The 132,636-nt window shown below is 41.4% G+C and overlaps 2 protein-coding genes and 1 long non-coding RNA gene across 5 annotated transcripts; 1 reads left to right on the forward strand and 2 right to left on the reverse strand.

The window, feature by feature from the left end:
• Positions 1-381: 381 nt before the first annotated feature.
• On the reverse strand, positions 382-84,420 carry lamb2l (laminin, beta 2-like). Of its 3 annotated transcripts, XM_068328299.1 has the most exons (36): positions 84,153-84,420; positions 82,790-82,842; positions 55,102-55,181; positions 39,327-39,496; positions 34,931-35,066; positions 34,599-34,672; positions 34,158-34,346; positions 33,622-33,685; positions 33,229-33,431; positions 33,029-33,149; positions 32,658-32,846; positions 31,941-32,120; positions 31,746-31,858; positions 31,035-31,114; positions 30,276-30,432; positions 16,146-16,286; positions 15,434-15,595; positions 15,221-15,342; positions 11,901-12,021; positions 10,782-10,974; positions 10,542-10,685; positions 9,193-9,424; positions 8,948-9,111; positions 8,111-8,335; positions 6,592-6,806; positions 6,394-6,490; positions 5,797-6,169; positions 5,524-5,708; positions 5,180-5,427; positions 4,194-4,400; positions 3,966-4,110; positions 3,606-3,813; positions 2,766-2,907; positions 1,617-1,793; positions 1,334-1,499; positions 382-994 (listed from the first exon to the last, which is right to left on the reverse strand). In XM_068328299.1, the coding sequence occupies exons 3-36, from the start codon at positions 55,157-55,159 to the stop codon at positions 858-860; spliced, it is 5,538 nt and encodes a 1,845-aa protein (XP_068184400.1). In that variant the 5' UTR covers positions 55,160-55,181; positions 82,790-82,842; positions 84,153-84,420; the 3' UTR covers positions 382-857. The 3 variants fall into 3 exon arrangements, with proteins under 3 accessions (XP_068184400.1, XP_068184408.1, XP_068184392.1); XM_068328307.1 differs by lacking the exon at positions 82,790-82,842; XM_068328291.1 differs by lacking the exons at positions 82,790-82,842; positions 84,153-84,420 and adding an exon at positions 66,132-66,448.
• Positions 84,421-100,178: 15,758 nt separating this feature from the next.
• On the reverse strand, positions 100,179-121,030 carry si:rp71-17i16.5 (phosphatidylinositol 4,5-bisphosphate 3-kinase catalytic subunit gamma isoform). Its single transcript, XM_068305051.1, has 13 exons — positions 120,921-121,030; positions 120,515-120,756; positions 118,863-120,055; positions 117,900-118,485; positions 114,917-114,982; positions 108,248-108,473; positions 107,793-107,887; positions 106,455-106,598; positions 106,287-106,377; positions 105,143-105,273; positions 104,730-104,841; positions 104,223-104,380; positions 100,179-103,552 (listed from the first exon to the last, which is right to left on the reverse strand). Exons 2-13 carry the CDS (start codon positions 120,749-120,751, stop codon positions 103,298-103,300), a joined length of 3,294 nt encoding a protein of 1,097 aa, XP_068161152.1. The 5' UTR covers positions 120,752-120,756; positions 120,921-121,030; the 3' UTR covers positions 100,179-103,297.
• Positions 121,031-122,456: 1,426 nt separating this feature from the next.
• On the forward strand, positions 122,457-124,392 carry LOC137588062 (uncharacterized). The gene is made up of 3 exons (XR_011034009.1): positions 122,457-122,798; positions 123,527-123,746; positions 123,860-124,392. It is a non-coding gene; the product is annotated as an uncharacterized lncRNA (long non-coding RNA).
• The last annotated feature ends 8,244 nt before the right edge of the window (positions 124,393-132,636 follow it).

Raw genomic sequence — 132,636 nt, forward strand, 5'->3', positions numbered from 1 at the left:
AGTAATCTAAATATCACTAGTGGCCCACCAGTGGCCCACTATCCCACGATCAGTCACCAAAGGAATGATGATGCATGAAATGTGAATGAAATATAGTCTGTAGGTAAATGCAGACACAGTCTGAGTAGGAGTAACTACCTAAAATAATGTGCTAGGTTATCTCAAGCTTCTTTTATAATGCGATACACTTTTCAAGTTCTATAGGCTCTACATGTGTTTGAGCACAATGTCATTACCTTGGACTCACAAAATGAGGAGTACTTCTCAATATTCTTAATTACTTCATTAAATGCCTACTTATTCTTCAATGATAGGTCAGACCACGTGCTAGGCAAAGGTGAATGAGTAATACAACATATCAAACAGGACACAAGACACAAGTAATTTACATAAACTGCACCCAATTTATTTGATACATCACCCCTCAAAATTATTTTCTTCAATATGAGTACTCACATATGCATTGATGTGTCTAATCAAGACTTTCTTTCGTCATATAATAATAAGCACAGAAAGTATTTGTAAAAATCAAACTTTCAAATATTTAATAGGAGTGTAATATTGTAAATAAAATAATGTGTCAAATTACGGTTGAGAAAAATTCGGCCAGATATAAAAGTTCTGATTCTGAAAAATATTCTGATTGAGTTTTGTTTATAAAGAATAAACAAAACTGAGTGAATCTCTGCACACTGGTGTAATAGTTCAGACAGTGGTCATGTGGGAGTCATTAAGAGTTACAATACATGGATAGAGACATGTATTCTATAGTAGCACTTGAAAGGTATCGTGTGAAACTACACTGATGAAGGTCTGAATGCAATAGGAAGGAAACCTAAACATGAGCTGGAACATCCTCACACACAGTTACTGTACTTCTGCACTTGATCTCGAATTTCATCTCGCACCACAGTGGCATTTTCCTTCAGCTCATCCAGTTCCACGCGCTGCTTCTGCATCCGTTGTTCGTTACTCTTGAACTTTTTCTCCAGCTCTGCAACCACACACAGTTCAGTTAAGACAGCAGTTTTGTGCAAATAGTTTGTGTATAGGAAATTAACTCCAACTCACCAACAACACATCTACAGCTTGATGAAGAATAGTGAGTACAGGAGAGAAAAACAAGCCACACCCGCAAATCTGAGTATGTTGTAAAGTCGTACATTTTAATTGTAACTTGGTATATGTGTTACTGCTTGAGCTTTGCAGATATGACTGTGATAGGCAGTCATCTTCATTTAAAAATGTCAAATCCACCAAAAAACAATAGAACCTGATGAAGTTCCTATATTTTCTTATATTTCTCACACTAAGAGCAGCTTGTTGTGCTTACTTCTGAGTTGTTCTATCCCCTTGCTGGCTTTGTTGAGGAGGTCCTCCGCCTCCTTTTTCATGTCCTCAGCCTTCTTGTTGATGCTGCCTATCCCTCCTGATTCCCCACCAAGAGAATCCACCTTCTTCTGCAGCTCGGTGTAATGTTTCTCTGTATCGTTAAGACTCTGAGAGATGACAGCCTTTATTTAATTTTCACTTCATTTTCACTTTCTTTCTGTCATACACTTTCAAAAGTGACATTTTTAAAGCAAAACAAACACAATCTGACCATGCATGCTCACCTGCTCCAGTGTTGACACTAGGTGTGTGCCATTGTTAGCTACTGCTTTGGCCTCCTGTGCCATCAGTCTGTTCTGCTCCATTTTGCTCCTTAGAGCCTCGACCTCCATGGAGAGGTTGTTCAAACGCAGAGTGACATCCATCTGTTTGTTTTCAAGCTGCTTCAGCTTCTTGTCCACCTAGAGCAGGGATCTCAAAGTCACACAGAGGGCCAAAAAAACAAATTTGCTACAAGCCAAGGGCCGGACTGGTTCAATAATGAATATTGAAATGATTGCACATATCCTATTGAACCAAAACCAGTATATATTTTTTGATTAGATATATATTTTGATTGATTAGGCATATTTTCATGATTAGATAAATAAAGCAATATTTTCTTTTTGCTCAGTCAGTAATTTCAAGTGAAACAAGGCAGTCAGAGACTGCAACATCCCAACGACATCACATTTTCGTGCCTCTGGCTTCCTGAAAATGTTGTTTTTTGTTTTGTGATTACATATATCTCATCAGGTTTCCGAGATGTGTATCTAAAAGGCATGAAAGTGAAAATTTGATCTTGACCTACTTTTTCAAGGTCAAGGTTGTGATCTAATTTTCATCCCCTTGCCTCCCAGAATATAACGCCTATTGTTTCGTCTTTCTATCTTATCCGGTTCCTGAGATATGTGCAAAAAAATGTACAAAAGTAGAAATTTGACCTTGACCTAGTTTTCTCAAGGTCAAGGTCATCATCTCATTTCCATCCCCTTTGCCGCCTAGTAAGTAATGTGCTTTGAGGAGGGGGGGTAGCTCAAAGTTAACCTGTGTTCTGACTGCTGATGAATAATGAAGCCGAGGTACGCCTGCTGCAGTGACTTTGGCTACAGTTGCATTGTGGGGAATGTAGTGTTGGTACGAGCAAAACATTGGCGGGCTGTTGTGGCCTTCGGGCCAGTTCTAATATTAATTAAATATCATCCAGGGTGCCATAGATAATTCATTTATGGGCTCGATTTGGCCCCCCGGGCCATGACTTTAACATATGTAACCTAGAGGCAAAATTTTACATGAATTTGTGAAGTGTGAACGATTGACAATGCACTGCTTTGATGGTAGTTTACCATCTCAGGAGTTTTTACAAACACACACAATCTTTGAAGCTTCTGTACCTCAGCTGTAGCACTCTTTGCATGGTTCAGATTGGAGTGGGCCTCGTCCAAGGCTGATCTTGCATCTTCTATGGTCGTGGCTGTCAAGTCCATTGCCTGCTTGGCATTGTTGGAAGCGTTCTTCACTCCCTCTGCTCGACTCCTGCATGACATTGCCAGAAATAAGATATACACCACTCACAGATAAGCCAGTCGCCATGATCCCTAAATATAATATTGAATGACACAAATATCACAAATGAATGATGGAATCTTTTTAAATATTAGAATGCAAGAAATTAGTTGTACAAATTCAAAATACTGTAACTGCAACAGATATTTGAAGCCACTTGGGGGCAGTAGACTCAACAATCAAACCACTTTTTAAAAGAAAAGTTAGACTTTTTTGCTGGTTTGGGACAATGTGATGAGAGAAGTGTTTAAATTGAATTCTGGGGATGGGGACTACACAAGCCAGATAGCTTCTACCCGTCATCCCTTTTTTTCGGATGCTTTTGTTGCAAATGCGATGCAAATGGTGAAGACTGTTGTAATAATGTCCAAAAAATAAACAAATACAATAACAAATAAAATATCAGTGGATTTTGATCTCGCCTAAATTAGTCATGTTAAAAGTATTCTAACTAGGTCCTTGCTGAAGTCTTATGAGGACAATGACATACCATATGTCTCATAGTTTAAATCATTAGCAGTCGGGTTTGTATTTACTCGTCAAGAAAATCTGCACATCTCTACATCTGGGAGATATTTTGATTATTTAAATGGCTGCTGGTGTTTGAGTGTTTGTGGCGTGATGTTAGTTGTAGTACTGTGGGAAATGTGGCTTCTAGTGTTACATACCTGGCTTTTTGTGCTTTGTCCAACAGCTCCTTGGCTTTGCTGATCTGCTGAGAGGTACGGCTGATGACATCGTCAACATTGGTGAGGTTGGACAGGCCGTCCTTTATCTGTACAATCATTTTGTCCAGTGTGGTCTTGTTAACAGGCAAGGTAATTGACAAGACCTGCAGAGCCACCTTCTCAATGCTCTCTGGATCTGCTCCCTCCTCTGTGTGTAAAAAAACACAAATAAAACAATAAATTAAATACAATTAAGTCATTCTGCCACAAAAGAAATGATGCTGCGTTTTCTTTAAACTTGGACACAGGAGTGTTAGTGTAATCAAACAAGAATTCGAGTAAATCCAATCATTCACTTACCAGTGAGGAAGTCTCTGATTCTCTTAATGAAATCTTTCAGCTTCTTGTTATTGTTTTCAAGGTAGGTCTTCTTCATCTGGGCTTTGTCCATTATGATCATTGCCTGGTTCTTTACATCCCGTGTCTGTGAGGCTATATCCTGGAGCTGCACACAGTAAATCAGAAGCTAGCAGATAGGCTTTAAGGTCCCATCCTGCTACACTACACTACACTCAGTTGAGTCATTACCTTTCTGACCATGCTTTGCACTTCGTCACTGGCCACATTTAGACTTTCGCTGATGTTCCTGGCATCATTCAGCACTGCCACAGAGGTGCTCACAGTGCCGCTGCATCCTTCTCCTCCACATGCACTATTTTCCAGGTTGTCATTGCAGCTGGCACCACCACATCCACAACTGCCATTGACGCTGGTGTTGCTGTGACTGCCACATATCTGCACACGATTGAATTGATGGAATAATAGCAAATCAGAAATAGCTGTAAGCACTGGCTGGAAACTACCAAGACAGTCTTGTTAAGGAAATATTTGCAAGGATTCATGAAAATAGAAATACAAATAATGTTTTTATCCTGCCTCAGCATTTATCAGTGGGGTGGCAGTAGCTCACTCCCTAGCTCTTGGGCTGGGTACCGGACGGTTTCTGGTTCAAAAGCCATGTGGATCAAAAAGTTTGGATTGTGAAGTGGCAGTGGGAGGTAACACTATCTGAGCCCTGCTGATGTTTTCTTGAGCAAGTTGCTCTTTTGGGGCACCCCATGTGAATGCTGCCCACCTCCCATTCTCTGCATGCTTACCGGTCCCTTCTGTCTGTGTGTGTGTACAGACCTGTATGGTATATAGAGCTGTGATTAGAGTGGAAAAAGTAATTTCCATACAGGAATTATTACAGGATCCCTTTTTGTTATCAGAGCTGTGATGAGACTGTTCTGTGAATGTTGCCCACATTTTTTATTTCTGAGATCCTCTAGCCATACGTCAAGCAGTTAATGGCATAACAAATACACACTGAAGATTTGACTAGAATTTAATATTAAACTAGCTTTAAAAATTTTTTGGATTCTGAAGGGTGAGAAAGCCAAACAGTGTAGTTGGAAGAATTAGAGTATCTCTTTTCAACATTCAGTGAAAGACTAAATGGGAAATTTAGTTATGGAACTAATAGAAAAGGTGCAGCCCTTAGGGCACACATGCAATGAATAAGAGCCATTTACCTTGCGGCTGAGGTGATGGACCTTCTTGTCCAGGTCGTGGGTCCTATGCCACAGCTCATTTAAGGACTTGTTCTGAGCAGCCATAGTTCTGAGGAACTTGTCTTTGCTGGCATCCAACAGGTCCCTGGTTAGAGTGCGGGTTTCTTTGGACTGTTCCACAGGACCGAGAGGACCGAAAACAGTGAAGTTGCATTTCTCCTCAAACTCCACTGACTCCTGGTAGTACTTTTTCACCTTCTCAAACTGGTCTGTCATAAAACAGGAACAGGTTTCAGGAGGTTTTCAGTCACTCAAGTTTTTGACTCTCCATCTCATTATGATTTAAAACATGACTGATTTGATACCTGTAAATCCTGAGGTGAGGTAGTCCTCCAGTAATTGCTGCTTCTGAGCCACAGCGGAGATGATGTCCCTCAGCTTACCTTCTAGGACACGTAATACCTGATTCAGTGCTTTGTCTTCTTCTGTAGTTTTGTTCATCTCTCGGGTGACACCCATCAGACGCCCGTCAGCCAGGGCGATCTCAGCCCTGGATATACAGGGGGCATATTTCATACAACACAATGCTAGTTGGTGAGAGATGAACCTAACACCTAAACATTATGTGACATCATTACCTGAGGTCATCGATGCTCTGTCCAATTAGGTGGTGTATACTGTTGTGGTACACTGTACCTATCAGATCCTGAACCTGCTTGAGTTTCTTCTCCAAATCTCTTATGCGCAAGTCACCAATTTCTGGCATTACCCCGCTCTGCAGGATGTTTTTCACGTCGTACTGGATGTGTTCCAGGTCCCTCTTGATCTGGCAAACCGTGTCATCCCAAAGCTGGAAGCAGGGGTGACACTGGACGCAGCTTGGGAAGTCACCAGTGAAGCCGCGAAGGCATTTGTCACATCGTTTACCTGCAACACCCTCCCTGCATTGACACGCCCCTGTTGCTTGGTCGCACTGAGCCATTTCTGAGCCCAGCAGGTGGCAGTTACACTCTGGATGGAAGGAAGGACAGAGCAGAAAAACAGAATAGGGAGAACATGGGTGAAGAGGATAAAAAATATAAAAAGATACAGACTAACAGATGAAAATTTGTGAACCAACTTGATAAATTGTTGGAATGTTTATTGTGGTTGTGGTATGTCTGTTATGTTACTATAGATGAAAAAATTAGTTACAGCCATTTACTGTAATGAAGTGTAGATACAAGAGGACCCACCCTGACACTGCACCCGTGGGTCTCCCCAGTGGAACTGCTCACACTCAGTGCATCGTTTCCCTCCAAACCCTGGACGACAGTGGCACTGGCCGGTGAACTGCAGTGACAGAACAAGATGAATATGAATTTAAAGTAATGGTGATCTTATGGCTACTGTACTTTGTTGTTATGTGTCCTCAGGCTGTCCTTCTTCCTCACCATGTTGCAGTGAGTTCCCATGGAGTGCTGGCGGTCACAACTGCAGGGCTCACAGCCTTCCTCCTGACCATAGTTCCAGTGATTGGCAGCACACTGGTCACAGCTACGTCCGGTGACATTCTCTCTGCAGTGGCAGATTCCCGTTTCACTGTTGCAGTCACATAGTCCATCTGTGCAAGCGGACTGAAGGGTACCAGCCGTCACACAGGTACATCCTGAAATCACACACAGCAGGTGGTGGGGCTTGTCTCTACATGATTCACTGATTCACTGACAAACCTGTAGACATGGAGAACGCATTATGTGTTTGATTAAAACAAATAATCAGGCTTTAAGCAAGTTGAATGAGCAAACAGTAAATGTTTTTGACATAGATTTGTCTGAACATTAACAGATAGAATGATAAAAAATGTAGAAAGCTTCTAGGCTCATGGAACACACCCAGAACTCATCCGGCTTTATGTATTTACAGTACTCCCTCGTTGCTCGCTGTTAATACTTCAAGAACCACATGCGAATAATGAATTCTGCGATAGAGCGATGAACTATTTATCTTATTATTTACGATAATTTAAACGTTTATGAACCCTTCCCATACTGATATTATACCACCTTATATCTGTATAACCTTTTCCCACAGACTTGAACACCCCCAAAGAACACCCTCGGTGTTTCTTATGGTGGGAATAGATGACGCACGCGATATTCCTTGAACGGTCTTTATTTGCCGTCCAGCCTTAATAAGAACTGGAACAAACAGGAACTGACAACAATCTCCTGCTCATACTCTCACGACCCCTTTTCAGTCTCGATAACACATGCACAACACACACCTAGGTCAACTCAGGGAAACACACACACATCAGCACAACACGAGTTATTATTGAAGGTTTAAAACACTTTTGTTTTAAAGAAAAGTTGCAGGAGGAACTGAGTCTCACACACGAATGCTGTCAGTCAATAGCATGTGCGTACGGTATCACGCGACTACTTACAAAAAATCCTTGATGTAGTGAAGCTGTGCATCCTGAAGCGGAATATGAACAGCTTCACTACATCAGTTTTGTCACACAGATGACGCTTGACTGTGACCAGGATCCCAAATCAGACACCACAGCAACCAAACTTAACTGTTGCAAACACTATCCAACTTAACATAGTATTGCTGTCACTTATTAAAAAATTAAAGCGTACAAGGAGTTTTCTTTTGTGGAAAAAAATTAAATAGGATGTTAACAGGACCTTCATTTTTGAAGCTGTATTTTAATATTTTTCATCAAAATGTTGCATGTTAATTTTTCCACGGTTATTGCTTGATGGCGTTATTGTTGTTCTCGCCTGGTCTCTCAGTTATGTAAAGAAAAACATGGTTTTTGTAAATCAAACCTTTAAAACCAAAATTAACCTTCAGATCTAATGCAGTCTGGAAAAACAGGAATCTATGAACAAAACAGCTTCATCTTGACTCCGTCAATGCTCACAGGAAAAGGAAATTCATACATTGGCCATCATCACTCACGTCTGCAGTCATGGGCCAAAGCGTTGCCATAGTAACCATTTTGACAGTGGGCACAGGATATGCCATCAGTATGGTAAAGACACTTGAGACATTGGCCTGTCCGGGGATTGCACGACTCAGGATCCTTGGTATCGATGTTGCCATTGCATTGGCACGGCAGACAGTGCCCACCCAGTTGCTCTGGGTTGCCATAGTAACCCGGGGCACACTGCTCACAACGGGGCCCTTAGAGTTGAAACGGGGGGAAAAAAATTACACAATGATCAAAATTACACTATTGATGTGAAGCATCAATGAAGGAGTGGTGTGGAGCTCATTTCCTGCTAGACTGAATGGTGAGATTAGGATTTTACTATAAAGGCTTTATTATATTATTATAAAGGAATGTGCTGCAAAGAGCTACTGATACATCCGTTAATTTAAAACCAATTGTAATTCTATATGAAAGTTTATCATCAGGCTTGAACAAAACATTGTTTTATCAATCTTTACTTTTCTGAGGTTCAGCCTCCAGTAAATTGTACCATCTGCTGTTCTGAGGGGTAAACTCCGCAGGATATTAATGAGAAGAGATTCTGCCAAATGTCAGCTACTTCTTTGGGTTTTTTTTGTTTGTAAAATGTGTGCATATTACAGGGATTATGTAACATTCTCAACAGAATATTACATGGATTATGTAAAATACTGTTTAATCGATAGTTTTGCAAAATTGCATAGCATAGCGACACAATGCTTTTTTGCAGGAAATGAATTCCACAATTACACTGCTGTAGAATGACATTGATTCCCTAGACAGAAAAAGCCAGCTGACTTAGAAGTGTGGATATGATTGCTTACCTGTGTAGCCTTCTTTGCAGTTACAGATGATCTGGTTGGAGATGTGGTCAGCTTGACAGGAGTGGCCATTGAAGTGATCTGAGCCAGGGATACCAGGGCAGGAGCAGGGCCGACAGTGTTCCCCTGAACCAAGCACTGGGTTTCCAAAGAAGCCATCCACACAGCTTGGACAGACAATGTGTACATCAGCACCAGGCATGAGGTGAGATCAGCAGGAATGAAGATTGAGACAGACTGATGCTCACCGCTCACAGAGGTGTCCAGTTGTGTAGTCCCTGCAGTTCATACACTCCCCAGTGCGTGAGTCACAGAGGTCGGCGTGGCCATTACACTGACATGGGTTACAGCTGGGGAAGCCCCATTGGCCTGGCTGGCAGTCCGAGCACTGACGCCCACTGGCTCCTTGCCGGCACTGGCACTGGCCAGTAACTGGGTCGCACTGGTGGCTCAATGAACCCTCGAAATGGCAGTTGCAGGCTATAAGAGAGAATCCATTCTGTGTTTCGTTTGCTGAGTATCTTTTTTTCAAATTAGAACCCATAACGAAGTACAGCTCTACAGGCAATGGTTCCTGAAAATATAAAGTTTATATTCTCTAGGAAGTGAAACCATTATAAAAACGATGGATCGACTCCTGAAACCAGTGTTTATAGCATCAATCCTCTTGACAGGTCAGATATTATTAACTGAAAACCTTTCCTGAGACTGGTGGTTGCTCTGTGTTTTTATCGTAAGCCAAAGCAAGTCTTAAAATTTCATGCAACACAATTTCATAAAATTTTATACTTAAGAATCAGTGACTAAAGTTATGACAAAAATAACCTACCTGTAATTTGCTCATGAGTGGGACAAATGATCCCACACTTTTCTATATTATTTTTTAATTCCATTTGGTCGACATTGTCCCTCACTAAATTCACTGATATTTGTAAACAGATGTTAATTCTGAATTTTATGATGCACATCTGAAAAGAAAAACTGGACAGGAGCTTCAAAAGGCTGAGAAAGTTGAAAAAACCTGACTGAACAATTTCACAGGTAAAAAGATTCATTGGTAAGAAGTGATCCGTACAAGTGACTGAGTATGAATAATTGAGTATTCAAGTCATCACAGGCAAAAATGGGAAGAGGTTCACCCCTGTGTGGACATACACAAAGTCCAAACGTTTAAGAATGTTTCTCAACATACAAATGTAAAGAATCTGAAGAATTCACCATCGACAAACTGTAACAACATCCACTAACTAGAGTGTGCTCTTAATTTCCCTTCGGGGATCAGATTAGTGTGTGTGTGTATAAAATATATATATTTTTTTTATTTTGTATATATATATATATATATATATATATATATATATATATATATATATATACAAAATAAAAAAAACACGCAAATGAAACAGGTTTCTGCTGCTGGGGGCAGAATATTCACACCATTAACAATGTTCATTTCATGTTCTGGCTCTTAAAAGGAATAGATGATTAGTTTGATTCACACGTTACCACCTTGAACACAGACTCTGTCCCAGTTAGCAGCGGGATTTATTATTTTCTTATTACTTTAAAAACTCTGCTGATCCTAGACAAGACTTACCTGTACAGCCATTCACTCCAAACCCATAGGTCCCTGGGGCACACTGGTCACAATGTCGACCAATCACGTTGGATTTACACTGACACTGACCTCCCACCTTATTACATTCACCACTGAGAGAACCCTGAGGGTTGCACTGACAGGCTGGTCATGACACACAATAGAGACATTATTAGAAATTAATGTATATTAAAAATACATGACTACTTTGAGTCTGCATCCTTTAAGCTAACAACGTACACAGAGCTCCATCATGAATGATGGATGAAATACTGCAAATGATTTTGGTGCACAATTCGGCCAGGACGGGCATGGGTGTCATCATGAAGGAATCCAGACACATGTAGCGAATCATTTCCTCTCTCCTCTGCTCTGCTTCAGGCTCGCTACTTTGCAAACCAGGCAGCTCAGTATATTGTGGGATCAGAACCAGCTACCAGAGTCAGGAAACAGAAGTTAAAAAGAGAAAAATTAAAGACTTGGTGAGAACCAAAGGGATATGGGCGACACTTAACCAAATTAGCCAAGAAAAAGACCTTGCTTACTTCATCAAATGGAATCCTTAACATAAAAAGAAAAAATATATAAATAATATAAATACAAAATGTATTAACATTTATTATATAAATGAAGTGAATTACAATCTTTACTTTCTTTGCAATCATTATGGCAATTGCTTATCCGAAGTATGGGTCACGGGTTATGCTACAGCCTATCTCAGTTGGCTACGGGTGACATGCGGGATACCCTCTAAATGAGACGCCAACTTATTGGAGGGCCACATGAAAGACAAACAACCATGCATGCTCACACTCGCACCAATGGATAATTTGATATGACAAATTCACTTAAGCTGTATGTTATTTGAGGTGGGAGGATGCCGGATGACCCCGAAAGAACCTACTCCACACAAGAAAGAATCAAACCTGGGACCTTTTTGCTGTGAGGCAACATCACTACCACTTCATCACTGTGCCGCACTGCATTACATTCTTTTGCTCCTATTTTCACACATGCACAAATACAAATGTCCAAAGGACAATTGTCAGGGCTTCAACTTGAAACGCATGTGATGTTGGTGATCAAATGTGGCATTTCTCATATTTAATGCCTGCAGAAATGATTCAAAATGATCGAAATAACTTGTTTTATCACTAATCCTATTGACATTGAACACTGCGTTTCTATTTCCCACCACTAGGGAGAAACCTAAGTGTTATAAAGAATAGGTAACATCACATTTTATTCTCTGGGAATTGTTAATTAAGCTATTTCTACAATTACATTGATACCATGGCAACTACTTACTCAGATGATAGTAATTGAGTATTTTTTAATGATTGTGGAATATGAGCTCACCGAGTCAATAAGAATGAAGGCAGTAAGATGCCTATGCGCGACGCCTTGGCGCTGGAATCTGATTGTGACCACGTAACGATTGTTGGGCTCAAAACAGAATGGCCTGGGCATCTGGATGTATCTGCAAAAACACAGATAGAACAAATTCTAACAGATACAAGGCAATCCTCCATGAATGAATTTAAACATCAGAACAGAAATTTTGCTTTGCAAAAAGATAGTCAAGAGTGCAGAGTTTGACACAGTTAGGCCCAGAAAATAATTTCTGTCTGTTGAATCCCAACTGTTGACTATCATAAACTGAATTTTGGTTTATAAGGCCATGCAGAACAAGGCTTTAATAAGTACTTAATAATGAATAATTAAGTGCCAATATGTTACTAATTTGCATGTTAATAAGCAACTAATAAATGGTGAATAGGTGTACCTTAAAATAAAATGTTACCAGATATTCAAATGCATACATGCTTTTAATCTATTGTCTTTGACAATTTAATCAATTGAATTAATGGGGGCGGCTGTGGCTCAGTGGTAGAGCGGATCACAATGATCACAAGATTGGAGGTTCGATTCCTGCTCCCGCGCAGCCACCTCGGAGTGTGAGCTGACAGTGGGAGGTGTCAGCTCACCTCCCGAGAACTGCTGAGGCACCCTTGAGCAAGGCACCGTCCCCCTTCACAATTTACTCATTAGCGCGCACTAAGGAGGACCTGCCTGCCACTCTACCTCCCGTGCCAACAGGCCCCTTGTGTGTGCGCGTTCAGGGCCTGTACACACTAATATACAGTATATATGCATGCAGTTGAGTAACGGATTACTAGAGTGTCTTGCCAATTTCTTTTCAGGAATTAAATCCTCACCTATACATTTGAATAAGCTCATTTGAAAACCTCATGGTGTCACCTTGCGGCGTCTACCTGGTAGTTAGGGTTGCTAGTCGAGGTAGCTCTGGTCTTGTCCATGTCTCTCACTTACGGAGCCGTTCTGGTTTTGTCAAACATAGCGGTTTATATTCTTTGATTGTGACAGGCCTCACGTTGTCGTGTGAGAACCCCGATGCTTTATTTACCAGGACTGAACTCATGAAGCCGTTGTCTACTGTACCGGACCGTAACGCTGAAGCAGCCTTTGTCTTTGCGTTCGTCCGTCCCACACACACGGAGCCGTTAGACACACTTATAAAGCATTAAGCATGGCAGTTGTTGCTTTTACAGGACACTTCAGTTGAACGAGTGATTCCATGTTCAATTATGTTATCAACACATTATTACTATTATATTATCAATATATTAAATAAATATTTTGAAATTTATTTAAATGTGCTTCATGCTTTGTGTTTGAGTTATCAGAGATGGTGGATGATGTCAATATACTAGTAGCAAATTTGGACAGGAAACAGCAGTCCATCCATCTCCAGCAGCAGCTTCAACAGGGAGCCCCAAACTTCCCTTTCCCCGGCCACATCCACCAACTCTGACTGGGGGATCCCAATGCGTTCCCAGGTCAGTGTTGAGATATAATCCCTCCTGGGTCTGCCCCGAGTTCTCCTCTGAGCTGGACGTGCCAGAAACCCCTCCCTAGGGAGGCGCCCCGGAAGCATCCGCACCAGATACCCAAACCACCTCAGCTGACTCCTTTCCACGCGAAGGAGCAGCGGCTCTACTCTGATCCCCTCACGAACAGCCATGTTTCTCACCCCAAGGGAGACACCAGCTATCCGCCTGAGAAAGCCCATTTCAGCCACTTGTATCCGCGATCTTGTTCTTTTGGTCATGACCATAGGTGAGAGTAGGAACGAAGATTTAATGCTAGAGAGCTTTGCCTCTCAGCTTTGCTCCCTCTTTGTGAGGGACAGTGCGGTAAAGCGACTGCAATACTGCTCCTGCTGCCCCAATTCTCCATCTAATCTCACGTTCCATTGTTCCCTCACTCTTGAACAGGACCCCAAGATACTTAAACTCCTTCACTTTTGGAAGGACTTCATTCCCCACTCGGAGAAGTGGGGAACCGATCATGTCCATAATCCATACACAAACATCTCTGAAACTCATCCGTTAACTTTGACTGTTAATTCTTTGTTCAACAGTACAACAGTAAATCTGCATGTAGGCTGATTGTTTCCCTATTGTCTCATTTCCAGGCTTCAGCTGTGAGCAACAAGTTCATAGCTGTAAAACTACTTTCCTTACACTACTTTTTTCTGTGCTATAACTTTTATCCCCACCTATAAATTTAAATGAGCTCACACCGTCACCAACTCCGTCCACTACCTGTTAATCAAGCACCCAACCAATCACGGTGCATCTGTCAGAAAGAATCACGTTAACAATATGGCGTAAGGCATCTGCTATGTTAGGAGAAGAAATAACTATACATGGACTTCCCACTTACCATAATTTTAGAGTGTCATAACTGTTCCAACAATTTTCATGTTTTTGAGCTGAGTCCAAACAGCAGGAACGACACAGAAAACGGCCACGATTTCTGAGTGGAACTAGCTAGCTAGCACGAACAGTCTGTCCAGCTACAGTTTCTGTTTGGAATGGGACAATCAATGTAGTATCTAAAATGCTCTTCGGGCATCTGACAAAAATGGTCTTTAAGTACCTACATACAGTTCTGTACATGTAGTCAGCTAACAAAACTATCGCATCTCTAAAATTTTCCACTAGCTCTTTTGTCAGGTGCCTTTTCCTGTAACATTAGCTCCTTTCCCAGTCTCACAATTAGTTAGCTTTCTATTTGTAGTTGGCTTGCTTACATTTATCTACAGCTTCGCAACACCCGCCCAGCGCAATCCATGATTTGCCAACACAAACGCAAACCAATTAAAGAAGCTCCACTATGAAAATGTTCTGTTATGTTGATGACAAGCTATTACATGGATAAAGCAAAGACAAATTTAGTAGTCATGTAGAAGATTTTATCTTATGTGTCAGCGTGTACTTTAGGGATCATCTATAACTGCTCTTCAGACTTTTCCAGAGCCAATCTCCAGTTCAGCTAAGCTGCTGCCTTCTTTTTATATAACTGGAACTGATCCCAGCACAGGTTCTCTCATGTTTGCCTTCTTATCAGCAATAATACTAAATTTTATTATTATATTTTAGTAATTTAAATATACAGCAGAGTCCACTGACATATAAATACAAATTCAGGTCTAAAACACGCAGAGCAGACAAGCCAGGGCAGCTCCATGTGATGTGATGATGCAAGTCTTTCTCAGCTGATCAACACCTGGAACACTTACACTAAGTGAATGGAACAAATACACTGACAACAATGTCCCCACACACTCCTGCATGTGTCAGTGTTCATACCTGTTGCGATGCGGCAGGGTCATCGTGTAGAGCTGCTCTGTTGGCAGGAGGTTTCCACACCGCAGACTGGACGGCAGCAGCACTGATGTTATACTAACTACAGCCTCCCAGTCTTCTGTGGACTTCACACGCACACACAGCACGCACGCAGTTTAGTATAGTTTTAGGTGGAAAACAAGCTTCCGATTTGTCTCGTCGAATGTGGTCACACACCTCAGGCTCATATCGGATGATAATATCATACTCCATGGCATAGGGGATATTATCTATAGTGAACACCAGCCCTGCACCATCTTTGACACGAACAAAACCAGGTCCCGTCCATGACACCATGTTACTGGGGGTGTGTTCTCTGTGAACAGTCGTCACATCCGGCTGAGGCACAGACAGAATCTATTACTTTATTTGTTTAATATTTATTGTTTTTCTGTTTTGTTTATTTCAGAACAGATTCAGTAGATACAGATAAAGACATTGATAAAGCTTTCCAAGTATTTTAGTGCACATAATAAGCTGACAAAACTCATCCTCTTTTATGTAAGAATAAAAAAGATATTTAAATTTGTTTAAGCATGTTTGTGATGTTGATTGATTATTGGGTAGGGTGGAGGTAAGAGGTAGAAGATTTAACATGACAGTTATTTTACAGTACAGTTAGATGGCATGAGAAAAAGTCCTTTTTCACATTTTCAAGTCTGTAGTTTATCAATTGTTTTAAAGCTTTTAAAGGTTTCATCTTTTTGGGATTCACACGGTCCAAAAAAGAGACAAATAAAAAAAACTCTGTGACAAGATTGCAGTGTGAGATAATAGCTATTAGGCCAAATGGGTTGGGTAATCAACACAGTTTGATTGACAGATCTCTTACTTTACATGCTAACTCAACCATACATGAAATCAGTGAACTGATTGCAGTGATACATACCGTCTGTTGAAGCTGTCGTATGCGCCTCAGCGCTGCCCGATGTTGCTGGGAATCAGTGATGTGGCGGTGACGGCGGTGCCTCCTCAACTGGTTGCTAAGATGTTGAACACAATCGGTCTCTGCCTGAGGACGAACTTTACCCTGAGATGGTAAGATAGGTGAGAAGTTGGTCTCTTTGCTACTGCCTGGATACTTTAGGAGTGACATCAGCTGCAGAAGATAAGTTTGTACAATAATGTAATACTTTGATTACATCACTCATACAACCACTGGCAAAAATTATGGAATCACTAGTCTTGGAGGATGTTCATTCTGTTCTTTAAATTAGTAGAAAAAAAAGTAAATCAAAGAAACCCTAAACAAAATCAAGAAGAATATGGTGGTACTCATCAACAGTTAGTTTTTAGACCACGCAGAGTCACAAATTTATCAAATAATTAAATTCTGAGGAAAAAACTATGGAATAACCCTGACAATCTTCATTTCCAAAATGAGCACTTGATCATATCTGCTCGTTAGTCTGCAGTTAAAAAGGAGAGCTCTTGCAGCAAGTGGACTGACATGAATCATGGCTCCAGCGCAAGAGAGATATCAATTGAAACATTCATTCATTCATTTTGAATAACCGCTTCTTCTGTTGTCGCTGGTCCTGGGGTCGGTGGATCCTGTCACAGCAGACAAGGGGCGTGAGGCAGGGTACACTTTGGGCGCGATGCCGGCGCACCGCGGAGCCATATGGAAACAGACAAACGTGCACACACTCATAACTACGGGCAATTTGAGACCGGCCAATTTCCCCGTAAGTTTATGTTTTTGAAGGTTGGACAAAGCCAGAAAACGTGGCAAGAACCCACGCAGACACAGGGAGAACATGTAAACTCAACACAGAATGGGACTCGAACCGGGAACCGCCTTGCTGTGCAGCGACAGCGCTACCCATTGCGCCACAGTGCCGTGCAATTGAAACAAAGGAAAGGAATTTTAAAATTCTTAAAAAATCATCATGTAGTCTTGCAAACGATGTTGGTTGTTCACATTCAGCTGTGTTTAAAATCTGGGCCAAATACAAGTAACACTGGAAGGTTGTTAAAGGCAAGCATACTAGTAAATCATGGCAAGATAAAGATATCAAACCATCAAGACAGAAACTTACAGCAATATGTCTTGATAATGCAAACTAAATGAGGAACAAATGGGAGGAAACTGACTTCTGTGACCAAACTGTAAAAAACCACATAAAGGGATAAATGGGTTTTATATAGAGAAAAACTAAACAAAAGCCTTTGTTAATACCTTAACAGAAAAAAAAAGGTTACAGGAAAAGCAGTCGCTAATCTTCATCTGGCAAGGTGATGATGCTGGAACTTTTGTTTGGTGCCTTTCAGATGAGATTTATTCAATGGTCTTTTTACTGAATTTTCAGTCTTACTACAAAAAAGACAGTTTGAAAGTTTGACATTCTAGAATGCCCTACGACTGAATTTCAAAGTTAAAAAGCTAGTGTTAGATGAGCGAGTTGAACCATCCAGCTCAGAGACTACTCCTAGGAAAGAAGTCCCCAAACTTTTTTGCGCCACAGACCGGTTTTATCTAAGACAATATTTTCACCGACCGGCCTTCATTTGCTCGATAATTATTTATGACGCCAGGACAGCTGTAGTCAAATAATAAAGTGGTCTTATGTTAAATGCAGACATCAACAGACAATAACCTTTTTTGTCAGACATTGATAATCCACACCTCTATCAACAAAATAATTATAAAATGAAATTATATTTCAAAAATCAATTCAAGTGACTACACTGATGGGGTTACTTTTGAAATATAGTGACTTAGTCAGTGCATTCAACGTAGAAGAAATACTGATCATTTCTTTATTTAAGGGTGAAAAAGTCAATCAACAATACAGTCATACTAATGAGTGGAAGCTCTGAGCTTATTTCTCTGCAACGAGCCGGTCCCATATAGGGGTAACAAGAGACAGTGAGACCAGAAATGTGTTACCTAAGTCCTGTCTACTCTGTAGTTTGGTTTTGGTTGCAGTGACTCCAGAAAATCCCACTCCACAAAGATAGAAGGTTGAAAATGGAAGCAGGGTTTTCAATGCTTTCTGGGCAATCTCAGGTTATTCTGCGTCGATTTTAATCCAGAACACTATCGAATAGTGTTCTGGATTAAGGCAAGAGGCGGTGAGCTGATGCAGGTTTGTTTATAGCCCAACAGCTCAGCCACCATATGTTGCAGTTTAACCGGGTGAATGAGAAGCCTTTGGATTGGGGATAGGTGTCTCACTGTAATTTTGGCCGACCTTCTTGGAGTCCCTGGGAGGAGCACAAAATAGGCACCCTATAGTTCTTCTTAGGAACTTCAACGCTCTTGTTGGTAATAACAGAAAGACCTGGAAAGGGGTGACTGGGATGAACTGCCTCCCTGATCTTAACACGAGTGGTGTTCTGCTATTAGGCTTCTGTGCTAGTCACAGTTTGTCCAAAGCGAACACCTTGTTCAAGAACAGAGGTGTCCATGAGTGCAAATGGCCCCAGGACACTCTAGGCCAGGGTTTGATGATTGACTTGTTGTCTGTAAGCCAAATGTCTTCCCAAAATCAACCAGCACCCAAAGAGAATGATCCACAATCGGTTAAATAAGGGTCAGACCTGGAAAGGGGTGATTGGGATGAACGGTCTCCCCGATCTGGACACAAGTGGTATTCTGTTATTCGACTTGTGTCTCAAGGCGCAAGTTACATCTGCTCTGTTATGTTTTTTATAAATTAATCTTTACTATGGACAGCCTCCACCCGAATATGTTACTGCAAGCCAGCAGTACTGGACTAGTATAATCCTGGGAGGAGATGTTGTCCATGAGGACCAGAGGAAGTCCAGAAATTTGGGATCTCATCCCCTTTGAGATCCAGATGAGATACCTAGACAGTCGTTGGGGGCGACACCAAAAGGCTAAGCTAATGGCTAGAGCCACTAGCCGGAGGCGAGTAAAGCCCTCCGTCCCTTCCGTTATCATGGGGAACGTCAACTCGTTGCCAAACCAGCTGGATCAATGACGGTGCTGTGCAGGACTGAACAGCGCTACTGGGAGACGGCTTGTTCGTCTTCTCTTAGACGTGGCTGATGGACTATGTGCCCGACGAGAAAGTCACACTGACCGGCTTTTCCTCCACAGTGGTGCCACCCGGGACAAGTGACCGAGAAAACAACACTGTAACTGCGATCTGGAGCTAACAGCTTTTAGCACCAGACTCTTCTAACTTCTTCTGCGCATGCCCGAGCAGGTTGCAGTTTCCTCTGCTCTGAGCAAGTTTGTTATGCTTAATTTTGCGTTTTTTTCCTATGTTTCTGTGTATATTATTTTAACATAAATTTAGATAATGTATAGTAATATGCTAGTGTACTCCAGGGAGGAGTTGATGTCCATGAGGGTCAAAGGAGACCCAGCAACACGCGATCTCATCCCCGTCGAGCTCCTACGGAGATATTGCGGATGCTGAGCGGGTCGCGTTGAAAGGACTAGACTAACGGCTAGAGCCGCTAACCGGAGGCGAGTCAAGCCCTCCGTCCCCTCCGTCATCATGGGGAACGTAAACTCGCTACCGAACAAGTTGGACGAACTGACGGCACTGTGCAGGACTGAACAGCGCTACCGAGACCAGCTTGTTTGTGTTGTCTGAGACGTGGCTAACTGGCAACGTGCCAGACGCTAACGTCGGACTAACCGGCTTCTCCTCCGTACGACCGGACTTGGACATGAACACCGCCGGTAAGAAAAAAGGAGGTGGATTAATCATCTATACCGATGATAGATGGTGCCATCCGGGACATGTGATGGTGAAATCAACACTGTATAACCGCGATCTGGAGCTAACATCTGTTAGCATCAGACTCTACTACCTGGCGTGTGAATTTTCACACGTTATTGTCCTCGCCGTCTACATCCCTCCACGTGCGGACCCTGAGACTGCACGAGAAACCATCTTTGGGACCACCTCTGCTCTTTGGACCCGACACCCGGAGGCACTCGTCATTATCACCGGTGACTTTAATCACGTCACCTTGGACTCATCTCTCCCCACAATGGTCCAGTGTGTAGACTGTCCCACATGGAAGAACAGAACCATCGATCTGTTCTACACTAATGCTAAGGCGGCATACCCCCCCACTCCCCTCCCTCCACTAGGTAAATCGGACCGTAACCTAGTGCACCTACAGCCCACCTACATTCCGCTGGTGAAACGGCTGCCAGCAACAACACGAAAGGTCAGGAGATGGTCCCTGGAAGCAGAGGAAACGCTGAAGGACTGCTTCCAGACCACCAACTGGGATGTCATCGTGGGCTCACATGGGGAGGACATTGAGGGGGCTGCTCAGTGTTTTACAGATTACATGAACTTCTGTGTGGACACCGTGGCCCCTGTCAGGACAGCCGGGTGTTACCCCAACAACAAACCCTGGGTAACAAAGGAAGTCATGGCTGTCCTGAACAGAAAGAAGCGGGCGTTCAGGAGCAAGAGCGAGGAGGAGATGAAGAAGGCCCAGCAGGAAGTGAGACTCTGCCTGAGGAAGGCCAAGGAGGTGTACGGGAGGAAGCTGGAGAAGAAGCTGGGGCACAACCCGGTGCCGGAGGTCTGGAATGGGATGAGAACCATCACCGGACAAGGGTAAGGGCGCAGCACTGTGGAGGGGAACAGTGAACGAGCGAATGAACTAAACAGCTTTTTCAATCGGTTCAGCTCCCCCACCACTCCCGGCTCCTCGTCCCAGGCCTCTCCCGGCCCTGCAGACTACTCCACTGATGCTTCCTCCTCCTGCGCTTCCTCCCCTTCCACCCCTGCCCTTGCCACTTCTCCCGAGCCCACTCCAAGAGCTGCGAAGCTCAACGGCCCCACCTCAACCACTGGACTTCCAACTCGCCACGACAACTCGCCTGCTTCCACCATGACCGAGACCGTCATCACTGCAGACCTGGTGACGACAACGCTGTGGAGGCTCCGTCCCTATAAGGCGGCTGGACCGGATAATATCTCCCCAAGACTCCTCCGAACCTGTGCTTCGGAACTAGGGGACCCCCTGCAGCGATTGTTCAACCTCAGTCTGCGGCTGGGGAGGGTCCTGTCACTGTGGAAGACCTCCTGCATTGTCCCGGTACCCAAGAGAAGACTCCCTACTGAGCTCAACGACCACCGACCGGTCGCTCTTACCTCCCATGTAATGAAAACCCTAGAGCGACTGGTCCTGGAGCTCATGCATCCACAGGTGCAGGGTGCAATGGACCGTCTCCAGTTCGCCTATCAGGTCAAGGTTGGGGTTGACAATGCTGTCTTGTACCTCCTCCACCGTGTGCTCTCCTACCTGGACACAGGGGGCTGTGCCGTCAGGGTGCTCTTCTTTGACTTTTCGAGCGCCTTCAACACCATCCAGCCCCGGCTCCTACAGGACAAACTGACCTCCATGGCTGTGGACCCCTACCTCGTGAGCTGGATCACGGACTACCTAACGGACAGACCCCAGTACGTCTGTATGGGGGACTGTTTTTCTTCTATGGTGACCAGCAGCAAGGGGGCGCCACAGGGGACCGTGCTCTCCCCCAATCTCTTCACCCTCTACACATCGGACTTTAATCACAACTCGGATACATGCCACATACAGAAGTTCTCCGGTAACACTGCGATTGTGGCATGTATCCGGGAGGGTGATGAGGGGGAGTACAGGGCATTGGTGGCTGACTTCGTGGAGTGGTGCCAACAGAACCAGCTCCAGCTGAACGTCTCCAAGACAAAGGAGATGGTGCTGGATTTCCGGCGGGCACCTCCCTCTCCACAACCAGTGATTATCGAGGACAGTGAGGTGGAGGTGGTAGGAAACTATAAGTACCTGGGACTGCAGCTAGACAGCAGACTGGACTGGTCACTCAACTCGGACTGTGTGTACAAGAAGGGGCAGAGCAGGATGTAGTTCCTGAGGAGGCTGGCCTCCTTTGACATCTGTCCTAAGCTCCGTCTCATATTCTATCAGTCCGTAGTCTCCAGTGTGCTGTCATACGCCATTGTGTGTTGGGGTGGTGGGGCCAGGAAAAGAGATACGGACCGTCTTAACAGACTCATCCGCAGAGCGGGCTCAGTGGTCGGGCTGAGCCTGTACTCTGTGGAGACAGTTCTGGGGAGCAGGACCATGTCTAAATTCAGGGCCATCATGAACAACACCAGCCACCCCCTGCACACCACCTTCTCCCAGCAGAGAGGCACCTTCAGCGACAGACTGCTGTTACACAGCACCTCCACAGAGAGGCTGAGGTCCTCCTTCATGCCCCGTGCCATCAGGGGGTACAATGACTCTCTCAGGAGGAGCGGAGGGGAGGTGGCGAGGTCAGCACACAGTTAAATGGATTTAATTTAATTTAATTATATACTGTTTATATTTTAATTTTAATTTTTTTAGCATATGTACTTTTAATGCTACATGTGTCTGTTAGTGTAGCGTATGTCTTGTGGTATGTTCCGTTTTGTTTTTGTTTTTTTCCTGGTGTTTGGCTGAGCAGTGGATATATGTACAGCTTCTGCAGTACATGAAGTACGGGATAAAGATCTTCAGGGTTTGTGATGCACGTAGTCCATATGCAATTGATGAGATTGTGTACCGAGAGAGACAACCAGGGAAAAATGTCCAGAAGAATCTGGGGGAAAACATTGTCCGTCAGTGGATTGAGACACACAGGTCGAAACATCACCACTGACAATTTCACCAGCTTCCCTCTTGCAGCGCATCACCTGGAGGAGGGTCTGATTATTGTGGGAACTTTGCAACAGACCAAGCTGGACATTCTTCTGGTCATGAAGGCTTTTAGGTCCAGAAAGCTTCACAGCACCGAATTTGTGTTCAATGGCAACATGACCATGATCAGCTATGTAAGAAAGCAGGGGAAGGCTGTTCTGCTGCTTAGCACAATGCACCACAGCAGGACGGTGGATGGATCCAGCCCAAAGAAAAAGCCAGAAGCGATCCTCTTCTACAATCAGACAAAAGGAGGAGTGGATATAATGGACCAGATAGCTGGCAACTACACCTACAAACGCCAGACCCAGAGATGGCCCATGGTGATCCAGTATAACATGATTGATGTTGCCACTCTGAATGCCTATACACTTTACAAGGCTCAGCACCCTGAGGTTTACACAGGCATCACCCATGGAAGACGACAATTCCTCTCGGAGCTCTCAACGGAGCTTGTGACACCTCATAAGAGAAGTCGACTGGAGGGTATTCCAAACCTACCAGCCTACATCACAGCCGCAATGAAAAAGGTTGGAGTGTCAAAGACTGCCGCGACCCATCCGAAGGGAACAGACACACATCGCCAGCGGAAGAGGTGCAGGTTGTGTCCCAGAAAGAAAGATCACAAACCTCTGATTGCTTCGTCAAATACAGTACCCCTGTGTGCAACGGTCATAGCCAGAAGCAAGCAGTTTGTGACAGATGCAGACGTTGAGAGATGTTTTTTAATGCTGCAAATTCTTCCAGTAAATGAAAGAATAAATAATTCAAATGGTTTCCTGTCACAAACTTGTTTCATTGCAAATACCTTGAATATGAATGTATTGCAACTTCTCATTTCGAGGCTGTGGAAGAAAATCAGTCCGTGGGGTCATGTTTGACCTCCCCTGTGGAAGAGTGGATGTATCGGTAACTTGTGCATCCAAGGGTTAATTTGCTTTATATGGTGTGTTTGTTGATGCTTATGAATCTTTTCTCTGTTAGCTGTGAAGGAAATTTTCTGTTCTTTGAGAAAGGCCTGAAGAGCTTCCCAGACAGTAGCAATTAAACCCGCTAGGGTTTAATTGACACTTAGAAAGTTGCTGGTCTGTTCAGATATGAATTCAGCACAATCATCAGCCGCCAGTTTCTTCTTGGTTTGACTATACCAGTAAATGATAGATCCAGTGTCACTGGGGAATGATCAGAGATTACAATACTCTGGTATGCGCAAGAGTGAACCTTTGACATTATGCTACTCTTGATCAAGAAAGACAACCCTTGAATATGAGTGGTGTAGATGTAAAACAAAATCTCTCTCTGTAGGCTGTAAAAAAACCTATAGATCATCTATACTGTATACTCTGACAAGAAGTTGCGAATAAAGGACGCAGACCTTCTCCTTGCACAGGGTCTAGTTGAAAAGTAACAAATGTGTTAAATAGTTTATCTGAGATAATTCTGTACATCTTGGTTGGGGACAAATGACACAGTGGTAAAGCACGCAGTAGAGTGGGTCTTCCTATGATTCAAGATCGGCGATTCGATTCCCGCTTCCGCCCAAAATAACACTGACAGTGGGAGGCGTCAGCTCACCTCCGGAGCACTGCCAAGGCACCCTTGAGCAAGTCCCCGTCTCCCTTACAAGTTGCTTATTTGGGCGCACCACGAAGGAGCTGCCCACCACTCTACCTCCTCTGCATGCATACAGCCCCCTTGTGTGTGCTTGTGTGTTCAGGGCCTGTACACACATATATATGCATGATTTAACAACTAACTGGAGTGTGCCACTAATTTCCCTGCGGGGATCATAATCAGTATATATATATATTTTTTAAATTATCAATTCGAAAAGCCACACTGCCTTCGCCTGAAAAGTAGAGAGAAAAAAAGCTGCCCCACCCCACTTTTGTGGATGCAAGAATGGTCACGCTGTTGTCCACATGAACGCACTGCAGGAAAGTAACAACAGGCTTTAAGATGGGAGAGGACTGTTTCTCTTTACTGGATGGTTTAGATAGATAGATAGATAGATAGATAGATAGATAGATAGATAGATAGATAGATAGATAGATAGATAGATAGATAGATAGATAGATAGATAGATAGATAGATAGATAGATAGATAGATACTTTAAGCTCTTCACATTCCAACATACAAATCTAATGCAACTCATATGAATTCTTATCAAAGATACAAGAGCAGGCGTGAGTGTACTGAAGCCACCAACTAAACGATGACGGGAAACCATCTATCTGATCAAAAACGTGACTACATATCACAAGGAACATATAAAACCAAGTCAGATTTAGATTCCTAAAATTAAAATTAACGAAATAATTAACATCCTCCAAAAAAATAGCACTACCCAAAAAATTGCCAGCTATCTCTCTGTAAACCCCTCTCTGACCAACAAAACTCCCTAAACCCTCATATAGCAACAAGAAATCAAAAACATTCTTTTGTCCACCAGAACGCATTCCAATTGCCTTGGTTCAAGCCTTGATTCCTCATAGAAATTAGACCTTTCAAATGTTACGTAAGTTGCTGCCGTTGACAGTGTGGGAAAACTAATAATGGAGAATGAATACTGTACTCACTCAAAGCAAAAAAAATAAATAAGTAATTTAAAAATAAGTTGTAAGAATAAAGAAGGTTGGAAAAGTTCTTCCAAGAGTAAGAATGCACTAATACGAACAGGTGACATGCCAGTGTTTTTGTACCAAAAACAAAAATATTTCTCTGCATAAGGGTGAGATACTTCCCTCCCTTCCCTCCTAATGTGCTTGATGGATTTGACTACTCTTTATTACAAACTATACAAGGGCTAGTAGTCTACCGTAAGTATACAATGTTGGCTAAAACTAAATTAGGAGGGCTTTTTTTGTAGAGTACAAGAGAAAAGATTTAAGTCCTCTTTTGTAGAGGGTAGACACGACATCGATATTCCGCTTGTTGGGCCAGTATGACCGCTAGGCCCCTTGCTTGTGAGTCACTCAGATGAGTCACTCTTTGGCCTGGTACTTGTGAAGCCATATTATTACTGGACATAGTCGTTCCCCCTCCTTGGGTTTGTGTGTCGGACTGTGATGGCCATGTCAACCTCTGGAGGGGTTTGCAGTACCAGCTGCCCAAAGACTTTGCTGAGAAAGCTTGAGAATTGTGATGACCGAGTTCCCTCTACCACTCTGTCGAGTCAACCACACGTATGTTCTGTCTCTTGCTGCGTTCCTCCAAGCCACATAGCTTAGCGCGGATATGGTCATTGCTAACCTGCAGAGTTGAACACCGAGCTTCAAGATCTGTAACCCTCCAATCTACATCCTCTGCCGCTGTTTCTAATAATGCTATGTGTTCTTCTTGGGTTTCCAAAGTAGACTGTTATTCAATTTTGACTCAGCCAAATGCTTAGTAACATGTTCATTTAGTAGATCTGCTATGTTAGCCATGGTCAGGCTACTCTCTCCAGTTCCCATTTTTGAGCTCTTCCCAGTATTTGACGTCATACTGCTAATTGTTTTGTATTCAAACTGAAAACTCTTAAATCATTCATTTTCTATAAATGCTTCTTCTGCTGTTACAGGTTGTGGGATTCTGGAGCCTATCCCAGCCAACTGCGGCATGAGTCAGGGTAGACTACGGGCGCAAAGCCAGCGCACTGCAAAGTCACAAGTAGACATCACCACCTTCTCCCAGCAGAGAAGCACCTTCAGCGGCAGACTGCTGTCACACAGCGCCTCCACAGAGAGGCTGAGGTCCTCCTTCGTGCCCCGTGCCATCAGGGGGTACAATGACTCTCTCAGGAGGAGCGGGGGGGGGGGGGGTGGCGAGGTCAGCACGGGGTTGAAAATGGATTTAATTTAATTTAATTTAAATTTTATTTTATACTGTTTATATATATATATATAATTTATTTATTTTTTATACGGTTTTATATTTTAATTCAATTTTATACTGTTTATATTTTAATACTGTAATATTTTTAAATTTTATACTGTTTATATTTTAGTTATAGTTTAGTATATAAGTCCTGTTAGTGCTGCATGTGTCTGTCTGTTAGTGTAATGTATGTCTTGTGGTATGTCCTGTGATGTCAGTGTTTCTTTTTCTCCTGGTGTTTATCCAGTTTAATCTGTTATGTAATGCCTGAGCAGTGGATATATGCAATTTCCTCCGGGATTATTAAAGTATCTGTCTATCTATCTATCTATCTATCTATCTATCTATCTATCTATCTATCTATCTATCTATCTATCTATCTATCTATCTACAAACATGCACGCTCACACTTACAGTCAATTTGGGACCGGCCAGTTTGCCCAAAGTGCATGTTTTTGGAGGTGGGACAAAGCTGGGAAACTCGGCGAGAACCCAAGCAGACACAGGGAGAACATACACGGGGAACATACACGGGGAGAATCACCTTGGTGTGCCACGACAGTCCTACTCACTGCGCCACCGTGCTATAACTGAAAAATTATGAAATGGAATACAAAACTTTGCAAGTATTTATTAGAATAAAATAATTGAAATATTTAATTGGATGTTGCGGTCTTTGCTTCTACTCCATTCCACATGGAAGTGGAAGTGATGTGTCCCAATGAGATTTATGAAGATAACTGCAAATTTTCAGTTATCAATGATATGGAGCTGCATGTTAGGTAAAAGTACTGGGGAGATGGCTGTCATTATACTTGTATGTTCTCTCCATGTCTGCATGGGTTTGTCACGTTATGGTATGGGCGCTCTGTTGCTCTGCTGATTAGCCTGAGGCTTTTTAAGCCTGGTTCTCTTTTTGTTCCTTGCCAGATTGTTTTGTACTCATGCTCTTGTGTCTAATTTTAGAATTCTTGAGTCTTCCTGTGTTTCCTAAATTTTTTGCGTTGCCTGATTAAAATATGGAGGAAAACTTCTCTACTGGTGTCCTGCGCTTGGGTCCAAACCCAGTCCGTGACAGTGTTCTCTTCAGGTTGAAAAGCAGTTGAAAATGAATGAAGCCAGAAAGTTGTTATTTGAAATGACTTTAGTTTTGTGTCATGTCTTTGTTGATTACTTGTCTACAGAATCAAACAATTTTGTTTTTCAGTGGTTGTATTTTCTTCATTTTAGTAATTATAATTATATAATTATAACACTTTAAGTGAACAGTCTAACATGTCAAGCACCAGTGACGTGTGGTAAGGTTCATGGCTGGTGAGGCACTGAATTCATCATAATTAGATTTACAAAAATATGAACCTACAGTTTAGCTTATTCACCATTTAATTAGCAACAGGTCATTTTTAAAGTCTCAGAGCAGAATTATTTACACATACAAACTGCAACACACAATTAGAACATTTGATTAATAAAAATGTTATGTTCTTTCCTATACGTTTGCTTATATGTTATGCTTACTCATAAATGAAATCTATGTGCCACTCCTTCTGAACAAAAGCATTAAAAAAATTTAAGTTGAGATATGTAATTCTCCATTTTTATAGTAAGGCAAGGCGAGCAGAAAATAAATGAATGGCTGTAGTTTGCTGTCACTTCTACGTCCGAAGAAGAGTAATCCTCGGCTGAATCCCTGGGATCACCAGCACCTCCTACCATGACGGCGGAGAACTTTGTGACTCACTTCAAAATTATTGGTACCCCTCTGTTAATAATAGAAAAATCCACAATGGTTATTGAAAGCACTTGAAACTTACAAAAATAACAATTAACATTTTTTTAAATTAAACAATCAAAATCAGTCATTAGTTTTAAATTCAACGTAATTTTCAAAAAAACCTACTGATAAGAATGATGGTACCTCTGTAAAAGATTGAAAGAAAATTGACCAGAGAGACATGAATAATTCAGGTGTTTCCTGTAATTGGCATCACAGGTGTGTTGAATCTCATAAGTAGTCAGTCGGCCTATTTAAAGGATGAAATAAAGTCACTGTGCTGTTTGGTGACATGGTGTGTACTGCACTGAACATGGGCAGCAGAAAACAAAGGAGAGAGTTGTCTCAGGAGCTTAGAAAGAAAATTATAGACCAGCCTATAGACATGCCTTTATCAATCTCTAAGCAGCTTGATGTCCCTGTGACAACAGTGGCACATATTATTCAAAGGTTAAAGATCCATGGGCCAACCTTCCTGGACGTGGCTGCAAGAAGAAAATTGACGATAAATTGAAGAGACAGATAGTTCAAACAGTATCCAAAGAGTCAAGAACAACCTCCAAAGAAAATAAAAGTTAACTCCAAGGCCAAGGTACATCGGTGTCAGATCACACTATTTGTCATTGTTTGAGCCAAAGTGGACTCCATGGGACACGGCCAAGGAGGACACCACTGTTGAAAGCAAATCATAAAAAAGCGAGACTGGAATTTGCGAAAGTGCATGTTGACAAGCCACAAAGCTTCTGGGATAATGTTCTGGGATAATGTTCTTTGGACAGACGAGACAAAACTGGAGCTTTCTGGTAAGGCACATCAACTGTATGTTCACAGGTGAAAAAATCAAACATATGAAAAAAAGAATACTGTCCCTACTGTGAAACATGGAGGAGGTTCAGTTATGTTCTGGGGCTACTTTGTTGCATCTGGCACAGGGTGTCTTGAATCTGTGCAAGGTACAATGAAATCTCAAGACTGTCAACACTATCAAGGCATTCTGGAGAGAAATGCGCTGCTTAGTGTCAGAAAGCTTGGTCTCAGTCGCAAATCATGGGTCTTCCAACAGGATAATGACCCCAAACACACAGCCAAAAACACCCAAGAATGGCTTAGAGAAAAGCATTGGACTTTTCTGAAGTGGCTTTCTATGAGCCCTGATCTAAATCCTATTGAACATCTGTGGAAAGAGCTGAAACCTGACATCTGGGGAAGACACCCTTCAAACCTGAGATAACTGGAGGAGAATGCTCATGAGGACTGGGCTAAAACACTTGTTGAGAGGTGCAGAGGTCACACTGACAGCTACAGAAATTGTTTAATTGCAGTGATTGCCTCAAAAGGTTGTGCAACCAAATATTAAGTTATGGGTACCATCATTTTTGTCCAGGCCTATTCATTAGTTTTCTTTTTTAAATAATTCTGTTGAACGAAAATACCAAAGTAATGTCTGATTTTGATTGTTTAATTTTCAATACTTTTTTATTTATTGTTATTTTGGTAAGTTTCAAGTGATTTTGGTGACCATTGTGGGTTTTTCTTTCATTAATAGAGGGGTACCAACAATTTTGTCCACGTGTGTATTGATGAGGAAAAGGCATTAGAGCTGGTGTTGCCACAAGAGTAGTCAGCGTTTGACTGGAAGCAGCAGGTTTGTAGACCTGAGTGCTTCTGTGACAAGTTAACCCTAAGTTGACAAATTGTGTTTGTGAGCTGCTCACCGGCAGAACAGGATGTCCAGGAGCATGTCCGATTGCATCTTCAGCCTCATATTTGTAGAAGTCCAGCGGGGCACAGAAGTAACCAGGTTGAACATCCGAACACTGTCGGCCAATTAGATGCTTCCTGCAGTCACACTGGCCATTCTCCATCATGCACCTTAATTTACAGGCAAACTTAAAATTACACTTAAAAGTGATCTCGACCTTTTCCCATTTGTCTCCAGTGGTTTTCATTTCGTTTAACATCATGGTTCACTTTATTGGACAAGACATAATAGAAAGATAGATATACAGTAATCCCTTGTTACTCGAGGTTAATGCGTCCCAGGATCAACCACAAAAAAAACGAAATCCGCAATATCTTGACAATTTATATAATTATCTACAGTTATTTAAACGTTTATTCACCCTCCCCATTCTGATATTAAACCACCTTATATCTGTATTACCTTTTCCCACACTCTTATAGACTGTTTATAGCACTTTTATAATAAAGAAAAGTCGCAGGAGGAACCGTGAGACTGAATGCAGCGCACACACGGATGCTGTCAGCCAATAGCATCTGCGTACAGTATCATGTGACTACCTACTAAAAATCCTCGATATAGTGAAGCCGTGTATCTTGAAGCGCAAATAAGCAAGGGATTACTGCAGTTCAATGATCCAAAACTTGAAAATTCACAAAGTAGTCCCTGAATAAACTATTATTAGAAAGATCATTTTTGTTTGGAGACACATGTGTAAAATATATACAGGTACCTGTTGTTGAAGGCTCCACCAAAATCACACTCACATGGTCTGCAGCCAGCCAGGTCGTTACTGAGCCCCCAGTATTCGTGCTGCAGGGATGGAAATAAACCCAGCATTATTGCAACATGTCCACTCTCTATTCTTGTTACTACATAAAACAAACACATTACCACAAGCAGTTCCAAAGACAAAGGTATTCCATATGTGTGTTTGATGTTTGAGTAATAGCAACATTGTTTAAAAATCTGGTCTGGTCTGCTTGTGTCTGGTTTACTTCGTCAGACAGGCTATACTATCTGTATGCGGATCCTTCTCATATTGTTACAAGATACTGGGAAGAACTATCTCAATTTATCAGTGCATAAACAGTACTTTCAATGGATGTACTTTGATGGTCTGAGTTATCAACGGATATTAAGTTATAGCAATCGGAAATACAAATGTATGTCATTTATTCATCAAAGGACCAGGACTGCTAATACAAAGTTAAGTAGGGCCTCATTCATGATTACCATAATCATGGACAAAAGCGTCATATGTGCACATTACTATTGTCTCAGGAACTAACGTAGAATACAAATGATTCTTAATGTATTATTCAATTGATCAAAAGAAACACATCTTCTTTCAAACCATGGAGCGTGGATTCATAGTTAGAGTTGGCTAATGCTGTATCATGTGTGGTCCATCTCTGTCTGAAAAGCAGGAGCTGTTACTTACCAGACACTGGTTGCAGTAGCGACCGGTGACATAACGCTTGCAGGAGCAGTCCCCACTAATCTGGTCACAAGGAGCGTCTGTCATGATGATGCCACGGGGGTCACAGTTACAGGCTAATGAAGACACACACACACATGCACGCATTAGACGCCCGTTTGTCTCCGTTTTCAGCAGTCGACAATCACACATACGTACGCTGACATCCTCGCGGGTCGTTCTGGCTCAGACCGAAATAACCTTCCTTGCAGGTATCACAGCGCACCCCTCTAACATTGGTTTTGCAGCGACATTGTCCTGAAATCATGCCCATGTCCAGGTCAGTGTGTTGGTCACACACTCCTCCGTCCAATGACCCCACAGGGTCGCAGTCGCAAGCTGAAGGACAGAAAGGGAAACAAATGAGAATAAAAAACTACCATAAATGGGAAACTTCAAACAGATAAAGACGAAAAGGCTATTATCACAGTGATCAATTACGCAAGATAAGAACATCCTGAAAGAATGTGACCTTTGGCATTTTTAAAAAAAATTTATATATACCCCATTAATCCCCGAAGGGAAAATAGTGGCACACTCTAGTTAGTCAAACACACACAGGGGGCCTGTACACATGCAGAGGGAAGTAGAGTGGCGAGCAGCTCCTGCTTGGTGCGCCCCAAATAAGCAACTTGTAAGGGGGACAGCGCCTTCCTCAAGGGCGCCTCGGCAGCGCTCCGGAGGTGAGCTGAAACCTCCCACTGTCAGCTCACCTCTGGGTGTTTTTTTGGGCGGGAGCGGGAATTGAACCGCCAATCTCAGAACATTAAATGACCTGCTCTACCGCGCCCTCTACCACTGAGCCGCTGCCACCCCTACAAAGGTTTATACAGAGTACTACAGTAAACATCATAGCTTAAAAAGATTTCGACTAACCAGCACAAACCCGGGGGTCCCTAATATCCCGGTTAGGGTCCTTGTAGTAGAACGGTTTGCATATCTCACAGTTGCGTCCTACAGTGTTGTGCACACAGTCGTCACACACGCCTCCACTGATATTGCCCGTTGCCAAAAACACTGCCATGTCAAAGTGACACTGGTTTGAATGGCCATTGCAGTTACACTCTAGAAAAAAACATGCAAGCAAACAAGGTATAATTGTAGACATGCAAATACTACCAACCAACATAACTTCAATACTAAGAACAAATAGTAATAGTCAAGGCAGTGTGTGTGTGTGTGTGTGTGTGTGTGTGTGTGTGTGTGTGTGTGTGTGTGTGTGTGTGTGTGTGTGTGTGTGTTCCCACCTCTGCAGGTGTGTGGATTCTCTGACTCCGCTGGACTCCATGGCAGGTCATTGTGGAACTCTTTGCAGCGCTCACAGTTAAGGCCTTCTGTATTATGTTTGCACATACAACGGCCATGGATCTAGCCAAATACAATGCAGCAAAACATTTAAAATAACAATGGCACAACCCTGTGTAGAGAATGACCGGTGAGAGCTCACCATGCCATTCTCCCGGGAATCTACACCTGGGACTGGGGCGCACTCAGAGGCGTGTCCGTAGCAGAAGCAGCTACCTCTGACCACCAGCTCATAGATGGCATAGTAATATTTCTGCAGAACGTCAAAGCGTCTGTCCAGCAGGTCATCTCCCAGAGTGTTGAGCTTGGTAAAGTTGATACGCAGGTTGGTGATACGCAAAAGTTCTGCAGAGAACAAATTCAGTTTATTCCTCATTTATTGTCAGAACACAAATTGAACTTCGTTACTAGAATAAAGGTTCAGACATCACACCTGTGATGAAGAGCTTAATTTTGGTAAGAAAATGAAGGAGGAATTTTGACAGAAGCACACTGTGCTGAGCTGCTGTGATCTACATTCAAGGTCCTTACTGACCTTGAATATCCAGGCTGTAGGGATCTTTCACATGAATGGCAGGATCCAACACTTTATAAATCACCTTGAACACAAGAACACCATTTTTCAATAAGGATAGAAATCCTGGTTGGTGTTGATCGAGCTCATGTCCAGCTAAACAACAGAGGCTAACAAATTTAAAACAGCAGATAAGAGCTGGAATTCTATGCTATATTATAAAAAACCGGTTTATAAAAGGATGAGTATAACAATTATTATGAGCAGATCAAAGTCATATTTCTATCAATAGGCCATTTTCTTTTCTAAAAAACCCCCATAAACAATTAGCTTAGGAAGTTAAATATTTTTTTTCCATTACAACAAAACCATCAATGATTGTACTAAAGAAGTATTTTTGGTTCTTAAACTCCTGATATGTCATGTTCCTGTAAGCTGAGGAAATTGAAACTACATATTTAGAGCTATTTCTAAGGTTCCTTCAACCGGAACTGATGGATCCAGATGACAATTTTTTTCACTCTTCTTTCTCTACCTTTACTACTCCAGCAGCTCACCTCTCCATTAGTGGAGGGCTCAATGTCGGAGTAGCGCTCCTCACAGATGATATCATTGATGTGGTGCAGGCCATTGGCAGGGATGCTGGGAAAAGTTCTGGTACAGTTTGAGGCAAAGTAGCGGTAGGGCTGCCACGTTCGGCCAAAATTAGCTGAACGCTCAATGATCATTGCTGCAGGTCGGAAAGTCTGAGAAAATAAAGAGACAGAATGACACTTCCACATCTAGTGTTCTGATGCTGTGTGATTTCCTTCATGACACCTCATAGATCCCTTAATCCTTTCCGTCCTGCATTGTGAAACACTCCATGGTTGAGGTAAAAAATGTCACTGGCACTTATTAACAGAAGACAGTTGTCTCACTAATTCATCTGGATCATTTGTATTATGTTTTCTTCATTAAGAATACAATAGTGTCCATACATACAAGTGTGTTCAGACCTTAAACTTCATGATGAGATGTGTGAAGTGGAATTCAGCCTCCAGGTTCATTCGGATGCTGACATTCTCTTGTCCTGTGAATGAAACAATTGTCAATCAGTGCCAATACATTATAAAAACAGTTCTCATCTCTTTAGGTCTGAAGGAAACCTCAAACAGTCTGTGTAGCATTTTGTTCTCTATTTAAAATGTTCTGAGAGATCATGACTGATTCACACATGATTATATCTCTTATCTTATTTCTCTATTTCTCTTTCATCACAGCATTGGAGTTTACAGTCACAGTTTGCACATAGAATCTGTTGCTTGTACAAGAATTAATGCAAACACACCATTGACAGACTGCCACCAGGTGTTGTCTCCATTGTCGTTCATGAGATGAATGATGTTTTCAATGCGGTGGCTGTTCCGGTGGCGAAACGGGTCGTAGCGATGTTGCGAGTTACACTCAAAACACTTGTCTGACTCCTGTCCAGGGAGAACACAAAAATATAAACTTAGATATGATGAATAATTAATCCAAACATTTTGTGCTGGATTACAAACATTTGATAAGGAGACCTATGAATGGTGTAATAAATAATAAATTATTCTTTGGAAGAATGGCTGATTTAATGAGCTATTTCTAAACTTAATTTGATCTTCTAGTATGCAGGCAAGTCAAGTAAGCACAATAGAGATGGTTCAACAAATCAAGCCTCCATCTATCATGCTGAAGAAATGTGGGACATGAGTACTGGTGTGCCAGAAGCTCTTTGAATGAGAACAAAGCCAGACAGGATGGAGCCTCCACTGGGTTGGAATGGTTGGCAGTAGAGAAAAACAAGAAGGGTGGATTGATGAAGATAGAGGCCTCTATGGCTAAATAATTTAAGCCATAGAGGCTGCATTGACAGAGAACAACTTCAACCTAAATTCTAATGGTAAGATAAGATAAAATAACATAGGAAAGTACTTTATTGAACCCTGTGGGTAAATTACGTTCACACAGTGAGGTGTACTGAGCCACTTCACCTCAATGGGGTGCCGTCACTTCACCGCTCTTCCAACAGGAAGTGTAATGAAGACTGGCAAAAAAAGCCCTTCATTGCTACAAATATTTTGCATAGACACAACACCAATCACATTACGGGCAAGGCAGAGAGCAGACACAATGCAAGTTATGTCTAAACTCCAATGTTTATGTATGTATGTACTGTTGGAAGTTCTTGATCCAGATGACACTACCAAAGAGTCCACAATGGGTGTCAGGGAAGGGATAGTACTCCAGTTTGGCCTTGTACTGTGTCATCAAGAGGAATTTGTTGTTATCAGCTGCAGACTGATAACATTGGCGTGCCACAATAGGGGAAAAAGATAGCTTTGGATTCGGGGGACATAAACCAAGTCATTCCTCTCTACAGGCCTGATCTTGGGATTAAGTTCATTAATCTTTCGCCCACTCCCTGGCCCATTTCATTAAACCAAAGTATCTGAAAATAAATCTCGTCCTGTCGTCTCAGGAGTTGATTCAAGATATAACCTTCTACAACCCGTACTAACTGTGTCTCAGATATTTTATTTATCTATTTATTTTATATACGTGTCCGATCCCCGAAGGGGAATGAAGAGAACACTCTAGTATTAATTCTTGATCAAATGTATGCATACATATTAGAGTGCACAGGCCCCTGTGGTGCAAGCATACAGTACACAGAGGGGGCGTATAGGAACGCAATGAAAGTTAGAGTGGCGAGCAGCTCCTTCCTAGTGTGCCCCAAATGAGCAACTTGTAAAGGGAGACGGCGCCTTGCTCAAGGGTGCCTCGGCAGTGCTCCGGAGATGAGCTGACGCCTCCCACTGTCAGCTCAGGTGGCCGGGCGGGAGTGGGAATTGAGCCACTGATCTTGGGAACACTGGAGGACCCACTCTACTGCTCAGCCACTGCTGCCCAGGCAGTATCTGAGATTTTGAGAAATTCCATTTTGAGGCAGATTCCTAATCTTTCTTCAACATTGTGAGACACAATTTAAAAGGGGGTTGTCAGAGCAATTACTTGTGACTGGGAATATCTAATAGTTTTAATATTTAAATCGATAACCAGAAAGTTGGATAAATCTACTGGGAAACAAGACTGATGGAAATCAATTAAATTTTTAATATATTTCCAGCTGATGCAAAACACTGATTCATCTGTTTTGCACCTCCTTGGAGTTACTGTTTAGCTTCGCTAACAATATGTTATAAAAGATCTGATTGCACAAGACAAATGATAACAGAAAATAAATATTAAGATGTTTCATGCCACCTAGAAGCAGGAGATTCAAGGGCACGGGAAAATCCATGTTTATAAGGAGCAAGGACAAGAACAAGAGCTTGAACTCATAAGCGGTTTCAGAAAGAATAGTGCAGGTGAGACAAGTGTATTGGAAAGAACTCAAACAAGTCAAAAAAATTTGCGTCCACACAACATCGTTGTCAAAAAATTATCCGTCCACACGTAATCGCAACAAGTGCATTGTGAACACGTTTATAAGCATAACAACTCCGTAACACCTTAATTAAATTAGTAGCGCACTCTTTTTAGTCAATCACATGCACATACAGGTAGTTTGTACAGGCCCTGTAACACACATACAAGGGGCCTATAAGCATGTAATGGGGGGGGGGGGGATAGAGCAGCAGGCAGGGCCGTCGTGGTGCGCCCTAATGAGCAACGTGTAAAGGGTTACGGCACCTCGTTCAAGGGGACCTCAGCAGTGCTCTGAAGGTGTGCTGACACCTCCCACCGTCAGGTCACACTCCGAGACGGCTGGGCGGGACCGGGAATCGAACAGCCAGTCTTATGATCGCTGGATGACCCGCTCTACCGACTGAGCCACTGCTGCCCCATTAGTCAAGCCTGTTCTGCTCAGCAACAAGGCTATCTGCTTTGACAAAAGACTGATGTAAGCCTGATGTTCATTGGGAACATGTCTCTGTCGCATTGTGCTTTAATGGACAAAAGTTCACCCAACCTCAATCATTAAGTTGTCTTTATACCTAAGCTACAGCTCTTCACCGGATATTTCTCTGGTGTTAACACCAGAGAAATATTGTGTCTCAGTTTTCGTCATGACGTTCATGTTATTGTATTCCTTGCCTTTTTCATTACTTGCTGTCCTTACTTACCTCATTGTTTACTTTTCTTTCTACTGAATAATTTCCCTTTGGGATTATCGAAGTATTCATTCATTAATTCATACTAACAGAAGAATTTCATGTAAAGTTTCAATTTTAGTATAACTTAACCTTAACATTCATGGGTTGAGGGGCTAAACAAATCCTATTTAAATTGTTGTCAAGACAAGTGTCTTGGCAGATGCTCCCTCATCCTTCTCCTGGGCCATGCAGCCATATCTCACAAGAAACCAATCAACAGCCAAGGATGTTAAATTCAAATGATTGATGAATGCTGGATGTTTGAAAGCAAAATGATAGTCTTTGGTGTGGGCCTCTAACAGATCAACAATGTAGAGGAGGTCCTCTCATCAATCAGATTGTCACCTATGTTCACTTGGAAGTTGACACTTGAATACTACTGTCCTGAGGCAACAGAAGCACAGGCACATACATGTAGATGCATGAAGCTGCCTGTGTCTGGAGAGAGAATACCACGTGATGTTGAGCATTCCAGGATTTGCGTTGAGTAGGTGCAGATAAAAGAATCACACAGGTGTATAAAATGACTCCAGCACACAGTGTACTTTCTTCCCCATTTGCTTATAACCTTGAAACCAATGTGAGTTTGCATGCTAGATATTACTAGTTATTAGCAGAGCTATTGATGAACATTCAACCTTTGTGTACGGATGGACACTTGATCACAATTTGATGGTTTATTTTTCCATTCCTCTCTTTTGGTTTGTTTCTTGATTTTTGCTTGTTGGAAGGACTGTAGCAAAAAACACTGGATGGATTTCCACTAAAAGGAGGTGGACAGATGGAACAGGAACAACTGTCGGTGTCAATAAGAGAAAATGTCAAGTTTTTCCCCTTTATTTAAGAGTGTTTTTCAAGTTTTTCAAACTATCTTAGTGTCTCTTTAAAAGCTTACTTTTTTTCATTTTAAACTCTTATAATTACTGATTTTCAAGTTGTTTTTTTCTGTATATACTGTACTGTATTTTTTAGCATGTGCTGCTGTAACAACATTTCTCCTTTGTGGTATCAAAACAAAATCATTCTGTCTTGTCTTATTTTCAAATCAAATCATTGACTAAACATTCACCAAACACAACCCTGCATTAACTTTGATGTTAACCTATCAGGTGTTCTTCTACAGGCCCTTTCTGGCAAACATTTCAACAGCCTCACTGGTCTGCGGCGACTAAGGGAAATTGAGGGATGTGTTTGACCAAGGTGTGGCTGGCTGTGGCCTGATACTGAAAAGCTCAATGGTGTCAGGTGGCACAGTGCTGAGAAAACAACTTGCAAACAGAGATATGAACAAATTAATATTGATGAATGGAAACTGAAGGACAAAGATGAATGCATGAATGAGATAAACATCCTCCCTGTTTTTCACTGCACTGAGTGCAGGGTGCCATGGAGAAACTGAGGGCAGAAAAAAAAAAAAAGAACGTAAAATTATATTCAACCATCATTGTCTCCTGCTGGTGCTCAGATCCTGATGTTTTTCCCATATTTGAAACTAAGAAATTGTCTTTGTTCTTTCCATTTTAAATAGATAATCATATGTATCCCCACCTGTAGATGGCTGACAATGCAGTAGTGCTCCGGCCCATCCAAACCACAAGTAGAAGTAGCAGATAAGTTGACAGCTCGTCCAATCAGAAGGTTGCCCGTTGCCGGATAACAACTTCCATCCGTGCAGCCATGAGGGCCAGATGGGAGTTCCTGTGCAGACACTGCGAGAACTGGAGGTGGTGGGAAGACACACAAGATTATGATTTAATAAGAATAATTTCATTGCACTGCATTAATTTATAGATAATTGAAAAAGATATTTGTTGGATGGTGTTAATTTGTTTGAAATTATTTTCACCATACTTCCAGACTTAATAAAAGTCCAAAGTATTCTTACATTACATCTGTTTCAGACTGCGGTCTGAAGGACCATTTTTACATACTGTATTTACTGACAAATATTATCTCACTGCAGTTGCTGCACATAGAAACAATCTTCATGGTGCTGAAAAATGGTTGATGTATTTCTTCCTTCAATGTCTATAACTAACCTCACGCTTCTTTACAAATAGCATGTGTTGATACAGAGAACCTTATCCATCCATTCCTCCATCCATCCATCAATCCATTTTCTTGAAGACATGACGACCATAGTCATATCGACTTCAACTGCTTTTCTGTCTTAACGGTCACGGGTGTTGTTGGACCCTATCCTGGCCGATTGCAGATGAAAGGAGCAGCACGCACAGGATGCTTGCCAGCATATCAGGGGGCCACATGAAGGATGAACAATTATTCACACACACATTCATGCCGACTGACAACTTGAAGTGACCAATTCACCTAAATTGCAAGTTTTTGAGGTGGGAGGAACCCGGAAAAGCCACAGAAAACCCATGGGAACAATATACATACTGCACAGGAAGAAATTGGGACATTCTTGCTGTAGGACGACAGTGCACCATCTTGTCTCCCCTTGGCTGATTATATCGATTGGAATTATTTTTATGGCTTAATTTAACAGATGTTGCCTGATATCCTAGATTATAATTGTCCTAACGGGCTTTATGAAAAGGACCTTAGCTTCAAATCTCTGAAATGCTCTGGTACCATTCACTCATATTTTTCCCTTATCCTTATTAATACTGAACAACAGGCCTTATCCAGGGAAATGGCAAGACAAGAGGGATAAGAGAGACAATGAGAAAATATGGCAAAGGGAAACTGAAGGATGGACAGAATATCTGTGTGGATAGTCTTTATTCAAACAGAACTATGAAGCTCAAAATGGGGTTTATCAGTGTAGTTTAAGAGGCAGTTTAGTCAGTGTGTGTGTCTGGACTAAACCATTTACCAACATAGAGGAAGCTAGATCTAGTAATGATGTGTAATGGTGATGATTTGTAATAAAAAATTAGGTTGTCAGTTTATAATGACATTTTAATTTTTGGTAAGGCTCTGTGACAGTACAAGAACTTCTTTACCAACAGTTAAAAAGAGAGGTTATGTTATCAGCCGACAGAGTCATTTGGGATAAGAGATGGCGACACAGATATCAGTGCACCATCAACCCTGTTCAGAAAACAAAACAGAGCAGTGACATGTTGAGGCATGATAGAAAAGATAAAGGATCATTCTAGAAACATGAGCACTGTCTTGAAAAAATGTACAGCTGCAGCACCTGGCTGTGATGTCTGTAGTGTTTGGAGGACATCACTTCTTTTTACATCAATTATGGAACCATTTCCTGTCATAAAAATAATAATGCCAATTGCTACTTGATTTGTGAACAGGATTTAAAAGAAACTATTGAATTGCTTTCCATGAAATGTGGTTAGAAGATGGCCAGAATAGACCCAATTGAATTTTGAAGTTGATAGTTGATTCAGGATTTTTCAATTTATTAATACTGCAGGATTGCTTTTATGCATGGATGTAGCTTTAAAAAAAGAAAAGAAAATTAGGGACATTTAGGGAGCTGATGTTTACAGGTACAAGCGAATTGGAGTACATTAAGATAATATTCATGATCCACCAGTTTAAATACATTTTTGTTTCTGCCCCATACATTATGGTTACAGATCAGTGAGTTTAACTTTGGATAAGGTTTGAATAAATGAAATGGGACAGTGCTCTAATCTGTCATCTTCATTTTAATCAATTTTAATCTTTTGGTGCTGGTAATTTCTGGAACAATGGACACATTAACTGATAATAATGTGTCCATTATTCATATAAGCAAGTAAAACTTACTTAATAAAGAAAGTTTTACTTGCTTACATGAACTGTGTGGAATTAAGAATTTAGCAATCAAAATGGTTTTGGTTTGGTGAAACAGAAAAACATGATCCAGAAGATTTATGACTGTGTCCATTTACTTTGAAGATGTGAAGATGATGGGCCCGCATTTTATAGGGGAAGTTATTAATATCGCAGAAGGCGTTCTGGTATGGCGAACCCTTTTCTTCTTACCAATCCAACTAACATCAGTGAGATTGATTTGGCTTTATCATCAATACTGGATAAAAAGTACTCAGGAAACAAACTGGAAACTTAAGAAATGTAAAATCTTTGAAAAGGAAAAAAAAAACATTTTGGAAGGAACAAAAGGATTTGGCTTTTTTTTTTTTTAACCCTAGAAGTGACTTCAATTCTCCCAGTCCGTCTGTACACACAACATATTTTTGATAAATACATTGGTTGGCACTTGTTCAAGGAAAAGATTTAACAAAGGCACAATTTTGAATTCCTGTGAATCATTAACAATCCCTGACTGACATTGTTAACTACTGCACTGATAGCTGACAGAAAATACATCATGCACTCAGCCTGGAATGTGATTCCACTGGATGGATATAATAATGTCCATACAAATTTAACGATCCAGAACATACATGTGATTAGTGGGTCCATGTAGAACTGAAAATAAATGGGTAACAAGGTTAACTGGTAAACTGTGGATAAAGATCATATACACGTTTGTCAAACATAAAACACAGAGTGGTGTTGCACCAATGCATCCCAAGGAAGCACTGTGGGGAAGAATGCAGTCTCTTCATAGATGCATTCAGGATAAGTAGAAAACTAGAAACGCAATCACCCATTTTAATGGTGTCTTAATATCCTCTTCAAAAACATCCCCTTCAAGAAAAGACCTACAGAAGTTGATTCAGAGCTGGGACAGGGTTTTGCCTGACCTCACTCTACAGGTATGACATTACGCAATGGGTTCACCTACTGGTCAAATAACTAACTATAAATAAGGTGCCAAAATGGAAACCTTACCGTCAAGAACAGAAACCACAGGGATTGGACTTCCTTTGGCTCACTTGCAATGAAAATTAAATTTTATCCATATTTATATCTGTGCAATCTGAAGTGGACATTGTACGTCTGGATCTGTTTGGGTTTTTAGCTGGTGTTTTTGATGTAATAAAATGGGCACATTAAATAGTTTTGAACACCTATACTAATTTCATATTATGATGTTTTTGACAACCTTCAAAACCTTCTCTAAGGTTGTACTGACAGGAGAAATAAATTCACTGTTATAGAAGAACATTCCGTAAAGGAAGAAAGCATTTTCATGAACTATTGTAGCTTGTAAATAAATATGTTTTGTCAGTGTTTTGAGGTATCACTCGAGAGATTTTTTTCTCAAAAATGTCAGAAACTTTATTCTCTAAATCTCTTAAAATATCGGCCCATCAAATTTCCCCCCATGTTTTCACTATAAAATATAACTAAACTCTGCCAGTCCAAAAAATATTTAGGAGGGAAAAGGTACAACACAATTGTTTTCATGACAAAGACCTGCAAGCATGAAGTAATTTCACCAAAGCTAAGACTAGAAACTTGCAGCATGTTGACACTTTTTGATTGGAGTGTCCAAAATGCTTTTTTTTTGTTTTTCTGTTGGTTTGAGCTGAAGTCACCCATCCAGGCAGTCTTAGCCATCTAGACAACCCCCTACTCCTGACTCCGTCTCAAGGCCAATAGATCCGATGTCAGTTAAAATACACCTCATAGAATGAAACTACAGTGTATGCTGTTCACAAAGCATCCATCGAATTATTTTGTCTTTGTGTTGATAATTACGAACCAAAGCTGTCACCTAGGAAAACATTCATCTCTTTTTTATGCACTTTCTTTAAATGGCCTTTACCTGAACGTTGAATGACCAATAATTGTTTAACCAATTGACAATTCAAGCTTCTGTCACGTTACACCATTTATGATTGTTAGTCCACCCCCACTGTACATCAGTTTTATGGATATCATGTTCTTTTCAAAGAATACTACAGTATTCTACCATAGTATTTTGTGGTATTACAACAGTAATACTACAAAGACTGAATACTACCTTCATGTCTTCCCTCATTACATCCATAAACCTCCTCTTTGGTCTTCCTCTAGGCCTCCTGCCTGGCAGTTCAAAACTCAGCATCCTTCTACCAATATATTCACTATCTCTCCTCTGGACATGTCCAAACCATCTCAGTCTGGCCTCTCTGACTTAATCTACAGAACCTCTAACATGTGCTGTCCCTCTGATGTACTCATTCCTGATCCTATCCTTCCTGGTCACTCCCAGAGAGAACCTCAGCATCTTCATCTCTGCTACCTCCAGCTCTGTCTCCTGTCTTTTCTTCAGTGACACTGTCTCTAGTCTCCATCCTGCCTGGACACGCTTCTTCACCTCTTTTCCACACTCTCCATTGCTCTGGACTGTTGACCCTAAGTACTTAAAATCCTCCACCTTCTTGATCTCTTCTCCCTGTAACCTCACTCTTCCACTTGGGTCCCTCTCATTCACACACATGTACTCTGTCTTACTGCGGCTAACCTTCATTCCCCTCCTTTCCAGGACAAACCTCCACCTCTCTAGCTTCTCCTCCACCTGTTCCCTGCTCTCACTACAGATCACAATGTCATCTGCAAACATCATAGTCCATGGAGATTCCTGTCCAACCTCAGCTCAGTCATTCATAAGTAAATATCAACTGAAATTATCACTTTGCAAATGTCTATAATGAGTCCATTTAATGGCTGAAAATGTGATGACATTATTATGCAGATATGTGATGAAATAATAGGTCAACAAGCGGTTGATGATGGATGGATGGATGATAGGTCAACAGAAAATCTGAAAATGAATAAATGAATGAGTCCAACAGTTGTAGAACAGTGTTTCTGATGGGAACTTGCTAAGACTTTGAGGGTTACCATCTTCAGTCCTTAATGAAGCAAAAGTTTATGATTCTGAGAATGTAGAAAATCTTTGCATGTAAGCATTTAGGATGCAAGCTATCATTCCGTTTCTCATTTGGCACTGCATTAAAAGTTAACATGATTCTATGAAGCCCATTAACTGTCAGTAAAGACAGCACATTGTTCATCTAGAAATGCAAGTTAAACGCTGCCATTTGAGAAATCAGTAATATATCTATGAAATTTAAAAATCCTGGCAATTTCTCTGAACCTGGGCTCATGTGACATGAATGATGCCAAATAATTTTGTTTACTTTAGGGAACTCATGGATGTGTCATCCATGTTAAAATAAACATATGGATTGTAACTGGCAAAATTCAACCTAAGTGATAGTATATCAGTATCAGTGCTTTTGGTGTATTTGTGAACGCACAACGATACTGAAAAGTACACTAAGTACAAAAAGTACACAACTTTAGGTATAACATACCTATTTGTTGCTACTCAGATTTGTTTTTCAGGGATGTCCCTGTTTACTCCCTTATAAAGACACAGACATATCACAAGAGCAACAGAGTAAAAGAGTCCAGATCTATCGGCAGTGTTCATATGCTTGCGGAGTAGAGTCAAACAAAAATGTGATGCAATGCAACGTGAAACTTTATCAAAACACTTAACAATCCTCAAATTCAAAAAGGAGAGTATTTATTTAAAGCCAACATTTTCTTAACTCAACTATGATCTTACATTAAATTACAATTTAATTACATTAAATTCACCTTTCAAAGGATTCAAAATCATTATATTTTAGTTTTATTACTACTACATTTACTGTATTCCAACTTCTTTTAAACTGGGTTGTACTATATTTCAGATCTAACCTCCATTGGAAGTACACAACTTCTGTGGAATGTGCTGCAAACAGGAACACAGATAAACCATGTTGAAGGATTTTGCATCCTGTAATCAGTGTAGATAACAAGTGGTGAGGACCAGGAAACTTGTTCAGTTTTGTTTTGGCTCCTTGTTTAAGAATTTGTGCCATTTCTGCACTACACCTCTCAATGTTTTAATGTGAGGTCATTCTCTTCCGAGTTTCTGCAGATGTCCCTTTCTTCTTTTATTCAGGTGAGTATGTAGCTGTTTAATAGCTGTTTAATACTCAATAAATTGTGAGGCTTACAATTTATTGTCCTCAGAAAGAAATTGTTTATCCCCCCACAACAAATACCTGATCACAGAACAATGGCTCACAATTCTAGCGCCACAACAGTAGCACAAAAATAGACAACAGAACCTGGACTGCTGTTAAAATATTTTAAAAGTAGCTTGGAGTAAGCTATAAAACTATACATAATTGGCGAAAGAATTGATACTCCTGAACTGGTTAAAACAAAACAAAAAATTGCTTCCAAACTTGTTAATAACATTCCTTGTAAATATTAATAGGTAGGTTTAAGACTTTTAAATTGGTAATTAAGACAATTAGTCTGCATCCTGCAGATTCGTCCCTACTCTACAGTAAACAGTACGACACCCCTAGTAATAACAACGGACACAATTTATATAGAGCTTTATTTTAGAGCAGGGGTCGGGAACCCAAAATGTTAAAAGAGCAATTTTGGATTTTAAAAAAATGAAAATGAAATCTGTCGGGAGCCCCCCAAAATTTAACTGGAACACTAACTCTAAGCCTTATATGAAGGCAACAAAGGCTATAAGTGTCTATATTAGCGATATTAGCCTACTATCAAAATGGCAAAGTGGGCTGCAAATATACGTATAAGTCAGTCAGCTTTATTGTCAAGTGTACCACATATGCACGACATATAGCACAGATGAAATTGTAGTCCTCTCTGACCCATGGTGTACAGGCAGTACAACAGTCAGTACAACAGGAAGTACAACAGGAAGTACAAAAGGCAATACAACAAAGGCAAGACTACAGGAAGTACTGTACAACAGGTAGTACAACACAGGCAGTACAACACAGGCAGGACAACACAGGCAGTGCAACACAGGCAGGACAACACAGGCAGTACAACACAGGCAGGACAACACAGGCAGTGCAACACAGGCAGGACAACACAGGCAGTACAACACAGGCAGGACAACACAGGCAATATAACACAGGCCGGACAACACAGGCAGTATAAAGGCAGGACAACACAGGCAGTATAACAGAATGTACAGCACAAAGTATGAGACGAAACACAAAGGGATGCTAAACATCTCTATACACTCTCTAAGTTGGGAAGTGACGTGTGCGCAGTCCCTGAGTTGACGGGGGGGAGAGAGAGAGAGAGAGAGAGAGAGAGAGAGAGAGAGAGAGAGAGAGAGAGAGAGAGAGAGAGAGAGGTGGTCAGGTGCTGGGGGAAGGGCAGGGCAGGGTGAGGGTAGAGTTCAAGTTTGTGGCAGGGGGCAGAGCAGGGAGGGAGTTGAGCTTCCTGACCGCCAGCAGGCTCAAGGACAGAAACTGTCCTTGAGCCTGCTGGTTTTGGCCCAAAGACTCTGCAGTCTCCTACCTGATGGCAGCAGGCTGAAAAGGCTGTGAGAGGGATGGGTGGGATCACTTGCAATGCTGATGAGTTTGCAGATGAGGTGGGTTTTTATAAATGTCTTTGAGGGAAGGGAGAGAGACACCAGTGATCTTTTCAGCTGCTCTCACGATGCGCTGCAGGGTCTTGCGGCAGGAAACAGTGCAGGCGCCGTACCACACTGTGATGCTGCTGGTCAGGATGCTCTCGATGGTGCCTCTGTAGAAGGTGAGCATGATGGGGGGTGAGACACTTGCTCTCCTGAGTTTGCGGAGGAAGTAGAGGGGCTGTTGGGCTTTTTTGGCCAGTGATGCGGTGTTGCGGCCCCAGGACTGGTCCTCGGAGATGTACACATCCAGGGACTTGGTGCTGCTGACCCTTTCCACTGCAGCACCGTCGATGGTTAGTGGAGCATGCTGGGTGTGTGCTCTCCTGAAGTCCACAACAATCTCCTTCATCTTCTCCATATTCAGATGGAGATTGTTGTCCTTGCACCACATAGCCGGGCGGCTCACTTCGTTTCTATAGGCTGTCTCATGTTGTTGATGAGACCCACCACAGTCGTGTTGTCTGCAAACTTGATAACTTGATAACTTGAAACTTGATAACCTCTTAAATCTGCTCCCAATGCTGCTCGTATACAGTGGTATGAATAACTAAATATATCATATAGCAGACAATCATAAATATTTGAGATGTAAAGTTTATAGGATTTATAGAAAGTCTGCAATACTTATTTAAACAAAAGTAGTCTGGTGCATACATTTGGGCATCCTTCTTGTTTATTGATTTGAATACCTTTAGCTCGAATTATTGGTACAATTTTTTTTTTAGTAAGCTCATTGACCCTTGACCTACATACAAAGGTGAAGCCAATCACGAGAAGGGGTATTTACGGTGGCCAATTGTGAGTGGTTGTTCTCCTTTTCCTTTTGGATTTTCCCTTCACTGGGCTTGCGCTAGCCATTCGCCACTTCGCCACAGGCAAAGTAAATTCCAGATTGGCTATAAGGTTTTTAGACTGTGTAGCCACAGTGGTGTTCTTATTTTTACGGAAAAAAAGCTAAAACTTACAACTTATTCGCTCGCTAGATAGTCAGTTTCACCTCCACCCATAGCTAGGGCTTTTGAACCCAAACCCTGGTGTTGCTCAAGGTGAAAGGCGGCGGGCTGGTGTGGGCTTGCTTATAGCCCCACAGCTCACAGCCCCAGTGAACGAGAGGGTCGTGTCACTAGGCCTAAAACAACAGTGAGACATCTGTCACCAAGGTGTCTCACTGTTGTTTTGGCCTACGGGCCAAACAGTAGTGCGGAATGCCCAACCTTCTTGGAGTCCTTGGGAGGAGCACTAAATAGTGCTCCTCCCAAGGACTCCATTGCTCTTCTTGGGGACTTCAAAGCTCACGTGGGCAATAACAGTGATACCTGGAAAGGGGTGATTGGGATGAACGGCCTCCCCGATCTAAACACAAGTGGTGTTCTTTTATTGGACTTCTGTGCTAGTGAAAGTTTGTCCGTAACGAACACCTTGTTCAACCACAGCTAGGCTTGTGCTAGCCGATCGCCACTACGCCATAGGTGAAGTAAATTCCAGAGTGGCTACAAGGTTTTTAGCCTGTGTAGCCACAGTGGCGTTCTTCTTTTCAGTAAAAAAAGGCTAAAACTTACAACTGTATTGGACTCGCGAAAATCCCTGAGCAATATCATAAGAAAAAAACCTTTTTCTCTCGCTAGGTGGTGCGCATGCCGACAGAAATTGCCGAAGTGACCCGAACAAACCTTAAATATGCACTCAGGTTATGGCCTCCTCTAGTCCAATGAAAAAATAAGGATTCTATTTTTACAAGCTAAACCCGTGAATTGGCGTACAACAAGGCGAGGACGATCGATTAAAAGAAAATGAGAATAGAGTGTTTTAAAGATAGATATATACTTTAATAATCCCAAGGGAAATTATAGAAGATTTTGTGTTAAAATTCTAATTGAACAACAAATTGTGAATGCTGAGAGGGGGAGGAGTGGTGACAGACCGATCAGAAGGTCAATGAAAGATATTCTCAATACCTGCTTGTAGTCTTAGACTTTTGTTCCCTATGACCGGTAGGAATAACCAGCGATGCATGTAAATGTGTATTCACCTCGCATGCTATTTTTTATGCCTTTTTAAATTGAAATGAAAAATCATGTTATTGAATTTGAAAAAAAATAAACTATGGCATACCAATGGTGTTGGTGGTGGTCAAAGTTAAAATGTCTTCTAGTCGAAGTAAAACTTAACATGGAGTAATATTTTGTATGACTGTATCTTCACATAGTGAATGCAAGTTTTCAATGGTTGAATCTCACATTCATACCTGAATAAAGCAGGACAGAAATAAAGATAGTTCAGCTTGAACTGTTGACTTTAGTGCATTTTTTTAGGTAAACTGAACAGAAGATTTCGCCCTCAGAAGGCAAGAAAACAACCCCATTTTCTAAAAAATTTCACGGGGGAGGCCCCCCGGACCCGACGAGCGTTGGAGCGCTGCACCACTGTCTTGGACACAGAGTGTGGCTTTTTGTGGCTTACTCAATACTTTTACACTGAGCCACAGTGGCTTGGTCATACTAGCTCCTAGTGCAAGCCCAGCTTCAGGGGTCACCACAGTGAATCAATTGCCTCCATCTAACCCCGTCTTCTGCATCCTCTTCTCTCAAAACAATTACTTTCATGTACTCTTTCACTACATCCATAAACTTCCTCTTTGGTCGTCCTCTAGGCCTTCTGCCTGGCAGTTCAAAACTCAGCATCCTTCTACCAATATATTCCCTATCTCACTATTCACTATCCCCTCTGCCGACGCGGATGCAGCCTGCGACGTCCTCCACTCCCTAACGAGCAGGCTGCAGACACAGCACCCACAGGCCCTCATCCTCATCTCTGGGGACTTAAATCACGCACCCCGTCCTCCACTCTGCCCACCTTCACCCAGTACATTACTTGTCTCACCAGAGACAGTAAAATACTGGACCTGTGCTATGCCAACAACAAGGAAGCATACAGATCATCAGCCCCCCTGCCCGTCTACAAGCCTCTTGTGGAAAGGCAACCAGCTGTGTCCCGCACTGTGAGGAGATGGTCTGACGAGACTGAAGACGCTTTGAAGGACTGCTTCGACAGAACAGAGTGGGATTAATTCTGTGATTCTCACGGGGAGGACACTGACGGTCTCCCAAACACCATCACAGACTACATTGACTTCTGTGTGGATAACACCGTACCCACCAAGACCATACGGTGTTATCCCAACAACAAACCCTGGATCACCCCGGACATTAAGGCCCTTCTTAAGGAGAAGAAAAGGGCCTTTAAGTCTGGGAACAAGGACCAGCTGAAGGCTGTATAGAGGGAGCTTAGGAGAAAAATCAGAGAGGTGAAGAACATGTACAGGAGGAAGCTGGAGGACTAGCTGCAGCAGAACAACGTCAGCGAGGTGTGGAGGGGCCTGAAGACCATCTCAAGCCATAAAGGATCCGACCATCAGGTTACTGGGGACCAGAAATGGGCAAATAACCTGAATGAATTTTTCAACAGATTCGATCAGGCACCAACCCTCCCCCAGTCCAGCCCTCCACGCTGCAGCCCCCTCCTCCTCCTCCTGCCCCTCCCCAACACCACCACACCCCCTCTCCCTCTACAACAATCCGCTGACAGCCACCCCCCACTGCTCAGGTCATGCTACAGCCATCCCCTACAGTTCACCTCTTCAACCCACCCCCCTCACCCACACCCCCCAGCACACAGTCCCCCTGCTCCACAGGGTGGAGCAGGGGACCCCGTCCACATGATGACAGATTTTTTTTAAAAACGAAATTTTTTAAAAAACGCATCGAAAATTATTTGCGTCCACACAACAGCGTTTTAAAAAAACCGCCGTCCACACATAAACGCACCAGTGCGTTTTTGAAGATGGCTATAAGCATGCCAAACCATGTGGTGGCAGTATTGAGTCAAATTTTATCCAATAGGAATCCTCCGTGTTTTGTTGTCACAAAAAAATCCACCTTGGGCAGCGTTTTTGAAAAGTTGCGTTTTAATTCCGGATATCTGCGTTGTCGTGTGGACGGAAGGCGTAAACGCAACAGAACAGTTGCGTTTTTAAAAAATCCGTCATCATGTGGACGGGGCCTGAGTCCCAGGTGAGAAACCAGCTCCGGAGAATAAAGACAAGGAAGGCTGCGGGTCTAGACGGCATCAGCCCCAGGCTCCTGAAATCCTGCACAGACCAGCTATGTGGGATTGTTAGACACATGTTCAACATGAGTCTGAAGCTGGGAAGGGTTCCACAGCTGTGGAAAACGTCCTGCTTGGTTCCCGTGCTCAAGACCCCACACCCCAAGGATCTAAACAGCTACAGGCCGGTGGCGCTAACATCCCACCTTATGAAGACCCTGGAGCATCTGGTCCTCATCTACGCCCCCTGGTGAGCTCATCCAGTTTGCTTACCAGCCTGCCATCGGGGTGGATGACGCTGTCATTTTCTTTCTACACCGAGCACTGTCTCACCTGGAAAGGCCTGGGAGCACTGTGAGGATCTTTTTTTTTTTGATTTGTCAAGTGCTTTCAATACTAAACAACCGGAACTGTTAAGGGACAAAATGGAGATCACCGGGTTGGACCACCACCTCATGGACTGAATATTGGACTATTTGACTAATCGCCTGCAGTTAGTGAGGACCCGGGATTGTGTGTCAAACAAGGTTGTCTGCAGCATGGGGGTACCACAGGGAATGGTCCTGGCTCCGTACCTGTTCACCCTCTATACTGCAGACTTCTTCTACAACTCCCCGATATGTCACCAGCAGAAGTTCTCTGATGACTCTGCAATCACCGGCCTCATCACCGAAAACAAAGATTGTTTAACATCATGGTTTAGGGCAGGGATTCTCAAATAGTGGGGTGCACATCCCCAGGGAGGCACGGTGCGATGCCTGGGGGGGCGCGTGTGACCCTGGGGAACATGCTTTTTTTTGCCATACTACAATAAAGTGTAATTGCACATCCACTAAAGTAACTGGCAGTGACTCTCTGTCAGGTGTGCGTAGGGAGTATTAGCTCAAGGAACTATGAAGAAGAGTCTAGCGCTGGGCATAACTGTGATGACAGTGGGAGATGAGGAGAGGCCAGTGTTTTTAGTGTGTCTAAACATGCTGGCAGCGGACAGCATGAAGCCTAATAAATTAAGGCACCACTTAAAGGCCTTACACCCCAATCTCGCTGATATGCCGCTGGAGTTTTTTTTTAAACGTGCTGAATATTGCCAATAATCATCCCGCTTTGTGAATGCTACTTCAGTAAACCAGCGGGCTCTGTTAGCATCACATAAGGTGGCGTACCAAACTGCTCAGTGCAAAAAACTCACACCATAACTGAAAAGCTGAAACATTGAGCAGGAGCTGAAACCTCGCTTTGAAAAGCTGTGCACTGACTAAAGATGCACATTGTAGCCATTAATCCTGACTTCGTTTTGATAAAAAAGAAAGAAAAAAATCAGCACAAGTTGTTCTATTCATTTTTGTTTTCTAGGTTAAAGTGTTTTATATATTATGCTCCTCAGTTTGTTACTGAACTGAATTTGATTTTATTAAATTTTATTTTTAAGTATCAAATGATTCAATAAGTCTGTCAAAAATGTTAACAGTTTAAATAAGGTTTTATTTCAACCAAATTGATGCACTTAAAACTTTTCTGTTATAGACTAAAAAATAATGTTACTAAAATTATTCTTTGTTATATTTCTTTTTTGTTTTCTCTAATATTAAGGATACAATGTTATGCAGGGATGTACTTATAACAATTTTATAGACAATTGATATATACAGTCACAAGGGAAAGTGGGGGACACAAATTGTTTTCTTTTTGCTGGGGGGGTGTAACAGAAAATAATTAAAGAGAAGCACTGGTTTAGGGGAAGGTTGTAAAAAGCTCTCTCAAAGATTTCAGCTGTCAGTTTCCACTGTAAGGAATGTAGTGAGGAAATGGAAGAACACTGGAACAGCTCTAGAAGCCAAGAAAAATGCCAGATAAGTGGAGGCGAAGGATGGTTAGAATCATCAAAGTCATCCCACAGATCAGCTCCAAAGACCTATAACATAATCTTGCTGCAGATGGTATCACAGTGCATCGTTCAGATAGATAGATAGATAGATAGATAGATAGATAGATAGATAGATAGATAGATAGATAGATAGATAGATAGATAGATAGATAGATAGATAGATAGATAGATAGATAGATAGATAGATAGATAGATAGATAGATAGATAGATAGATACTTTATTAATCCCGGAGGAAATTGTATATATTCCTCAGTCAATACATTCCAGACCTTTGGAAAGTGACCAGATGAAACTGAAGGATTAATGATTGAGACAATAGGGGTGGTGTAATACATGTGGCAACTCAGTAGATTTGGTTAGATGACATGTATTGGAGCTTAAGAAACTTAAACAGTCATCTATACTTATAATTCAGAACACTATTAACATAAAAAATTACATTTCACAATGAAAGAAAATGGGCCCGCAAATCATTAAAATAATAAACAAAACACACAGATATACACATACCCTGGGGTTTTGTAACTCAGTCTTTCAATAATGGTCCCCTCTGCAGAGTGTGGAAAGAATAAGGTGCAAGTTTTCCTACCGCAGAAGTAGAACTCTTAAGTCTGTCCATCCAAAGAAATTCAATAAATCTGTATCAGATCCTGGGACAGTGGCTCGCCATCTTTGGATTGGACCATGCGTTGAATCTGGAATCCGAAATGGCGACAGTGTGGCGCCAGCATCAATTAATGGTCTCCTTGGATTCCAGGGATGAATGTTCTGGCGTGGTGCACGGGAAAATCTTTTTCTTGCTTATCCTTCTCTCCGCCGTCTCTCACCTCACTCTTCGCGCGCTGCCTCCGGCGGAAGTCACCTGCTGCACTTTCCCGGGCCTTTTCAAAATAAAAGTCACCGACTTCCTTTTTCCACAATAACATCGGTTAATGTATTTCTAATACATTACTGAATGAAATAACTCTTTCAGTAATAGGTTACCACTTACTGTACAGTAACCCTTTATACTGACAGGATTACACATGCCTACAGTTTTAGAAATGTTTACCTGTAGACAACACTCCTGCAATCAAGTAGTGACACAGGACATTTTTGTAATGAGCTTAGTAGCAACAGTGTATTTGGAGCGACCATGAACAAAGAACACTGTCGTCTGCATGCATTAAGCTTTCAGCGTTTGGACAAAGTAGGCAAATAATTGATATAAAGACTGAATAAAAGGGGGCCTAATATTTATCCCTGAGGGACTCCGGATGAAGGCCGAAGAGAACCAGATCTGCAGTTGTTAACTGATACAGATTGTGTTCGATCATGCAGACTGGATTCAATCCAGCTCACAGCGATATGAGAGAAGTCTAATTTTAGAGCTTGGTTAGAAGGACAGAGTGATTTACTGTATCGAATGCTTTCCTAAGGTTCAAAACTACCGCCCCTACAACTCCACCCTTGTCGAGAAAAGATTTTATTTTCTCAATGAAGAGGCATGTAGTCATTTCAGTATAATGCTTGGATCTGAAACCAAACTGCATGGGGTGGAGATAGGGGGAGCTGCTCTTTAAGATAGACAATCTGCTGTGCCACCCATTTTTCTGCAATTTTGGAAATGGCCGGAAGAATGCTCATTGGCCGATAGTTATGCAGAGAAGTTGAGTCACCAACTTTAAAGACGTGGGTAACAATAGCAGATTCCAGACCTTTGGAAAGTGACCAGATGAAACTGAAGGATTAATGATTGAGACAATAGGGGTGGCGAGAGCTGAAAATAGATCTTTGAGCATGTTCGTGTCCATTCCAAGAACATCCTTTGTTTTTAAATTAAATTGATAACTTTGGTCTCAGTAATATTTGTAATGGTAAAGGACTGCATTGCAGACAACGCAGAGTATTCCGTCATTTGTTTTCCAGTAAATTTATCAGATTCTGACACAGATTCATTGAAGTAGTTGTTAAAAAAAGGGGAAAAAAAGGAAAAAGACAATCTCACCCAGGATGAGAAGGTTCAGATGCACGGTCATAATGGACATCAGGATGTCTGGACACATGGACACCAAGCTGTCTCTCAGGCTGGAAAAAGAGCAGACATAAATTAATAAATTATGAAGAGAGATCTCATTACTAAAGTTTATCTTTCATAAGAAAAGAGTCCAGGGTCACCACAGAAGTCAACCTTTATTTCATACCAGAGGATTTTACTATATGGTTCTTTTTTAAAACTACAGGTAAATTTAAGAAGTTTGATTTTCTCTGGTAATGCTGGCACAAACAAAGCAGCTGTAAATGGAAAAATGCTATAGCTGTTGAAGGACATTAATTGTGTTGTGACACTAAAAAGACTCTTGTATACTCAGACTGTACAAAGAGACTACTGTGTATGTTTTTGGTTTAGTAACACTTTTAATCAACCTCGCATACAACAAATTATCAAAGGACAGCCAAAGGAGCATGAAAGGACATTTCAGCAAGGGTTGCTTTTACAGTTTGAGGCACACGATGATGGATTTTTTAAAAAACTGAACTTTTTAAAAACGCATCAAAAACGATTCGCGTCCACAAGACAGCGTTTTAAAAAAAATCTTCATCCACACGTAAACGCACCAGTGCGTCTTCGAAGATGGCTATAAAGCATGCCAAACCATGTGGTGGCAGTATTGAGTCAAATTTTATCCAATAGGAATCCTCCGTGTTTTGTTGTCACACGGGCCCGTGTCACACGGGCCCATAAATATGATGTCACAGCGGTTTTCGTTGCAGGCAAGACGTCAGCGTTTTTAAAAAGTTGCAGATAGGCTGTCCGCACGACAACACAGACCCAGCGTTTTTAAAAAACTCCACCTTGGCCAGCGTTTTTAAAACGTTGCGTTTTCGTTCCGGATATCTGAGTTGTCATGTGGACGGAAGGCGTAAACGCAACAGAAAAGTTGCGTTTTCAAAAAATTTGTCATCGTGTGGACGGGGCCTGAATAAACCATTAAACCAACTGCTTCTTTTTTTGTGAAATCAAACATCAAGTTTAAAGTATTTCAGCAACCGTTTATCGTCAAAAACTAATTCATGTTTGATCAAAAACATGTCTCTGTTGTAAAGCATTTTTCACACTCAGCTTAGCATATAGAGCTCCACATGTCTGCTCACACTGTCAAAGGCAGGCACTGAGAAGGGACTCAACTTCTCATAATTTACATATGCAACATACTGCAGATCCAAATAACAAATTACAGTATTTTCCGCACTATAAGGCACACCTAAAAGCCTATAATTTTCTCATAATCCTGTAGTGCGCTAGTGCCGACTCTCACTCCTGCTGTTTGACAGCAGAGCAGCCTGCTGAGGAGAACACCGGTGACCGGCTACGACAATGTAGCAAAACATTGGGAATTTTCTACAATTCTATTAATAAAGTTTGACTGACTGACTGATCTCAGTATTTCCCAACTACTGTGGCGCCGGAAATAACCCACTTTAAACTTAATTGGTCTAAAAAATGCTATTGTCGAGTGCCAGTACTGGATTCTAGTGACGGTCCATTCTATTAGTCCATAGAAACACACAGAGAAACTGGCATAAAGGCGAATGAAAGACCCTCAAAGCTGAATTTCCAGCCTTTTCTGAAATATCAAGAGACAACGGTACCTGGTATGCTGCACTGATTTACAAATGTAGTTGATAGCTCTGGGCGGGCGGCGGAGGGGCGCATTTAGGTTTTTGTATTTTGTCTGCTGCGAAGTGCTGTGAGATTCACGCCGGTGAGACACAGATGGTAGAGTCAGTTCTATGAGTAAAACAGCATCATATTTGCCAGTAAATTAGCAGCCTGACATTAAAAACTGGTTAAAATAGTTTAGACAGCAAATAGCTGCACCTCACCTCCAACTTGACTACCGATTAATCGAAACAATATTTAATAAACGAAGACGAACGTCGCTGCTTCAAAGTTCAGATCAGAAAATAATCTGCCCTGTTCAAACTGGGTAGACTCGTAATGAATTCAACCAGTTTTAATGTCAGGTTTTTTAATATGCGTGTTGACTTCTTTCTAAGATGGCAAAGTGATCAAGTGATCAGGTTTCCTTGAGGCTCAGAATGGCCTCATTGAAATAACAATAGGGGTCGTTCACAGCTGACTAAAGGTACTCAGTCATGAATGCTCTAGCTAGTGGATAGCGCAACTACAGCAACTTGTTTTTTACATCTATTTTAATATTTTTTTATTATATGCGCCTTATAATCTGGTGCGCCTTATATAAGAAATAAATTATAAAATAAAAAATTCATTAAAGGTGCGCCTTATAATCCAGTATAGTGCAGTATAGTGTAGTTCTCTTGGGTTAGACCAGTGGTTCTTAACCTTGTTTGAGGTATCGAACCCTTCTTTAGTTGTTGTTGTTTTTTTGTTTTTTTTAATTTCAAATTGAAGACATAAGAATATGTTTTACTGGTGTATTTAATGAATTGTACATTAATGTCACCTTCTTCAAAGAACAAAACCAAGACAGTGCATGAACTCACATTAAATTACCTACCTGCAAATCAGTGTGACTTCTGCTGTTGTTATTGAGAGACCAGTTCAGATATGTGTGGCTTCACCTTGGCAAGTGCTACTCTTCTGTCATTTTCACAGCAAAATCTGTTTCTTTTGTTTTCCATGCAGCTTAAGGAAGTGTTCCTTTATTTTTGCCAGTGTGAGACTACAGTTGCTCAACTTGACATTGCAAATCATGCAGAACACTGACTCCCATCACGTTCCGTTATACAGTATATGTAAATTCACGTTGCACATATTTGTCGAACCACTTTCTTTTTTTGCTCAACATAGTTACTATGAATTAAAATACTAAGAAAGCAATCAGATGACGTACCATCATGACAGGCATAAATCAATGACTGAGTGTGCAAAATCCCATGTAGCACAGGTAGGCTAATCGATGTAGCGTGATCACCTGCAGCCAGTGATGGCTAAGGGGTGTGTGAATTGACACGATGTGTCAAACGTACACAGTGATTTGTGGAGGTTCGTCAAAAACACCCAACACATCGTGTCGAGTGTTTTGTCTTGACCTCTGTCTCTGCCGAACCCCTGAGACTGACTCACCAAACCCCTAGGGTTCAATCGAAGCCAGGTTAAGAGCCACTGGTTTAGACTGAAAAACAGCCTGAATCAGCTGTATTCCAGCTTCCTGTAAGCTACCATTAGTTTCAACTTTTTTATTCATGTGACATATGTTGTACATAAGCTTACCGCTGATGTTAAAAAATCTTCCATGTATGTTCACCCCAAAAACAGAAAATCGGATGTGGAACAATACAAATATCCAACCACCAATGTTCCCTCGAAGCTGTGCACCTGCGTAATTGCACACTGCTCACACATTCTCAGCGCACAAGAAAATCTATGTAGCGCATTAAATAAAATTCAAGATAAACATATTAAATGATATCTAATATTAGTCTTAATCTAATCTAATAAATTAGACCAGTAATACTTTTTTCTGTACCATTTTGCATTGTAATTCGGTGACTGACAGGTGTCCAGCCAGTGACGCGATAAGGTACACTGATGCTACGCAGCCAATCCAAGCATTGACGGTGCTGCATGTGCGTCCTGCAGGTTAGCTAGCTGACGACAGTGCGACACAAATGCTAACCCATATCATGGCAAAACGAACATGCAGCGACACATCCACTCACCAAGTCAAAGTAAAAAAGAAATGCGGTTCTTTTAAGGTGGAATGGCTGTCGGAGTTTATGCAAATACAATGATCCCTTGTTACTCGCAGTTAATGCATTCCAGGGACCACCCGCACATGCAAAATTCCATGATATAGCGACAATTTATTTCATTATTTATGGGAATTTAAATATTTTTGAACCCTCCCCATACTGATATTAAACCACCTTCTATCTGTATTACCTTTTCCCACATCAAGCCTGTTTAAAGCACTCGTGTCTCACGGAGGTGCGCTGCGTTCCGAGACTCATAGAAGGCAGCGCACTTCCGGATGCCGTCAGCCAACACAATGCATTTACGTTATCACGTGACCAACTACTAAAAAAATCAGCAAAGAAGTGAAGCCGCGCATGATGATGCACGAATGTGCAAGGTATTACTGTAAAAGAAAAAGCAGTGAAACTGGGTGAGATTTTCCAGTGAGAAAAGTCAAAGCAAGAAGCAGATGCAGCCATTAGCCTGGACAAAGTGTACAACATCGTGTAAAATTAGGTAAAATTAAAGTCAGATTTGTGCATATTCTACTGATATTTATATTACTGTAATTAGGTATTTTAAAGACCCCTCCGAGAGCTGCCACCTTATCATGGTGGGGGAGTTTGAATGCCCGAATGATCTCAAAAGATATGTTGTCAGGGGCTTTATGCTCCTGCAAGGGTCTCCCTTGGCAAACAGATCCTGGGTGACAGGCCAGACAAAGAGCAGTACAAAGACCCCTCTGGCAAGAAAAACATCAAGGACCGTGACGTCGCCCGGTATAGCACGACCGGAGCCCCACCCAGGAGCCAGACCCGGTGTTGGGGCTCGTATGCGAGCGCCTGGTAGCCGGGCCCAGCCTGAACGGACGCCGTGGGCCAAACCTCAGGTGGACTCACGACCCGCCGAGGAGACTGTATAGGATGGGTGCAGTGTGGATTGGGTGGCAGTCGTCAACATGGGGCTAGACAAATACCCAGACAAAGAGTCTAGTTCTAGGGACATGGAAAGTTACCTCGCTGGGGGGAAAGGAGCCAGACCTTGTGAGGGAGGTTGAGAGGTACTGACTAGATACAGTTGGGCTCACCTCCACCCAAAGCTTGGGTTTTGGAACCCAAACCCTTGAGAGGGGCTGTATTCTCCACTTTTCTGGTGTTGTCCAAGATGAAAGGCGGCAGGCTGGTGTGGGCTTGCTTGTAGCCCCACAGCTCAGCCATCATATGTTGGAGTTCACCCCGGTGAACGAGAGGGTCGCGACCCTGCGCCTTTGGGTTGGGGATATATGTCTCACTGTCGTTCCGGCCTATGGGCCACATGGCAGTGTGGAATACCCGGCCTTCTTGGAGTCCCTGGGAGGGGTACTGAATAGTGCTTCGACTGGGGACTCCATTTTTCTCCTTGGGGACTTCAACACTCACGTGGGCAATGACAGTGAGACCTTGAAAGGGGTGATTGGGGTGAACAGCCTCCCCGATCTGAACAGGAGTGATGTTCTGTTGGACTTCTGTGCTAGTCACAGTTTGTCCATAACGAACATCTTGTTGAACCACAGGGATGTCCATGAGTGCACATGGCACCAGGACACCCTAGGCCTTTGTTGTCGTATCATCAGCCCTTCGACCACGTGTGTTGGACACTCGGGTGAAGACAGGGACAGAACTGTTAACTGATCACCACCTGGTGGTGAGCTTGATCAGCTGGCAGAGCAGGGGGCCGGAGAGACTCGGCAGGCCCAAACATGTTTTGAGAGTCATTTGGGAACATCTGGCAGAACCCTCTGTCAGTGAGGTTTTAAACACCCACCTCCGGGAGAGCTTCTCCCAGATCCCGCAGGAGGCTGGGGACATTGAGTGTGGGTGGACCATGTTCTCCACCTCCATTGCTGCAGCGGCTGCTCGTAACTGTGGTCGGAAGGTCTCTGGTGCCTGTTGCAGCGGCAACCCCAGATCCCGGTGGTGGACACCAGAAGTAAGGGATGGCATCAAGCTGAAGAAGGAGTCTTATCAAATCTTGTTGAGTTGTGGGACTCCAAAGGCAGCTGACAGGTACAGGCAGGCCAGGCGTACTGCAGCTCGAGTAGTCGCAGAGGCAGAAACTCGGGTCTGGGAGGAGTTCGGTGATGCTATGGAGGAAGACTATCAGTTAGCTTAGAAGAAATTCTGGCAAACCATTCGGTGCTTCAGGAGGTGCTTCTAACATCGCATGGCAGTCAGGGACAGTACCTCTGGATTGGCAGATTGGGGCTGTGGTCCCTCTTTCCAAAAAGGGGGACCGGAGGGTGTGTTCCAAATATAGGGGTATCACTCTCGTGTCCCTCGTGGTATCTTGTGGGGAATACTTTGGGAGTATGTGGTTCGGGGCACTTTGCCGAGGGCTGTCTGGTGTATGACCAAAGCCAGAGCTTGGTTCGCATTGCCAGCAGTAAGTCAGACCTGTTCCAGGTGCATGTTGGACTCCGGGTGGACTGCCCTCTATCACCAGTTCTGTTCACAATCTTGATGGACGGGATTTCTAGGCGCAGCCAGTATCCGGAGGGAGTCCGATTTGGGGACCAAAGGATTTCATCTCTGCTATTTGAAGATGATGTTGTCCTGTTGGCCTCATCAAACCTGGAACTTCAGCGTGCACTGGAACGGTTTGCGGCTGAGTGTGCCCTGTGCTGCTACATTGCCGTGGTGGTGAGGCTTGTGTGCCTCCATGACTCTGAAGGCTATACCGGAGGGGGTTATACCCCCAATAGATGCAACCATGCCGGGCAGGTTTTAGAGTAGAGGTCGGACGAAAAGCAGAACCTGGTCCTCCAGGTTGGGGGTTGGGCATGGGGCTACCAACCCCACCCTGTAAAACACTTGCAGTTACAGAAACGCCGACAAGAAAACCAACAGGGGACACAGGCCTGGAAGAGAGGAGCCCTTCAGTTCGAACACACATGACGTTGTGTGATGAAAGCCAGGAGCCCCTGGAAGCCGCAGTACCGACCATCCTTCTCTCAACCAGGAAGAACATTACCATCGGAACATGGAATGTGAGAACAATGTACCAAGCAGGGAAAACCTTCCAAATATCACAAGAGATGAAAAACTACAATCTTGTACTTCTGGGAATTAGTGACGCAAGATGGACACAATCGGGTTAGAAAAGACTAATGAGTGGAGAACTGCTGCTTTACTCAGGCCATGAAGATGACGGTGCCCCACATACAGAAGGGGTAGCTCTCATGCTATCAAGAGCCGCACAGAGAGCACTAATAGAATGGGAGGCCTATGGATCAAGGATCATCACAGCATCGTTCAGAACTTCACAGGAAAAGATAAAGATGAATGTCATCCTACGCTCCAACGAACGACAGTAAAGAAGAAGAAAAAGAGGAGTTCTACGACAGACTTCAAAACATACTGGACAAATATCCAGAGAAGGATATCACCATCCTTATGGGTTACTTTAATGCAAATCGGATATGAAGAGGTGATGGGAACACATGGGTTGGAGAAACGAGTGAAAACGGAGAGAAGTTCATGGATATCTGCGCACTTAACAAGCTTGTTATCGGAGGCAGCATCTTCCCCCATAAGAGGATACACAAAGCAACATGGGTATCATCCATGAGGGAAAAACAAAAAGCATGAGGATAAACACAACCAGCACTCAACCAATCACTCTAGGAGACACCTTGTTAGAAGTAGAGTCCTTCACCCACTTGGGGAGTAGCATCAGCAGTCAAGGAGGTACGGATGCTGATGTGAAAGCTATGATAGGCAAGGCAAGAACATCATTTCTACTTCCCAGGAACATCTGGCACTCTAGAGAGATACAGCTAGCAACCAAAATCAGAATATTTAACTCCAATGTCAAATCCGTTTTACTCTATGGGGCGGAGACATGGAGAACCACAAAGTGGACAGTAAATAAACTGCAAACTTCACAAACAAATGTCTCAGAAGAATCTTGAAAATCAACTGGCCAGACAAGATCAGCAACAACGATCTCTGGACGAAGACACAACAACTCCCAGCAGCAGATGAAATTGGACAAAGAAGATGGAGATGGATCGGGCACACACTACGCAAACCAGAGTCAAACACCACCAGACAGGCTCTGACCTGGAACCCTCAGGGGAAGAGAAACAAAGGCCGGCCCAAAAACACCTGGTGGCGGGATCTCCAGGCAGACACCAAGAGACTGGGATGCACCTGGTCGCAGATAGAAAAGAACGCCAGTGACCGTGTACTCTGGAGGTCCCTTGTCGACGGTCTATACCCCAGCAGGGGTGTAAGGCATAAGTAAGTAAGTGACGCGAGTGGGATGAGGATTAGCACCTCTAAATCAGAGGCCCTAGTTCTCGACCGGAAAAGGGTGATGTGCACTCTTCAGGTCGGTGGAGAGTCTTTGCCCCAAGTGGAGGAGTTTAAGTATCTTGGGGTCTTGTTCACAAATGAGGGAAGGATGGAGCATGAGATTGACAGACGGATCGGTGCAGCCTCTGCAGTGATGCAGTCGCTGTATAGGTCTGTCGTGGTGAAGAAGGAGTCGCAAGACGAAGCTCTCGATTTACCGGTCAATCTACGTTCCTACTCTCACCTATGGTCATGAGCTTTGGGTCATGACCGAAAGGACAAGATCCCGGATACAAGTGGCTGAAATTAGTTTCCTTCGGAGAGTGGTTTGGCGCACCCTAGGGTGAGGAGCTCAGTCACCAGGGAGGAGCTCGGAGTAGAGCCGCTTCTCCTCCACTTCGATCGGAGCCAGCTGAGGTGGCTCGGGCATCTGTTCCGGATGCCTCCTGGACGCCTCCCTGGGGATCTGTTCCGGTCATGTCCTACCTAGAAGAGACCTAGGACACGCTGGAGGGACTAAATCTCTCAGCTGGCCTAGGAACGCCTTGGGCTCCCCCCGGAGGAGCAGGAGGAGGTGTCCGGGGAGAGGGAAGTATGGGCATTCCTGCTGAGACTGTTGACCCCTCGACCCGGCCCCGGATAAGTGGTTGAAGATAGATGGATGGTATTTTAAAGAAAAAGAGTTACAGGAATTCACAATGTATCACAAGCAACAGCACATATTGTGTTATAATATGAACAAAATGTGATGTCTGAAAAGGTGTACATGTATAATTTCTTCCTGAACAGGACCCTAAGCCAGACCACAACTGGACCTTATCAGCCAAAGCAGTACTCTTCCCATGGCCAAATCAGGACCCTCACATATAACATACTACACATTTCATGGATAACAAGATTTTTGTCTTTTTCATTTCAAGTGGGTTAAATCACTTATAATAAAAGTAAACTCGTGAAAATTGCTGCTGTAATTTGGTTCTTTTAATAAGCCATGTAACTTGCTGTGATCCGAGGTTTTGAACAAGTGTAATACTGGTGTGTGGCCACAGCGTGCACATCTGATGTTGCTCACAGTGGTCCTCATTGTGTTCAGGAAGCTTGTGTGTATGGCCACACACATGAAAAATTATTGAGAACATTGACAACCACCATAATTCAGACATTTTGTTTAAATGCTTTAACAACACAATCGGAAATTTGGTAAGTCATGAGTTACACTACATAAGATGAGTAAGATTTCTATTTGTACCAGAAGTTAGTAAGCAAAATATAATTTGTGTCACGACGTTTTATGTTGCAAAGAATGAGAAATCAAGTACAGTGATCCCTCATTACCTGTGGCTGATGCGTCCAAGGAACCACCCGTAAAAACGATGCTGTGATATAGCGACAAACTGATTATTTACGGTAATTTAAACATTTATGAATCTTTCCCATGATGATATTAAGCCACTTGCTATCTGTTTTACCTTTTTCCACACTTTAATAAACTGTTGAAAGCAATTTAGTGTCATGGATCGCAGCGCACTTCCAGATGCAGTAAGCTAATAGAATGCGCATACGGTATCACGTGACTACCTACTAAAAATCCACGATGAGGTGAATTGTTCAAGATTATTGTTCAAGATATGAGCAGAAATTAAAGTTACGCATCTTTCTTCGGGACACCGTTGCTAGTTGGTGGACGGGTACAACTCCAGTTGAGACTGCATCTTGTTCTTTCCCACGTGCTGTCCGCAGAGTGAAGACGTGGATAATGTATGCTCATGACTATTGCGTTTCTTTTCATACGTTATCAACCATCCATTTTCTTGCGCTGTGTGGGTCACTGGGGTTGCTGAAGCCTATTCCAGTGGATAGCCAGTGCAACGTGGACTTAAATTATGCACAAGTAAAATATGCATGTCTATGTCTATTGGTTTATAAAAAATATGCCTTTTTACGTATATATATTTGGGACTTTTATACAACACCGGAATGGATGAAAAGTATTTTAGTTATTTTAAATGAGGCAACTTTGTTTGAGATATGAGTAGATTGACATACCAGCTTAGTCACAGAACAAATTAAACTTGTATGTCAAGGTTCTCCTGCATAACAGCCCCAGACGTTGCTTCTCTTCAGATACCAGATAGGGATCTTCACCTGGGACAATATCCCCTACTGGCTGCAGCCACGGCTCTAAAGAACAATGATTTCTTGAAGAAAAAAAGATTACCGTGCTCAGTTTATGTTTTTGCTAGAACAAAGCAACATTTAGGAGGTCAGACTGACAATTTTTCAATAATCTATCCATCTACCCATCCATCGATCCCATCAATCCATGTTAAAGAGTGTTGACAAAAGAATATCAAGAAGTCTCAGAAATTGAAAATGTTCTTGTTATGGTACTGATCCTAACAGTCTATCATTATAAGATTTGTTTAGGAAAATCACTGATAGTGATTTTTTCAGGGATTTAGCTCCAGATTTGCATTATCCCTTCTCTGGCACCTGCTCCACACTCCCACACACTCATATGGCAGTTTGTCAAGTATTAAGCAAGTGCAAAAAAAAATCCAAAGAACCATACCTAGCAAAATCCAAAAGAGTTGAAAAGCTTAAAGATAGAAAGTTTGATTAATCCCACCTTTCATTTTTTGAATTGTCAAATTTGCTTGTGATTCCTTGGATTTTAAAAACAAATCATATTCTAAAAGAAACATCCAGAGACACGAAGGAGAGTGATCATGAATGAAATAATCATACCGAGGATGTAAAAAACCCTAACCCTAAGCCATAACTCAGTTAAACTACAAAGTACTTGTTATATTTTAACAGCAACATTCTTCAATGAGTTTGCAGTTTAGCCACATACTATCTAAAGAGGCACAAAGTTACATTTTAATCACTGTGATCCGATAAAAAGACATCTGATCAGAAACAGGAGATCATCATCAACCCAGCATTAACAGTAGCTGATTCCAACTCAATACTCACAAAGCCAGTTCATCTCACCCTCCTCTGCACTGAGCAGTCAGACTCACTCACGTTGTCTCTGCTGGTTGATTTTGTAGGACTGTGTGTGGGTCTGTGTGTGTGTGTGTGTGTGTGTGTGTGTGTGTGTGTGTATTCCTTGTCTGAGTGTACTTGTGCGTCAGTCCCAGACACCAATGTGTGTATTAACGCATGCATGCACATGTGTGGTCTGTATGTGTGCCAACCTGTGTAAAAAAAAAGTTTGAAAACTGATTTCAGCAATTTGAAAACAGAGGGAATGTCGCAGACCAATAAGAGCAGAGCGAGCACACACACAGACACACATACACACACACACACACACACACAGACACACACACACACACACACACACACTTCTTCCCCGCCCCATTTAGCCCTTTGTCACTCCCCCCAGCTCGTCACTGTATGGACAGCCATTCTTATTCTAATTTTTTTTCACTTAGTGGGCCATTGGTGAATGGTCTCCAGGCTTTTGGAATGCACCACCCTTTCTTGTGGACTCTGGTGAAGAGCAAGAGAGGGATAGAGATGGGGAGGGAGAGCGGGAGAGAGCGAGAGAGAGAGAGAGGAAAGTAAAACATGTCAGTGAAAAAGAAAGCAGTCATGGTGACAGAAAGATATTTTGAGTTTCTGGGGTAAAGTAGGCCAGTACTTTGTCGGGTGTGATTGGGGTACTCCATGGGGTAACTGATGAGCTTTCACGACTGTGAAAAATCTTTCCCCAGTGGAAAGATAAATATTGAATTTATAATTCCTAACAGAATGATTTTCATTCACTTCATACACTTTCTGCATTCTTGAAGTCAAATTCTCATCAGATGGGTTTTTTTGTAAAGAAAATGAGGGCGACCCGCATCTGAGGCAGAAATAAAGCATTCTAAGGCCCCGTCCACACGATGCCGGAACTTTTTGGAAACGCCACTTTTTTGTTGCGTTTACGCCTTCCGTCCACATGACAACGCAGATATCCGGAACGAAAACGCAACTCGTGTGGACGGTGTATCCGCAACTTTTTAAAAACGCTGACGCCTGCAACGAAAAACGCTGTGACGTCAAATTAATGGGCCAGTGTGTTGTGACAACAAAACACGGAGGATTCCTATTGGATAAAATTTGACTCAATACTGCCACCACATGGTTTGGCATGCTTATAGCCGTCTTCGAAAACGCACTGGTGCGTTTACGTGTGGACGGAGATTTTTTTTGAAAACGCTGTCGTATGGACGCGAATCGTTTTCGATGTGTTTTTAAAAAGTTGCGTTTTCAAAAAAATCTGTCATCCTGTGGACGGGGCCTCAGGCAATCTGATGAGGATATTACAGTATTTCCACAGTATAAGGCACACCTAAAAGCCTTTAATTTTCTCAAAACCAACAGTGCACCTTATAATCCAGCGCGTCTTATGTGAAAACAGTTTTAAAATAGGCCATTCATTGAAGGTGCACCTTATAGTGCGGAAATACTGTAATTACTTTTCTTGTATTTGTTCTACGTCAAACCTTCAGCATTGATTTCAGCACCATTGTTATTAGATGAGGCCGGCATGGTGGCACAGTGGGTAGAGATGTCGCCGCACACCAAGCTGGTTCCGGGTTCGAGTCCCGTTCTGCGCGGAGTTTGCATGTTCTCCCAGTGTCTGCGTGAGTTCTCTCTGGCTTCCTCCCACCTCTAAAAACATGCGCTTCAGTTTAATTAGCTGTTCAAAATGGTCCGTAGTGTTTGAGTGTGAGCGTACATGGTTGGCGTCACGCCCGAAGTTTGCCCCGCCTCCAGCCCTAAGACAGCTAGGATAGGCTCCAGCTCCCCATGAATAAATGAATGAACGTTTTCAGTTGAACACAGAAAAACTCCATATTTCCCTGACAGAAACAAATAAATTGTCACTAGTTGCAGTAATAGACAAATATTACACAAATTCTCCTAAAAACCATACACTGACCACGTTTTGAATCTACACACTGGAGGTGGCATGCTTTAATTGTTCCTCAATGTCTACTCTCACTAGGTTACACTTCTTTAAGTCTAATTAAATAAGAAGAGTGAATAGAAAAAATTATAGACAACACATTAGAGTGTAAAAACAGTCTGGCTTTTTATATTAGAAAGTCAAGTAAATATGAGTACCTGTTTATAACTTTTGTTTAAACACGATCAAATCTAATCCAGTCATTTGGTTGGCAATTATCTTTAGTTATCAAACCATTGGCAGGTAGACCAGAATTTGTGTTTTGATACTTTTTAGGCAATATGCGGTGACCCCAGGAATTAGCTTTGGTTTAACTCAGTGGACTTTCACTAGTTATTTGACTGGAACTGACCATGGGAATTTTGCTGCTTCATACTTGTCAGCACTTGTTAGCCAAAAAAAAAAGGATGTGTCTTATGGTGAGTAAAGAGACACAGAAAAGGCTCTGGACAGGCCTGTGAACCTGGCTTGTGAATGTTGTGTGTATGTGAGTGATGTGCATGCATGTGTATGATTCAGGCTAGACATATAAGAAAAACTCGAGGAGAGAACAAAAAAGCTTCACATTCACCACTCTCTGGTGATGTGTCCTTTAACCTCTGCTAGAGGGAAGACAGTTAAAGATTCTATAATTGCTTGTATATGTGCTGAAACAGAAGTTTTATTTTTGGAAAGCTAACACAGTAACTTACACCTTTTGCAACATTATGGGTTATAAATGTTCCCTTAAAGGGACAGTAAAGTCCATTTTAAGTGACATACAGTCAGGTCCATAAATACTGGGACACCAACACTATTTTCATCTTTTCTGTACACCAAGAAAATGGATCTGAAATGACACAATCAAGACATGCTTTCAGTGCAGACTTTCAGCTTTAATTTGAGGGTATTTACATCCAAATCAGGTGAACGGTGTGGGAATTATAACAGTTTCTACATGCGCCTCCCACTTTTTAAGGTACCAAAAGTAATTGGACAATTGGCTGCTCCGCTGTTCCATGGCCAGGTGTGTGCCATGGCCAGTTGTGTTCCATGACCAGTTGTGTTCCAAGGCCAGGTGTGTGCGATTCCCTCATTATCTCATTTACAAGCAGAAAAAAGGTTTAGAGTTAATTTGAAGTTTGCATTTGGAATCGAATTGCTGTCAACTCTCAATATGAGGTCCAAAGAACTGTCACTATCAGTGAAGCAAGCCATCATTAGGCTGAAAAAGCAAAGCAAACCCACCAGAGAGATAGCAAAAACATTAGGTGTGGCCAAATCAACTGTTTGGAACATTCTTAAAAAAAAGAACGCACCAGTGAGATCAGCAACACCAAAAGACCCGGAAGACCACAGAAAACGACTGTGGTGGATGACAGAAGAATTATTTCCCTGGTGAAAAGAAACCCCTTCACAACAGTTGGCCACATCAAGAACACTCTCCAGTCAAAGTCAACAATCAAGAGAAGACTTCACCAGAGTGAATACAGAGGCTTATGCACAAGATGTAAATCATTGGTGAGCCTCAACAACAGGAAGACCAGATTAGAGTTTACCAAAAAACATCTAAAAAAGGCCAACAGTTCTGGAACAACATCCTATGCAAGGGGGGGCAAAGATCAACTTGTACCAGAAAGCCACCAAAGAGTTTTTTAAGGCAAAGAAGTGGAAGGTTATGGAATAGCCAAGTCAATCACCTGACCTGAATCCAATTGAGCATGCATTTTACTTGCTACTGAGAAAACTGTAGGGAAAAAGCCCCAAGAACAAGCATGGAACTGAAGACAGTTGCACTTGAGGCCTGGCAGAGCATCACCAGTAAGGAAAACCAGCGTCTGGTGATGCCTCTGCGTTCCAGACTTCTGGCTGTCATTGACTGCAAAGGATTTGCAACCAAATATTAAAAAGTGACAGTTTGATTTATGCTTGTTAATTTTGTCCAATTACTTTTGGTACCTTAAAAAGTGTAGGCACATGTAGAAACTGTTGTAATTCCTACACTGTTCAACTGACTTGGATGTAAATACCCTTAAATTAGCTGAAAGTCTGCATTTAAAGTGCATCTTGTTTGTGTCATTTCAAATCCTTTGTGGTGTACAAGGCCAAAAAGATGAACATAGTGTTGATGTCCCAATATTTATGGACCTGACTGTATATGCTACTAATCATTATCAAAAATAGTAGAAAAAATAAATTTTACATGTGTAGCATCATCCCTTTGGTCAGAAAAGCTTAAAATCTGTGCCGCAGCAGCTTCCGTATCCAGTGATCACGTGGGCGTCATACGTCATTGGCGACCAACTTAGCTTGGCAGCCACAGAAGACGCGATTAACTCTATAAATATAATGGTTACCTGCGAGGTGAACGGTTGTGTCAACAGAACATCAAGAAAACACAAAGACAAGGACCTATCCTTCTTTAGAATACCTTCTGGGAAAATAGGAAGGAGATGGAGAGCACGGATAAACCGGGTAATATGACCGAGGATCCAAGGATCTGCCGTGAGCACTTTACCTCAGAGGATTTCCAATGAGATTTGAAAGTAAGATCATTTTCGGACAACTCATAGTATTTATTCTGAATTCCCAAAGTTTAGTGGATAATTAATTCATGTCTGGAACTACTGGCATTATTGTATAAATGTTTTTATGACCAAATTATCGCGCAATTATGCCACTCGTGAAAAGTAAACATCAAAACTGATAGACAGGTCATTTTACTGAGAAGATCTCTGACACTGAAATAAAACATACAAAAACAGCATGTCAGGCACTGATCCTTATACAATAGTAAATACAAGACATATAAATACAAAATAGAGTTGTTTTTAATCCACACAGTCCAACAGTAACAAATGGTGGCTAGCTCAATGCTAACATAATATGGAAAATCCCATTGACTGGCTAGCGCTTTGGCATCGGTAGTGCGATTAACTTTTCCATACACACAGTTAACCAAAATGGGACATTATAACTAGTTGGATATCTCTGTCAGAATCTGATTCAGATGAAGACACCTGGGATGAGTCGCTAGATGTCCAAACTCTCATCCTCCTTGTACATCAGGTCGTAATTATATGGAATAATTACACCCCCAGCTGGGTTCACTGGGAACTCGTCTTCAGTTTTTATTTCAGTGCCACAGATCTTCTCAGTAAAATAACCTGTCTATCACTTTTGATGTTTACTTTCTTGAGTGCCATAATCGCGTGATATTCTGGTCATAAAAATATTTATACAATACCTCCAGTAGTTCCAGACATCAATTAATTCTCCACTAAACCTTGGGAATCAGAATAAATACTATTCTGTCTCTATCTGGCCTATCTGTCACTCTCTCTCTGTCTCTCTCTCTCTGATGCTGTTCTTGTCTTCCTTTGATTTCATTTCCACCCAACCGGTCGAGGCGGATGGCCGCCCAAAAGAGTCTGGGTCCTGCCCGGAGTTTCTTCCTCATGGAGGGAGTTTTTCCCCGCCACTGTCGCTTATGCTTGCTCTGGAGGGTTCAGTTGGGTTTCTCTGTCTGTTAAAGCGCTTTGAAATGTCTGCTGTCATGATTAAGCGCTACATAAATAAACTCGATTGATTGATTGATATGGGTTGTCCGAAAATGATCTTACCTTCAAATCTCTTTGGAAATCATCCGAGGTGAAGTGCTCATGGCAGATCCTCGGATCCTTGGTCATATTGACCCAGTTTATCCGTGCTATCCATTTACTTCCTAGCTTCCCAGAAGATATTCTTTAGAAGGATAGGTCCTTGTCTTTGTGTTTTCTTGATGTTCTGTTGACACAACCGTTCACCTCGCAGGTAACCATTATATTTATAGAGTTAATCGCGTCTGGGATTGCATTGTCTTCTATGGCTGCCAAGCTAAGTTGGTCATCAATGACATTTGACGCCCACGTGAGCACAGGATGCGGAAGCTGCTGCGGCGCAGATTTTAAGCTTTTCTAACCAAAGGGATGATGCTACACATAGAAAATTTATTTTTTCTTCTATTTTTCACAATGTTGAATAACATATCTCACTTAAAATTAACTTTACTGTCCCTTTAAAAAAACATTATGGTGGTTTAAAAATGAAATATGGTTGTTTTAAATAAAATTAAGTATAGGTAACGTATATAAAAGGGGAAAAATCAAGACTGCCGTCTGAAACCTTGAGCAAAGACTTAAGATCACGAGAAAAAGATAAGTGGAAACCTGCTGAAAGTTCAGTGACACAACTATAACTTGTGAACTCAGCTCAGACAAAACCAATATATCTGGAGACACTATTCTAAAAAATCCAAGGCTCCCACATCCTTGAACTCAATAACATTATCCTGACTATGTGTGTGAGTCTCTGCTCACATCAAATGAAGGACAGAGCTACCAAATACACAATACGCTATGAATTGAGACACTGCTGCTACAGTATTGTAAAATAAGGCCAGGCCTGAAATGAGATCAGATAATTCTGATTAGGTAACTGGGAAAGTTTGCTCTCAACAGACAGGTGATTCTATATTTAGAGCTGCTGCTGTTGCCTGTTCCAATGTGTCATTAGACCAGTGGTTCCAGTGATACTTGTGTATGTGCATCCCCATGAGTCTGTCATCCCCATGAGTCTGTTCTTAATGTCTTCATAATGATTAGAAGCTTGATTCAACACTATTATTCATATTAAAGCTGAAATTCAACACTGTTGAACCATGTTTAGGCACATTTACCACAATGCAGTAATTAAGCCATTTTAACATTGACAAAAACGTTTTGAAAGCTAATGTCCTAACTTGTGCTTTGTGGGGGGTTTTATTATTCACTTGGATAGTTTGATCCTTGATTGATGATCTTACTCAACATTAAAAGGACAGTAAACTTATTTTTAAGTGACATATATGTTGTTCATCATTATGAAAAATAGAAGAAAAAAATTGTTTTAGATGTCTAGCATCACCCCTTTGGTCAAAAACCTTAAAATCTGCGCTGCAGCACTTACCGTAACCACTCACGTGGCGGTCATACGTCATTGGCAACATACTTCGCTTCATCTTTCAGGGCAGCCATTAGAACATAGTGCAATCAACGAAGCCATAAACCCGGTAAAGAACATGGTTACCTGTGAGGTGAACGGTTGTACCAACACAACAGGACATAAACAAAAAGGCAAGGACCTATTCTTCTTCAGAATACCTTCTTGGAAGCTACGAAGGAAGCAAGAATTAACGGTCAAAATGACCAAAGATCCGAGAATCTCATGAGCATTTTACCTTGGAGGATTTCCATAGAGATTTGAAGGTAAGATCATTTTCGGACAACCCATAGTATTTATTCAGATTTCCCAAGGTTTAGTGGATAATTAATTCATGTCTGGAGCTACTGGAGATACTGTATAAATGTTTTTATGACCAGATTATCACACGATTATGGCACTCGCGAAAAGTAAACAATATCAAAAGTGATAGACAAGTCAATTTACTGAGAATATCTGTGAAACTGAAAGAAAATATACAAAAACAGCATGTCAGGCACTGATCCTTATTCATTCGTAAATACAAGACATATTAATATAAACTAGAATTGTTTTTAGTTTCACACAGTCCAACAGTAACGAATGGCGGCTAGCTCACTGCTAACATAATATGGAAAATCCATTGACGGGTGAGCGCGTTAGCATCGGTAGCGCGATTAACTCTTCCATACACACAGTAAACCAAAACGGGACATTATAACTAGTTGGATATCTCTGTCAGAATGTGTTTCAGATGAAGACACCTGGGATGAGTCTCTAGATGTCCAAACTCTCATCCTCTGCATACATCAGGTGGTAATTATCCGGGATAATTACAACTGCAGGTGAGTTCACAGGGAACTCGTCCTCAGTATCCGATGATGATATGATTTTACATTTATTTTACATTACACTGAGTTACATTCAGTTACATTTATTAGTTACATCTGGCCCTTTGAGGACAGCTATTATGCTGATGTGGCTCTCAGTGAAAATGAGATTGACACCCCTGCCTTAAAAGTTGATCATTGGTCAAATTATATAAATTATATACATTATATCAAATTATATCACTGCATGGCAAATAATTTACCTGTTGCTGTAGTAGGGTCATAGAAAACTAACAGAGCCAACATTCATGATATGTATGCTCCTGAGTCAATCTGTGAAAAAATAGGTGTCAATCAGGTGGCCCTTATTTAAGGATGAAGCCAGCACATGTTGCTCATGCATTTCTCTCTGAGAACCTGAGAAAAATGGGTTGTTCCAGACATTGCTCAGAAGAAAAACGTACTTTGATTAAAATGTTGATTAATGAAGGGAAAAAGTATAAAGAAGTGCGGAAAATGATGGTCTGCTCAGCTAAAATGATCTCCAATGCTTTAAAATGTAAAGCAAAACCAGAGAGACATGGCAGAAAACGGAAGACTACCATTTGAATGGATTGAAGAATAGCCAGAATGGTGAAAACTCAGCCAATGATCAGCTCCAGGATGATCAAAGACAGTCTGAAGTTACCTGTGAGTACTGTGACAATTAGAAGACGCCTGTGTGAAGCTAATCTATCAGCAAGAAGCCCCTGCAAGGTCTCACTGTTAAAAAAAAGACATGTGCTGAAGAGGATACAATTTGCCAAAGAACACATTGATTGGCCAAAAGAGAAATGGAGAAACATTTTGAGGATGGATGAGAGTAAGAATGTTCTCTTTGGCTCTAAGGGCCGCAGACAGTTTGTACAGAGTACACTCTGAAGAAAGTGAAGCATTGTGGTGCAAGTATCATGATATGGGGATGTTTCTCTTACTCTGGGCTTGCGCTGGCCATTCGCCAAATTCCAGATTGGCTACAAGGTTTTTAGACTGTGTAGCCACAGTGGCGTTCTTATTTTTACGAAAAAAAGGCTAAAACTTTTTCGCTTGCTAACGGCGCTCGCTATTTCCGCTAGGCTATTTCCTTTAGCGAGCGGCGCTAGCGCCGCTATTTCCGCTGGCGAGGGGCGCTCGCTAGCAGCGCTCGCTATTTCCGTTAGGCTATTTATGCTAGCGAACGGCGCTAGCGCCGCTATTTCCTTTAACGAGCGGCGCTAGCGCCGCCACTTCCGCCAGAGGACGGTGCTAGCGCCTGTACTTCCGCTAGCGAGCGCCGCTAGCGAAAATAGCGCCGCTATTTCCGCATGCCGACAAAATTTAGCCGAAGTGACCCGAACGCTTCCAATCATTAAATATGCACTCGGGTCATGACATCCTTCCGTCCAATGAGAAATAAAATATTGTTTTTTTACAAGCTGAACCCGCGAATTGGTGTAAGACAACGCGAGGATGATCGATCAAAAGAATCCAGTGTTTTATAGTAGAGTTTGTGTTAAAGTCCTCATTGATAAACAAATGGTGAATGCTGAAAGGGGGGAGGAATGGTGACAGACCGATCAGAAGGTAAATGAAAGATATTATCAATACTTTTTTGTAGTCTTAGACTTTTGATCTCTATGACCAGCAGGAATAACCAGCGATGCATGTAAATGTGTATTCACCTCGCTTGCTATTGTTCATGCCTTTTTAAATTGAAATGAAAAATCATGTTATTGAATTTAAAAAAATAAAATAAAATAAACTATGGCATACCGATGGTGTTGGTGGTGGTCAAAGTTAAAATGTCTTCTAGTCTAAGTAAAACTTACAAGTAAAAATTGAGTAATATTTTGTATGACTGTATCTTCACTTAGTGAATGCAAGTTTTCAATTGTCAAATCTGACATTTATACCTGCATAAAGTAGGACAGAAATAAAGATAGTTCAGCTTGAACTGTTGACTTTAGTGTATTTTTGTAGGTAAACTGAACAGAAGATTTTGCCCTCAGAATGCAGGAAAACAACCCCATTTTCTAAAAAATTTCCCGGGGAAGGCCCCTCGGACGTCCCCACACACCCCCCCCCCCCCCCCCCCCCCGCGAAGAGCGTTGGTCGTCCACGTGCTGCACCACTGTCTTGGACACAAAGTGTGGCTTTTTGTGGCTTACTCAATACTTTTACACTGAGCCACAGTGGCTTAGTCATACTAGCTCCTAGTGCAAGCCCAGCCAGTATTTGTTCATTATGCCTGAGCAGTGGAGATGCGCAATTTCCTCTGGGATTAATAAAGTATATATCTATCTATATACTGTAACTATCTAAGAAACAATACAATTCTAGACGCGATTAACACCAAAAGTATCATGGTTACCTGCGCGGTGAACAGTTGTATCAACAGAAAAGCAAAAAGACGAGAAGACAAGGACCTGCCGTTCTTTAGAATACCTTCTGGGAAGGTATCTCACTAAAAATGCTAACATGCTAGCCCGTCAATGGGCTTGTCCATATTATGTTAGCATTGAGCTAACTGCCATTTATTACTATTGGACTGTGTTGTTATTACTTCCACAGTGAATTTATTTGAAAGTCGCGTCTTTTAGCTGTTCTGTTGACACAACCGTTCACCTCGCAGCTAACCATGATATTTGTGGTGTTAATCACGTCTAGAATTGTATTGTTTCTTATGGCTGCTAAGCTATGTTTGGCCCCAGTGACGTATGGCGCCCACGTGACCACTGAATACAGAAGCTGCTGCGGCGCAGATTTTAAGCTTTTTTGACCAAACAGATGATGCTACACATATAAAATTTATTTCTTCTTCTATTTTTCATAATGATTAATAACATATTAAATGTCACTTAAAATTAACTTTACTGTCCCTTTGACTCCACAAGCAAACAATTAAGACCACAGTTATATTTGAAACAGACCACCCAAATCCATCCATCCATCCATTTTCTGCCGCTGTATCCGCTGTGGCGGGTCACAGGGAGCTGGAGCTAATCCTAGCTGCCATGGGGCGTGAGGCAGGGGACACTCCGGGCACGACACTAGTGCATGGAGCCACATACAAAGACAGACAACCATGCATGCACACACTCACTCCTACGGGTAATTTGGGACTGGCCAATTAACCTGAAGCGTATACTTTTGGAGGTTGGAGGAAGCCGGACAACCGGGAGAGAGCCCATGCAGACAAGGGGAGAGCATGCAAACCCTGCACAGAGTGGGACTCGAAGCCGGAACCACTGTGTTGTAAGGCGACAGTGCTACCTACTGCGCCACCGTGCCGCCCACCACCCAAAATCAACTTGCTCACATCAAGGGATTTAATCTCATTATAGTGTCAAACAATTCATTACATACTGTACAGCGAAAGGAAATCTCAAAAATACTGTCTGGAGAATTAATTCCTTCTTTCATTCCTCATTTCCTTCACTGCTGCCCTCCTCCATTCATTCATTTTTCTTAAAGCAAAAGAAATATTACTATTTCCATAACTTTTAAATCTTTCAGCAAGGTGCACATAACAGATGTCAACTATTACACAAAACAATGAAGTCAATCTACGAAGTACAGCCATGATTTTCAATTGCTTGGAGTAGTTGGGACTCCAAAACACCACTGTTTCACAATTCACAGGACAAGATAAATCTAAATTTGCAGCTCAATAAACCAGGTAAACTTTAACTGAAGGCAACAGTTAAAATTATGCCATCACAGCATTCGCATGGGTATAATCAGGAATCCTTGCCATTTTGCCAAACAGAAAACGGTGGACCACTTCCTCTCAATGATAAGTGGAAGGTGGAAAGAAGATAGAATGAAGCCAATGCTGTAAAAATCTCTTTACCTACAATGAAACGTAGTGTTGGGTCAGTGATCCTCTGAGGCAGCTTTGCTTTTCAAACGCTGGAAACATATAATGTGTGGAGAGTGAGATGGATTGCATCAAGTATCAGGAAATCCTAGAAAAAAACACCTCGCCATTTGTGAGGAAGATGAAGGTTGGGCGCAATCAGACTTAAAAATAAACAAACAAAACAATGAACCTAAAGATCATTTTAGAAAGATTATCACAGTGAGCTGACTAGTCCTCAACCTCTGGTGGGAGTTCAGTATGGAGTTTGCTGCATGTCAAAGAGCATCCTCTGTTTATCGGAAGATTGATGGTATGAGCCAGTCCCTCTAGTCTACATGCTGATGTACCCTCGTATAAGAAACTTCATCCAAGCTTGATCCCCAGATGCCATAATGGACGCACAATGTTCCTCAGGAATGGGCCAAATGCAGAGAACAACTTTCAACATACTGCACTTTGTATTTGCTTACATAATATTGTACTTCATACTGTAGGAGAGAAAGGCATGTAACAGAGAACTCAACAGAAATCAAATGAGAATATGGGGAATTGTCAAGATGCTTTATTCTACTAATAGCCTCCGTGTGGCTGTTAACTTCATATACATGTATAATCATTCGGGTCTCCTCAAAATATTCCTGACCACGTCATTATGTGGATGCTGTATTAATTGTGCTGCAACAGTTGCTATTGAAAGGAGCAGTGGCCTGGCTAATATCTGATATTACAGGACAGTGGTACCTCTACTTACGAAATTTACTGGTTCCGGAAGAAAATACGTAAGTAGAAAATTACGTAAGTAGAGACGAGTTTTCCATGCAAATGCCCTAATCCGTTCCAAGACCACAAAAATTCTGACATAAATGTTTTATAAAGCATAAGAATGCATCAAAACATGTAACAAATACATGTTACTAGTAGATTATTACACAATAAATGAGAGTTGTGCATAACCTAAAAAAAAAGGAATAGAGTAAAGAATAATAATGACGGCCATTTACCTTTTAACAGCTGTCCCCATTGTTTTTTGCCCTCTTTGGTTCATGCGCTCCTATCTCACGATGCCAAACAACAGAGTGAATTCCAGTCCTCCTTTTGAACTTCTCCAACCACCCACGCAATGCCTTAAACTCCCTTTTGTTTTAATAATGTGGCGATTGTAGATGCAGTTCGGCCATATTCTTTGGCGAGATCAACCAAACGTATCCCTTTCTTATGCTTTTATATGATCTCTTGCTTTGTTTGTATGGACAAAAAAACTCTTTTCCTCGTCTTTTCTTTTCCTCTTTTCTCCATCACTTTCTTGGGGTCCATAGCGAATACGTACTCACAAAGTTATTGTATTTGCACAAAACTATCAGACTGCCTCACGGGTCGAGTGCCGAACACTCTATAAGCACTAATGTAGCTCCACACAGAGGTGGAGTGGCATCCCTCTCAGCCAATGGGATGCCAGGAAGATACGTAACAGGTAATAGCCAATGGCAGAGCAGCTATGAGAATGTTGCGTTCAGGAACCTGTGGGAGATTCGAGTATCAGCCGATATTGTGTTTTTACATTACATAAGTCGAAATTTCTTTTGTAACTAGAGGTAATATTCTCCTGCCGAAAAATTTCATAAGCAGAAAATTTCGTAAGTAGAGACACTCGTAAGTAGAGGTATCACTGTATTAGACTGTTCATTCATGATGAGTTTTCAACTGCCAGGCAGGAGGCCAAGAGGAATACCAAAGAAAAGGTTTATGAATGTTGTGAAAGAGGACATGAAGGTAGTTGGTGTGAGAGAAGACAATGCAGAAGACAGGGTTAGATGGAGGAAACTGAATCATTGTGGCGACCCCTGAAGGGAAAAGCCAAAAGGACAAGAAGAAGATTGTTCATTCATGAAGTATAATCATGAGAAAAATTGACAGAATGATATTAGGTATGCTTTATTTAATCTTTTTAATACTAATTTTCTACTACTTTTCTACTACTACTAATACAGATATGTATAAAAAAATTCTCAATATACAAAAAATGTGAAAATCTGAAATCAATCAGTTTAACTCTTCCACTTCAATTTTTGACACATTCTTGCTACATGCCTAAGCATTTTTACGGTAATCCTGCTGACAATCAAAACCCATATGAAAATGTTATCTCCTTTTCAGCGTTGATAAAAGAAAATATAATCAGAGCCACATTTATACTTTTATTTGCCTCCTTAATATACAGTATATTACCCAAATAATTCAGAACAGGCAGAAAGTGGCAGGAGAGACAAGATGAGGAGGTACAGCAGAAATAAGTCCTTGTTATCAGCGTGCTACAAACAAGGGGTTGATTTATATCAGGGAATATGATTACGAGTGTCTCAGCCTGCAGAGGCCCAGACTGAAGCTCCGATAACAAAGGCACACTGATTGAGAGGAAGGTGGCCGACAGCCTGAAGAAGTCTTCAGGGAGGGCTTTTGATCTCAAGATTATCCAGCCAAAGAGTGCATACTAGTGTACAGTATGTTTGCACTGTGCAAACAGTATAAGAGCTCATTCTGCCTTTCAGACAAAATTGAAGAATCTGCAAACTGACACATGAGTTCATCATCATCAATGGAACTCAGTTTAAAGTACATTTCTTTGGCACTTGACTGATTTCAGTTCATTTCAGTCTACCAATAAAGCATGAACTCACAATGACTCCCAGACTTGTGATGAATACAATGTATTCAATGTGTACATGTTGTGTTCTTCTAGCCCATTGACAAGAGTAAAAAGTCGGTAAGATTTCCTCACTTCGTATCACTTCGTATCACTTCGTATCACTTCTACACAGTTCACAGATCTATCATATTCTCAGCCATGTTGTGATTGTTTCGAGTGTATACATTGTGGATGTTTCAAATTAATAATTACCCTTTTCATGAAAAACATGAACACTAAACACTGTAATAATCATTTTTATATCATCTAAAAATAGTATCTATGTACAAATGGCGAAAATGGTTGGTGTTGATATTATTAAAAGTTGCTTTTTTTATATAAAGCTGCATTTGACGAGATGACATCACTGTTCTGCGCAAATGGCGTCAGCGTAATTTAAATGAAAATAACAGTGTTTAAGCAGCAGACTAATGCTGAACACCAAAGCATTACACCTGTAGTCAGTTCTGTGAACACCCTTCAGTACTTCATCAATCAAGTCAATGTTCACCTAGCATATTTTTATGCTACTCCATCCAAGAACACCTGTCCCCTGGACCAATGAGTTGTCCTACATACACATTCCTGAAATTAATATTCAATATTTTTATTGTTCATTAAACCTCTAATCAAATATGCTTGTAGCAACAAGCATATTTCATTCGAGCAACAAGATAAAAATAAACATGTCAACTATTAATTTAGTGTTCAATGATTTTAAAGGTTTTTAATTCATGTCATTCAGCTGCCAGATGTCCAACTACACTGTATTTGAAATGTCCTTCCCCAAAGTGATCCTCAAAGTGATCCGTGGTCCTCAATATCTTTGACTGAATATTGATAAAATCACTTCCGCCACCAAATGGGGCATGGCTTTCCGCTCCCCATCTCCACCCCCCTCTGAGCTGCCTCTATCAATACCTCCCTCCCCCCCCGCATTCACGTGCATTTTGTTTGCATGAACCACTTAAACACGCGCACTAGCGTTCAGTCTGGAACTTTAACTTTCAGTAACTTTATTACTATGTATTTCGCTCTCATTTTTCTCGTGTTTGTCTCGTGTTAGGAACTCTTGATTTCTCTGCGCTGACTGATTTCTCACTCAGCCATACATGACTCCGTTGTTCATTGCGTAAACACTACCTGGGCTGATCCTATTGAGACCACCGGTTAACATTGCGAAGAATTTAAAACACACAGTGTTTGCAAATGGGACAAAAATCAGTGGCGACAACAACAGATGTTTATAGACAGGAAGTAATTAAAGCTGTTTCCAGACAATAGTCACGGACAATGAGAGATCACTGAGAGCGAAACTTACTCAGCCTCAATGACACATGGGAGGGGTAAGTCTTGATTACTGTATAATGAACTGGCTGTGGGCAACGTCCCTATTTTTTCTACAGTGAGGAAAATGCAGAGGTTTTAGATCCTGTAATGGATACAGAGTCAGTCACTTCTATCTCAGTCAGATTTCTGGTTTGGCCTCGACTTTTTTCGACACTGGGAGAAGAGGAAGTTGTGTGTGTGTGTGTGTGTGTGTGTGTGTGTGTGTGTGTGTGTGTGTGTGTGTGTGTGTGTGTGTGTGTGTGTGTGTGTGTGTGTGAACGTATCCAGCCTTTGTCTCTCACTAGGCTGGGAATGGGTGATAATTTCACCCCTTGATTTCTGCCTGGCTTTATGAGTGTAACCCTCGATTGATGACAGTGAATATCTGTTAGGCTGTAAATAAAGGCTGAAACTGTTTGTTTATGAGCGGTGTGGACACACACAGCTGTGTTTGGTATAACGATGAGGATACGCCTGCAGCAGGCACTTACACACACACACACACACACACACGACTGAAGTGGGGCTAACTAGTTAGCCAAATGCTAGCTGACTTAAATAGTTTGTGAGGAACTTTCAGTGTGCAGCTTTGAGCCAGGTCATTATCACACACCGCTACCGTAGCCTAAACATGACCCCCCCCCCCCAACCGTACACACACACACACACACCTGACTGGAGCGGGGCTAACTAGTTAGCCAAATGCTAGCTGACTTCAACAGTTTGTGAGGAACTTCCAGTGTGTAGCTCTGAGCTGGGACCTTACCACACAATGTTACCGTAGCCTGAACGAACCCCCCCTCGGGGATGGCCTTGGGCATGTCAACCAATCAATATCGTAAATCTCTCTATCCAGACACAGAGCTCCATTTGTGACGTCACAAACGGCAACTCTAGCAAAATCCGATCATTTTGATTTGGTCGGGGCCTTGAATTCCTAAAACTCCAAATATTTGTTGATGGTTTGTTTACCAGATTCTAGGAGTTGGTCTGGTTAGGGAAGACCACTTGGTATATGTAGAGACCTGAAAAAAAATAATTTTCACAATTAGACCCTTTTAATAGTCGACATAATTGTGAGTAGTCAACTAAATGTGGCACCCAGTTCACAAGAATAAATGCTGATATTTTGATCGACAAGTCCAGGAGGGATCCCATTTGTGTTAGTAGTAACAAGTCCACTTATTTAAGAAAGAAAAATATTGTTTCTTCACAGTAAATGGTTGTTTTCTGTGTTTTAACCAAACCAGACCAGCACAAAATTTACACATCATCAAGATGATGACTTGAGATTAGGGGTCAGACCGTCAAATGATCAATTAAGTACAAATACAAGTTGACCAATTCTTTCTACCCTAGGCTAGTTTAAGCTGATTTCTACCCCAAATTTTGAGAAGTTTAACATCCTGGCAACACCAGGATGTGAAGCTTTTCAAAATTAGTGTAATATTTCATAGTGTCTTTTACAATACACGTATGGCATCATGACCATGGGAACACTGAAATGCAAACACTTGTAATTGTCTTGACAATATGGGAAAAACAACTACATGTCAATATGACATCACTGTATTAAAGAAAAATCCTGAATGGAATAATGAATGTAAAAACGCACTGACATAAAACACTAATCCATTTTTCAAGGTCACGGATATATATTATGTATCACTAGATTCACGGAAACCTATGGTATACAGACACATAAAACATTCATTACAAATCTGTTTTTCAAGGTCACAGACATGCATTATATGTCACTCGTTTCAGGGAAACTATTGTCACCAAACGCTGGATGTTCTGTTCTGGATCTCCCCTGCAGCAACAACATTTATACTACTCAGATTTAACTCAGTGAATATGAGCTGTGATCTCCATTAATCTGTGCTAGCGGTTAATCTGGTAGGAATGTGAGCAACAGTGCCTCATAAATCAGACTTCCAGCCATAACTAACCCGCTGGTGTCACTGGGAGAACTGGTCTACATAAGTGATACGACCATTTCTCGACTTCCCGAGGCTGCTTGATTTTGGAAAAACCGCTCAAAAACACTTTCTTTTAATGTGGCTAACAGAGCAGGAGTGGTCGCTCAGGTAAACATGTCACCGAGCAAACATCGTCAAGAAGAAATTGCCAGATTGCGTTAATAGGCGCGACAAATTAGACCAAATACTAATGTGACAATAATAACACGAGGTTTCAGGAAGGTTTCAAATTAAGTTCCCAGGACAAACTGCTGTGGGGATTCTGTGTGATGAATCCCGTCACCGCAGTGATTGGGTTTCATCTGAGAAAAACTTTTAGCAAAGGTTGTTAATACGATGGAGCTCTGGCTCACCTGCTCCGTGGTTCTCTGTCTCTACCGCCTGTCTCTTCACCTCGCACGCGGAGGCGGCTCCACCTGAATGAGCGGTGTACAGCGGTAGGGCTGCGGGCTAAGCCCCGCGGGAGGAGGAGCAGAACGCCGTCACCGACAGATATCTTCCTGGGAAACAGAAGCCCGTGGGGCTCTTGTAGTGAACATTCAGCACGCTGTCCCTTCAGGTTGCACTAATTTCTTCTCACTTCTCAGAGCACAAGGTGTCCAAGTAGCTGCGGCCTGCTTCTTATCTGCACGCTCGTGAACTTCCGAGCCTTACCTTGCCTGGCTCTGGAGGGGCGGAGTCACGTAGTCCGATGTTCAGGGGAAGAACGATCGGAGGAGCTCCTTTGAGGAGATGCCAGAAGCCCATACAAAAGCTCAAGAAGTGTACTTTTTCTGTATATAAAAAAAAAACATCCGGCAAAAGTATTGATTCAACTTCTTTATTCATCATATTAAAATAAAAAAAAGTAGGGATTCTGAAATGTCCTCTATTTCTGATGCTGATGATAAAATTAAGGAATTTACCTGGAGATCATTTAAAGTAGTTGCAGTAGAATAGTAGGTGTAGTAATGAAAGTAGATGTGAGTGTGCGTGAATGGTTGTTTGTCTTTCACGTGAATCCGCAACACACCTCTCTGGATAGGTTGCAGCATACCCGTGACTTGTATATGTGGAAAAAGAGCTCATCCTCTCATTTCTGTCTACAAAAAATGGAGTGGATGGAATATTTTAGTAGAAGTTGGACAAACAAATAAATACTTAATCTTTTGGTATATTGATATAACATATTTATAAACATAAGGAGAAAAGATTGAGCAGGAAATATTTGGAGATGGGTCTTTATTGCTTATGCTTGAAACATGTTTCTTTGCGAGTGGTACATGTTCTGCATGGTATGAAATTTAAAAAATTCCAAAGTCCAATCTAAACACATTCAATGGAGTGACCCTACTGTATCCCATTACTCCGCCAAGTTTCTCACCCGAAGAGGAAATTTTACAGAATGTAAGAAACACACAATGGGAGAAATTTTAACTTTATTTCATTTAATTCAAGTGTATAATAATGAAAGAACTGTTTTAAATTTGATGGTAATAATCAAAAATTCCATCTATTTTACAGAAAAGTACATTACTATTTAAGCAGTATTTTACATACACATATATGTAACATTACACAATCAACTTATAATTCAATGTGTAGCTTACTAAATGGGGTTCATGTCTCCACTAAATATTTAACATTTTTTGTAACTATAATGTAAACATTATTAGTTTAACTATAAATATGTATTTTTAATTTCATATTTAATTCTGATGACACATTTTCTGTTTTTCGTAATATTGAGGGGAGGAAACGGGTGTACATGGCTGTAGTGGATAACTGTGTGTGGAGTCGGCTGGATGCAATCACCTGAGTTTTAATGTCAACAAGACCAGAGAGATGATGATTGACTTTAGGAAGAAGAGGAGCACGTCACAACCATTGTGCATTCTGGAAAAGTACATGGAGGAGGTGGAGGACTGCAAGTACTTGGGCGTTAAAAGTCCCATATGATGCTTTTTTTCATTCATGTCATTCAGCTGCCAGATGTCCAACTACACTGTATTTGAAATGTCTTGCCCCAAAGTGATCCATGGTCCTCAATATCTTTGATTGAATTTGGTTAAAATCAGTTCCGTTCTGAAATGCTCGGTGTTGATGGGCGTGCCTGCAAGCTCCTGTCACCACCCACGTCCCCCCTCTGACGTGTCTCTATCAACTCCTCCCTGCTCCTCACGTTCACGCGCATTTTGTTTACGTGTACCCCGTGAACACGCCTGCATTACAGATCGATCGATTGCCATAGTCTGGAACTTTTTTAACTATCAATAAATTCGCTGCTACGTATTTTGCTCTAATTCTTCTCGTGTTTTTGTGATGATCTGCATCTGCCGTGTTCTGTTTTGTCTTTTTCATACATTCCTGTATTTTGTTATTGGTTTTCAGTTCATGCACTTTAGCCTATCCGGGTCTAGTTCCTTCCCAGTGTGCACACTTAGTTAATCAGTTAATTATCAGCTCCACCTATTCCTAGTTTTGCACCCTGGTCTATTTAAGCTCCCTCATTTCTGTTAAGCGCTGTCGCAGTGTAGTTGGCGTTTGTTCAGAGATCCGTGTATGACTCATCGCTATTTCTTGACCATTCCCCTTACGACCTTCGAGTTTTGCCTTGTCTTATTTGTGAATAACGGATTTTGACCTTTGCCTGTCGTGACCACGGTTTTGACTTTGCTGCCCCGTGAATGACCTGTACCTGTTTGTTGGATTAAGTTTTTTGCCTGCCGTCTTTGTACTGTCGTTATCCTGAACTTCTGGTTTTGACCCCTGCCTGTTCCTGACATCGGATTAATTAAAAGCTTATTTTTACTTGACACCTTGACTCTCGCTCATGGTTCCTTTGGAAGTTGTCACAGTTTTGCACTCTTGAATAGTGGATAGCACTAGGCTAGAGTAACCCAGGGAGGAGTTCATGTCTATGAGGGTCAAAGGAGACCCAGCAACACGTGATCTCAACCCTGCCGAGCTCCGACGGAGATATTGTGGCTGCTGAGCGGGTCGTATTGAAAGGGCTATCATGAACATCACCAGCCACTCCCTGCACACCACCTTCTCCCAGCAGAGAAGCACCTTCAGCGGCAGACTGCTGTCACACAGCGCCTCCACAGAGAGGCTGAGGTCCCCTTTCGTGCCCCGTGCCATCAGGGGGGACAATGACTCTCTCAGGAGGAGCGGCGGGGAGGTGGCAAGGTCAGCACGAGTTTGAATGGAGGGGAGGAGATGGGATGTCAGCCTGTGCTGTAGTGTAGTGGCGCCAAGGTGTTGTGATGTGATATTAGATAGACATGCCTTACATACAAAGAAGGGTGTACCTTACCCACCATGTGGGCCTCCTGCTAATTTTCACTTGCACCTTTTTATTTTTATATATGTTATTTTATTTTATTTTATTTCATACTGTTTATATTTTAGTTTTAGTTTAGTATATGTCCTGTTAGTGCTGCAAGTGTCTGTTAGTGTAGTGTATGTCTTATGGTATGTCCTGTGGTGTCAGCGTTTCTTTTTCTCCTGGTGTTAATCCAGTATTTATCCATTATGTAATGCCTGAACAGTGGATATGTGCAATTTCCTCCGGGATTAATAAAGTATCCATTCATCCATCCATCAATCTTTTTTTTCATGATATAACAGTTGGTTTTTCAGCGCTAAGCATGGATCTGCCTTGTCAGTCTGCTGAACAAAGACTCGTCGCTCGTGTAAACACAATGAGACCAGCCGGTGAGATAATTAAAACTGTGTTTTCCAACAATCATCGTAGAAAATGAGAGATTGTGGAGGAGCTAAGCTCAAGCAAACTAATGAAACATGGGATTTTACCGGTAAGACCAAGTTGTTCTGTTGTATTTTGTGTGTGTGTGTGTGTGTGTGTGTGTGTGTGTGTGTGTGTGTGTGTGTGTGTGTGTGTGTGTGTGTGTGTGTGTGTGTGTGTGTGTGTGTACAAGCAGCTCTCCGATCACCTAGAAGAGCTAAAGCTGCTTTCATTGACCAAAAACCAGACAATTGTTCAGAATAAGTAGTTAATGTGTAACTAGTTATGTGTTCGCTGTGATGCTGGGGATAGCCTCGGGCGGACACACAGAACACACACACATACACACACACACACACACACACACACACACACACACACACACACACACACACACACACAAACCTGACTGAAGCAGTGCTAATTAGTGCTAGCTGACTTCAACAGTTTGTGTGGAACTTTCATTGTGTAGCTCTGGGCCAGGTCGTTATCATACACTGGTACCGTAGCCTGACCACAAACACACACACGCACACGCATACACACACACACACACACACACATACACACACACACACACACACACACACACACACACACACACAAACCTGACTGAAGCAGCGCTAATTAGTGCTAGCTGACTTCAACAGTTTGTGTGGAACTTTCATTGTGTAGCTCTGGGCCAGGTCGTTATCATACACTGGTACCGTAGCTTGACCACAAACACACACACGCACACGCATACACACACACACACACACACACATACACACACACACACACACACACACACACACACACACACATGAAGGAAGTAGACCTAACTAGTTGGCCAACTGCTAGCTGATTTCAACAGTTTGTGCGGAACTTTCAGTGTGAAGCTCTGAGCTATGTTGTTACCTTACACTGCTACTAGCCTGAACGAACTCCCCTCGGGGATGACCACACCCATATTCTGTTGGACAATCAAATATGTTTCAGGATAGATCAATTTACTCTATCAATCCCCTTGAGATGACGTAAAGTAGGGTATTGTTCTCCTCTGATAGTGGAAATACTTTAAAGAACAGAACTGCATCACAAGTCCTCTCAGGAATCATCCTGAGGTGTCATAGACACTAGAAACGGCCTTTCAGCAGGCCTATGGTCATCTCCACCCGGGCTCTCATCCTGCAGTGAACCCATTTGAAGTTCTGTTAGATGCCTGGGTTAGTAAGGGGTCAGCAGCCTGGGTTGGCATGGGTAACCCCTGTCCCCCAGAAAACAACCATCAGACTCTCCTGTGATGGAAAGTAGATTCATTAGAGTGGATTAAACGATGGAGACTATTATTATTATTGTGCTAATCTTTAATTTCTGCATTACAGTCTGTTGCTCTAGTGAGACTCATCATACACCCGTGAGTCAGGAACAGATCAGGACCGCTCCGTCTCCACAACAGTATGCTATGCTTGCTCTGGAGGGTTCTGTTGGGTGTCTGTCTGTTAAAGATATGATATCACATATGATCTGGACAGATGTTAGTTTATCTATGATGCAGTCTTTAACATGTTGAAACAGTAGTCAATCTACTTGTACCTGCATATATTTGCTGTGAACTGACTTCCTCTTCACATCATCACCTTCATTATGTGAGGGAGCCTTGATGGGAATGTGGGTACCATCTATGGCAGCAAATTACATTGGGACATCCGAAAAGAAATTAATGTTATTAACCCAAGTCTGACATTGCAGCATACACATTGTGTGTGTGTGTGTGTGTGTGTGTGTGTGTGTGTGTGTGTGTGTGTGTGTGCGTGCGTGTGCGTGCGTGTGTGTGTTTGTGTGTGTGTGTGTGTGTGTGTGTATGTAAGCTAAATCAATCCTTTACAGTTATCAGTGGAATGTAACTCTTTGAATAGTACAATATTAATATTGCATCCGTATTAGCAGTTGTGCAGAAACAATAAGTTCAGAATAGACATTAACAACAAAAATGCTGTGGAGCATTTAAATTTGACTTATATAATGCTAAATGATGATTGACATTTTTTGAGTGCAGTTCTGGATTATCATGCATTGCGGATGGAATCAAAGACACCATCAATAGTAACATGTACACACCAATAGTGAGTTGAGAGAGGGATTATAAGAGAAACAGAACAGAAAAGTAGAATACATACTCAAGAATGGGCACAACTAAGGAAGGTGAAGGCCACTAATGGCTGGACTCCATAATTATCACCAATTTCATTCTACTTGACTCTGGTTTATTTTGTTTATATATACTGTACAGTGGTACCTCTACTTACGAATGTCTCTACTTATGAAATTTTCTACTCACGAAATTCTCAGCAGGAAAATATTGCCTCTAGTCATGTAGTAATTTTGACTTACGAAAGGTAAAAATATAGTATGGGCTGATGCTCGCAGCTCCAACGGTTCCTGAACACAACATTCACATAGCTGCTCTGCCATTGGCTATTACCCAGTATCTTCCTGGCATCCCATTGGCTAAGAGGGACCTCTGTGTGGAGCTAGATCGGTGTTTATGCAGGGTCCTCGTCATTCGGCCCTCGACCCGTGAGGTGTTCTGATGGTTTCAAGTAAATATGTTAACTTTTTGAGTATTCACTATGGACCCCAAGAAAGTGATGGAGAAAAGAGGAAAAGAAAAGACGAAGAAAATAGTTTTTTTGTCTGTACAAACAAAGCAAGAGATAATAGAAAAGCATGAAAAAGGGATGCGTTTGGTTGATCTCGCCAAAGAATATGGCCGTAAATGCATCTATAATCGACACGTTATAAAAACAAAAGGAAGTTTAAGGAGTTTAAGGCGTCGCGTGGGTGGTTGGAGAAGTTCAAAAGGAGGACTGGAATTCACTCCGTTGTTCAGCATGGTGAGGCAGGAGCACATGAACCAAAGAGGGCAAAAAACAATGAGGACAGCAGTTAAAAGCTAAATGACCCTCATTTTTATTCTTTATTCTTCGTTTTTTACATTATGCACAACCTTCATTTATTGTGTAATAATCTAATCGTAACATGTATTTGTTACATGTTTTGATGCGTTTTTATGCTTTATAAAACATTTATGTCTGAATTTTTGGGGGCTTGGAATGGATTAGGGCATTTGCATGGAAAACGCGTCTCTACTTACGAAATCTTCTACTTCCAGTTCTTCCAGAACCAATTAATTTTGTAAGTAGTGGTACCACTGTAATTACAAACATGAAAGGTTGAAAACAGCACAGATTACTTCTTTCCTAACCACATGATTGCCCTATTAAAGGGGCTTTATTTGTTTGTTTAAATTGCTGTCATCTATGGCATATGTTTAATGACATTCATCAAAATCCAAAATACTCATGATATTTTTTATTTTATTTTATTTTAGTCTATTTTCTGCTCAGTTGTTTGTGCCCTGAAGCCACAACTCCTCTACATATTCACTGTGTGTTCTTTCAATTCAATTACTTCAAAAGCAGGTCAAGTATCTGTAACTCCAAAATCATAGTACTTCATCCTCCAGCCTCTACTTGCACTTGCATTGTATTTTATGCTGCTTTCTCATTAAACTGCTGGAAGTAAACCCTAGTCCTGCTAAAAACAGCAGGACTAGAGTGCCAAAACTTCATTGACAGTTTACTAGCACCTGCTTCCACTTTCAAGATAAGTTAATTGCTGTAGTCTCCAGATTTGACAGCATATTAGAATCACTGGTTAGAAATTCAGTTAAAGTGTAACATGGGAACATTTCAGAACAGTTAGATGTTTTCAGGAGGTGCACTGAGGAAACATTGTATATGATGACTGTCACCACATTCAGAAGTAATCTGGGTCACATTTGGTCATGTGACTGCTGTGTCCCCTGGGCCACATAGAAGTTCTTCCCCAAATAACAACAATGCAGCAGTTGTTTTATTACACATTGTTTCAATTGTATTAACTGTTCTCCACATCAACCCATTCATTTTCTTGTAGATTAGATGATCTCAATCTCATCTTTAGCCGCTTATGTGCCTTGCGGGTCCATGTATCTGCTCGAGCCAATTCCAGCTGGCTACTGGCACATCCCTGATGAGAGACCAGCTCATTTGGTGATATAAAAGACAAACACCGCGGTGCACTAGCGTCGTGCCCCGAGTGTCCCCCACCTCACGCCCTATGCCGCCGAGATAGGCTCCGGCTCCCCGTGACAAACAACCATGTGTAGCAGTGAAATATTTATTTATTTTTAATCAAAATTTATATATATACATACATATACATATATATATATATATATATATATATATATATATATATATATATATATATATATATATATATATATATATATATATATAATCCCCTTCTGGGATTATAACAGTGTATATACTGTATATATATATATATATATACAGTATATACACTGTTATAATCCCAGAAGGGAAATTAAGAACGCACACTCTAGTTTTTGTTAGTCAATCAATCTGACGCATACATATTAGTGTGTACAGGCCCCTGTAATACACACAACCACACACAGGGGGGCCTGTAAGCATGCAGGGGAGGTAAAGTGACGTGCAGCTCCTTCATAGTGCACCCAAATGAAAAAAAAAAAATCTTTTTAATTTGTTGGAAGTTCAGGAGGCCAGAGGGAGAGTCTCTCATGTAGTTTTGCCAGACCTCATGCATATCAAGTACATATCATGGCTTCTGTTCATCACAGTGATAATAGAGTGAAAAAATGGAATGCACTGCTGTTAATATGACGGTTGTCGGCTGAGTGACTAATAGGCCTCACTCTGAGAGTGACAACATTACGGCTGACACTTTGGAGCGAGTACTTTATGTTAAAGAGGTTGCTTGAACATCAGACCACACAAGGCCAGACAAGACTTCTGTTATCATTTTGGGGAAATCCCTCACCTTGCATGTCTGTGGCCACTCGCACTCCACTCATTTACATTGCATGAGAGGGAAGAGATGTTTGTCCTTCTCTTCTGCTGGCACACAGAATCAAAGAAACTAGTTTCTTCACATTTTAAAGGGGATAATGTTGGTGTTAACCAGCAAAGCCATCTTGACGACATACATCCCTAATAGACATACAGTGTCTATTAGGGATGAGCGAGTACACCACTATCTGTATCTGTATTTGTTCAACCATGTAACTTATCTGTATCCATATTTGTTCTTGGACCGAAAATGGGTGGATATTAAATCGGTACAATATTTTAAGTCTGAAATTGATATGGATTGATCAGAAGTTTTTGTGTTTATTGTTTATTTTAAAACTATTTACAGAACATTCTAAAAATTGAGATTCAAATCAATGATCACAAAAGTAAGAGAACTATTTACAGAAAAGTTTTTATGAACTCAGAACATGATGTGCATTAATGAATACATCGCATGCAATAGGAAATTATGAACTACAAAACTATAAAGTATGCATGAACAAGAATTTCTTTTTCTTTTTTAAATTTTTTATGGTCAAACTGTTTTTCTCAAATCATATATTTATTTCCACAACCTAGTTCAAAACATTTTTTCACACAAGGTTAAACAATGTTGATTAAGGTGTGTGCAGGTTTGTGCAGGTGTGTGTGTGTGTGTCTGTTTGTGCATGTGTGTGTGACTGAGTGACTGTGTGAGAGGGAGAGATAGAGAGAAAGAGAGAGAAATAGAGAGAGAGCACCTGTGTGTGTGTGTGTGTGTGTGTGTGTGTGTGTGTGTGTGTGTGTGTGTGTGTGTGTGTGTGTGTGTGTGTGTGCGCGCTCTATGTAACAGTTAAAATATCTTTAAATTATATAAATTACTAATTTGAACTGAAGTGAGAAACTGTCAGACTAAGAGCAAGCAGGTAAAAAAAAAAAGACTGGAGTAGGGGCAGCGACACGAGCAGTTTTCTGGTCAAATGCACCACGTACGTGCAACAAAACAAAACAAGAAATAAGTTAACCAAGTAACCTTAAATAGACCAAAATGGAGGCAAGTTGAAGAAAACCTAAGAACAACTTGAGCTACAGTGAAGCCATGCACAGAGAGATCAGTCAATGTCCGTGTGCGAGAGTGGGCCAGAGATAGCTCTGGATGTGGTGATATGTGCCTATAGGGAGGGGCAGGCGCTGTGTGTGACTGGACAATCACAGAGTGTGAAGACAGTCAATTCTGAGGATTTTCCTTCAGCCATGCCAGCTGGGTTTGGCAATATTTTTTATGTTTGAAAGAAGACTTCATTTTCTTGAGAGAAAATATGTTTCACACAGTAAAATATAGGCTAGTATTTTGTCACTCAAGTGATAAGATTTCAGATTCCCTAAATAATATTTATTTTTGAGAAACTAATAATGAAAAACTGAACATTTTTTGACTAATTGGCCATCTTGTAAATTTGGCAGATGTTACAGTAATCCCCTTTTTCCGTGCAAAAACCATTGTGTTCCATTGTGTAGACAGAGCAGGGAAGGAAGATTTAACTACAAGTGACCATTTTAAATGCATGTACAACATTAAAGTTGAAATGGACAAACATTAATAAAAGGTTTGTGCAGCCTGTAAAATTTTATTGTTGTGTCATGTGCTCACTTGTCTGTAATTTTTTCTTATGACTCTAGTTCTTGTTTTTCCTTCATGTAAACTTGTTAGTTTGAGCGTGTATCTTCACCACTCTAACACATCTCTGAACTGTTCCTGTCTCTGTAGTTGTTTGTTGAGCCCGCTTTGAGGCTGTAATTTGTTCACAGCTCTATGCTCTCCGGACAGTCAAACACCTGGAGAGGACAGTGTTTAGCTGATTGCTACACACTCCAAAAGGGAAAATGAACAGTTGAAAACCAGGGTTACCCTCTTCTTTTCATTCTGCTCATGCTTTTGTGCAATTTGCCATTTGTGTGTGTGTGTGTGTGTGTGTGTGTGTGTGTGTGTGTGCTCGCATGTGTGCGTGTGTGCGTGTGCGCATGTGCGTGTGTGTGTGTGCGTGTGTGTGTGCGCGTGTGTGTGTGTGTTGGTGTTAAAAGGTCCAGATGGGGGTGTGGCTTACAAAGTTAAATAAGGAGAGCTGTCACTTCTATTTTAATTCATGTTTAATAGAATGCTAGTCCATCACAGGGAATAACCAATCACACCATTGGATTGACCAATGCAAATAATGCAGGACAGTATCTTGGTAGATGCCATGTAAATTACAATGGATCATACAATTTCCTGTTAATAATGTGAATGATGTGAATTCACCAAACCAAAGAATCAACATCAAAAAACTTTCCCCTTTAACCCAAATCCAAAGAATTAAGTCTGCTTTAATAAAATAAACCAAGAGGAATGATTGCCTTTTGTTTCTGATTTGTTGCTTAAACTGTCAGAATACTTTTATTCTGAAGCTAATGAGTATCTCCGCCATTATCCTCAAACTCTTCCATGCAGTCTACTAATACTAAAGTAATCCTCAACCAAAGGCCAACTGTATTAGTTTGGTATCAGTACATTGCAAATTTCTAAATATGAGATATTTGCTTCAAATCCCAAGCTGAGGCTTAGCACATCCTCACAGAATCACTTCCAATAGTTTGATTACTGTTAAAACAGTCCCTCAGTGGTTTGTAATGTAGCCTCAAGAGGACACAAGCCAGTGTCTTATTGTGCTGGTCCAAAGCCTGTATAAATACAGAGGGTTGTATCAGGAAGGGCATCCGAAGTAAAACTTATGCCAAATCAAACATGCAAATCAAATCTATGACTTCCATACCGGATCGGTCGAGGCCTGGGTTAACAACGACCGCCTTCAGTGCTGTTCACCTACAGGGTGCTGGTGGAAATTGGACTACTGTTGGTCGAAGAAGGAGAGGAGGAAAGTGTGTTTGTAGGAAGAGAGAGAAGACGAACGCCAAGAGTATAGGTGTTAGAGTAGGTACATTGAATGGAACATTCATTTACAGGAAAACATATAGGGTTGGTTGACATAATTCAGAGGAGGGAGGCAGACATACTGTGTGTCCCGGAGACCAGGTGGAAAGGTAACAAGGCTATAAGTTTAGGAGCAGGGTTCAAGTTATTCTATCATGGTGTAAATAGGAAGAGAAATGGAGAAGGACTCATCTTGAAGGAGGAGTTTGTTAGGATTGTCCTGGAGGTAAAAAGAGTGTCAGATAGAGTGATGAGTCTGAAGCTAGAAATTGAGGATGTGATGTTCAATGTTGTTAGTGGGTATGCTCCACGGGTAGGATGTGAGCTGGAGGAGAAGGAGAAATTCTGGTTGGACTTTGATGAAGTGATGCAGAGCATGCCTAGAAGTGAGAGAGTTGTCATTGGTGCAGACTTCAATGAACATGTTGGTGCAGGAAATAGGTGATGAGGAGGTGATGGGCAGGTTTGGTATCCAGGAGAGGAATGCAGAAGGACAGATTGGGGTTGACTCTGCAAAGGATGGAAATGGCTGTAGTGAATACTTTCTTCAAGAAGAGGCACACAGGCAGACTACATCTTGTGTAGATGGTGTAATCTGAAGGTGATCAGTGACTGCAAAGTAATGGTAGGTGAGAGTATAGCCAAACAGCATAGGATGGTGGTGTGTAGAATGACAAAATGGTGGAAGCTGAAAAAGGAAGAGTGTTGCATGACTTTTAGGAAGGAGTTAAGACAGGCTCTGGGTGGTCAGGAGGTGCTTCTAGATGACTGGATAACTACAGCTAATGTGATCAGGGAGACAGGTAGGAGAGTACTTGGTGTGTAATCTGGAAGGAAAGTAGATAAGGAGACTTGGTGGTGGAATGAGGAAGTACAGGAGTGTATACAGAGAAAGAGTTTAGCTAAGAAGAAGTGGGACACTGAGAGGACAGAGGATACAGTAGTAGACAGGAGTTCAGGGAGATGAACTCCTGTGTAAGGTGAAAGTAGAGGTAGCAAAGGCAAACAAGGGGCTTATGATGACTTGTATGCTAGGTTGGACAGTAAAGAGGGGGAGACTGATCTATACAGGTTGGCAAGACAGAGAGACAGAGATGGGAAGGACGTGCAGCAGGTTAGGGTGATTAAGGATAGGGATGGAAGTGCATTGACAGATGCCAGTAGTGTGATGGGAAGATGGAAAGAGTACTTTGAAGAGTTGATGAACAAGGAAAATGAGAGAGAACAAAGACTAGAAGAGGCGGCTGTTGTGGTCCAGGAAGTAGCAAAGATTTGTCAGGATGAAGTGAAGAGGGCATTGAAGAGGATGAAGAGTGGAAAGGCAGTCGGTCCTGATGATATACCTGTAGAGGTTTGGAAGTGTTGTTTCTGTGAGTTTCTGACTGGGTTGTTCAACAGGATCTTAGATAGAAGATGCCTGAGGAATGGAGGAAAAGTGTGCTGATGCCCATTTTTAAGAACAAGGGAGATGTGCAGAGTTGTGGCACTACAGAGAAATAAAGCTGATGAGCCATACAATGAAGTTATGGGAAAGAGTAGTTGAAGCTAGACTAAGGGCAGAAGTGAACATTTGTGAGCAGCAGTATGGTTTCATGCCAAAAAGAGTACTACAGATGCAGTATTTGCTTTGAGGATGTTGATAGAGACATACAGAGAAGTACAGAGAAGGCCAGAGGGAGGTACATTGTGTTTTTGTAGATCTGGAGAAAGCTTATGACAGGGTGACCCAGACCCAGAGAAGAACTGTGGTATTGTATGATGAAGTCTGGAGTGGCAGAGAAGTATGTTAGAGCTTAATACAATACCATAGTTCTCTCTGGACACCCTGTATATATAAATATATACAGTGGTACCTCTACTTACGAAATTAATTGGTTCCGGAAGAAATTACGTAAGTAGAAAATTACATAAGTAGAGACGCGTTTTCCATGCAAATGCCCTAATCTGTTCCAAGCCCACAAAAATTCCAACATAAATGTTTTATAAAGCATAAAAATGCATCAAAACATGTAACAAATACATGTTACGATTAGATTATTACACAATAAATGAGAGTTGTGCATAACCTAAAAAACAAAGAATAGAAGAATAATAATAATGACGGTCATTTACCTTTTAACAGCTGTCCGCATTGTTTTTTGCCTTATTTGGTTCATGTGCTCCTGTCACATGATGCCAAACAACAGAGTAAATTCCAGTCCTCCTTTTGAACTTCTCCCACCACCCATGCAATTCCTTAAACTCCTTAAACTTCCTTTTGTTTCAATACTGTGTGGATTGTAGATTTTTGGCCATGTTCTTTGGAGAGATCAACCAAACGCATCCCTTTGTCATGCTCTTCTATTATCTCTTACTTTGTTTGTATGGACAAAAAACTTCTTTCTTCATCTTTTCTTTTCCTCTTTAGTCCGTCACTTTCTTGGGGTCCATAGCGAATACGTACTCAAAAAGTTATTATATTTGCGCAAATCTATCAGAACACCTCACGGGTCGAGTGCCGAATACCGAGACACTCCATAAACACCGTTCTAGCTCGACAGAGGTGGAGTGGCATCCCTCTTAGCCAATGGGATGCCAGAAAAATATGTAATAGGTAATAGCCAGTGACAGAGCAGCTATGAGAATGCTGCATTCAGGAACCTGTGGGAGATTTAAGTATCAGCCGATACTGTGTTTTTATTCGAGTATCAGCCGAGACTGTTTTTACAAGTCAAAATTTCTTTTGTAAGTAGAAGTAATATTTTCCTGCTGAGAAATTTCGTAAGTAGAAAATTTCGTAAGTAGAGACATTCGTAAGTAGAGGTATCACTGTATATATGATATATGGAGAAAGCTTATGACAGGGTTCATAGACAAGAACTGTGGTATTGTATGAGGAAATATGGAGTGGCAGAGAAGTATGTTAGAGCGGTGCAGGACATGTATGAAGACTGTAAGACAGTGGTGAAGTGTGCTGTAGGTGTGACAGAGGAGTTCAAGGTGGAGGTGGGACTGCATCAGGGATCAGCTCTGAGCCCCTCCTTGTTCGCTATGGTGATGGACAGGCTGACAGATGAGGTTAGACAGGAATCTCCATGGACTATGATGTTTGCAGATGACATTGTGATCTGTAGTGAGAGCAGGGAACAGGTGGAGGAGAAGCTAGAGAGGTGGAGGTTTGTCTTGGAAAGGAGAGGAATGAAGGTTAGCCGCAGTAAGACAGAGTACATGTATGTGAATGAGATGGACCCAAGTGGAAGAGTGAGGTTACAGGGAGAAGAGTTCAAAGAAGATGGAGGATTTTAAGTACTTAGGGTCAACAGTCCAGAGCATTGGAGTGTGTGTAATAGAGCAGGGATTCCCAAAGTGTAGTGCGCGCACCCCCTGTGGTACGCGAGCTGCCGCTAGGGGGTGCGCGAGTGTAATGGCAGCTGAGCACCTTGAAATACATAAATGATTAAATAAATAATTGAAACACTTTTTAATGGAGGATTAACTTTTTAAATATTTAAATTCATTCACGTAAATCATTTGTAATTTTCAATTAAAAAACGTTTTGGGAAAATTTTCGATAAAAAAAACAACCCCAAATGCACTTGGCTTTCTCCTAGCTACGTGCTAGCTTGTTGTGATAGCAACAACAATAATATGCTGAAATGCATAACTGGTTGAAAACGGACAGTGTGTCCGGTATTAAATCTGGGAGAAATGAAAGAGGACAGGATACATTGGCCACAACTGAGAGCTGTGCAGTCTACCAGGCTGAAGAAATCCAGCAGGAAAAAGAGAGTGATGATGACGAGACAGGGGAAACTTAAAATGAGGAGCACAGAACACAGAAAACTCACCCGGACACTTCATCGGGAGAAGGGGGTAAAGAACACAATGAGACTCGTACTAGAAAGAGAAAATACGATGTGGAACTTGGGCCTATGTTATTTTGATTTGTTGTGGCGGAGTAGCATATTTGTTACCATTTAATAACTTACAGTTTGTTAAATAGGCCTATTTGTTACATAGTAATAACTACTGTTCATCACTCATCTGTTGTCGGCTCCCTCGGCGACCATTTTGACTTAAAATATTATTATTGTCATTTTTATATTGTTACTATTATTCTCCCCACCGTTTCTAAAGTGAGAGATCATTAGGTCCATTATTGCACAATCTAATCTGTGTTAACAGGAGCCGATATTATTAAACTTGATACCTATATGGCTATAAAGACTACACCTTTTCTTTCTTTTCTTTTTTTATCTTTCGGGCATTGGGGGTGCGTCAGCTAAGTCGGGAGGTAGAAGTGGGTGCGCCGACTGAAAAGTTTGGGAACTGCTGTAATAGAGGTTCTTTTTGGGAGTGACCAGGATAAATAGGATCAGGAACGAGTACATCAGAGGGACAGCACATGTTAGAGGTTTTGGAGATAAAGTCAAAGAGGCCAGACTGAGATGGTTTGGACATGTCCAGAGGAGAGTTAGTGAATATATTGGTAGAAGCATGGTGAGTTTTGAACTACCAGGTAAGAAGCCTAGAGGAAGACCAAAGAGGAGGTTTGTGGATGTAGTGAAAGAGGACATGAAGGTAGTTGGCGTGAGAGAGGAGGGTGCAGAAGACAAGGTTAGATGGAGGCAATTGATTTGCTTTGGCGACCCCTGATGGGAAATGCAGGAAAAGAAGACCCTTAATGGATTGTATCCATCTGATGATTTGTTTGCTCTACATAACGCAAAAAGACTGAACAGTTGAAAGAACAAAGTTCATTAATTTGGTTACTTTGGATGGTCTGCTGTTTTTATTTATTTAGTAAATCAGGGAAATACCAATATGAAACCCGTTAGCAATTCTACTGTGACTCTTAGTATCGATGTAAAATACTTAACACAAATGTGTCTTTGTATTCAATGACCAATACCTGATGCTGCTGCTTCAGCTCAACTTTAATATCTGACCTCTATTTGCTTCGAACAACCGGTTGAAAGAAAGAAGCAAAGAAAGACACCATTATTAGCCCTCATGGGGAAATTATCTTTTCACTCTTACTGGTGTATTTTTACAGTATGAACATGCATTTTTACAGTATTTGTTAGTACAGGCCTCTGAAACAAACACACAACAAACACCAGGGGCCTGTAAGCATGCAGTTAAAACACACACAGTGGGAGGCAGAGTGATAGGCAGCGACTTCTGGGTGCTCCCCAAGACGAGCAGCTTGTTGGGGGATGGTGCTTTGCTCAAGGGCGCCTCAGCAGTGCTCAGGAGGTGAGCTGACACCTCCCACCATCAGCTCACACTCCGAGGATGGCTGGTCGGGTGCGGGATTCGAACCACCAATCTCAGATCATTGGACGCCCGCTCTCCCGACTGAGCTACTGCTGCCCCGAATTGAAGATTCGGGGCAGAAGATTTCTGTTCAGATTAATCTGCAGTCCAAATTTAGGAGGAATTCAGTAAAATTTTGTATTTGCTTATATCAACTCCAAATAGTGCTGGTTTTGGTGGAATGTAGCTTTGATAGCAGCCTATAATGGAGCAGACTCCCTTCAACTAGAGTGACTGATTTTAATGGAAGTAATAAGTCAATGAATGAATGTCTCATTACAATAAGTTTGATCAGCTACAGATTTATTGCCTCTGTCAGAGTGGTTTTCTTCATTGCTAGTTGTCTCTTTGTTTATTTATTAATTAACTGTATATGTCAAAATGTTTTAGAAGTTTTCTCAGAAAGTCAGACAGTGATAATTTGTGTTTCAGAGGGGAGGAGGATGCACTGACAGGGAATGATGGATTGACTTTCTTCTTTTTTCCTGCTTCAACCTGTCAGAGTGAAATATAATTTGAACTTGGGACTCAAATATTATTTTTGAGAGCTCCTTCACAGTTGCAAGAAGCTCCATTACATCAGAAGGAATAAGCTAACAGACACCCTACTGTTCCTAGTATGATCGGTCTGGAAAATAATACATAAATTTTAAAACAGAAATCTTTCACTTTGCCTCTTGGACAGTACAAAGAAACTTAACATTTTCAAGGGGGATATCTACAATGAGTGTGAGCACTTCAGTGAATGACCAAATTTACATTGTGTCACAATCTCTTCCTGTTTTTCTGAGTTACATTGCTGAAAAATGGACGGCAAAGTCAGTCAAATCATGGGTGTTTTTATGTTATAATGCAACATCATATATGTTGTAATATCTTCATGCTAATATATTACTATTGTCTGATGCTTTCCTGTACAAATATATTGTCTGTCTAGTAGGTTTACAGTGCAACAATATTAGCTATTAAAGAAGTTGACTAATTTGCAGAATAATTAATATTTCCAAATGATTTGTAGTAGGTGTGCACATAGCTCTGATCTGAGCAATACTTGCCTATTGATTTAAATGTTTTTAAAACTCATTTTGTCAATTATGTATGATAATTATGTACATCTATACACCATAATACAACTCAATTTCTATTGAAGTTTGGATGTGTAAAACATAAATAAAAACGAAATACAAGGATTTGCAAATCCTTTTCGACCTATATGCAATTTAATACACTACAAATACAAGATAAAGGTTATTGTTTTTTTTGCAAACATTCACTCACTTTGAATGTGATGACTGCAACATGTTCCAAAAAAAGCTATGATAGGGGCAACAAAAGACTGTGAAAGTTGAGGAATGCTCAAAAAACATCTGCTTGGAACATTCCACAGGTTAATTAAATACAGGTGAGTGTCACCATTGGGTATAGGAGCGTCCCCGAAAAACTGTCATTCATAAGTGAGACTCACTACTTTGTGAAAAAGTGCAAATAGCCCACCAGTTTAAGAAAAGCATTCCTCAACGTACAATTGCAAGGAATTTAGAGATTTCATCATCAATGGTCCATAGTATTATCAAAGATTTGGAGAATTTGGAGAACCTCTGCATTCAAATGGCAAGGCTGAAAACCAACACTGAAAGCTTGTGACCTGCAATCCCTCAGATGGTGCTACATGAAAAACCCACATCAATTTGTGAGGAATATCCCACAGGGGCTCGGGAACACTTCAGGGAACCCTTGTCGGTTAACACAGTTCATTGCTACATCTGCAAGTGCAGGTTAAAATTCTACCATGCAAAGCAAAAGCCATATATCAACAAAACCCAGAAATGCCGCTGGCTTCTGTGGGCCCAAGCTCATCTGAGATGAGTGGAAATGTGTGCTGTGGTCATATGAGTCGACATTTCAAATTGTTTTTGGAAATTATGGACATTGTGTCCTCCAGGCCAAAGGCAAAAAACACATCCTGATTGTTATCAATGCAAAGCTCAAAAGCCAGCATGTGATGGTATGGGGGTGTGTTAGTGCCCATAGCATTGTTAACTTGCACATCTGTTTCAGGGACATCCCTGCTTATTTCAGTAAGACAATGCCAAGCCAAATTCTGCATGTTTTACAACAGCATGGTTTTGTAGTAAGAGTGCAGATGCTTGACTGGCCTACCCGCAGTCCAGATATCTCCCCCACTGAAAATGTGTAAAATATGAAGATGAAGACCCCAGACTTTTGAGCAACTGAAGTTGTACATCAAGCAAGAATGGCAAAAAATTTCAAAAAGCTTCCACAATTAGCTTCCAGGGATGTGTTGCAGGCATTAAATTCAAAGTGAGTCAATATTTAAAAAAAAAAACAAAAAAAAAAGTTTATCAGGTTGAACACTAAATATCTTGTTATTGTAGTGTATTCAATTGAATAAAGATTGAAAGGATTTGCAAATCATTGCACTGTATTCTTTTTCTATTTACATTGCACACACTGTCCCAACTTCATTGTAAATAGGTTTGTAATGATACAGAGCACGCAATAGCAATAAACTATGAAAACAAAAGCAAACAGTGATATATTCATCTAAATATTTCCCAAGACTTTAAGTTCAACAGTCTACTTGTTTGCCATCATATGGATCCACCAGTTGGCCTGCACAGCCCAGCCCGCATTCTCACATTCAGCGATTTGCTGGAGGAAATGCTGCTTTGCTGCTGCCTCAGAGTGGGACTCCTGGAGTGCCACCCGCAGGTATTGCATGTCCTCTGCAGCACTCAACTCTGGAATTCCTGTCAGCAGCATGAGGGAAAAAAGAGTAACAAGCAGTCGAGAATGCGAGCGCAGGGAGAGGTATGCCTGGGTGCAGGTATCCTGATATAGTGGGACAGAAGAGACAGAAATGAAAGACAATAAAGGATGAAAAACAAATATTAATAGATATAATTTCTTAGAAATCTATTATACAGAATACAGTGAATTAATTGGTTTACTCACAAACAAACATTTTGATACATCCGATATAAGCTACTCTGTACAGAATAATAATGTACGAAAGCCCTAAAAGGCAACAATAGAATTCTGATGACCTAAGCCTGCTTGAAATTGGAGTCATATCAGCAAGATAAGTGATCTTTGGACTGTTGCCTTTAGGTTTTGAAAATGGCTCTTACTGCAGTCCAATGTATAACTTACCAAAACATATCTCAAACTTGTATTCACTATTGAAATGAGCATTGCAGTCAAAAAAACCCCCAAAAAACAAAACAGCAATCAATTATTTTAGTATGAAATGAGTGATGTATGTTATTATATAACTCCTTTAAGGTCAAAGTGCTGCTTTCTGTCACACCACAACCACAAGACGAGATTTACAAGATATATACAGTGTGTGTGTGTGTGTGTGTGTGTGTGTGTGTGTGTGTGTGTGTGTGTGTGTGTGTGTGTGTGTGTGTGTGTGTGTGTGTGTGTTGTGTGTGTGTGTGTGTGTGTGTGTGTGTGTATATTAGTATACAGTCCATAAAATTTCATTTTGCATGTTGACCTTGAAATGCTGAAAGTTGAGGCTGTTGTTCTTGTTAACCCTGCCCATGACAAACAGGAAGTCAGGTGTGAGGACAAATGGTGCACGCTCCCTGTTCACACCACAGAAGTGCTTTGTGTTGCCCAGAATGTGACCAAAGTCAATATGGAGCAGGTTGCCTGAGAGGCCCAAAAAGACAGAAGCGTTCACAACAGTTTACCAAAAATAATAGGACTTACATTCATGACCAAATTAATATTTTTTCTAAAAATGCTCTTCATCTTTTAGTGTTCCAAAGATATTCAAGATATGTTTGAAGACTATAAAATCCGAATTTTCATCAGCATGTTGCTGAGTAGTAGTATCTTTTGTTGATCTATTCCTTAAAGTTAAGCCAACCGAACATAATTCAGTTACTCTCGTACTGTTATGTGTACTAATAGAGTTGTATTTTTGTTCAGCACCTGCCCAACAAAGAAAATATTTACATTTGCTCCAAGGAACAGTTTTGAGAAGATTAAATCATACCTTCATCTGTGATCATGATGTTGTCATTGTGTCTATCTCCGATACCCAGTACATAGGTTGCCACACAGTAACCAGCACAGGACTTCACAAATCTCTCCAAAATCTTGAAATGCTATTGTCAAAAGAGACCAGAGTAGTCAAATAATGATGGCATGGCATTTGTGATGCTACTGATGACTACACTACACTTGTGTGAGTGTGTTGGCTTTGAATTAAAGAAAGAAGGATCTACTGGACTACAGTCTTGTCTTCAGACAGGTTGTTAAAAAAAAATCACATTATAAAAGCAGTTCTGTCCTGTGACAGCTGCACAGACTGATAAGAGACATAAATGAGTGTGTCTGAATGTAGCAGCTGGTTTATTCTTAATTAAATGAAACTTGGCTGCAGAACTCAATACCAATCTTTCTTACAATTTCCTGGTGTGGACATTTTGACTGAAGCCACTCAGACAGGGCATCATTTTTGAACGCTCCGATTGTTCCTCCATGGGTCTTCTGGATCTGGGCAATGGTTACTGCATTTCTCACAATCTCAATCATACCTGTAGGAACATCTAGATGAAAATGACTGATATCACTGTATTGGGATATTTTGGTTGTGTCCTTGGTATTGGGAATCATTTATGTCGAAAGAAATAATCACAAATTCCAACGGAATATAGCAAATATTCAGTCCACAAAGTCTAGCAATGGAATGTCCCAATGCTTAAAGGATTAGACCAGGATAATGGCCACCAAAAGACACTCAGGTTTTTCTTTCAATTTCTTTTGTTGTATTTATAGATTAGGGAATTGAGTGTATTGAAGTCTACACATTTTTGTTTTTTGTTTTGGTTTCCAGGACTGAATGTTTGTGAAGTAAAAGAAATAAAGATTCATGTATAAACAACCTAATGTCAAAGGTTGATCTGAGCTTGTTAAGCATAATTCTGAAGCAAAACATAAATGGCTGCTACCGTATTATAAAATTATAGCTACACCGTAGGGTGAAATATCATTATTTATGGTTATTATAAACATATATTAAAAATAGATTTTAATTGAATTGTTCACCAATGTCATGTTTTACAGTATGGGTTTTGTGTGCAATGTGCATCCAGACACACCTAAGTGAGTGTTGCTGTAATGTCATGTAAAATGACAGTGAATGTTAGTAACCTGCAAAAGTCATCTCATGTTTTTGACCAAAAGTGGCCTGCCAGATCATTTTATGTAGCCCGCGAGAGCATGAAAAGGTCCGAGTGCCTAAAAATAAATAGGGCAGAAGTGTGCTTTGACCAAAAACTACATTTCCCACAATGCAGTAATTAAGCCCATTTTAACTCTGATAAAAAAAGTTTGACTTTGCAACTGTAATGTTTGTAACTCGACTAAGTAATAAATTCAGTATTATTTAAAATCAAGGAGTAGTTACATGTATTTTACATTACATTGAGTTACATTTAGTTACATTTATAAGTTACATCTGGCCCTTGGAGGACAGCCATGATGCTGATGTGGCCCTCAGTGAAAATTACTTTGACACCCCTGATGTAGACCATTATTTAGGTATTACCAATGTTGTGTCCTGTTGCAATGCAACCATATGGAATAAGGTTCAGGTCCAGAGATTTCTCTTTCCAGATGGAGTCCATCAACACAAGTGACTAAAAAGGAAGATGCAAAATTCTGGTGTCACATTAGAGTGAAATATTTTCAACAACAACTCATAAAAACACGTCACCTGAATGATTAACATGTCCTGTCTGAGGTCGTCCCCCTGTTTGAAGATAATTCCAACTGGTGTATCAGAGGTGGGCGACGGCATAGGACAGAACTCCAACCACAGCGGCTTCTTCTTAGAGGGCATCACCTTACATTTGTCCAGCTAGGCAAGAGATATTAAGACAACTTATCTATTTGTGGAACTCAATTGTGAAGACCCTAAAGCAGTATCACCAACAAAAAAAACACAATCTAAGGTGAGCCTGTCATAAAAATGTCTGTAAAAGATTTAATTGGACTGTGATGGCACTCCTGAGGATACAACACAAATTAACTCAAGTACTGTATGCATGTACAGTATGTATGAATGTATGTATGTATGTATGTATGTATGTATGTATGTATGTATGTATGTATGTATGTATGTATGTATGTATGTATGTATGTATGTATGTATGTATGTATGTATGTGCAGTATGTATTCATTCATTCATTCATAGTATATGCTTAACTGGAGGGTTTAAAACAAGGGTGCTGCAGAAGAGTTTGTGTTAATGAGATGTTATATCATTCTAAAAAATGATTATCACTTAATTGTTGAATTGATTCTTAGCTTAATGAATCTCACGTGCAGTGGCATCATCTTCTCTTATGTCACATTAACATTATTCGTGCATCTACTAAACCCGCTTCATCCGCTGTCGCGGATCGTGGGGTGCTGGAACCTATCTCAGCCAATGTGCGTGAGGCAGGGGACACTCTGTGCCTGATGCCAGTGCACCGTGTACATTAACATTATCTACTTGCTGGACCTCCCACTTCAATATGAAATGACTCATTTTAATTGTATTTGTTGTTGTATACTGTAGCTCAGAAATTGTATTACAATTTTCAGATAACCGAATAAAATGATTACCCTTACAAAAAGTGATCTCTCCTGTAAAGTAAGATTTGTAAATTAAGGTTTTTGAAAAACTATTAAATGGTTTTTGAGTTATACCCCAGAAACCATAATCAGAGAGAAATCTCTTTTGCACCAGTTCAGTCTTTGAATGATGTTCATAAAAAGTATTTAAAAAAAAAAAAAGATACCGTCTATAACTATAACACAAAAAACAAATGAAACTTATTTCTATATCACCTTTGACTTCATTTTGATGGGTATAATAACAAGTAGTATAGAACGTTTACTTTCTCCTCCTGGTAGTGACAGTTATTAATCACCATTTAAAAAATGCTTCAATATAAGGCCTCAAGGTCAGTTTGTAAGCTGTAAGACTTACACAACACAAATAGAAGGTTAAAACCACATCGACATTGATTCAACAACAAAAACAACAGTGTTAACAAGTCTTACCAGGATCCTTCCAGCTTTTACACGTGGGTCATAAGGCAGCAGGAATTTGTTTGGCAAATTACAGTTTTTCAGATACTCCTGGAGCCTCTGGGAAACTGATGCAACACAGAAACAACAAGCAGCAACCAGACAATCATTTCAGAAGTGTATGAGTTCCACACCTGATGGTATTCAGCCACCCATAGACCCATGGATAAAGAGTTCCCTCCAGTTAGTTTTACATGAGAGTAGTTTTGTTTGTTTGTTTTGTTTTTCATTTGAGTAGCGTATGAGCATGCTTGATGTGGCATGTTTAGTGTCTGTATTGTGAAAACTGGACTTGGTACTTTTTATGTGTTCCCTAAGATGAAGTTATGTTGTCACCAAAATCTTTTTATTTCCTCACCAATAATCATGAATCATGATTATAGGTTATCATAATTCTGTGATAAATACTATACATAGTTGTGTCCCACCTGTAGAAGAAATATCAGTTTTCTCAGAGTAGAGGTTTTTGATCAATAGAGAAACTTGCTGCAGAGCTTCCACAGCCTGGACCTGCTTGGTGAAGCTGTTGATCATGGCCTGGCCACAGCCCAGCAGGTAGGCCTCCAGAATCACAGCCATGCGTTGGCAGAAGTACGGACCACCTGCCAGCTCACTGCGAACGTACCAAAAGAAGAAATGGCCGATTCTTTTGCTCTGCAGTGAGGAAATGAGTAAGCTGGTTATAGCTGGCAGAAAAATGTCTGTAAAAAAATTTATTTGACTGTGATAGCAGTGCTGAGGACACAACATAAATTAACTCAGATGTTGCTGTATGTATGTATGTATGTATGTATGTATGTATGTATGTATGTATGTATGTATGTATGTATGTATGTATGTATGTATGTATATGTATGCAGCGTTCTTGTTTGCGTGCATCCTTGCGTCTTTGATGCACATTTTTTGACAGGGACGCATGATCACCAGACATTGTCCATACATGGTACACAAGCTTTAAATACTTAAAATAGAAAAATCGATGCTACCTTTTTCCGTGATAAAATATTGGGCACAAATGCATTTCCATTAAAAAAAAATTCACATTTCTGTACTTAAATTTTGAACCTGGAAATCGGCATTACATTTTTACCTCAAGCGAGTTTCTCGTCACGAGACTCACTGGTGCAATTCAGCCTTATTAAAATCGACCAAACGGCAACATGACGTCTGCACATTTTACATGTTACAGTCAGAGAGTGAGGAGTTAGTCTTACATTATCACCATGCCTCAGAAAGAGATGCAAAGTTGGAGAAAAACCAAGTGAGAATTACTTCTTTCTTGAATTAAAAACAATCAAAAGTTAATGAAGAAAAAGAGACATATATTACTGTGGACAGTACGTATGGTACGCAGAGGAAGCCAAGTGAAACCCAGCAAAAATAATATATGTAACATAGTTGAATAAGTTGTAGTTAAAATCCCGCTAAAATGGGGAAACTACGCCATCTACTGTTCTACATGTTTGCATCATGCCTGCTTCATGTTAGCGAAGCATGATGGGAAATCCTCAGTACGCTGGAGGATTTTCATGAGACAGGTAATGTCCGTGCGTCTGTGGACAAAATAAATTATAATTTTGAAAAGCACTTAACAGTTAATCTGGGATACATGCCTGAAAACAAACACCATTAGACTAACTCTGTTTCATTTTGTGTCAGGTCAAACATTAACTTTGTGTACTTTGTTTCACTTGTAAAGAACGTGTCCAGTACAGTTAGCTAACAGGTGGTATCGGTGTTTCCCCAGACAGGACATGTGCTTTGGTCCACAAATTGACACCTTGTACACTGTCTCCTGTGTCCATTTGTTGTTGAACGCAGGTATGTTGCAAGTGTTATAATTTAATGTGTATTTTTTATTGCAAGTTCATGTGATTTGGTTAAATAAGCTAAAATAATATAAAAAGATGGTAACAGTTAATGGTGGAAAAATATGCTACGTTTATTTTGTATTTTATTTTTTTAAGAGGAAATGAGATTTGCTTTGTTCATCTGGCTGTATAAAAATCACTTTACGATCACTAAATCATATACGTATAGTATAGTAGCCTATATGGGAAATCCTCAGTACGCTGGAGGATTTTCATGAGACAGACAGGATATGTGCTTTGGTCCACAAATTGACACCTTGTACACTGTCTCCTGTGTCCATTTGTTGTTGAACGCAGAATAAACCCCCACCTGAGCTATTGCCACCACATGAGTTCCAGAGTGTGATTAATGCAGAGAAGACATACATCGGTCACATATAGGTATAATAAGAGCTTGTAAGAAATAATATTACAGTACTCTACAGGCAGAAAATAAGAATTACTTAAAAAACCTATGGGATGTGGTGTACAATGTCATCAAAATAAACAAGGTAAACCCAACCTAACCCTAACACGAACATTTGCAATGGACGTGATTGTTTCCATGGGTGAGGTACGGCTAAATGCTACCACCCAAGACAAAATAATGAGGGTGCAGTTTACAAATATTTATGTGGAGATGGCTCTTTCAGCTTGGTGATGTGTCCACGAAGAATACGTATACTGAAGTTATCGATAACTATAGAGTGAATGGTAAAAGTGAAAAAAACTGTATTACATCTTTATTTGTAAAACTGTTTTTAAGATTGACTACCAGGCTTTAACATTCATTTAACTGCATACACCAGGTTTCTCCTCTGGCTGTGTGGTGTGGGGCCTTTTGAGTGGACCAGTCTTTGTCTGACGGTGTTGTTCATTTTGAAAAACACAGGGATTGGGTGTTTATCGAACATCTTCCTTAATTTTTCTAAATAAATAAATAAGACACTCCCGACACATATGGGATCACTCTGTTGTTTCACCTGCTCTCCTTGCTTTCACCTGCTTTCTGCAACTTGTGTGAGCCTTCACAAAGATCCAATCAGGATTTCCACAAGTTTCCAATGCCCTTTCCAAGTGTGTTCTTTTTCCTGACCATAGGTAACTTGTCGGCTCTGTGTTGTATGCCTGATAACTCCTTGTTTGAGCTCCAGTGGATGGTGAGAATCAAAAAGCAGGTACTATTCTGTGTGTATCGGTTTTCCCTTGGGTTTGCGCGCACTCCGTCTCGGGGGCACAGCTGAGAGGTGGATGGGGGTCGCCAATTATTGGTTGCCCTACCTGCCTCTGCAAGTAAGGAAACACCATAATCACGGTCTACCCGAACCAGAAGCTCTGGCTGAAGGCAGAGGTGAGAGGTGAAGGCAGATGCTGCGTTTGGGTGGGGGAGGCAGGGGGACTAACGGCAGCAAGGAGGGCTCTGAATAAGGGCATAAAAGAGGCCAAATCCACATATGCTCAAAAGACGTCACCTGACGTCAGGGGACCCATGGAGCATGTGGAAGGGCATGAAGTGCATCACTAACTTTAACACCAGAAATGCGCAGGGCCTGACAGACCCCTCCCTAGCAGATGCCCTCAATAAGTTCTAGGCCCGCTTTGAGGACCCTAACATGCCCCCCAGCACCAGACTAACACCACACCCTGATGATGTGCCCCTCAGTGTGACCACAGCAGATGTAAGGAGGACCCTGCAGAGGATTAACCCTTGCAAGGCTGCTGGCCCCGACGGCGTCCCAGGGAGAGTGCTCAAGGAATGTTCCTACCAGCTAGCAGAGGTGTTAACAGACATCTTTAACACCTCACTGCACCTAGCAATGGTCCCCAGCTGCATGAAGTCTGCGACCATCATCCCAGTCCCCAAAGGCCACTCAGTGAAGGACCTGAATGACTATTGTCCTGTGGCCCTCACCCCGATAGTCATGAAGTGCTTTGAGAAGCTGGTCATGGCACACATCAAGGACTCCACAGACATGACGGTGGATGCGCACCCAATATGCCTACAGGAAGAACCGTTCCACCGATGACGCCATCTCCACTGTGGTCCAAACATCCCTCACCCATCTGGAGAGCAGGGACTCATACATTGGCCTGTTCTTCCTGGACTTTACCTCAGCGTTTACCACCATCATCCCACAGACCCTATTGCAGAAGCTGTCAGAGCTGGGACTGTCTACAACCACAGGGAACTGGATCCTGGACTTCCTGGCAGACAGATCACACTGTCAGGATACACAACACCGTCTCCTCCCCCATCGCCCTCAGCACCGGCTCCCCACAGGGCTGCGTGTTCAGCCTCCTCCTGTTCACCCTACTTATATATGACTGCTTGGCAAAACACCCGAGCTGTCACATAATAAAGTTCGCAGACGACACAGTAGTGGTGGGACGCATCCAGAACGACAATGAGTCCAAATACAGAATGGAGGTGGAGCACCTGGTGCACTGGTGCAGACCCAACAACCTCTGCATCAATGTGGGAAAGACCAAGGAGATGGTGGTGGACTTCAGGAGGAAAAGACACCCCCCCCCATGCACATCGGAGGAACAGCTGTGGAAGTGGTCTCCAGCTACAGGTACATGGGATGGGGCTTTATCTCACCAAAGACCCCACCTGGAGCTGTAATACCTCCTACCTGCTCAGGAAGGCCCACCAGCGGCTCTACTTCCTCAGAAAGCTGAGTTGTGATGGACTGGGGAGCCCCGTCCTGAAGGCCTTCTACAGGGGTGCGGTGAAAAGCATCCTCACCACCAACATCACCGTGTGGCACGGCAGCTGCTGCGCAGCAGACAGGAAAGCTCTGTAGAGGGTTGTGAAGGCTGCACAGAAGACTGTAGAGGGGGGCCTACCTACCACCACAGAAATCTACACAAATAGGTGTAGAAGGAGGGCCACCCACATCATGGCAGACCCCGCCCACCCAGCACACAGTCTGTTCCAGCCTCTCAGGCAGGAGACTAAGGAGCATCCGGAGCAGGACCACCAGGCTGAAAAGACCCTATATATTTTACATATTTAACTTTTTTATTTTTTATTTTTTTTTTATCTTATTTATCTGACAGGCTAACTGGGACCTTCAGAGGGGTATTTCATACTGTCTCATGTGAAAACGTGAGTCAGCATGACAAATAAAGATTCTGATTCTGTTATACTTGTAAACCCCTGGTGTTTCTTATGGTGAGCAAGGATGATGCACACAATATTTCTTGAACGGTCTTTATATGGCATCCAGCCTTAACAAGGAACAAACAATAATTGACAACGATCCTGCTCGCACTCTCATGCCCTCTTCTCAGTCTCGCAAACTCATGTAGAACACACTTTCAGGCCAACTCAGGGCAACACACACACACACACACACACACACACACACACACACACACACACACACACACACACACACACACAAACACACACACACAAAAGGGTTATCACAGACTGCTTACAGTTTACAGGAGGAACCATGAGTCCTAGAACACAGCGCACACACGGATGCTGTCAGCCAATAGCATGCCCATTGGCTAACAATTTGTGACTACCTATTAAATATCTGTGATGTAGTGAAGCCGCGTATCTTGAAGCACAAATAAGCGATGGATTATCCTTCCCCACCTCCGTCACGTCCGGCGTGACCCAAAGTTCTGAACTGGGGCCCCTCCTTTTCATCATATACCTTCTTCCCCTTGGCAATATTTTTTGTAAATTCAACATTAATTCCACTCTTACGCTGATGACACCCTTCTCTACTTCACCACTAAACCCTCATCCACTCTTCAGCGCACTTCCCTTACTGATTGCAACGCTGAAATAAAAATCTGGTTCACCCTAAACTTCCTTAAAGTAAACAGAAATAAAACCGAGGTCCTCTTCAATGGCACCAAATCCACCATATCCAAAAAGGACAACTTTTCTCTCATTATTGATGACTCCACCGTTTCGCCTTCTCCCCAGGTTAAGAGTCTGGGTGTCATCCTTGACAGCACATTATCCTTCCAATCGCACATCAGCAACATCACCAGGTCTGCCTACTTCCACCTATGCAATATCAATCGTCTCCTCCTCTCCCTCACACCCCACACTACTGCCATTCTTGTACATAGTCTTGTCATCTCTCTACTCGACTATTGCAATTCTCTGCTATTTGAGCTCCCTCAGAAATCCCTTCATAAACTACAACTGGTCCAGAATTCAGCTGTCTGCATCGTAACTCGAACCCCCTCCATTAACCACATCACTCCTGTCCTCCAACAGCTTCACTGGCTTCCGGTCCAGTTCCGAATCCATTTTAAAATTCTCCTCCTCACTTTCAAGGCCATCCACAACCTCACCCCTCCATATCTGTCTGACCTTCATGTTACCACTCCCTCCCACTGATCGAACTCCTTCTTACACCTTTCTGTCCCTTCAGCCCGTCTCACAACCATGTGGTGCAGAGCATTCATCCGCTCTGCTCCCCATCTTTGGAACCCGCTACCACCCCAACTTTGAAACATTGATTCACTCCCCCACTTCAAAGCACAACTGAAAATACATCTGTTTAAGACTACTTATTCCAACTGAAATCTGTTGTTCTTTTTATTGATTTTATCTATTTTTATTATTGATTCTTAAATGGACGCTGTCCTTGAGTATTCTTAAATGGACGCTGTCCTTGAGTGTCAAGAAAGGCTCCTTTAAATAAAATGTACTATTATTATTATTAGTATGAATTCTGATCTTGACCAATGTGTCAACATTTATCACAACCAGTGACTCTGTTGCTCCATTGAACAAGGTCAGAGCCCTGTGTCCACTTCTTCAATAGACAGTTTGACCACAACAGGAGACACTGGTGAGCCCATTCATATTTCTGCCTATAGAAGCTCTATTTGGTCTGGGGTGAGGTTCTTTTTGTCACTGAGAGTCTTGTCTTGTTAAAGCTGTTATTTCACTGTTTCCACAGCCAATGGCATACGGAAAGCATGACCACACCACACACTTTAGAAGCTGAGACAAGACCAACCACCACCAGAACTGAACTGTTTGATATTCGCGCTTTGTGGATAAACTAAATTGCTTTTGTGCTCCTTGTTTTCACACTCCGCTCATTTATGTTCTTGTTTGAGCATTGAAACTTTTTTTGAGCATTTTTCCATTTTAAAACTGTCAGTACTTTTTCCAGTGGTTTTGCCAGAAATCTCAGCACAACATGATGAGTGTGAATTGATTACCCTACACACTGAACATTCCGTTGGTGCATGACTCACCTGCAGAGCTCGTCGGATGAGGTACCGTGCAAGGAAACTGTCATGGTATGCTTCCACCTTTAGAGTCTTTATGAAAGAACAAGATAGAAAGAAAAGTCCGTTGTGTCAGCAGACTATTGTTAGGATCACATCAAATGAAAACTTTAATAAATACAGGCAGTCCTCAACCTACAAACACAATGGGTTCAGAGAGGCTGTTCATAAAGTGAATTATTTGAAATTTATTTCATAAGTTCCAATAAACAACTGCCATTTGAGGTCATTTAAATGTCATTACTACTCCAAATACGAAAGTTCTACTCCCTAAGGTAATTACAGGACATAAAAACAACGCATTAACAAAATAAAATACACTTTCTTGATGTGCTTCATTGTACTCATGACACTTTATGAATGACTCTTCTTCTTCTTTTCCTTTCAACTATCCGTTCAGGGATTGCCACAGTGAATCAGTTGCCTCCACCTTACCCTGTCTTCTGCATCCTCTTCTCTCATGACAACTACCTTCATGTCCTCTTTCACTACATCCATTAACATCCTCTTTGGTCTTCCTCTAGGCCTCCTGCCTGGCAGTTCAAAACTCAGCATCCTTCTACCAATATATTCACTAACTCTCCTCTGGACATGTCCAAACCATCTCTGTCTAGCCTCTCTGACTTTATCTCCAAAACCTCTAACATGTACTGTCCCTCTGATGTACTCATACCTGATCCTATCCATCCTGGTCACTCAAACACAGAACCTCAGTATCTTCATCTCTGCTACCTCCAGCTCTGTCTCCTGTCTTTTCCTCAGTGATACTGTCTCCAGACCAAACAACATCGCTGGTCTCACCACAGTTTGGTACACCTTTCCTTTCATTTTAGCTGAAACTCTTCTATCACACATCACACGTGACACTTTTCTCCACCGAATCCTAACCTTCATTCCTCTTCTTTCCAGCACAAACTTCTACCTCTATAGCTTCTCCTCCACCAGTTCCCTGCTCTCACTACAGATCACAATGTCATCCACAAACATCATAGTCCATGGAGATTCCTGTCTAACCTCGTCTGTCAGCCTGTCCATCACCATAGCGAACAAGGAGGGGCTCAGAGCTGATCCCCAATGCAGTCCCACCTCCACCTTGAACTCCTCTGTCACACCTACAGCACACCTCACCACTGTCTTACAGTCCTCATCCATGTCCTGTACCGCTCTAACATACCTCTCTTCCACTCCAGATTTCCTCATACAATACCACAGTTCTTGTCTGTAAACCCTGTCATAAGCTTTCTCCAGATATACAGTGATACCTCTACTTACGAATGTCTCTACTTACGAAATTTGCTACTTACGAGATTTCTCTACTACCTCTACTTACAAAAGAAATTTCGACTTACGTAATGTAAAAACACAGTCTCGGCTGAAACTCGAATAAAAACACAGTATCGGTTGATACTCGAATCTCCCACAGGTTCCTGAACGCAACATTCTCATAGCTGCTCTGTCACTGGCTTTTACCTATTACATATCTTTCTGGCATCCCATTGGCTAAGAGGGATGCCCCTCCACCTCTGTGTGGAGCTAGAACGGTGCTTATGGAGTGTCTCGGCATTCGGCACTCGACCCGTGAGGTGTTCTGATAGATTTGCGCAAATATAATAACTTTTTGAGTACGTATTCGCTATGGACCCCAAGAAAGTGACAGACATGTATGAGGACTCTAAGACAGTGGTAAAGTGTGCTGCAGGTGTGACAGAGGAGTTCAAGGTGGAGGTGGGACTGCATCAGGGATCAGCTCTGAGTCCCTCCTTGTTCGCTATGGTGATGGACAGGCTGACAGACGAGGTTAGACAGGAATCTCCATGGACCATGATGTGTGCAGATGACATTGTGATCTGTAATGAAAGCAGGGAAAAGGTGGAGGAGAAGCTAGAGAGGTGGAGGTTTGACCTGGAAAGGAGAGGTATGAAGGTTAGCCGCAGTAAGACAGAGTACATGTATGTGAATGAGAGGGACCCAAGTGGAAGAGTGAGGTTACAGGGAGAAGAGATCAAGAAGGTGGAGGATTTTAAGTACTTAGGGTCAACAGTCCAGAGCAATGGAGAGTGTGGAAAAGAGGTGAAGAAGCATGTACAGGTAGGATGGAACGGGTGGAGAAATGTGTCAGGTGTGATGTGTTATAGAAGAGTTTCAGCTAAAATGAAAGGAACTGTGTACAAAACTGTGGTGAGACCAGCGATATCGTTTAGTCTGGAGAAAGTGTCACTGAGGAAAAGACAGGAGACAGAGCTGGAGGTAGCAGAGATGAAGATGCTGAGGTTCTTTGGGAGTGACTAGGAAGGACAGGATCAGGAATGAGTACATCGGAGGGACAGCACACGTTAGAGGTCTTGGAGATAAAGTCAGAGAGGCCAGACTGAGATGGTTTGGACATGTCCATAGGAGAAGTAGTGAATATATTGGTAGAAGGATGCTGAGTTTTGAACTGCCAGGCAGGAGGCCTAGAGGAAGACCAAAGAGGAGGTTTGAGGATAGGTTTATGGTAGTTGGTGTTAGAGAAGAGGATGCAGAAAACAGGGTTATATGGAGGCAATTGGTTCGCTGTGTGTGTATGTGTGTGTGTGTGTGTGTGTGTGTCTGTGTGTGTGTGTGTGTGTGTGTGTGTGTGTGTGTAATATTAGCTGTTCAAGTGGTAAACTGTTCTAATGTTTGCTGTTCAAAATTGAGCTGCTAATGTCAGTGGCCACTTAAACACAACTCTGCAGGACATATCTTGAATGATGACTTATATGTTTTAGCTCCTATTGTTCATTTACTATTGGAGTAATACTGTATAAATCTAAACTAATATCATAAACGTCTGTGTAGTACAGGATTAATAAAGTATCTATCTATCTATCTATCTATCTATCTATCTATCTATCTATCTATCTATCTATCTATCTATCTATCTATCTATCTATCTATCTATCTATCAATTTTAAATATAAATACTTGCCTGCATCAGCTGCAGCAAATACTTCAACAGATCATCGTTGGACAGGCTCTCCAGCCTCAGGACTGCTACTCTTCTGACTATCTCATCAGGAAAGTCCATGCTCAATAGCTCCAGAGCTACTGTTATGTCCAGTTCCACCGGGTCAAAGTTCCCGAGCAGCCAGTGAACTTCCTCAACATCTCTGTGGCTCAACCAATTAACATTGCGTAGGTAATGGGGTAGATTTGAGGTATAAAGAAAGCTTTCTTCTCTAAACCGTTTGAAACATGCCTTTTTGTGGCTGCTGCAATTGGATCTGTGAATTATACCGTCAGTTAAGTGGCACTGGACAGAGTTCACAGGGGTGGTTTCCGGGGGTGAGGAGGAAGGAGATGATTTGGCTGCATTGAGGCTGGAGACAGGACTGCCAAGGCTGCTTGGGAGAACTACAGGGAAACTATAGCGGTCCAGGAGGAAGCTGATGGCCATAGAGTCAATGTCTGGGTTAGTCGCAGAGGACAGCTTGTCTGCCTCATAGGTGATAATCTCCTCCACATCAGGGAAGGGCCACATGTACAGAGTGTGGGGACCCTGGCTGAGGACTGACCTGCAGGAATAAACAGGTAATGAAAACTGATCACAATTTGAAATGATTTGGAATTCCTTGCTGACAAACCAATATTGTTATAAAGTCCATTGGATGGTTTTCTGAAAAATAGAAAGTATGCTGAGACCTTGGTTTGGCAAAAATACTCAATTATCAAATACATTTCATGACTTGTAATTTTGCTGTGTCTTGTATTTTCTAATCAAGATGTGAAATTTCAATTAATTAAATAATTAATGTCAAATCTGAAACTAGGCTATAAATTTCATAAAGCTATAAGTTTGAAAGGTGCATTAGTCGGGAGCTGAACTACTTAAAATTGATTGGCTCAAAACAGTGATAAAAATGTCACAAATAACAAATATTAAAAACCAGACCTGTGATCTATGAGGAGAAAATTGACAAAGTAGAGCACCTTCCCCTTCCCTCTCTGTAGGTCTGATGCTTTATTCATGGCAGAAGATGACCTCAAGTCTTTGCTGGCTGGGGGAATTTCACCACAGTTAGTATTGACTGTGAAACCTAGCTTTGATCCTCGTGGCAAATCCTTGAGGAGAACATTGAAGTCCAGCCACTCATTCCACAACACTTCATCTGCAAAAGGCTTGGGAGAAGAGGACACTGAAGAGTACACTTTGTTACCATAAATTATGGAGGCTTTCACATAAACAGACTGATGGCATTTGTTTGGAACTTTTGGGATGTCAAAGCCGAGCAGCTTCACTCTGAGATTTCTGTTGCAGTCCCTCAAGGATATCATGACAATATCATCCAAATCCCTGCCATCCAGGCAGAGATCCTCATGGGAGCTAAATTGACCACTGGAATTGTCAATGAGTGGCCAGTCCAAAAACTTAACAGTCTCATCAACAAGCTCTGACACATTTAAAACAAAGAGGTGAAGGTCCTTGTTGTTTATCATACATTGTCGTACCCAGAGGAAATTTATGAGTGAATGATTTCCAGATATAAACTCCTCTCTTCCACAGACTTTCAAGACTAGTTTATCAGAAGAATCACAGTCAACACCCTGTTTTGCCACCACATCTCTGAAAATTTCAATGAGATCACTGGGCATTGCTTTAAAATCAACAAATATGCTGAAGCTGATCACGCTCCTGTAGTGGAAGAAGACAGAGAGCTTTCTCTTTATGAACCAGTCTTTGAGGTCAGAGGGAAGAGGAGCCCGTGTGATCCAAGGCTCTGTAGTGTATAACTTGCTTTTTCGATTTCTTAGCTCTTGTGCTCTTGGAGTTGCCAGTTTCCTACGGGTGAATGTAACCTCGCCAAGTCTGTCAGATGCCTCTGCATTCAATTTGTAACCAATCAAGTAAGCCAGGCACAACTGTTGTTTCTTCTTCTCTTCTGAATCAAACAAATCCACTGGTTTTACCACTATGTGTGCTGACAGGTGCCCGGAGTCATCATATGACCATGGAATGTCTAACGTTCGGATGACCTGGCAGTCATCATATGCCTCATACCAGTCTTGCCCCTTGGTGTACATAAGAGTGTATTTCTCTGGGGCCAATATTGCAACAGGGTCTGGATGGCAGTTTTGTTTCTGGGCCTGAACAGAGAAAAAAAATTTGATGCTGGTTGAGTATATGTTCATACATACCTCTGTGAGTTTATATCACAAACTTAACAAAGTCAAACTGAAAGCTTTGTTGAAATGGTAACATGCTCAAAACGATTTAATGGTGAAGGCCTAACATGGTGATTTTTCCTGAGTTTGAATAGCAGTTTTACATTGGTTCATCTATGAAATTTTAAGATGTAAAAGGGAACAGGAAGGATGCTACAAAGGTGACGTGTATTTTCATGCACAGAGAAGTTGAAGCCTCTTATGCTACCTAATACCACAAAAAAATTGTATCAACCTAACTTAGCTTACTTAGTTCGTTAGTATTCCCTCAATGTTGAAAAATTATCTGGAGTGTAGAAAAAGGTCTAGAATGTAGCCAATGACAACAAGCAGCTCTGAAATATTCAAAGCTACAATCCACAACCACTGAGGGCCACCTACCTGCACATAGATCCGTAGCCGTAGCTGTTCGACATTACACTGCGCAGGGAGGATAACAGTTATTGTTTCACAGTCCACTTTGTGGTTGTAATCTTCATTTGCAGAGGCTCGCAGTGGACCAAGTTCGGTTATAAAGTGACAGATAAACTTTAGGTTGTTCTCAGAACGGCTTTGAGTAAACATCCCAGGTAGATGTTGCGGAATGGGAGTCTGATGCAGGGGAATTGCTGGATCCATGGATACTAAAGGAGAGCAGAACCTGACTTTTATTATTCGACATGTAACTAGACATTAGATTTGTCTCTCAGTTTGATTCACATTTGAGTCACAACAAAAGCACAACAATAAAATAACAATAATACAAATACGCTAAAAATAATAAAAATCTAGATAAATTGTAACTGACCTGGTGTGGCTCTCCCTAGATCGGAAGGTGACTCTGCATAGCTTTTTACCTGTTTGACTGTGTCGGAGAGGAACTTCCCTTTTTGTAACAGCTCTGTGACTTCCTCATTTTTTAAACCAGTTATTCAACACAACATAAGTTCACATCAAACATGTACAAAGCATTTACTGACATTGTATCATGAACAACATCCTTGTTCTTTGTTTACATTTAGACAAGTACCTTTTGTGTAATTTGAAAGCAATGGTTATTCCAAACAAGCTGGAGTCAACAGTAATTTCACACTGAACAATGGCTTCTCCCGCTTTACCAGTACCTATTAGTGATGTGCCAATGACAATTTAATGGTCATCAAGAGGAACATGCAACCATTTTAATTCATAATCATAAATGTTCCAAGAGAGTCATGTCTTACAGGAAGTAACCAAACCAGATTGGTTTGTTCTGTGAAGACACCACAGGAATGTATTTGTCCCTGAACCCTTATGAAAGAAAAATATATTGCAGTATAATAATAATAATAGACCTTTCTTGTCCCACAGTGGGGAAATTAGTGATATTGGAAGATATCATGCAATACATTAGTCAATATATTCCCATATATGAGATTTAGCATTTATATTTTCCAGTATATTGAAATATATGCATATACCATATGTGCGTATATATTGACACATATAATAAAATATATTGCAAACAAAACCAAAAAGGGCACTATATATTTATATGTAATAGTTTATTTATATGCTCCAATATAGTGCAATATATGCATGTGCCATATATTGATATATATTGTACCATATATAGATATATATTTTATAATTTATAGACACATATATTGTATCATATATAAAAGGTCACTATATTTTTCACATGCAAGTTTGTCTTTATATGCCCCAATATACTGCAATACGTGCACGTTCCATATAATGTTGTGGTATATATTGTGCCATATAAGCACACACACATATATATATATATATATATATATATATATATATATATATATATATATATAGTACCATATATAAAAATAGTTAATTACTTTTTATATTTTTTTTCAACCATAAATGATGAAGAAAAAAAATACAGTACCGTATATGGACCATACATGGCTATAAGCAAAATAGATCACAGTGAAGACATCTGAATTAAACAAATGTTTATAGTTTATTGAAGCAAAATTCCATTTTCAAGCCTCCACACTGGATCTTGGGGGTAAACATGCATAGAGGCTTGCAAATTGTGGCAGATCAATAAGCATACATTTTCTTTTGAACTGTGTCACATCAAATATCTGTTTCCTACCCCGGAATTCTCTTTTCAGACCAACTACATTTTCAACATAATCAGTGTACTATGTGATCTGTCATACATTCTTCCAAAAGCAAAGCATTTTTTGTCCCCATGCATGAGTCGCGCTAAGCGTATAACGCAACTCGCGCATGCGCAGAACCAGCGCCCTATCCGAGCCAGCAATCATAGCGCATAGACACGTCACTCACGCATGCGCATTGCTTGAGTGGGACGCAGACCGGAAGATGGGTCTGTTGGCGCCAGCAGCATGCATGTAATGTGACATCAAAATAAACAAGAAGACGTGTGTATTTTTTTTCTGCCAAGAAGAAACAAGCAGTCGGACCAGTTCTGTTCAGCAAAACGAGGAGGCGAAACATTACAGTCAAGTATGACAGAATGTAGGTTTGCCCTCGTAAATTGGGCGAAGGGACCAAAGATAAAACTAGCGTTATTCCCGTCAGCTGGATAATCGATTTTGACCCAGCAGATATTGACAGGACATATCTTGTTGAACATCTAACCGCAAAAAGCCTGCAAATGGGTGTCCTGTCGAAGATGCTGAAGTTCTTCAGTTAGCAGGCAAGTTAGTCTACACACACACACACACACACACACACACACACACACACACACACACACACACACACACACAGAGACACAGCTTCGCGTGTTTACCACCAGTTATAGCAAATATAGCAACATAATCTTATTTTCTTATCAAAATGTGGATCCCATATTTAACTGTTTAACAATTGCCAAGCAACAAGTAGCTCTACAGATATGCATGGATAGTATTTTATAGAGTTCCAGGATTTTATTACACACACACACACGTTTGAGTACACTACAAGGTATTTTTTCCTTTGAGATACAATTTCAGCTTACACAGAAAGAAAACAAAACTCAGAAATACCTGGTTTAGAGCTGTGGGTCGGGACCCCATGGGTTCCCCAATTATATTGAGGCTGATTAGCTTAAATGAACACCCCATCACTTTTCAACCTTTCATTCATTCATCTTCCAACCTGCTAACGCAGGTCGCGGGGAGCCGGTGCCTATCCCGGCAGTCTCAGGGCATGAGGCAGGGGACACTCCGGGCACGACGCCAGTGCACCGCGGAGCCACATAGAAACAACAATCATTCTCACACACACTCACTCCTATGGTCAATTTGGGACCGGCCAATCAACCTGAAGCGCATGCTTTTGGAGGTGGGAGGAAGCCGGAGAACCCGGAGAGAACCCACGCATGCTTGTGTCTTTTTTGTGTGTGCTCCTATTCATTTAATTTAATTTTATTATTTGAAGGTGAAAATCGGGAATGATGGAACCGTCACAGTTTCGTCACATTGTTGGGAGACTGCAAAAGCTTTTACTACCGCCAATGGGATGGCACGGGTGCTACTGATGGGGCTGTTTGATGTGGATGTCCTCCTCAAGTTTAATCTGAAAGGAGGGGTCAGCAAGTTGGATCCCTCTGCTGAGCGTCGGCAGGCTCTCGACCCAAGGAAACTTCAAACTTTACAAGGTAAAAAGTTCTCAGAGCTGGTGCTTTCCCATAATAATTGCATGTGGGGGAGGGGGGCACAGGAGGTGTGAAGAGGGGAAGAATAATCAATTTTCATCCCTTTTGTTCCACAGATGCTGTTCTAAACCAGTTTCCGGAAGCCAAAGAAGCTGATGTCAGAAAATCCATCAACAGTAAAATCTGCGAGCTAAGACACCGGGTGAAGCACAAAAGCAAGTGAAGTTAAATAAGAAGTCCCCTTTATTCAAATTGTATTGTTCCGCAACATGTTTAAATCAGTAAAGAACCACCAAGATGGACCTGGATTAATGGACTGTTCGTTCGGTAGTTTTTCCTTTGCTTTTCCACGGTTCCCAAAAGTCCTTCACAGTTTGCAAAAAAAGAAAGGTCTTGGATGTTTGTTTTGAAAATAATTGTTCATTGAAAGTTCCAGTTAAGCTACAGAAGCAGAATTTTGGAACTATGTAAAGTTGTGGTGACTGTTTTGATTTATATTTTGTTTATTTTCTGTTCCATGGGACACTTTGAAAAATGTTTCAACAATTTGCACTGTTAAGAAGTGTTGCACTGTTAAATGTTGCACTGTTACAAAACGTCTACCTCAAATCCTCAGGGTTTAGTATCTGTGCCTGATAAAGAAAATAAAGGTGGCTATTGATAGATTACCCATTAGTCTGTGTTGATATGTTGTAACGTTTTGCATTGCTCATACAGGTTGAATTAGTTTAATGTTACCATATAATATACTGTATATTTAAATATGTATTCTACCATACATGGTACACATATCTGTACCTATATGCAATATATATGCATCCATATAATTTTACATATATTTAAATATATATTCTACCATATATATGAACATATTTAAGGTATATGTGTCAATATAATTTTACATATATTTAAATATATATTCTACCATATATGGTACACATATCTGTGCCTATATGTAACATATGCATCCATATAATTTTACATATATTTAAATATATATTCTACCATATATATGAACATATTTAAGGTATATGTGTCCATATAATTTTACATATTTTTTATCATATATATGAACATATTTAAGGTATAAGTGTCCATATAATTTTACATATATTTAAATATACTACCATATATATGAACATATTTTAGATATATGTGTCCATACAGTATAATGTTACATATATTTCAAGATATATTCTACCACATCTGTACATATAATGTATATGTTTCAATATAATTTTACATATATTTAAAATACATTCTGCCATATATTGAACATACATGTGACGCTATATCTTTACATATATTACCAATAGTTATTACCATATAAATTGCAATGCATTTTTGACAATATTTCTAAATGTAAATTTGAATATATTTTGGAATACATAAATATATATGTTTCATATTGCAATATATGGAAAGCGGCAATTATTTGTATATTTTGTAATATATTGCAATATATCACATGAATATACTGTATATGTGTCCTCAATATATTATTCCATGTATTTCCAATATATAATGTAAAAGTTTTGAGAAAATAATTTATCACCATGTATTACAATACATTTGAAATAATATATTGGTACATATATTTTCCTTTCATAAGGGAAGTTCCCTTATATGTAGTCATCTGTGCTTTCAAGTGAGTCTTATGATTGTCTGTTTCTGTAGGCAAGTAATTTAACAGCTCCTAAAAAACAGGAAGAATTACAGAGATTGGTGTTTAAGAAAATTGTTTTTTTTTCCCTGATCATCTTGGATTATGGTTTTTACATATGGATTATGGTTTTAACATTGCGGTTTTTACCAGTTCTGATAGGAACAGAGGAGGTGGAGCTTGTGCAGACCTATAAATATCTTGGGCTGTGGCTGGACAACAAGCTGAACTGGACCAGCAACACAAGGCAGCTGTACAAGAAAGCACAGAGCAGGATGTACTTTCTGAGGAGGCTGAGGGCATTCAACATCTGTAGAAAGCTCCTGTGGTTGTTCTATCAGTCTGTGGTCGCCAGCATCCTGTCGTTTGCTGTGGTGTGTTGGGGAGGGAGCGTGACCAAGGCGGATCTCTTCAGGCTGGAGAAGCTGATCAGGCGGGCCAGCTCGGTGGTCGGGATGAAGCTGGACCCTCTGGCAACGGTGGACAGAGAAGAGAAAATTGGACAAACTGTTGGACATCATGGAGAATGTCAGCCACCCTCTGCACACCGTTACCAACAACCAGAGAAGCCTGAGCAGCCTGAGCAGCCAGAGGCTGCGCCTCCCAACATGCAGGACAAACACATAAGAACTCCTTCATCCCCCGAGCCATTAAACTGCTCAACTCCTCTCTGGGGGAGATGAAGAAGAAAAAAGTCCACACGAGCAAAAACAATACTAACACTATTTCACTATACCCATACTTAATCAGGCCTATTTATTTTTTATTTCTATGCCTATTTATGATTTTCTATTTATATATTCTTGATGGGTTATTTACTACTCTTTCTATTTGGTATTGTACTACTTTCTATGTGCTGGTGCTTTCTGTGTGCTTTTTCTGTGTTTTGTCTACTTACTGTGCTGTGTGCAACGGAGAAATGCATTTCCCTGACGGAACCTCCTTAAGGGATAAATAAAATTATACTATACATGGCACCTTTGATGGGGATTTCCTGGGCTGTTTCCTCATGACACCTGGGTTTTAACTAAGGTCTGTTCATCATTACACTCAGGTTACAGGAGGGTTTTTCCTTATTTAAATTATGCATGAACAGAAGGAGAGGGAAATCAATCAAGGAATAAGTCATACATGAGATGATGCACATGGATACAGACGGATTCTTCTGTATAACCTCTGCGTTCATTAAGTATGCATTTTGGTAAGTTTTCATAGAACCCGTAGAGAAAAGAGTGCACTGTAGCTATAAGGCAGCATAGCTACAATTCAAGACAAATAAGTTCTGCTCTGAAATCTTGTACTGTATAAACATGCCAAGAACCTGTTTCTTTACATGTGATATCAATCTGTGTGTGATGGCTCTGCAAACAACAAAATATAAAATGTTATCCTGAGCCATTTATCAGACAGATCAAAATAATGTTGGCAGCCAGGACAGGTGATTTGGATACTCACAAATACTCACATCAAATAGAAGCCTATTTGATGAGTATCCTGACACAGTGACATATTTCCTGTATCTGTATCTCAGCTCATGCTCCAGGCAGCTGGGCGGTAGCGGGAATCGAACTGTAGATCTTTGGAGCATGAGGCGATCCGCTCTACTGCTCTGCTGCTTTTCCACTGAGCCACTGCTGCCCCTAATATAATTCATAGGTCATGATTTAATTTAATATGTTGATCCGTACTTGCTATATCGTAACCTTATAGGAAATTGAGTCATGATTATTGATCCTTGAAGGGTTCAATAAAGCAATAACAGATATAGATTATATGTTCACAGCAATGTATTATAAATCACTGATTCTGGACAGTCAGGACAAAACACTTTCTGAATTTTTTTTGTTGAAAATTTACATTACATTGATTAGATTTATATATTCATGTAAAGATCTGTGCTATCTAACCATGTAAAGGTGCAGGATGGAGGTCAAAAAGCCTGCTTACACTCACACACTACATGTTTACCTAAGAATCCTGATTTCTGTCAACTCCGTCAGACACACTAAATTTATTTTAAGAATCTTAAGTTCTGATGTATGTCGTATTAGTGCAGTGGTTCTTAACCTTGTTGGTCAATTTCGATCTGAATTGAGTAAACTAGAGGCCTGTCTTTCTGCTGTGAATAGTTGGATGTCCAGTAATTTCCTGCTCCTAAACCCAGACAAAACTGAAATGTTAATCACGACATAGAAACCAATTTCAAAACCTAACAATATCTGTAGATAACTGTCTTATAACCCATAGTTCAACAGTCAAGAACCTAGGAGTAACGTTAGATTCGACTCTTGCCTTTGACAAGCATATTAAAGAGGTGACAAAGATCGCCTTCTTTCATCTACGTAATATTTCCAAAATTAGGTCCTCTTTAGCCATGGCTGATGCAGAAATTTTGATTCATGCCTTTGTGTCCTCTAGACTTGACTATTGTAATGTTCTGTTATCAGGGTTGCCTCGGTCTAGAACTAGGGGCCTTCAGATGGTTCAGAACACAGCAGCAAGAATATTAACTAAAACTAGGGAATTTGACCATATCACCCCAGTTTTGGCTGCATTACACTGGCTCCCGATTCATGTTAGATCCGATTTTAAGGTACTCTTACTAATATACAAAAGCCTTAATGGGCTTGCACCAACCTATCTGTCTGATCTGGTTAAACCTTATACGCCGACTAGGGCTCTCCGCTCTAAGAATACTGGTCTCTTGTGTGTTCCTAGATTTAAAAAGAAGTCAGCTGGCCAGAGGGCCTTCTCCTATCGTGCCTCTTTCTTGTGGAATAACCTCCCTATAAATATTAGACAGTCTGAATCTGTAAATGTCTTTAAATCTAGACTCAAAACATATCTGTTCGACCTAACATATAAGTAATATCGGGGATGGCGGTCTCAATGTTTAGGTTTAGCCTAGTCCTGCCGACGAGTCATAGGATTTCTTAGTTAGGCCCCTGCCTCCCATTAATTCTCTGCTATTCTGGTCCCTCTAGCAACACTCTCGCCCCTGCTATCTCTGCTATCTCTGTCTCTCTTCCTTCTTCTGCTGTTCTCTCTCACAGGCCTTTATGTGGTGGATCATCGGCAATCGGCTACCTCTGTCTGCTTCCATGGCTGGCGATAGCACAAGCTGTACAGTGGTCCTGTTTCACCATCCACTAGGGGAGTGCTGGTTCTGCCTCATTTGGTTCTGCTGCGGTTTTGGGGTTTTGCCAGAGTAACCTTGACTTTAACTTTTTTGAGCTGAATGACTTAGGCACTGTCTGGTCTGTCCTCAGAGTGGTGGATCCTCGGCAATCTGTGACCTCTGTGTGCTTCATCGGCTGGTGGTGACTCTCTACTGGATGGATCGGCATGCCTTTGTTATACATTTATTGTTACTGTTATTGTTACTGTTATTATTATTGTGTTGTTAATCTGTACATGCGGTATCTATTGCTTCGTCTGTCCACTCCTGGAAGAGGGGTCCCTCCTCTGCAGTCTTCCTGAGGTTTCTCCCATCCATTTTTTTTCCCTGTTAAAAGGGTTTTTGGGGGGAGTTGTTCCTTATCCGATGCGAGGGTCGCACTGCTTGCAGTGCACAAAGGTCAGAGGGATATCGTCCATGTGCAGATTGTAAAGCCCTTTGAGACATTGTTTGTGAATCTGGGCTATATAAAATAAATAAACTTGAAACTTGAACTTCATAGCTCACTCACCGAACCCTCCTTCAGTAATGTTTTTTTTTTTTTCTAATTTAAGACTTAAGTACAATATTTTCCACACTAAAAAAGCGCACTGGATTATAAAACTCACCTGAGAACTCATCTTCAATGAATGGTCTATTTTAAAACTTTTCATTTATAAAGTACATTGGATTATAAGAAATTGATCAAATTAAATTTTAGGTGCGCCTTATAGTGCGGAAAATACTGTATATGTTTTACTGGTGTATTTAATGAATTGTGCATTAAAGTCATATTTTTCAAAGAACAAAACCAAGACAGTGCATGAACTCACATGAAATTATCTACCTGCAAATCAGTGTGACTTCTACTGTTGTTATTGAGAGACCAGTTCAGATATGCGTGGCTTCACCTTGACAAGTGCTATTCTTACGTCATTTTCACACCAAAGTCTGTTTCTTTTGTTATCCATACAGCTTAAGGAAGTGTTCCTTTATTTTTGCCAGTGCGAGACTAAAGTTGCTCAACTTCACATTGCAAATCATGCAGAATGCTGATCCCATCACGTTCCGTTATAGAGTACATGTAAATTCACGTTGCACATAGTTGTCCGGCCACTTACTTTTTTTTCTCGACGTAGTTACTATTAATTAAAATATCAAGAGAGCAATCAGATGACGTACCATCATGACAGGCATAAATCGACTACTGAGTGCGAAAAATCCCATGTAGCACAGGTAGGCTAATCGATGTAGCGCGATTACCTGCAGCCAGTGATGGCTAAGGGGGGCGTGTCATCACGAATTGACACAATGGGCCCGTTTCACAAAGCCGGTTTAGTGGAAAACCTGGGTAAGTTAACCCTGAAATCAGAGAAAACCAGTGTTTTCAGTTTCACAAAGGGAGGTAAGTTAATCCAGAGTCAGAGGAGTAAACCTAGCCCCTGTCACGAGGTGAGGTAAAGTAAACCTCCAGGTTTGTTACCACAGTAACAGACTCTGAAACTAGCCTCACGAAATAGGTTCAGTGGAAACCCAGGGTTTTCAGTTTCACAGAGGGAGGTGACTTAACCCAGGGTTAGAGCTGTAACCCTGGCCTGTTTCACGTAGCGAGGTAAACTGATCCTCTGAGAACCTCTGTGCGCGCTCACATAAAAAGGGCGGAGGTTGCTGCATGCGACCAATCACAAACATGCAACAAACCGGCCCGAGCCGCATATTTCACAACGGAGGAGCAAACAATAATAATTAATAAATACGAGCAATACAAATCAATAATCCAGACAAAGAGCAACATAGTTGCAGCTGCCAAACGGCCCAAGGATCGCTGGCAAAAAATCGCCGCCTGTGTCAATGCGGAAATTAGTGTCATTATAATATTACTTCCCCACTATGACTGCACTTGTGTGTTCCGTAAATGTATGTGTGTACGACATTTTTCGTTATGGCATGTGAATGTAGCCCCCGCGAATTTATGAATAGCTCTACATACTGTGTTCTTCCCGAGGTTTTCGGCATCGCCAACAGAATACATAAAAGTACCTATGAATGAATGAATCAATCCATGATTTACTTAAACAAATAATTGATTAATGGCATTTTATCTGTGGCTTGCTTGTAACCCATCCAACGAGGGATTTAAGGACATTATAATAATTACGAACATCACTAGGGAATATATTACCTGTGGCAAAAAACCTCAGTGCAATGCACACTGTCTGCGGGACTGTCAGCGCGTGGTTGCGGTGCATTACATTACTGATGTAAGGCTCCAGCAGCTGACATATGTAATGTAACCCATCTCCCCAAAACCTGTACCTTTCGCAATGGATTACAGCGATCTCTAAATATTCTCTTGCGCCTGAGCGCTCTTCGCACAAGCTGTGCACCAAGATCCACCGGGTTCTCATAAAACGGACAGCCCATTTTCCAAGAGAACTGATTGGTCAGTAGGTGGGGCTATTATACCTGCTGAGCTCTTATCCTGAATCTATCCTGCTCCGGAGCAGGTTAGGTGTTCAGAATAGGTTACCGGGACAACGTAGCCCGATAGAAAGTCAGCCACCTTTATGGTACCGAAAAGCCAGGGTTAAGCCTGAAGTTATCTCGCTAAGCCGTAATCCAGCTTTATGGTACAGGCCTCTGGCTTTTGCATCAGCCTGCCTATTCCTGCTCCTGGTGAATTTACTTTCTGTGCATACCTTACAGTTCACCTCTGTCTGGCCTGTGATCTTCATACCCTCTACCAAATCTGGTCATTTTAACACATCTTTAACATTGCAGTGCCCCAAAATCTCATGCCATGTTTTCACATCACAAGTTAAGTTTACTTTATCTCTGGATAACATGTCATTATGCTGTTGTTGGTTATTTACCGTCCTTACATCACACTCTTTTATGCTGCACACTGTCCCTTCTTTGGTGATGAATCTGTTCTGTTCTTCTTTGAATATCACACTTGCTCCATCAGCTGTGGCTGGAGAGGAAATCCTGAGGATATGATGGAATGTATAAGCCCTCCTTTAAGGTCACCAAGACAGGTTTTCCATCGACGTCCTGAAGGAGCACCTCTGCGACTCCTCTTTTTAATGCCACGTTTGCTTCTGGTTCCATCCGCAAGCTCCATGTAATGTCTCCTTGGGTCAAAAGACTCGTCAAATCTTGTGAATCTGTCTTGTTCTGTAATGATGTGTCATGTGGCACCACAGTCCACCATCAGTCCATTTTATTTTATGTTTTCTGGGAGGATCTTTTGACTGACTTTGAATAGACAGGTGTGGTCATCTTTTCTCATGTTCGTCTCTGATTTCCCTAGCTTGGTTTGCTGAATCTTCTTTGAATTTTAATTTCCTTCTGCATGTCTCATCAGTGTGGCTTGAGCTCCTGTGGAAGATGCACCATTTGGGTTCTGACTTTTGGTGGCAGGCTTTTGCCATATGACCACGGTTACCACATCTATAGCAGGTAACCATCGACATGTCCACTTTCATCACTTTGTCTGATTTTGGTGTGCTGTCGAACTTCTGGCTCTTCATAACTTCTTAGTTTACTTTTAAATTGTGTAAACGTCATGTCTTCACTGCTCTGTTACGTGAATGACGAAAGGCTTGTATGGCTCTGGAAGTCCCCTCATTACCATAGTGATCATCAGCTCATCACTGATCACTTGCTTTGTGTTTCTCAGAGCAGTTACTGGCTTTTCTGCTCTGATAATGTAGTCTGTCACACTTTCACCAGACTTTTTCTTGAGAGAACACAGTTCGTTGTACAGGGAAATAATTCTGGGCTTACCCTGGCTGGCCTAATTGTCCCGCAGCATTTTCAGAGCTTTTCGACGTCATCTGCATCCTCCCTCCTTACCAATGACAGGCTTTTATCGTCGAGAAACTGAATTAACTCTGTGTAACATTCTGCATTCTTCTCTGGGTCTGGGTATGCAGTGGATAATATTGTGTCTTTCAAACCTTCAGGTCTCATGTGTCCTAGAAACTTAACTTCCCAAAGCTTGTAGTAATTTTCATCTCCGTCAAAAACTAATCATTGCCATCTTCCTCCTGTTGCTCGTAGCCTGGGCC

Source organism: Antennarius striatus, chromosome 2 (genome assembly GCF_040054535.1).
Source record: "Antennarius striatus isolate MH-2024 chromosome 2, ASM4005453v1, whole genome shotgun sequence".
NCBI lineage: Eukaryota > Metazoa > Chordata > Actinopteri > Lophiiformes > Antennariidae > Antennarius > Antennarius striatus.

Bases quoted from the DNA above. Each gene is read 5' to 3' on its own strand.
- lamb2l (XM_068328307.1), bottom strand. From the start codon at position 55,159: ATGTGTCCAGACATCCTGATGTCCATTATGACCGTGCATCTGAACCTT. The intron at 10,686-10,781 runs GTACGTTGTTAG...TGTCATGACCAG, and splicing joins CATTCATGATGGAGCTCTGT to CCTGTCAGTGCAACCCTCAG. The intron at 6,807-8,110 runs GTGAGTGATGAT...GTGTGATTTCAG, and splicing joins TTTGGCCCATGACTGCAGAC to GATGTACCTGTGTGACGGCT.
- si:rp71-17i16.5 (XM_068305051.1), bottom strand. From the start codon at position 120,751: ATGGATCCAGCAATTCCCCTGCATCAGACTCCCATTCCGCAACATCTA. The intron at 105,274-106,286 runs GTAATACCTAAA...ATGTTCCTACAG, and splicing joins TGCAACAGGACACAACATTG to GTATGATTGAGATTGTGAGA. The intron at 104,842-105,142 runs GTAAGAAAGATT...TTTTGACAATAG, and splicing joins AATGTCCACACCAGGAAATT to CATTTCAAGATTTTGGAGAG.